The 144,179-nt window shown below is 32.6% G+C and overlaps 1 protein-coding gene across 3 annotated transcripts; it reads left to right on the top strand.

The window, feature by feature from the left end:
* Window positions 1–48,017: 48,017 nt before the first annotated feature.
* Window positions 48,018–121,615, top strand: LOC136980150 (LIM/homeobox protein Lhx5-like). 3 transcript variants are annotated; one of them, XM_067276193.1, is made up of 7 exons: window positions 48,018–48,609; window positions 72,886–73,091; window positions 92,212–92,675; window positions 106,914–107,103; window positions 118,172–118,348; window positions 120,262–120,381; window positions 120,959–121,615. In XM_067276193.1, exons 1-7 carry the CDS (start codon window positions 48,434–48,436, stop codon window positions 121,150–121,152), a joined length of 1,527 nt encoding a protein of 508 aa, XP_067132294.1. In that variant the 5' UTR covers window positions 48,018–48,433; the 3' UTR covers window positions 121,153–121,615. The 3 variants fall into 3 exon arrangements, with proteins under 3 accessions (XP_067132294.1, XP_067132293.1, XP_067132296.1); XM_067276192.1 differs by having other exon boundaries at window positions 48,021–48,609; window positions 92,209–92,675; XM_067276195.1 differs by lacking the exon at window positions 120,262–120,381 and having other exon boundaries at window positions 48,024–48,609; window positions 92,209–92,675.
* The last annotated feature ends 22,564 nt before the right edge of the window (window positions 121,616–144,179 follow it).

The raw sequence follows: 144,179 nt of genomic DNA, 5'->3' as shown, positions 1-144,179 counted from the left end.
ACATCACCACACACACACTTCTTGCGGTTACCTGGTTACAAACAATCGCCTTCTTCTGCTTTCAACTAAATCTCTGGCATGCATGATACTTTAAACGTGTTTTCGAGTCGTGCCGAAAGGAATTACATATAAACCAACCAGAAAATATTAGAAAACTTTTACTCTTTTATATCCCGAGGCATGACTTTGGTCATTTGGGGCTGAGAAATTACTAAAATCACGTGTTACAACAACGAATCTTTGCCATTATCTTAGTGTTTTTGCCACAAGAAAAATGGACGAAATTTTTTCTTTCTGGCGAATAAATCGAAATTTAGACGTAGTTTTTAAGCTTAAAGTCTTAAAAAATCTAATTTTATCTTAATGAAATAATATTTTGGATATTTTTATGTTTACCAATTGGAAGGATGGAAACTGCTAAGAAAAGTAGAAGACTTCACATAGAAGAGGGGGGGAAAATGCTTTTAAAAGCTTAAATTCAGTTTAAAATTCGTTTTAAAACTTTTAGAATATTTATTTATATATATTTTTATAATTAAATATTTTTAATTTATTCAATTTTCAATGTTTATACCACAACTTATTAAAGGGCTGTGTAAGCTGTATCGTTATTATTGTAAAATTTTATGTAAGAGTTATGAATTATTAAGGTATTTAAACTTCATAGCTTAAAATCTCTGAAAAATGATGCCTTTGATAATGGGTTCGAATCCCTTTTCACGTGTCAAGAGTTAAAATTGTCGTCTTCTGATGCTATGTATTTGAAGAGGATTTGTGCTTAGTGCTTTGAAAATTAATTAAATTAAACTTGAAAATTAATTAATTTACCAAATTTTAATTCTTTATAAAGTGATTGTGTAGTTATATGATATACTTTTTACATTAAATCATGTTGAATTTAAATTCATTAATACAGAAACCAGTGATGTCGAGTTGAGCTTATCGGTGTACAAAGGGTACACATTAAAGTTGGATTTTACGGCTCTACGTATTGTTTTCTATGAAGATTTCATCTAGTATACAGCGATATTGGATTTACACCCATTGATACGGCAAAAAGTATTAGATTTTATGGTGTTGTAACGTAATCTCTTCTCTAATTCTAGTGACGTTGAACCCGAATTCATCTCTAGTGATTTACAAATAAACTTAAATCCAACATTACGTTCGACTTGCGCATTGTTTTATAATTATTTCATTAAGAATATCGCAAAAAAAACCTAATAAATTTAGAATTAATTGGATAAATGCAGATATATAAATTCAAAGAAAGACCAATCGTCTCGAAGAAACTGGAAAATTTTTTCGCATTTCTTGATTACAAATCGGAAAATCATCAGAATTAAACGTGCGAAAATGTTTTAGTTGATAACCTAAATCATTAAAAAAAAATTGGTGTTATTGGACTTCAATTTATTTATCTTTTCTCGATGAAGAAATATCTTAATTTTAAATATTTTTCTAGATTCTACCGTACTTTAATGATGATCTAGTATCGAATTCGCTCGGATTACGACATTTATACTTCAATTTTTTCTTGAAAAAATCATTTAGAAATGATCTAGAAACAAATTAATAATCAATTTTTCCATTTGTATCGCTCCATTTTTTTATAAATCTTATGCAATATCAACGTTATAATTTACCTGAAGGTATGCTTTACCTTCCTGTTCCTTTGTCATGCCAAAAAAAACCTTTTATTGACGTTTTTATGTTCGTTCTTCGGCAACTTTTTTTTTTTGTTTTATTTTCTTATAAAAAAAACCTTTATTAATTAATTAAATTAATAAAATATAAATTGATTTAAGTTTCGTTATCCTTTCTTTCGGTATCAGCGCTTTTTAGAGTAATCAAAACTTATAATTAATTTAAATAATTTAATACTGTTCAAGATTAGAAAATGTTACATGGAATTTTTCTGCTTAAGTTCGCGATTTTTTAATTTAAAATCTGATTATTTTTTTTAGAGAATTTCCAAAGGAATTAATTGGTTTCGATCATCTTCATAAGCGCTAATCATCATCATCATCATCATCGTCATGTTGTTCTTCCTGTTCTTATGGAAGTTTAAGGGTGTGAGTGAGGAAGAAGGAAAGTTTCGAATGTAATTTTTGTAAATTCATTTAAAATTTTATTATTTTGTGTACATTTCGATAATTCTGCAAAGTGTCCAAAATTATTACGGGGGCGTAAAGAGTCGAAAACGAAGAGAGAGAAAAACTAATCTGGCATCTACTCAAATATCCCACCCAGATTTCCACAGAGATTCGTAGAAAATTGGAACCATCCTAAAAAGATGTAGATAAGTTGAGTCCCATCCCTCCTCCATCAACTGCGGCTCCTTTACTTTTTTCGTTTCGATACAAGCTACCGGCTTCAAGGAATCTTCTTACGCCCTTGGGACTTCCCATCGTTCATGTCTTACGTCATCATTCACGCGCTTCTGGGCTCCTCGTTTCGCCGAACTGGAATTACTCGGATGCGATAAGCTCCCCCATTACCTCCTCCCCTTTTTTCCGCTTCCAGTCTGCAGAAACAGGGCGAAAATCCCATCAGAAAATGCCTTGCTGAACACTGTAACGTCCCTCCGTCCTTATCGTAGTCGAACTCGGCTACGCATGCGTGCACGCTTTATCGCTCCCCCCTTCGCCATCCCCCTCGTCCGAAACTCGCTCTCGTATCTGACGTGCTTCATCTCGCTGCGTGAACACGCGTTTTCTATCTTCAAGGACACCGTCCGGATCGATCAGATTCGGTCACGCATGTTCGATTCCGAGCTCGATCCTTAAGAGGGGCCATCACGTGACGCGCCACAACCCTGTGATCACCCTTCTAGAGAATACGAACCGACGACCCAGACAGGGAGAGTCGTCATAACCACGTGATTCCTCCCTCTCTCTCTCTCTCTCTTCCCCTGTTTTGGGGGAGCACGTGTTTTGCCAGAAACACGCGAGACCCCCCTAAAAATTTATTAATAACTTTCTTCTTCTTAACTTATATTAAATTCCCAAATATGCGTTTATTCGAATTTCTTAGGATAATCTGATATTGCTGTCTTTCGTGCCATCAGGAAAATAAATGGAATCCGATGCTTCTACGCTTATATGTAGAGAGATGCTAGAGGATCGATAGACGTTAAAAAGTTGAAGTAGGTTATAGCCCTTAAATGATTCTGAAGCTATTTCTACTCGCCTCTCACTAACATTCTTCCATATACAGAACCGTGTAAGCAATCCTCGTAATAAAATACCATCATCCGCAAACTTCCGGATGATGGATCTTCATCATTATTTTGCTAATTAGCGAAAGAGCATGGAAACAAGACACTAGTAATGATGTTTTCTACCGCATAGGTGCAAAATATTACATCGATAAGACGAATCAAACGTGCAAAGTTTAAGCTAGGACGATACGTAAGTTAGCCAGAGAGCTATTTGCATCACTCCGATGAAGGTACTTCACCCAAAATCACGTTTCGAAGCAATAATTCGATTAAAAAACTACTCAAAATTTAGATTTTTGTGCGTTTTACATCTGTATAAGGCCGAAAAGGTGCAAAATGTCGAGTCGAGGGAACGAATTAAAGGGTCCGTAGATGAGAAATTCATGTTAGAATGATAGGTGAAGACTTCTCATCGTTATCTTGAAGACACTTCACCTTAAAATCGAGTTTCGAATCAATATTTTGATTAAAAACTGTAAATTTTTGTATTGTGATAACGTTAAATAATCATTTTTTATACTAATTTGTAGCTTAATGTGATGATTTAAAGCCTATCCCCCCACCGTTTACTGTATAACTTCTGCTTTAAAAAAAATCGAATTTTTAAGCTTAAAACCTTAAAATAAAGATGTTTTTCAATTTTGTCACTTAAAAATTAAATATTTTATGTGCCTGTTTACTAAACATATAGAATTGCATGCATTTATTTTGGGTACGTTCGGTTAGAAGTCATTTAATAAAATATATTAGATCCAAAATAAATGAAATAATCAAAATTTAAGTTAATATTTTTAAATTACAACTTCTATTATCATAATATGGAAAATTGTCTTAAAAATTGTTTCGAACTTTCCAAAATAAAATAAAATATTAAATTATAAACAATTTTTATATAGGTTTTCTTTTTTAGGATTTAAATAGAATAATATTTGTTAGTAAACATTTATAATTTTTAAATAATTAATTGTTAATTATGTAGGAATTCCTAAGGTCCGAACCGGAATTGTTCAAGATGATGATGATGATGATGATGATGATCACATTCCGGTTTGACTTTTACGATCATCGTAATCAGCTGATTATAATTTTACAAAACCTTACAAATCATCATCATCATCCATAATTAAATTTTACATCTTACATTGATGATGATTGTAAATCTATTATCAGCACGATTGAGAATGATTATGACGAATTTAGGTGTTAACGAAGATTTAAATTGGTCAGGATGATGATGATAAAGATGTTTTGATTTAGGTTTACGTGACGACGATGATTTTATAATTATCATCCTCGAAATATTTATAAGAACGGAGTGCATTTTTTACTGCAAAAATTTGAATTTTTCGCTTGAAAATTTTAAATTATTATTATTAATATTTATGTAATACATACATATATATATATAAATTTTATTCGATTAAAAATTCGAAATTAATTTTGAAATATAATTTATAAAAAGAAGAAGGATAAGAATGTAAGAGTTGAGAGGTTTTTTCCTGCCTCCCCTCTTCTTGTTTTTTGAACGCTTGAAGGAAGAAGGAGCGAAAATAAAATTAAAAGAAAAGGCAATTCTTTCTTGTTTCGAGTAAAGTATACAGAATTTTGATTAAAAACTCATAATTCATCGTTCCGTTTAAAAGATTAATGATGTTGTTTAAAGGAATCAACTTTATCACCGTGGCACGGTCATATGAATAAAATATGTGCCAAGACTTTCTTCTTTATAACAAATTTGCAAATTTGACATCTTTGAATTTTTCCTCGTCTTTCAAACGAATTTAATGCCCAAGTGAACACACTCTAATGTCCTTAACACCGCACACACACACTCTCTCTATAACACTAATTTCATACTAACATTGATCTTATGGTTTTTAAATATACGCAGGATGGCCTAAAAGTCAGTTAACTATTGTAATTGCTCTTATTTAATTTACTTCTTATCCTGTACATCCGAAAGAATTCCTATGATTCCAATTTGATGCTGCTACTGTTGTTGCTGATGACAATGATGACAACGATAATGATATATATTTAATACTATAATATTTATATACCGTATATACCGTATATACAGTGTCTGCAATACGATAAAGGCACGATGTTGCTAGAAATGAATACAAGTTTGTATTATAAGTATATATCATCATGATTGCTATCGTAAAACTGCAGTCTACATACTACAGAAACTGATGCATGAAGTTGATACAGCATTAATGTAAGCATTAGTCTGTACTCTTGCGGACCCGGGTTCGAGTCCGGGTCACAAATCTCGGAAATTTTTCGTGGGTAGTCTGTCCTAGATATGTTTATCCATGTGGGCATGTAAAAAGGTCCACTTAGTGTCCATAAGATTACAGTTTTATAGTGCCTTAAAGGGTCTTCTCCCTTCTAAGTGTGAGGTCTTTCTGGCAGGTGACAACTGAGATTCTTATCTGCCCCTTGGAGTTCTTAGGAATTTTACCTTTAATCCTTTCTTAGAGCAAATTAACACATATTAAAATTTTTAAATTGTTAATTACACTAATATTTTATTACATGTTGTTTGGGAGCGCTTTCCCACGCTGTTCTTATCTACTTTTACTGGTTTACACGAAACACGCGCCTGTATGAATGGAGTAATAATCGCTTTACGTAGACAAACAGCAACCTAGTATCAATATTTAATGCAAGCTATTCTAAAGATGATAATCGAAAAATGATATAATAATTCATACGGTAAGCATTATAACTGATATAATAATGCCACAAACAGATTAAACTTGTTAAATTTAATTAGTTGTAACTATTATAACAGTATTAATCGAAGCCTGAACGATAACAGTTTAAGAATGTAAGGAATAAATCGTTATCATCATCATCATCATCAACGTCTAAAAAGATTCTAGTGGACCTAATTGAGTCACAGTCCATGTGTTTTGGATCTTGCCATGTTGAAGGGCAAGATAATTCATTATTTTCTGTTTGATTCCTAAGTGAGAGTCGTGCCCAATAGGGCTAATATAATTTCCATTTAGTAAAAATCGCAGTTTATAATTATTATTTAAACAATTTTAAGCAAATTATCATTTAATTTATCACGTAATTAACTTATAAAAGCATAAAATAACGGATATAAAGCACAAATTATAATGTGATGTCTGCTCTCGATGCAATGTAATATGGTTAAGGTACTGTACAATGTGTTTTGTTTAGGGCCTTCAAACCTTTTTAAATATTAACGTTTTAGGCCCTAAAAAATCAGGATAATCGACTTTATTAGTTAAATAATAGCAAAGTATAATTCACAATTCTATATATACACGTTCACTACATTAGGATAAGATATATTTTCTTGGTGGATTTACGGATAATATATAAGAATTAAACCATTAAACCCTGAATTATGTTTTAACTAACAATTTATAAGCTAAAATTATTTAAGTTTTAATGATCATGTGCAGTTATTAAATGGCAAAAACATTATAAACGGAGTTAAGAGGTGTGAATATTTGTAAATTGTTACCACGAAAGTCGATAATTAAATAAAAATACTCATCACTAAGGATAATTAAAGGATGTATTTTAATATTAAACTTGATGAATACGATTTTCGTAAACTGAGAGAGGTGAGATCAGGCCTTACCTGTTACAAATATGGATTTCTGAAAGGGGCTTTTTCTCCGAAAGCCATATAAAAAATATAAATAAGACTTAAACTATAGGAAAGTTTGGCTTAAATTTCATGCTGTTGTTACTACTAATGACGACTAAAAAGAATAAAATTACTAAATTTTGAAGACCTTCTGTGCCAGGCGCTAGAGCCACATTTTCTTACGTTAAAAATTCAAATTTAATTATATTTACGTTAATAATTATTTATTATTATGCTTATAAGCATCAAATACAGCCACATTTGTGACTTAAAACGTAAAATATTCCTTTTAAAAAATCATTTTTAAATGGTTCCATTGAATTAAAACGTCATTAAAACTCAAAACTTAATTATTTTTCTCTAATTATATTTATAATAATATAAACATTTCGGTAAATATTATAAGGAAATATAACTTATTTTCCTTTATTATATATATATATATTTTAATCTTAAAAATAGAAGCGTTACACTTAATAAATAATTCATAAATAAAGTTATTAGTTCTTTTATGTAAGACACTCAAAATTATTATCCTTAATTTATAATTGAAAGCTTCATTTTATCATTTATTTTATTAAATATATTATTAAATATTGCAGCTAAAAATAAACTATTTAGGAATTTTTAAGCATAAATAAAATTATAAAATGTAAGGAAAAAAAAAAAACAAATGAAAAATTACCTTCAAATTATAATTAGGCATTTAAATGATACATATAAATGTCTATAAATTAAAAATGGTGTAGCAAATAATCTTAAAACAGATTTACGAAGTTTATTTATTTAGCAATATATAATTTAAATGAAACTATTATATATTTAAATAGCCCAAAGGCAATTTATACACTGTAGTGTACCACAGTACACATGGCTATATAAACTTATTCAATTATATACAATGACATGGAAGTCTGTGCGACGATAAAAATCGTTGAAAATAAATTATTGCTCGTAATTAAATTTATTATAAATATATATTTATATACATAAAATTTTTAAAAAGATATGAAAATTTATACATTGATAAATTATATTATGACTTTGAAGCAGAAGAAAGTCATAATAATGTGTAGATAGAAAATGGGATTTCTAAATATTTAAATTGTTTGATCATTCTGTTTCGTTAATTTTCTTATTTATTAGCTTTTGATATATTTATTTAGTAAATATTATCGAAATTTTCCTCTGGTTTGCTTTAAATTCACGTTTAAAAGGATTTTAAATTGTGTTTTTCTGTTGGTTAATGAAGCTTTGTGTACGATATGATGTGTTTAATATTTTTTTTTTCTATTATTTAGCAGTTTTAAAAGCTTTGGTGGAAAGGATATCACGTACAGTACATGTGTCAAGAAACAATAAGATATAATGGTGAAGAATAGCGTACTGTACTACGAACAGGGACAGATTAAGGGGGTGAGCGGGGCATCCCTCTTCTAGGAATTTTTCTCCAGTAAACTAGTATTTTCAAGTAATAATAAGGCATATTGTTTTCTTTTCCCCCCTCTAAAGATTTCTGGATTCGCTATTGACTAGGAAGGTATATCGTGGTGATATATCAGGAAAGAATATCACAAAGAGATAAACCAGGAAGGAATATCGTAAAGGAGATATATCACGAAAGGATATCACAACGATAGAGCAGGAAAGAATTACACAAAAGAAATATATTAGGAAGGAATATTACAAAAGAGATATATCGGGAAAGAATGTCACACGAGGAAGGCGTATTTTATAGACTCGTACTCATTTTCATCAATGTTGTAATGTTTATCGTTACGTATATTCCTATCTATTCAGTTTTTTTTTTTTCTGTAAAATTTTATTATTAATTGTATTTTAAATTATTTAATCTTTATAATTTTAAGAACGTTGAAAAATTCTTAATGTGTTATTCTGCGTCAAAAATATCACATCAAAATTCAGTCACGGATGTTAATGGTTGGCAACTTTCAATAGAGATTTAGTAGGTTTATGTGAGGAATGAGGATAGGGTACAATTTGACGTCAGTTTGACGTCATTTCTTATGGTCATTCTTTGTAAATGTAGAAGAGTGACGTCAACGTGACGTAGAAATGTACACTGTCCTGGTTGAAAGAAGAGAGTTGTATAAAGAATGAAGATTGTGGTTGCTTTCGTGTGTATTTTTTTTTCTATTTTATAGCCTATAGGATTATATTTAAAATTGCATCAAAATACAATATAATTAATCATCTGTAATCAAAAATATAACATAACTTTTATACGTATTATATCATTATAGAATATATTTAATAATTTAAAGAATTATACATAAAATTACATATTAATTTTATATAAAAATCTATTTTGGCATCTAAATTTATCGCTTCTCAACCCTTTCTTATTAATCAATCATTTAGAAAGTATTATTGAGGCGCGATCTACAGGTTGGGAAGTTATATCCATTTTATTTAAAAAAATTATTATCTTTCTTCAAAATATTGTCAAAATGTATGAAACTATTCATTTAATTATACCCAAAATTGAAGTTTATTCATTTTCATAAATTGTTATCATGTAACAAAATAAGTTAAGAAGTAAACCAAACATTTAACGAATTGTTTCCTATTCCTACGAATAGGAATAAATATTAAGGAAAAATTTATATTAATTATATTTTGAAAAAAATCAATGTAAACATTCCTCATGATATTGTTCAGTTAATAAACTTAGTATCGTAAAGCCAAACGAAGAAAGAATGAATAAACAAATGACCTCCTCTATCTCGCCACCCCCTCGACCTTTGACCACCAAAATTTAATAGCATCAATATCCTTAATACATAAACCACCCTGCAAAATTTCAGAAACTTTCGACAAAAGACACAGCAGTTATTAAGCTTTAAAGTGGGAAAACAGAACCGTGCCCCCCACACATAAACACTAACATCCGTACATACAGAAAAACCCCTAAATTTTTTTTTTTTTTTTTTTTTTTGCACTTCTCGATGTTTCGAGGTCCTTCGAATTTCCAAAAATGTAAAAATCTTAGGGGAAAAAACATTTTTTTTTTTTTTTGGACCGCTCGCCATACTTTCCCCCTGTTATACATAACAGCCGGGAAAGTAAAAATGGATTTATCTTATGCTATTTATATGGAAGATTTAATAAAATTATTTTTAAAATGTTATAATTTATTCTTACTGCCATCTGGTGAGAAGGCTAGAAACTAAGGATAAATCATCCATTTGTCTATACAAATGCGAGTTGTCCTCGTATAGAAAAATGATATCAGAAGGTTCGAATGCAAATTTTCTTGTATTTTTTTAAAATATTCCTTAAAAATAATTAAAAGAAGTTAAAATTTGTCTTTTTAAAAGTTATAATATTAATTAACTGACCTTATACCAGTATATTTTCAATTTTTTGTACGGTAGTTTGAGCATGTATTAAGCGCTCTGTTATATTCATTAAGATAAATTTATATTAATTTTATCTCGAAAAATTATTAATTAATTAAATGTTTTAATTGGAATTTAAAGAAATTGGCTGCCGGTTTTTATATGATAAAAAAAAAAAAATCAATATATCAGCCTAATGTGTAAAGTGTTCTAAATAATAAAACTTAATATTGTTTTTTACTGTTTTAATAATTATTAAGTAATAAATTAATTAAAATTTTATAAAATTAGAAATAAAATATTACATCTAACCGAAAAATAACATTTATAATGAACTTTTTTGGTCTACCCGGAGGAAAAAGTTAGGAGCGTAAGTGATGAAACACGTTCTTTTCGCTGATTGGTTAATTTTAAAAATAATTAAAACCTTAACCAATGAGAGTTTTAATGACAGTTTTTAAACTTTTTTTTTATTAAAAATGACAATTTTTTCATATTATAATAGAATTTTTTTTAAAATATTTATTTACTGTATATTTTGTATATCATTAAGGCCTTTAAATTATTCAAATTAGAAATTGTAAATAAATTAATTAAAAATTAAAGATATATTTTACTCAATTGTAAGACGATTATTTTATTAATTAATTGGACTGTATATATATTATAAAATATTTTAAGCAATTCTTACTACGCTTCCAAGTATCGACAAACAGACGGGCTTCTTATACATTATAGCTTATACAAAAAGTTGAAATTATATAGAGTTTCATTTCAACTTTGTTTACATCATTTTAAAAGAATAATGAGAATAATTTCTTTCTTCTTCCTTATTTGATATTAAAATAATGCATTAAATGGACAAAAAAATGAATAAATCTTTCGTATTTTTATGTTTTAATTTTATATAAAATTGATAGGCCTACAATACGTGATTTAATATTAAAATATTAGAAAATTGTGCAAAATTTAAGCAAATAACTGATTTTTTTTTAATTTTTAAAGTCAATTAATTAATATTTTTGGTTCGGTAATTAGTAAAAGAGTTAGGGAACCGTAAATGACATTTCTTCGTTTCTCTCATTGGCTGAATGAATCGTTTGTCTTTTACCTAGGGCTTGGCCAGTCGATAGTTTGCATGGGACCCGGAGGTACTGTACAGTACAGCGGGCCCCTTTCTTGAACAAATGAACTGCATAGAAAGTTTCTTTATTAATAAAAAAGCATCCTGAAATATTTTACTTTTTGTTAGTAAAGTTAACATTAATTTATAGAGGTAGAAACCACTACAGGCCACCCTAAGTTTTCTTCAGGTCCGGGAAAAATCTCCAGCATCCCTTCTCCACCATCCCCCTAGGGCATCGCGCATTTAAGGGCCTCAAACTTGCTTCTCAATATTCAGTTTTGATCCAGTATCGTGTGGTGCGGGTTATACATCGTATAAACTTATATAAAAGCGGTCCATCAAGTTTATGCTTGTTTAGGGCCTCGCACCACAGTCTGTAATAGCTAATTCGTGGATTTACACCGTATGCTTAACAAACTACAGCTTGGGGCTTCATATCATATGAACACAGTTTAGGGCCTCTCGTGTTTAAAGCTACGATTATTTGCTAGAAAGAAAGGGCCTCTCATAAATCCGTCTATTCTCTATATACATACAGTAAAACCTGTTCAAAACGGAACCCGAATAAAACCGAGAGCTGCCAAACCGGAAAGCCGGTTTACACAGGTTTTACTGTATATATATATATATTTTTTAAATATAGGCTTATATGCACAATTATATTCGTTTGTATTAGTTAAAATCTTTATAAAAGAATCGAGTAAAAGCAATATTCTTTTAAATTAATTGAATTTTATTCGTTGTAAACTTTAAAAATCAAAATATTTCAAAAATTTAACTTCTTTCCATTAAAAATTTGCTTTCAAGACCATTACATTTGCTGTTTAAACATTTTAAAAATATTTTCTTCTATACTACACCGACAGCAAAATAAGTATAGAATATTTATATATAACTTAATAAAATATAGAGTATAAAATTTTTTATCCATATTTAGAAAAAAAATTTATGTATTAACTTTTAAAATCAGGTAAAATTTACAAGATCTGCTTCTACGAATAAACAGGAATGCTATGGCTTGACAATTATCGAGTAGGGCATTAATATTCTTACTTCGTACGCCATGTTTTTTTTTTTTAAAACATTTTTATATAGAAAAAACTTCTCTTCTGAATCGAGTCTAAGATGCTAGATAAGATAATTGAGAGGAAAATAAATATATCAGCTTCTATGCAAATTTTATTAGTAATCATATAGATGAAGATAATAATTTATAATTCATATAAATACAGGCCTAAACCGGGAATTAAGTTTCTAGTTAATTTGTACTCTTACATAAAGTTCAAATATGTAAAATAATTTATTATATCCCACTTAAACTACATCAGAAGTTTGAATTAACCGTACTATAATTATTAATAATTTTTTGGTTAAGTAATTAGTGAAAAAGTTAGGCAGCCGTAAATGACAACATCTCTTCGTTTCGCTGATTGGTCGAATCGTAATACGTTACGATATAGGCTCCATATTAGTGGATGTTATAAGTATAGGCAACTATAGGCCTTTGCTAATGCCTCGTGCTTTCAAATTCGTTGATAAAGAAGGATAATAAGATACTGTAATTTAGAAAAGACAGTTTAATGAAAGATATTATTAGAGTCCCTTAGCTCTTTGTACCTCCTTGGTTATTATTTATTTATTTATTTAGAAGGATTTAAAAATATAAAATTGATGTTATTCATTAAATTAAGATTTTAAAGTTAGAAAATGCAAAAATTTTGATAGGAGTCAACTTTAGAATTCCTCTTATTTTTTTGGAGGTAAATTGCCATACAGTAATCAAAGTAGAGACTACTTTAGATAAAAACTTGATTTATTAGTCTAGTTCTAAAGAAATGTCGCGTTTCTTCGCGATATAATTTAAACTTTCCAATTTAATTTAAAGGATTTGCACTGATGGAAAACATTTTCAAACAATGGAAGTATCTTAGTTTTCACTCGACACGACTCTTTTCTAATATCTTTCATTGAAATGTCGTCTTGGAGTATATCTTATTATCCCTCTTTTATCAACGAATTTAATGATTTATTTGTTATTATTTGATATTTTTGATTAGAAATTTTACTTTAAATATGCCTAGTTTACACTTTAATTGGGATATATTAAAGAATTTCACTGATTTAAGCCTCATAAATGGCTCTAAAATATTATCTAATGTAAAATATAAATTAAACTGGACTTGTTATAAGGTCTAAATTAGATTCTTTAGGGTCAATAATATGTTAGATTATGGCGGATCTAAATTAGATTGTACAAGATTAAAAGTTTTTACTAAATTCCACTTAAAATAAACTTGAAGTTGAAAAAAAATACATAAAATCTTTTGCATTTACAGTATTCAAATTAGCACTTTATCTGTGAAAGATAGATTACTTTAATGGCAATTACAGTGCATTAAGTTCATCTTACATTTGAATAAGAGTAAAGCGATACATTTTAAATGCAGCTATTTCTTTCCTTTTAATACTAATCTATCATCCGGAGTCGGTCACGAAATGTCATAATGACGACGCCGGAAGTAGACGACAGCAACATTTTTAAAGAGGGCAAAGGTCAGGTGGCAGGTGCAATTCGCTGGAAAATATCCAAAAAATTCTTTCCTCGGTGTTGAATTAGTCACGATCACTTGACTTGCGCAACGTACCACCCGTATCTAATTCATTCTAATTGTCTCCATGGCTTTAATAGTCGACCCTATACCGAGAGATGTGGTCCTTTCTTTGTGATCGAGTTTGCCACCAGTCGGTCCGTCGGCGCTGGGGAGAAATAAAGTGAGAGATGTGATCGCGTGAGGGAGAACGTCTGGTTTGGTGGGCGCGTGAGCTAACGTTAGGTTGACATGTCCGGCCTGGTCCGAGCAACCCGGAATATTCAACAATCGAGAGTCACGCTAAACTTCCGTAAGAAGGGAGTGTTTTAATCTAATGTCATTTCCGTTTCCGGTCACCACCGTTCCTTTCCTTTAGGATGGTTTTACTTCTGTTTGCTTCTCACTTTCTACTGTTTCCACCTTTAAAATTTTAAATTTTATATTTATTTTATCAACTTTTAATCAATAATATAATAAATCGATAAAATCTATTAATTATTTCGGTATATATTGTTCGTTTATTGCTGTTATTACTATAGCCAGAGCGATCGCGATCTACTTGTTGAAAGAATGTTGTTTAGTAGTTATCAGCTTTTAAAAGCGATAGAGCTTTTAACTTCGCAAATACGTATTGAAAAGTGAATGTCGTCATCAAAATTATTCTGTCTTCCTATATATATTTAAATAAAAAGGCTAAGAACTATGTTTAAAAAGTTATTTGTACATATATGCGACGAGACACGTATCGTCGCATTCAACCACAGTTCTGGAAAAACAGCAATGATAACTTGTTAGCATCAATTTCTAAACTTATTCAACTGTTCAATAATAATTTCAAATACAAATTTACAGGAAATTTTAGAGAAATTAAAGCTTAAATACGACATTTTCTTGTTAAATATTAATTAAAACATCACCGAAATGGAAGAGAAAGTATGTTTTGAGGTAGAGAAAAAGAGGGGGATGCTCTGTCAAGTGAAAGAGTGTTCAAGCTAGAATTGTACAAATTCGCAGGAATATGTAAATCACCAGAGAGGTAATTGCATTACTCAATCTTCGTGTTGATTTTTCTGCTAATTATTTGTTTATTTTAGCTAGATTATCCAAATAAACATATCCAGTGGAACATGGTCAAGCAAACATGGCCCGTTTATTATTGTTCGTATGCGGAGCGTGGCTTGGGGCCATGCACGATTTAGCCAGATCGGCGCCATTCATCTCGCAATCAACATTTATAATGAATGAGAAGTTAATTAGCAGAATATCTCGCATGTTGGCATCGCGTGGACACACCATGGGCTATACTTCGAATTCGCTGACGATCTCCTTTCAAACAGAAATGTATCCGCATCTGAGGTGAATATAACTAATTTAATTGAGGATGGAGAAAATTTGCTTGAAAAAAATCGTTATTTTTTAGTATTATATTTATTCTACGTTAAGACAATAAAGAAATCAACAGAGCGAATTCTGTACGTGACTGGATTTAGACTTATTGTGGCCTTAAAATTCCCCGAAAAATTATCTGTAGATGCCAGGAACATCCACAGAATATTTTCCAGGGGGACAAAACTTAGAGACAAATAATTAAATCAATAAATTTCTATTTAATTATTTAATTGTTTGGGGTTTTCTTCCACAAGTAGATTATATAATGTAGTCACGGTCGTCAATAAGTTTTACGATTATAATTTTCGGAATATTTTGCTCGATCCCACAGGAGGACGAGTGCCCCTTTACCCTCTCTTCAAACGCCTTTGTAAGAGGCCCTTCTTCCTCTATCATATAATAAATTTAAAAGTGTGAGGCCCTACCGTTTCTATGTTTCACGCAGCTTAAGATAACTCGAAGGCCTCGACTTAATTTTATTTTATTTATATTTAAGTATTTTAATGAAAGTTTATATATATATATATTTTTTTTTAATTTAAATTTTGAGAGAATTATTAAACATTATTTATATTTTTGAGGTAATTTTTACGTTTAAAAACATTAAGAAAAATATTCTTCAGGCAATAAAAATGGAGGATTTAAAATATTGGGAGCAGAAATTGTTCCCAAAAGAACCGTCTTAGAAAAATTTGAATATTATTTTAACTGTTTAACCGGATTTTACATACAATTAAATGAATTCTTTTTAACTTAACAATCTTCCAACCTGTAATCTAAGGCCGATATTTCTTACGACTGACAATTATCTTTTCTGATGAACCGGATAAACGAGTAATAAAGTTTTCTCTTCTTTAAATTATAATTTTACTTTTTTTTAAAAAAAAAAAAAAAAAAAAGTTTATATCTGAAAATATTTCTTACTTTTTCTTTTCACAAGAAGTCAACTGATCCACACGTTTCCCCTTTAATTCTCTACCTAAACTTAATCCCCCCTCAATCTGGCTTAATCTATAATCTCTACGTGAGCCTAACAAGGAAATTTGGGGCCCCTAGACACGTAGAAGGGCCTCGAAATTTAATCTTTCGTGGCACTAAAATCCTGTAGTAAGAAAGAAAAATCTGTTTTTTATGTTTTGAAGATTTTTATTGGTTATATTTTTTTGAGTTTTAGGAGAGGGTGCCAACTACGTATTTGTGAATGGCCCGGGCCTTCTCTCGCTAGGACCTGCTTTTTTTTTTTTTTTTTTTTTTAGCGTAATGGAGATTCGAAATTGTTGTATAAAATCATCAATTATTTAATAAATTTGCTAAAAATCGTCGAAATTTATAAAATTTTCGTGAAATACAATAGCAAAATTGTAATTTTTTTTAAATATATATTTCATATTTTTTGTTGATTTTTTTCTTGGTTTTTCTGCAGAAATTCTTAAAAATCTGCTAACATATTCTCAAAAAAACTTTAACTTTTAATATTCACTTTATAATTTTTTGCCTATTATTTTATAATATTTTAAAAATATTTTCTATAAAGTTTATTATATAATTATATTTTATAATATCTTACAATTTCCTATATCGAAAAAAACGCCTTAAAAAGACTTAAATTACAATGGAAACTGTATGCTTAAATATCAATGTATGTAGACTAATCAATAGAAAAACAGCTAAAAATATAATTAATATAAATACACACATATATTAAATAATAAAATGACGGATTTTAAAATACATATTTAAAAAAATAATAAATAAAATCTTGTTTTGTTATAAAGAATTCTTGACGTAGAGAACATGCAAATACGTTGATTGTTTGCAGGTACGTTCTGCCGACACGAACGACGCCAGGTTATCACCACCACCAACTCACCCGACGATCTGTGAATGACAGGTGGGGCGTGTCACGTGACTTCACCACGCACCGCCATAAATCACGCGTGACAGTTCGGCCGGCGCATTCGCAGTCACGGAAAAGGCTCATCAACTGCACTCCCTTTGTCAACCCCCCCTTGCGATAGTCCCTGCGGCATTCGAAGTGCGGTTTTTCGGGGCGGTCCACGAGAAGTTTCGCCGCGGGGGTCCAACGGTATGCGACTTTTTGGTCTCCTCTATCCATTGTTACAGACTACTTTTTCTACCCTCCGTCTTTTGCCTCTTTTAATTGTCGACAGAAGCGACAAAGTTGCGACTATAGTCGAAACGAGGAAGTAAAGCGCTTAAACGTAATTAGGCCGAAGGTATATCCCATAACGTAGCGAATTTGCATAAATGCAGATATAATAAACAATGGATCTATCAGAAATGTAATAAAGATGTAGGTACATTGATTGGTTGAGAGATGAGCAGATGTTATCCTTTCATTAACAAATCAAGATTTTGCTCTTTCGATGATCGATGATAGAAAAAGCACAAATTAATACTCTTATATATATTTATATATATATAAATTCGAATATTTTTATGCCTGTTTTAAAATCTCTTACGTTAAAAAATAATAATAATAATAATTTAAAAATAAATAAGTAAATAAATAAAATTTTCGATTTTTTGAGTCTGATTGAAAATCAATATGGTGGTAAATTTATAGAAAAGTGCATTATTGATGATTGTAATTGTAATTTTTTTTTTTTTTCCTCAACCCAAAATTGTATCGAATTTTATCGTTAATTTGGTTAATGTCTCGTGTTGTTACTCCTGAACTGTTTACAATAATGTTTATTGAAGTAAGGATGCTCGTGAATGTTAAAATTTCATCCTAGAATCCTATCCTTTTCGCAGATACATCGTAAAATCCTGTGATGATGCTGTAGATAAGTGTTTTGCTCTTTTCATCGCAGGAAAACAGAGGATCCTGATATGGAAGATAGGATCCCACATATCTTCAAAGGATTCTAGGATCTTATCCTGTTATCCTTTGATGTTAGATAAGATAGACCTCCTCTTCTTGTCGTTACAGGATAAGACAGACCCTGTAATAGTAGATAAGATTAATAAATGTGAGAGGATTCTGTAATAATAGTATCCTATCCTATTCACGGAATCCAATCTTCCCAATATAGGTTCTAGATATGAGATCCTGACTCCCTTTAAACAGACCGTAGTAATATTAAACTTATCTTTTAATTCTATAAAATTATAATAAAATTCTATTGGTATATTATAGAAATAAAGTTCTAAACTGATAATTTATGGAGGAATTATCATTTTTAACTTGAAATTCTTCCTTTTGTTATACATTTGTCGTAAAAGAATCTTTTAAACCATCAAATACACTGGGCTATTATTAATAATAATCTTTATATTCGAATGTGGAACAGTAAAAAAAAACGGTCCAAGATCGGATAACCTGTGATAAATACTGTAAAATTGCTAGTGAAATATATGAAGTAGATAACAAATCAACAGAAGTCTCTATCGTCGGGAGAAAAATAATTTTATGTAACGATTAAAATGTCAAATAAGCGTATATAAAAATCATAGATAATGTTCTGTAGAACATTACTTCTGATTTTTCTGTACGCAGTAGAGAATTATTCTTCTGTACACTAAAAACTTAAGGTGTTTTACGTGCGATAATTACATGCAAGGCACAAATTGATTATGGGTGAGTAATTCTTCTACATTAATCTTCGTTATAGTATCAGTAATATAGCCACACAATACGAAATTTTCCTGTAATCTGGTACTGATTCGAGTAATAGATTCCTCGCTAAGATTTGAGGAATCCTGTATTCGTATCGGATCCAAATTTTCATTTTTTTCGTGGTTAGATTTAGTCGGATTTTCGTCCTCGTTTTACTTTTTCGGCTGTTATATAGGAGGGAAAATATGTTGATTGATCAAAAATTGACCCCTCCCCCAAATTTTTACATTTTTGGACATTGAAACGTCGAGAAATTAAAAAAAAAAATAGTTGTTTTTTTCTCTGTATGTATGGATGTTAGCCTATGTGTGTGGGTTGACGATTTTTTCACGCACTTTGAAGCATAATTACTCCTGTATTTTTTGTCGAAATTTTCTGAAATTTTGCAGAGAGATTCGTGTATTATGGAGAAATGTTTCTATAAATTTTCAAGAAAATCGGACCATTAGTTCTGGAGATATGGTCTCATCCCCTTTAATATCTTCCAAACCAATTTGAAGATGCTAGCAATTATTAACGATGAAGACAGATCAAGAATGTCGGGAAAGTCTAGCAACAGCGATGCCAACTTTTTTAATTAAGATTTATAAACAAAATCTTATGTATATTTCCCCCGATGCCTTTAAAATACTTCACAAGTATGATTATAGCCTATAATTTTGGTTAAAAAAAAAATTCAAAAATTCTTCACTAGTTATGACTATAAAAGCATAAGTATGGTGATCATCCCCGCTGTACGGTATAATAACAATAATGAACACCTGATAAATTACACAGGCAGAAAAACGAAAAAAAAACACCACACACATTTGAAATTTTTAAAATTTACAAGAAAAGAGAGAAGCGGTGATAATATCACCCGCATAATTCGATCCAAAAGTAGTAAAAGTCCTCATATAATATTTGCATAATTCAATTATATATGTTAATGAAGAGTAGAGGGGGACAAACACGCGATTGTTTATAAAGTAAGGGACGTAGAGGCACGTGATAGACACAGTGCCTTTAATAATTATTGCCAAAAAAGGAGAGAAGGAAGGACCACAGGTGTAAGTAATAACAATCTTCAGAAATTGAATAGTTTCGTGTTCATTATAATTCACGCTTCAACGAATAAATCGCAGCATATAATTTATTTTTTTTTTAAAATAATAATAAAGAATATACTTTTTGATCTTTTAACTTTGATTTCTTCTTTATAAAAAGTCCAAATTGTCTTTTAAAACAATCGTTTTTAATTACTTTTTAGCATAAGTAAACCTTTATAAGAAAATCGAGTTATAACCTATAATTTCTTTGATAATTTACTATATGTCCGCAGATTGTTATTAAAGAGAAGATGTCGTATTACGTTCAGATCTATACGTTATTAAAGTAGATTTTATAGCTTAAAAAATGTTTGTGTGTGTGTATATATATATGTATATGTATCATTATGCATTCGCATGTCATCTTTCAAGCGTGAAAACTTTGACACGATGGAAAAATGTTTGTAGAAAAACTAAAATAGAAAAAAAAAAGAATTGTTTGAATAATAAATGGATATAGTACTCTGCTTGCCGATAATTATTTACAATTTTTTTTTTCTAATTATTCTCTCTTAATTTTTGTTGACTAATTTTGGTTACAACGTTAAATTATACAGCGAGAAGTAAGTAATGGAATCAGCGAAGATGAAGAATTCTAAAGAAAGATAAAGGATTCCTTTAATTATGACTTTTGTACAATTAAATGCTGTTTTAGATTTGTATCAGGAATTTTTGGGCCTCGCTTTTATGCCTAGATAAAACGAGGCCCTCGCTTGGATCTTTTGTCTTAAGGGCCCCTTAAAAAGGTAAGACATTTATACTGTATTATTACAATTCATCGATTCTCAATGAATGAAGAAATTATCGTAAATTTAGGTGTTAAAATGGGAGTGAAAGAGGTCAAAACTCGCAGTGAAATTTATCATTTCTGCAATATTTTTCTATCAATAAACATGAGGGTCATCGAATATTCAAAGTTTATCTAACACAGGATAAGATGTAAATTCTGTACAAGTTAAATAAAATAATGCTGATGATATTGTAAAATGATTTAAGATCTCTTCTTAAAATTTTAGAAAGTTTTAAGATTATTTTATTAATCCATATTTAATATAAGATTTATGAGAGAAGGTAGATTTATTCTGTAAAATTTCTTCGAATACAGGATGAATTTAATCTATACATGTGCTTTATTCATCAATTTTAAACAATAAATAATTTAAGAAAGAATCCTCGACGTACTTAAATCATTCTTTTCTGTCTGAGCATCGTCACCATTCTCTTCGTTAGAATTATCCTTAATCATTTATTAGAATTAACAGAAATTTGTGGGCATATTCTTTACTTTTTGTTATATTATATGCCTATATAAAGGCCCTACCTCATAAGGCCGTTCAATCTTAAGGTGAGATCTATAGCAAATTGCAACGTTGTAAAGCAATTCTACACTAAATGTAATAAGATGCAATCTTTTTATAAATATAGGCATTTTTATTTCAAAATTATACGGTCGAAAAATCTCTATACATTCATTAACAATAATGTAAACAAAGGAGATTCGGGATCTTGATCCTTTGTAAAATAAATAAATATTAAAGTCAAGTAAGTAGAGGAAAGAAGTTTGATGTGACAAACGTATTGTTACAAAGATCTTATATACAATTTTTTAAAGTTTAATCTTCATACTGCAGCGTAATGGTTACATCTGTAAGAGTACAGAGATGATTGAAGGTTTGCACAAAAATAGTAACTCGGTGGCAGTGTGACTCGGTCAGTGAATTCTGGATTTTCCATTAAATATAGTGGTTTCCGATATGATGTCAAAAATACGATTTGTTCCACTTCCAACGCATAAAGAAGGCGTTTAGTGGTTTCTTTCTAGGGGTTTAGTGGGTTTTTTTTGTAGGTAAATGAGGTATATTATATTTAAGGCCCTACGTTATATTTAGATGTTATGTTTAGGGCCTCTCCTAATATCGGATCCAGTTACGTTGCCGTTCGTCATTAAGTACGTTCATCCGTATCAAATTTTAAATTTATTTATAGCAAAGATACTATATTAAATAGAATCGAAAAAAATCGTTATAGTTAATCCAAAATTCAAAAATATATATAATTTGTTTGAAAAATTACAATTATTCGCTATTAATTTTAAGAATTTATAAGGATTTTCAGTAAATATTTAGCATATGGACAGGACTAAACTTAGTAGTCGTAAGCTATTAGGCCTATATAAGAGGCCCTTTTCTTCCACCGAATAATACGTATAAAAATAGGTTATAACAACTTAATCTATAGATCCTTAAGATGCAGCTTACTAATTATATGCAAATCTGGTCTTGCATATAAAAAATATTTAAATAACATCTTAAAGTATGCTCTATAGTAGACTCTTAATTGATTCGACCATTGAAAAATATGTATAAGATCTATCTGTAAGGATATATATATATATATAACCCCTATCTACAAAAACATATATAAATTTAGATAAAATGTGGATATACAGTATATCGTTGACATCTCTTTTTTAGGAGGTTGGTGGTTGTCTGCGGATAAGATAGTGGCCACAAGTCCCATATTTACAGAAGAAGAAGAAGATAAAATATGGAAAGATGACATAAAGTTAACAACGGTGGTTGAAAATCGAGATAAAAGTGAGAACATTACATACTGTAAATACCCCATTTTAGGTACAGTACGCGGATAGGATTTAATATAACTTACATTAATCTCTATTTTGTAAGACATTTTTTAAACTATTTAGTGATATTTTATAAAGATTTATTTATAATTAATAATTGTGTGTTGGAAAAGAGTGAAAAGAATTATTTCGAACTATAGCTATTATTAATAAAAATAATATAATATATATACAGTATGGATATCATTAAACATATTTAGAAACTATAGATATCATTAACACCAACAATTATATAAGTTACCTACTATTTGCTTTACGACATGGCTTAAAAAATAAAATTAAATTAAATACCATTAGAAGCCATTAATACCAACCATTATAAGCCATAGATATTATTAATACCAACCATTAAATACCATTATAAACCATAAATATCATTAATGCTAATAATTAATACCATAGTTAATACCGTGTAAAAATTTGGGGGGGGGTAATTATGTTAACCAATCGCCATACTTCCCTTCTGTTATATATAAAGGAAAATTTAGCTTTTCACTGTTCGATAATAAATACTGTATTGGGAAACTAAATCTTTATTCATTTATCTACTTTAAAAATTACAACCGAATAGAATTACTAAATTCTAAATTTTTTAATTGAATATTTCATAATTAAATAATTAAAAATAAATGAACTTATTTTTAATTATTTAATTATAGAATGATTAAAGTATTTATTAGACTCTTTATATATCATCTAATACAAAATAAAAAGATAAAATCATTAGTTTTAGGCCATTTATAATGCATAGATTAAATAAAATACCATCCACATTCGCGTGGATGGAACCATTTAGCAGTGGCACCGAACACAAAAGAGCCCCAAAATTTAGTCTTTTACGTGTTTCTCTAAAGTCTTTATACATCCCTATTAGCTTAACACTTAATAATTTAAAACAAATGCTTTAATTGGTTCGTTTTTGTCAAGATTGAGAGCGGGTGGGGTCAACCCACTATCCCCACTTACACACAATATGATTAAATTCTACATTTGGTTGTGTTTATCGGGTTTCGGAATGGAAAGGATGCTGATGATGGGTCACCCCTCTAAAACGTCATTAAAATGCATTGTCATCGGACTTAGGTGTCTTCAAAGTTTCAGCCTTCTATTTTAATTAGAATGGGATGAAATCTGAGTTGCAAGATTTGAGGACATGATACAAAGCAAGTTAAATAAAAGGTTTTAAATAAATCTTTCAGATAATTTTTGGGCCATTTTTTATAATTTTTTAAAAATTTTTTTACTAATAAAATTAAATTTTTCCGCAATCTGATGACGAAAGGAGAATTTCCGTCGCCTGATATAAATATTTTTATATCCATTTAGATACTTGCAACGACGTCAATTTAATCAATGAATACGAAAGAACCACTTCTCTCAAAGAAAAGAAAAAAAAAAAAAAAAATGAAATTCTTAAAGTCATGTCAAAGATCTTTATCGAATATATTCTTTAGATTAACATGACCCAAATTACATTAAAAAATAGAACGTATAATTATTAGAAACTGTATAATTGTATCTCAGAACTTCTCAGAGATCGCGGTAGGTCTGTGCCATTTTCATTTATGAGGCCCAGTAAATGCGAGGCTCTTCTAAAAGGCCTAGCTGGCTCCTCTATAATAGGGCCTGCCGTACGTTAAATGGGTTAATGTAACTTAAACATTGAACCATTCATTAAGAACAAATTTCTATATTATTACTTCCGAGAAACGATGTTGCAAGTATACAATACAAATTTATGGTTTTATTTATATATAATTTGGGTAAATTAAATGAAGAATACGTTATTTTTATTAATTTTAAGGTATTGAACGTTACAAAAATTTAAAAATTTAATTAAATTTAAAAAAGCTTTTCAAACATAACTAGTCCTCTGCTTTATATGAAAGATATAGCAATCGAATAGTTTATAACGAAAATTAATTTAAAACTTTTGTTTCGCGCTGATTGGTCGAAGAAATTGCAGTAGAATGGTCTATACTTGTCTTTTTTGTTATTCTATTGACCAATAAAATTCGTATAAATTATTATAATTTTATTAACTAATAATTATCTTTCCTCACGCAACAGCAATTAACATGTAAATAAATATAGTCACACTTTGATTTAGTGTCACTATTTTTTCGCCTTTGAAATTGCTACTGTGTATAGTAATGCAGTTTACATACAAGTTTAATTGTGAAGAATATTTGTTCTTTACCAGCGCTATTTAGAAGGGGCGCTATAGCGAGGTTACTCTATATTTTTGTATATTTAAATATTTCAGTTTTCATAATGATTAATTACTAATATTGCTTTACTTTTTTCAAAAAAATAATTTATATGGATGGTATTGGTTAAAAAATAGGCTGAGATATGACATCAGTTTCCTCAACCAATTGTCGTTAAGCAATTATTTTAAAATTAAATTTCCGTTGCAAATTATTTTCGTCGTATATCTTTCATATAAAGCAGAAAACCGCTTATGTTTCAAAATATAATGTTTCTTGATTTAATTTTAATTCTTTTAATCTTAACTTTATTTGTCAATTATCAATATTATAGATTAAAACACGATTCATTCACTTATACAAACAAATTTATAAAGATTACATTAATCATAATATTTTCCTATTCAAAATTTGCATTTAAAAAAATCTTCTAGAAATTTAAATTACATTTTTAGAAGGATTTTAATTTAAATCAAATCAATAAAAAGATTTTATTACGTTAATAAGAGTTGATGAATTCATAGATTTGAGCGTTGGATAAATGTATACAAAGCTGCATTTTTCTGCCCCAACCTTTCATAAATAAAATGATAAACATTTTCTTATTTTATTTAAATAAATTATGCGAAAGAACGGAATGGAAAACCTCAAAATAACAAATCACTATTAATTATGACGATGGTTACAAAAGTCCATTTAATCTATGCAGATTTATTAAGCTAGTTTCATCAATACAATTGAAAAGATTTTTTCCTCTTTAAAAATCATCCCAGGCGTGACTAATTATAGCGGACCGGAAGATCCTAATTGAGTTGTAAAATTTTCCAACTGGACATGTTAATGATAATGCGGAGTGGACAAGATGCCAGAAGAAATTAATATAAAAGCAGATAAAAATCTTTACCCCTTTCTGCATCCATTTACATAATTGGGCATACTGATCGAATTTTTATTAATGCGTAAATGAATAGAAAATATAACGTCGATAAACGGGGGTGGAGTAAGAGAAAATTTGATATTGAATAAATGCTCGAACCCACGTTTATTTCTTTTTTTTTTAAAAAAGGGGAAGGCCACGTGACCCCATCGTTTATTCGATCGGTTGTTACATTTCGATGACGCATGTAACAATTGCGATCTGTCGCACCGAGGTCCCCTGTCAAGACCTGCCTCACCTTTCGTGATTTATGTCCCCACTCACGTGATCGTAACGTGTAGTTGGCGCGGTGACGTCACTAGATGTGAGAGAATCACCACATGTTCACCCCAATCTGAGTTGTGTATAGGTAATCTCGCATCTACCTGCATGCCCTATCGTTTAATGTTGACTTAGTCATCAGCTTATCGAAAACTTTCTTCTTTGCTCGAAACATTGGAAATTTATTCGTGGTATCTCGTCGGTAATCAAACATTATTTGATTTATGCATTTATAAATGCAACGGTGCTCGGGGTTGGTCAAACATTCCGTATGTAGATAAGATGTGACAATCTGTTATATGTATACTGAAGGAACGGTCTCGGGTCAGATAGATGATTATTAGTACCTCGGAAAACAATAGTTGCCAGCACGTTTCTGCTGTGTGACGTAGGTATGCCGGCATAATTGGTCCGAGAAGATTTAGACAAAGGTGCAATTACTGGTTCAGCCCTGACAGGGTTAAAGGTCGACAGTCCGTAGAGGACGGCCGGAGGAAAAAAAAACGAAAAAAAAACTAGAAACGGAAACCCGCTCCTTACTTTCGTCCGTAACGAGACTTTAATTATGGTGGCCGGCGGTCACGTGTACTCGTGCGTGGGCGGGCCTTACGAGACTGACAGTAGCCCGGTCACGATATAGGCCAAACGATTTGGCATAGATACTTTTCAGGAATTAGAAACGGAATACTTATTAGAGATGCTCTTCCTTAATAAATTCTCGTCTTCCTCTTTCAATGGCACTTCTCATTATCAACCGATACTTTACCTAAGCAGCCAGAAATTCATCCTGTCTCCTAGCAACAATCGTTCACTTGTTCTCTTAGGGAGCCCCGCTTCTGGAGTAAACGGGTTCGTTTGTACTTTTCCGTCTCCTAGCAACCAATATGATAAGATCATTCTTTTCCGTGTTCTTTATACTTCAGTCCCTAACGATGAGAGAAACATACTCTTCAATCTTTATGTAGCTTGCGTCTCCAATAAGGTTTTTCTCTTTTTTCCCCTTCTTTCTGGCACGAATAAGTGCGTAACAAACACGCAAAACTAGACAACTACTCAATCTATAAAAGTAGTATCCGTACAGGAGCCGATTACAAACGCTAAAGTGTGCGTGTCACCTCCGTGTCCAGAGGTCGATTCAATAGATGGAGTTTAATTACCCGTTCCCTCCTTTCTCCCTCCCCGATAGTCTCGCTCAAGGGGCGACACCCCTGCATCTAATGACCGTTATTATCATACAAACATATTGACCGTCCTCGTAGTCGATATTCCTCGCCACCTGCCGGATATTAAACTAACTAAATACACAAAAAAACATAAGTGTCTTTAAATTCTTCTGTTTGTCTTCTTTGAAAAATCGCTAAAAATTACGAAGATTTAATGAGATAAAAGAACTTTAAACTTTAATAAATTTTGAAAATTTTAAAATTCTTTAATAGGACATAAATAGCGTCATTTTTTAAAAAAGCTTTTGTCCTGTGGAAACCAGGAGGGACTCTTTCCGTGCCCATAATAGTTCGTTTGCCCCCAGTTCGGTCAGGCCCGTACTGGGAAACCGATGAACGACGAGACTATTCGTATCCGGATCAACCCCCGTAAAATTTTCCGAACACTCGAATCCGGACTCTTGTTTCTTCTGATATCTGGTCCCTTTTAGGTCAGAAATGACACCTTTTTCTAAGTTAAAAATGGCACCTTCCACTTCGTAAAAATATTAATATTTCTTCGCATATGTTAAGCAAATTATGAAAATGATTTTCGGAAAAGAATAATAAAGCAAATGTAATATATAATTTGGCTGAAAAGGGAAACTTTAAATGACGCATAGTTGCTGTATTGAATGTATCCTGCTATCCAGTTCGTGGTCATTTTTGTAACCTTTGATCACTAGAATAAACGCCTGAAGGAACTATACTTCATTACAGAATCCTATTAGGACCTTTTAGGCCCATTATCATCATTTTTCCTATTTCCTGTTAGTCAACTGACGCTCACGCGGAACATCTGGATTTCTAGATGGAGAGAGACAGAGATCGCTAGTGATTTTCCCTGTAAGATACACACATTGCCGTATCGAAGTTAAGTGCTGGAAGATCTTTATAACTCGAATTTTATTTCAATTTAAAGTGTTGAAAAAAGAGCGAAATACGTGCAACTTTCAGAAGATGAGAACGTCGATGTTTAATTACAGTAGTGTCCGCCAGGAGGTGTTTCGGGCGCATCTACCTGTCTGCCTAATGACGGTCATTATCCGCTTTCCATTGACCGGACCTGCGTGTCAGCTTCCCATTAACACTCTAGTCCCGTTGTTAACGACACAACCTAAGAGTTAGTAAACAAGAGGAACATTTTTCTCCGATTTCTGACAGTTTCTATATACAGAACATAAGAGAACCCGGTCATTTCTCCTCCCCTTCCACAAAACTTTATTGTTTTTTCTCCTTTTTTGACAAGTTTTATCAATTTTCGAACATCCTGTTAAACTTCTTGAAACTTTTTACTTAATTTAAAACAGAAATTTTTCATTTTTCGGGGCATAGACTACCGTACTGTGCAGCGCCTGTTTTGAATTAGGCTACAGCTGACGGGTCGAATTCCCAGGAGATGGCTCCCTCGATCTCCCGCGACCTTTCACCTGTTTGACCCTCGTACGCAATGCCACAGAACAGAAGTGTGTTATTGATTATTATTGATAGCACACTGTTCTTGACATCTATAATAACTAGTTGTCGGTACCTGAGGTTTCCACCGCACGCCCCCCGCAGAACAACCCCTCAGGCTATTTAGGGGTTTACGGGGGCGGAAGGCGTGCCTAAGCAGCTTCTTGTTCTCGACATTTACCTGTATTCTTGTGATTTCTACATTCCATAATTGGCACTTTTATCCCTTCTACACGTTCGTATCGAATTTTTTCTTCAAGTTCGAACAGTTAAATGCTTCGGTGATTTAAATTGAAGTGCTGTTGACGTGTCTAGGAGGTAAGGTATTAATTCGATCAGAAACAATCGTTCTTTTTTAAATCGCGAGTAAACAGAGGAATTCCAAGACGGAGCCGATGTTAAACAATTGGAAAAAACCCTCGAATCCAAATTCTTTCCAAACATTAAACATTAAGTCGTCCGCGTACGTTGGCCCTGCCCGGGGCTAATCGTGACGAGGAACCCTGGGAATGGACAGCTCGTTGGTGTCGGGAAACGATCACGATTTGGGACGTGAACTCGCTGACGTCGAGACACACCCTCCAAGCCAATGGCTTCTCCGATGTCTTTTCTCTTCGTCCGGAATTAATTAGATAGATGCGCGCCACTCGGGCCCCCTATTTAAAAACGGCCTGCCGAGTTGTCGCCGAGGGTGGAGGAAGAGAGCGACGCGCGACAGATATACCGACAGATAGCGAGTTAAGCTCAACACGAGTGCCGCTCGACTCCCAGTCGGAGACAAGGACGTCACGCCGGCTGACAAGCAGATAAGCAAAAGGGGCGAAGTCACCGGAGCGTGCGACTGGAAGCGCCGTCTCCCGATCTCTTAAACCGATAAACAGCCCACAGTTCGGTCTTCCACTTGCATACAACCAGCAAACTTTGATGATCTCACAGGAAGGGCCTTACGCAACAAATTACGAAAGGCCTTCTAAATGCCAACAATGTGGATACATTTGAAAGGAACTACGATAGCGAATCTTATCCCCTTGCGGATTAAATACGGAAAGTTGCAAAACACCCTCGTTAACGGGAAGTAAATAACGCTATTCACTTCGGCTATCGGCAAAGGCGCCTCCTTTCATCGAGTTAGGAGATTAAAGGTCGCACCGTTTTAAATTCGATCCAATGAAAAGTTTTGATCTAGGCGGGTTTGGGCAAGGGGAAACGACACCAGAGGTTTTTATTACCCAAATTCTCTAATTACTAAGCCGCCTCTTCCGCCGGAGCGCCGGGGGAAGCGACAGATCGTTAAACAGATGCAAAGCCATCGATTCTCGCGGCCTCACCTTCTGTCCCGAGCGGCGGACTTCATAATTATTGGGTAAGAAGTTGCCTCTTCCGGAGTATTAAAAAAAAGACGCGCTTCTTGCACACTCGACACTCGGGCCCATTGTCGTTTCCGGTTGGGAGTGAGGCGCGCGCGCTACCGATGCTACCATCCGGTGATGTGAAGGCTCACCCAAAGAGGAGAGTGAATGGCGGCAAACACTCGGGACCCATTGGATATCGAGAGGAAGAGCTTTCCTCCGCTGTTCTTTGATGTGCCGCAGACGGGTACCGGCGCCATCTCCTTCTGGGAAACAAGCGGTCACTTCGCGCACCGAAATCGACTTGACGCCAATCGGCGTCATTGTCCCTCGATCACGTGGTGACGTTTGGTTCAAAATAGCCTTCTCTTTCTGCTCTTTGTTAAGAAACAAAACCCGAAATTAGCGTAAAAAATCGTATTCGAGTTATAATTAGTGTTTCTTGTACTTGAGATTTCTTATCGAAAGCGTCGCGTCGCACTGTATTCAAACATGATCCGCGCGTTATAAACATTATATCATGCCTTTAATAATTTTGTATTAATATAGAAACAATTATTTATTTTCATTGAGCATGTTTTAACATTTTGACATTAATATATTCATAAAAGTAGTATTGATAACTTTATCGACTCGATGAGACATTCCGAGTACGAATTGATTAGCCAAATGAATATTTTTTCGGACATCATCAGTTTAAATGTTCATATATTAGAATATGCTAATTTTGAATGATTAAAAAAGGCATTTAATATATTATTTCAATTTTAACACGCGGCGATCGCGTAGCAGAAGCGGGCGACAAAGCGCCGCGACTAGTAATTGTCTAAAGCAAAGCCAACTGGACGGGCGTCGATTAAATTGGCGAAAACGTAGAAATAAAGACGCGACTCGGAAAGGAATTACTTAAAATTCGGTATGAGGGAGGCGAATTGTTATTCGGGTAAGTTGTACAATTGCAGCAGTGGGTATTCTTCCCACACAGATGCAGAAAAGTAAGCCGGAAAGAAAAACAAGCGAGAAGTATTCTCCTCCTCGATCTCTTTCTCTCTCTCTCCCTTTCCTTATTAACGAAAACAAGACCGGCAGACGACCTTAATCAAACAACGATCGAAGTGCAAACAAAGACCAAAAGAGAAATGAAATATAAACACAACATAAGCAGCTCCGACCCGCTTTGTCATCTGCTGTGGGAAATTCCACCTATAGCGCCTCTCCTCACCGCAGGCGCCATCCTCTCGCCCCTATATCATCCAGGTTACAGTTCGGACCATTTCTTACTTATCGAATATTCCCCTTTTGCGTCACTTCCGGTGGCTTTTCCGTTCGTTTCAGAGGCTGTTGACAAGGCCGCTGCCCACTGCCGACTGTTTGTCTCGCAAACAACCCCCCGTGGAGAGGAACACTCCGACCGATGCCGACAAGACGTTCGGTGCCAGTGGCTTGGCATTTACAAGCCCCGGGGTTTTGTTACTCGGACTTTCGCAGAACGCTGCCACTCGTGTGTCCTATTAATTAGTTTTCCCAGCGGGAAGCGAGAATTAGCATTTATATGTATACACTACGTACAGTCTATACGATAAACCTTTTACTCGTCTTTTAATCGTTCAAATCAAACATTAGTTTATCGGATGGCAATTTATTTTTGCAGGACTAACTTTTCCACCTGTTCTGCTTACATAAATCGCGTTCTTTCATATTGAAAAACTGTGCGTTGTTTCCGATCTCCCGTCACTTACAACGACGTTTAGTTACGAAAATCTTCAAATTTATGTGATTTATAACTTAAAAATCGGAATAAGACGCTAGTATGTGAAACAAACACGCTACATTCCACGTTTTTAACACTTCGTACCTTGGTAGATTCGAAAAAACCTGGAGGCTATTTTGAACGTCCTACGATAAAATGCCATAGGCACTGCTGTATGGCCTTAGGCCGAGTCCATCTGTTGATTCGAATATTTTCGTATTTTCGCAATTCGGAATTTAAATCGAAGGATTCAAAAGGCGGTTTAAAGGAGAAAGATTCTCTCTAAGTACTTTATCCGAAATATTTATATATTTAGGCTTTTTTCTGGATTTTTTTCCCTTCTTTTTTAATACGGATGGTCGCGTAGCTGAACACTGTATCGAATATAATACTGTATCTACTCAAACGATTACTAAATCTACATTTCAAGAAGAGAAAAATAAAATTTCTTAAGAGAAAAATCTATTCGAAAATATTGTAAAATTCAAATCTTCCTATCATCAGCTATAAAATAATTTTTTTTTAAGTCAAAAATTTAAATTATGAAGCAGAGTTGGCAGCACTGAAATGAAAAATGATCGTTTGGATTTAATCTACAATTAAAAAGATTAGTGATTAATATTAACATTTAAAATTAAAAATTTTACTTATATTTATTTAGATTTTATTTTTATATTATTAAAGCCTGTAAATAGGAACTTAATTTTTTTAAGTTTCTTAAAATTATATAGAAGGCGTTTTAATGATGTCTATGATAATCTATTGATTAGCATAGACATCGTTAAGCGGTCAAAACTTTACAGTATAAATATTAATGGTTGAATTATTATCAAAATTATCAATTCATAAAATTATTTCATTTTATTTTAGATTTTTCTTTACTAAATAAAAATATATTGTGCTCAATATTAACATTCTTATAGAAGTACAGTAATATTTGAAAATATATATATATGATTATCTAATTAACATTCCTATAACAAAACTTTCCGTAGAAAAATCCTATAATCTTGGTATTCTGTTATGTTGCTGTTGTGTGGTTAAAATTCCATTGATAACATGTGATACCTTACGAAACAAAATAGGGATCGGATAGGTACAATCAGATAAGAAATTTTGCTTCGTCTCAAAATCCAAAAATCATTTTCATGCTCACTTGGCATGGGATTAAAATGGCGTTAACACACAATTACTTAAGCTATAAATAAACCATTTTGAATTAAGCGGCATTTATTACAATTCGGAAAATATTTTCGTTCCTCTTCATTACTAAAAAATCGATTATATTGAAAATTTAATTAAAAAATAATCGATTAATATAATTTAAATTTTTGTATACAACTGAGTAATTTTTATTAATGAAAAAACTGAAATTTAATAAAATGAGTTATATTTAAAAAGGAAAAAATATATATCTGCTTTAATTCTTGTTTCAAATCCAATATAATAAAATATAGGGAAAAAATAATTCGGAATGCCAAGTGTAATTATGCATTATCCAAGATTGGTTTAGAAGAATGTAAAAGAAGGGGGAAAAAATAGAAGAAAATATAAAAAAGAGGGACATTGTTTCTTGGACGTGTGGCCAGGCTGGAAAGTTTCCAAAGTAGATTTGCAAACTCCATTCTTCTTTCAATCCATTCATATAAAAGACGCGACCTTATTTCCTTACAGAAAGCAGATGGAGACGAAGCCGTAAGCTACATGACCACCATGACTACATTTTAAAATTACGCTCAACCTATTACAGTTGGCCAACTCCATTGGGACTCGGAAACGAAACTTGACTCTCGTTCTAATCTCGTGGAATCTCGTATTACTGTCTCTCTCCGAATGGTGTTTGTTAACCTCTGAAGTTGCCTAGCAACGTCGACTCTCTTTCTCTCTCTCTTCTTCCACCTAGTTCCATTCTCTTATTGGCTCAAACTTTTGCGTGCGGAACGTAGTTAAAAGATGAACCGAAAGGTGGCGGAATGATGCAGGAATGAGAATCGTCTCCCTCTTAAATCTTTGGCTTCTCACCTGATAAATATAAGAAACTCTTTCAGAAATTGATCCTTAATCCGCTAAGAGATCTAAGATTAAGAGACTCATCGGCTTACAACCGTCTTAACGTAATTGATTACCTACTAATCTTGTTTCTTTTTTTACCCCCTTTTATTTTATCTATAATATGGAAAAATGAAAAAGTAATTTCCAGAAAAATCGATTTAATAAAATTCGAACGGACGAAATTTATATTTTGAGGTGTCCTGAGAGCGAGTTAATCAACTCGAGGTGGTGTCTCCGTCGCTAAGAGGCTCAATTTATCTCTATCTTTCAATACATCTCTTCGTTTTATCATGATTTTGTACACTGTTACGTGGATTTGGCATCATTTTTTTACAGTTTTATGATGAAAAATACGCTTAAAAACTGTATCAAATTGATGCCATTATCGTAATCTAAAGAATTTGTGAGTTTTGTTACTTACTTACCTAATCAAATGGCTTAACATAGAAGAGCGATTTTGACGATAAAACTCCATTACTTCCAAGCTGCAACATCTATTTAATATTCAAAAAAGATAGAAAATAACTTTTCGCGTGCATTAATTACGCGATTTACTATCGCGTCGCGCCGAACAAGTGAAGCGACTCGCTTCCATAATGCATACAAACTACCATAAAAAAAACAAGTTGTTGACTAAAAAAGAAACGCACAATTCTTTCATTTTATAATAGAATCGCTTAAAGAAAACACACCATAAATAAAAAAAAAAAAAATATTTTAAAAATTTGTCGTGGAGGCGATAAGCGGAATGATCCATACATTTTCCATGTATGAGATTCGAAGTAAATTGATTTATCGAAAACGCTAGACACAGATTAAACCCTATTTACTTTCTTAAACCCTAATTAACCTATCGAATCGGAAATTCGTAATGTACATAGTTCAATCGAATTGGACACTTCCCAATAATTTCTGTAACAATGATATTAAGAGGAAGGGCTGGCCCCGTATTGAACCGAATCTATCCAAACCGTCGTCCATTCAGTCTTTGATCCCACCTGGTAGTTCTCCCACGCACTTCAATCGATTTGTTTGAGACAAACTTAGCCGATGGTGTATTACTTCAACACGTAAGTTACCAGAAACTCGGTCGATGGTTATAAGTCCACTAACGGTAAATGCGGTACATTAATTGAGTGTCTGAACACCGACCGTTCGGAATTCGAGAAGTTTACTTTGTATCCAGAATTTCAACGATGTTTAGTCACTGGGAAGCTAAATCGGAATTTCTGTGGCAAACAACTAGTCAAATGAAGGTAGCTTGTAAAAATATGTTAAGGGTTGAAATAAATACAAACGTTTTCTACGTATACCCCCGCCTGAAACTCCTTCTAATCTTCGTTTCCGACGGTTTAGATGTCACATTAATTGCATCGGTTGTAAGCAGCATCACTTATTAAGAGCTGAAACAAAGTAAAAATCGTTTTTACGGATACCTCTACCAGAGGCCACTCAATCTTCGTGTCGAGTAGTTTAAAATTCATATCTTCGCCATTAATTATACAGGCTGTAAGTAAGTGTTTAACTAAAACAAAGTGTTTCTTCGGATTCATCTGTAAAAAATCCACTCGAATCTTCGTTACGAGCTTAAATTCCTATACTTTCCACCATTAATTACACCAGTTTTCAGTTACACCATATGAAAATAGCAAGTAGAAATCTGTTAAGGGTTGAAACAAATACAAACACTTAAATAACTGGGATTCCGTATCTTCACCATCAATTACACCTGTTTTAGGTAATGGTACGTAGGTAGCTTGTAAAAATATATTAAGGATTGTAATGTATGCAAGAGTCTTATACAATACCCGTGCCAAGAACCAATTCAAATCTTTGTTACGAAGGTTTACATTCCATAACCTCACCATTAATTACACAAGATATAAGTAATAGTATCTATGTTTTAATTATAAGTTATACTTCTTAGCGTCGAGTTAATGATTTCTGAAACGGAGACGTGTAAAATATAAAGAAGGACTGACAGGAAACAGTGACCACGTGCCGTGAAACACTAACAAAAACAAAACAGAACTAGGAGAGAAAAAAAAAGGAACAACAGAAAGTACAATTACAAAACTGGAACCGATAACCATGCTTCTACATATTTTTTTTTTTATTTTCTTATTTCTTTTTTTAACTTACAGCTGCCCCGACTAATTATACCTGCATGAAAACTATATGCATTGTCTGCGAATGTCCTTGAAATTTGTTTAATTCTTAAATATAAAAGTTAAGTTTTCTACCGAACCATTTTGTTTAATTTCATTTACAAAAGTCGGCCGCCGCCGTCGCCGAAACGACACGCACACACACACACACACACACACACACAACAAAATATGCAAATTAATCGAATAAACGCGTTTGATGCGCTGTTTATGCCGAAAAAAAGACAATTTAAAATTAATAAAAATTTATATTATTAAAATATAAATTTTAAGGTACAATTTTTTGAAAATATTCACATATTTTTGTGTATTTTCTCTCCTAAATAAGGAAGGGAAAAAAAAAACATATTTAAGCCCATTGCTACATAAACCTGTGCTTAAAAATAGATATAATGACACTAGTTTAAAATAATTAAAAAATAACGAAATATTTTTTTGAAAAATAATCGCAATTTTGTAAACATTCAGTTGTTTCTTCATCGTTTTTCTAAGCTTAAACTATAGCTTAGTACTGCCATTGTTGTAAAAAAAAAAAAAAACATATTTAAGCCCATTGCTACATTCTATATACAAGAAATTTATTAAAGAAAAAGACTATTTAAACACTTTATTTATTAAATAAATAAATCTTCTCAGTTTTATAAACATTCTGTTGTTTTTATTGTTCCTTTTTTCCCTTAGAGCTTTTGTTTGTTGCCATATACAAACCATTTCATACAATAAACAAAAAACATTCATAAACATCAGAATCAAAAAGATTATTTAAAAAAATACTATTTAAAAATAAATAAAAATATTAATTATAATTTTTTAAATAATTTAAGTCGAATTAATTTCTACGAAGAAGGAGGAATATTGTATTGAAATGCACTAAACTAACTGAAGTAGCTCTTGTCTAAATAGTCAAAACACGTCAACACATCCCTCCATTTTTACTAATTTGTCGATAGTTCTTCGATTACAGAACGAATTAAGATTGATTTCCTATCTCACTTTACTTGAAATATCTAATTAATTATAAATTTGGTAAACGTATATGAAGTTTCAATCGAATTCTCTCTTCTACTAACATAATACCGAAGTCTATAGAATAAAATCGTGTTGTTGGTGGTACGTCCGTTCGACCGTCCGTTGGTTATTATTATTTATGAATTTCTTAACTAAGCGAAAAATGTAATAAGAGGTGTATAATTGATGCACGCGCAGAAAAATCCTCTTTTCCCCTTTTAGAAATGTAGATATAAAAGGGCGTAAGAAGGACAAAATTCTTCGTTAAATCATCGAGGATGAGAATGACATTTCCGATCTCTGCACTTCATAATTTCTCTTTTATTTCAGATGCTGTAACGCGACTGATAGATAGCGTGACAAGAGACATTCTTTCTAGCTTACACCTTGTCGCGTGTTGGCTCGTGCGAACCAGAATGACAAACCGGACACTTCATTCGTCTCCGGCAGAACGAGCTTTGCCGCTCCAATCCTGCGGTCAGGAGGAGGGGGGTAGAAAAAGTATGAAACAAAGCCTAACCCTCACGAGAAGCGGCGTTCCGTGACGCGCAGGATCTCGTGACGGGACGTCATTAATCACGCGTGACTCGGCTCGAGCCTCGGGGATTAATACACCTTCCTCTCTCTCTTTCTCTCTTTCTCCTTCGCCTCTTTCTCCTTCGCCTGGACAACCAGTGACAGATTGAGACGTCTCTGGCACTGTCGACTCTACGCTGTCTCTGTTCTCAGACTTCTGGCTTTCTTGCTTTGATCTGCCTGTCTCATTCGCTTTCTTCACTTTCTCGTTGTCTGCGGTTTGTCGATATATTTCTTATTCCTCTTTCCACCAATTTATACGTTCCTCTTATAATTTCTTCCCTCTTTAAAATGGCGTGTAACGTTACCTTTCATCCCTTCCTCGGTTCGTTTTTTATTCATCTTTTGCTTAATTTATAGCTTCTTAAACTTTAACAGGAAGCAGACGTTACAGTTTAACCATCTTCTCGTTGTTTGTCCTTCATTGCTCTTATTCGTTTTTTGCCTAACGCCGCTTATTTTTGAATTTTTTTCCAGTTTTAAAGGGAAATGAACGTTACAATTTGACAATTTTCTCATCCTACCATTTATTAATTTAAACTGGAAGCTTCTTCCTATCATTTCTTTTTATTCTTAACATGCTACAGTTTAACCAAAGACAGAAATTTTCTCGTTATCTATCTTCTGCCTATACGTTTCTGATCCGCAATTTATCTAATTTACGTTTCCTTCTCACACTTTTCTCCATTCTTAAGATGATGCAGATGATAAAACTTGACTTTTATTTCAATTTCTCGTCGTTTTTAACCTCTTTAGCCATTAAAAAAAAAAAAAAAATTAATATTTTGCCAAAGTTACACGTTTTTCTTCCTTAACAAAAGAAAATAGACGATACTATACCACAATTTTCTTCTTACTTACCCATCGAATGGCCCACTTCTACTCCCTCATTTATCAAATTTACACTTCTTAAAATGGATATAGATGCAAATTTCGATCGGTAGATCGATCGATTCGATTCATTTGATCACTTTATCCTCCAGCGAGCGCATCACACATCAAAAAGTCTAGTTAGAAGCCTCACGCAAGCTTCCACCAAGCTACACTTATCCTCCAATTTTTATATAATAATAAATTAATTTCTATGGTCACAAACCGTGTTAAATTATGCAAATTTTATTATTGTTATTATTATTATATATTATATTATTTTTTTATTATTATTTTTTTTTGTCGTCTTCCGATCACGGCTCCTTAAATGGACACGGTGAATGGATAAAGACAAATCTGATAAATATTAATGAGGGGGGAAATTTCTTTTTTAACTTTTAACCTGTGTGAGGTGTGTGTTGTGTGTGTGTGTGTGTGTGTGTGTGTGTGTGTGTGTGCTTAATAAAACTCAATGATTGAGTTCTGTGGCAGAAGGTTAAAAGAATTGTTTTATGATGTAAGTTATGATGGATACAATCGCCTAGTTAATATATTCGATGCTCGACTCGAACCGAAATTTGTCATAAACGATAATTGATTGCCGTTATTACTGCCACTAATGGATGTCTTAAATGCTAAACCTTAGACCTTAATTCGCTTGATTTTTTTTTCTTTTTTTAATTTAAAAAAAAATCACGATTTTCTTTCGTTTCTTTCAATATCATTCGAATAAGTTTATAGAAATTTTAATTTTTCTATAATAAAATGTACATTACAAATTTGAAAAGTTCCGACTTTTACGGATTTAAAAAAACGAATTTTTTTAATTTTAATTTTTTCAATTTTGATTTTTTTTTAAATATTTATTTGATATTTTACTTTGGAACTTTATCTACCGTTTTTTAAATATTTTTAAGTCGAATACAGACTCAAATTTTAGTTATATTTTTATAAATTGTACTATTTACGTAAGTGGAAGCATCCAAATTTAGTGTCTGATTACTTAAATTTTATATCAAGAATTTTTATGCATATTTTAATGTCAGAAATCAGACCCAATTTTCAGCTTTTTTATGCAAAATTTAAGTAAAAGCAACTAAAATTAATAAGTAAAATAAAAAAAATATATATATATATATATAGACTATGATCAGAAAACTTTAACAAAGAAAGTAAATGATAGTATTCACGCTAACCGAATGAAAATATCACATATTTAACTGTTTAAAATTATAATTTTCAAAAGAAACAAACTAGGATACATAGAAGTGACTAGTTGAGAGTAGGAACTACAATCAGAATGTATTATTGCAGAGACTTGTAGCCTACCGACTATATCGTGTTTCATCAGGAAAAACCCCATTTAATCTATAACAATTAGTAATAACTTTACATCATTTAGTTTAGAAATATGAAAACTTATTATTAGGTTAATTATTAAACTCGTTAGTTTAATTTTGCTAAAACAATACAACGTTGAATACCGTTTATGTTCAAACTACTGAAAAAAAGTCTTTACGAACACGAAAAATATATAAATTTACTCTTAAATTATTAAAAATTCTAAATATTTGAGTGTTTCTTACATGAAAAACCCATTGATACGTTATGACTCCGTTATGAGCTTCCAAATTCGTGTTTGTAAACACACCACGAAACTACCTATTGATAAAAATTTCCAGAATTATGCATAATTTACATCTTTTTAATATTATAGATTGTTTATATTACTATCAAAACGTTAATTTTGTAAAATAGCCATCACAAAGGTCGATACACATGCGGAATTGCACCCTCACAGATAAGTTACAGATGATTATAACGACACTCAATATCAAACAGTGATAACTCTATCGATAAAGCAGTGGATAACACCTTAAAAAATGTGCAAAAAATTCAGAAATTAATGTATTTTCTATCATCTAGAAGAAGTTTGCCACCAATACACAAGTAGACCCTATAATTCTGTAGAAAAATCCAGTTATATATATATATTTTTCCCCCCTGTGTGTGTGTATCAGCACGTCCGAATCAATCGTTGCCCGGTTCAGTGGTTCGGTTTTGGCTGTTCTCACGATCACCTCAACCTTCATTTGGCTCGATGCCAAACTTCGGTGTTACGATCCACACTCTCAGGACGGATTGTTTAACGCTGAGTCAACAATAATCGAATGAATGTAAGAGAGCAATGTTGTCTCTTCTATGAATTATGAATTTTCCAGCGACTAAAGTAAATCGACGAACAACTTTATGAATTAATTTTATAAAATGCTTCACAATAGACTACTTTATAACTAGAATTTGAATATTCTTCTTATTCTATAGGCTTCGAAAGGGTGTATATTTAAGATTTATAAATACATACATACATATACACACGCACACACACACACCCATAAGCTCTGTGATATTCAATTTATTTGTTAATTCTGCTTGGCTTCGGGGGCCAAAACATTTTCTAAAATATAAACTTCATTATAAATCTTGTCCAATTACAATTCTATTAATATGTTCTAGTGTTTAATCGAGTCTTTCAATTCTCACTCTCTTTCCCCCCGTCTTACATATAAAATTAAGTCTTTGATAAGTACGTTGAAATGAATAAATATTATTCCACACATTTTGATTATATTAAAATATAAAAGCGTGTAAACTTAAATAATTTATCTTTGTAATTTATTGTGGATTAATCTATCTACACAGAACAATTAACTCAAGCGAATTGACTGATGATTTAATGCTCATAGGTTATATATATCTACATATGACGAAGGAAAATTGATGGAAAATTTTGCTACAGGTTAATTTCGTACAGTTGTTTCCTTTAATTTTATATAAAAGTAAAAATTATTTGATTCATATATACGCTGGTTGTAAGAGGATCTTCTTGTGATAGGGCCCGAACCGATGAGAGACCTTGAAGACACTCGCTGGAAGTCTGTTGTCTTAATGAACTCGTGATGAGGACCCTATTTCCAAGAGAAGAAGCCAGAAGGATCTCCTTTTATAGGGCCCTAACCGCTGACAGGCCTTCAAAATACCTGCTGAATGCCTGTTGTCTCAGTAGACTCGTGGTGAGGGTCCATAATTCGTGATACGATTTTCTTGTCTGCTTCTGCTGACTTGCTCCTTTGTTTTTAATTATTGACTTGATTTCGTTCACATGATTAGCGCTTGCTTCTGTTTTATTTCTTTTAAATGTTTTGATCAGACTTCTTTCGGGAGAATTCTTATTTATTTAAGAGGCTCAGAATTCTTATGAGCTGAACTGACTCAAATTAAATTTATTAACGTTTTTACACCTTCTACTAGAGTCAAGAATTCTGAGCCTCTTAAATAAATAAGAATTCTCCCGAAAGAAGTCTGATCAAAACATTTAAAAGAAATAAAACAGAAACAAGCGCTAATCATGTGAACGAAATCAAGTCAATAATTAAAAACAAAGGAGCAAGTCAGCAGAAGCAGACAAGAAAATCGTTTTACAACACTTTATGGAACCTCACCACGAACTTACTGAGACAACAGGTATTTTGAAGGCCTCTCAGCGGTTAGGCCTTCTTTTCTAACAATATTTATCTGGTTTTCGAAGAAGAGTGAGTCCATATTCGTGAGTGGGTCGCAACTGTACCTCACCTCTCTTAGGTCCTACATATACCTTTATACTGATCATTTCTATGCATAGATTTCAATTAGTAAAGCTTTGTAATACCTTTATAAGCTTATAATTAAAAAAATGTGTATATTTTATATAAATTTTATCTTATTTATTTTTTTTATACAGTTTTAAGCTACACTATATACTTTACTTCCCCCAATTAAGTGATAAATTGAGCTAACACTGCGTAATTATTTATTTATTTTTTTTTCATATTTTCCAACTCTGACACCATTCTAATATTTATAACAGTGGAATTTCAAAATAAAAATAACTTTTTTCTTTTTAAATTTGTTTCTAAATTATAATTAACACCATAATATAGCCAATGAAACATGGCATATTTGAATATTTGTTATAAAAATTGAATGAATTAACAAATAAAAAAAAAACAATATATTTTAAAATAACTTATTTTAATTTTTAAAAAACGCAAAATACTTTTTATCAAAAGAAGTAAATATAAGATTTATAAAAATTCTCTATAATTCACTATATAAATCGAAAATTTTAATCATTAATCGATTATCTCCTTAAAAAATTAATCGATTATTTGAGTAATCGATTACTTTTTGTTAAAAATCGATTAATTATTCGAAACCTCTAAGAAAAGTAATCGATTTTTTTTAAAGAATTAATCGAATTTAATCGATTATTTTATAAGAAAAAATCGATTAATTAAATTTATTTTCATACATATATTTTTTTATTTATATATAGAAATATTTACATATATTATTATTATTTTTTTTTAGTTTTTTTGATTGATTTAAAAATAAAATTAATTATGGAAGAAAGTGTGTGTGACGTTTATTCTTGAAAGGAAAATTAACTGTCTATCAATATCAGCACAATTGTCAATGTCAATCTTCATTAATTTTGATACTTATTAATTGAAAAAATATATTAGAAGTTTTTAAAAAATGATTAAGAATTAATAAAATTTAATTCTAAAATCAATTTTATATAATAAAATCTATTGTAAAAATGTAAAAAAAAAAATGGTATAAAAATTTTGATTTAAATTAATTTTTGAATAAAGTTTTTACTTATTTTTAATTAAAAATACATAAATTTACTTCAGTTTTATTATATTTTATAACTTAAATCAGGTAATAACATATTTTTCAAATATTCTAGCTTAATTCTAGATTCCAATTCAAGATCTTGATGAAAATTTTTCTATAATAAATTTTATTTAAAGATTATCCATTAAAAAAAGTAAAAAAATAGGTACATTGGCCTTAACCTAAATTTATACCCAACCTGTAGGTTATTAGATACGTAATTAATCATTGGATCTATCTAAGATGTTAACCGTCTATTAATAGGATAATTGGATGAAGATGGGCCAGAGGGAAGACCCACCAGAAAATGTAACCTGCCTGTAGTTAAAAGTGGTTCCCCTTCTTCCAAAACATCATTTGAAGTAAGTCATTTTCAATATTCACTTTTGAATAATTTATAAGAATTTCTCATGTGATGGACTGTATCCAGTTGTGTAATTGAAGATGCTACATCAATGATCCACATAATCATTTTCTTTATGTGGTTATGGCGTGGATCAAACGTAATAATCCTATGTAGTGTCTATGAATCCATTACTGAATCTTCAGTTATAATCTGTAACTACATTTATATGAATAATTATAAAAGTAAGAAAAAATCCTACGTGCATGGATCAAGCGTAATGGTCCACATAGTTAAATTATAGGTGCGAGATCCACGTATTTGTTTATGCGTGGATCTCGTAATGATCATAGCTTAGTACTGTAAATCATTGCGTATCTTCCAACAGCAAGCATAATTAATTTATATAGACAGCTATAATGATCCACATATTAACTCGTGTTTGCTTACGTTACTGTCTGCTGTCATCAAAATGCTTATAATTCTATTATATGGATCGTTGTGGATCTATCTTAGAGCATAATTATAATTGCTTAAATAACTAGAAATATAACGAGACTACTAAGTGGATCGAGTGTAATGATCCACGAAATAATCAATGAATCATAACTAGCAAATGTGGATAAATATAAACATATTTAACACGTAATAGTTAAATGGATCACCCATAATAATCCACTTTATCTAAAGGTACATACAATATAACAGAGCACGACTTGATGAGATTCCATTTATTTACAACAGAAATAGAGTAAAAAATATAAAATTTTTAAAATAAATTATAAAAATAATAAGCCATAGAAGCTGTAAGAATCAACGCACAGTACCATACAACAGATAATGGAGTGGTCATAATGAATTTAAATAAAAATTTATTTAAGTATAAATCTAATATATAAATATAGTAAGATTTAATATATATAGGCCTATATTTCTAATGAAAATTTAAAATATTTTATTTATAAAAAAATAAAAATAAAACGTAAGTTATTTGATCCGAAGCAGCATTAGAATTACTACGGTTGCCAGTACACATATTTTTATTATATTTTTTAAAATATTATTCAGCTAAATCAGAATAAATTAGAGTTCAATTTTGAAACTTCTATAAATAATCAAAGTAATAGCAACAGGATATCCCCGAGGATGAATCTTCATTAATTACTTTCTTATCCCGAGTTGTTTTCATCTTCCTCCTCATTGTACAGGAAGGGAAAAAAAACCAGTTTTTTCTCAAGGATTTTCCTATTATTTTTTTATTTTTTTAGATTATATATATATATATATTAACTTAAATTTAATATATTTTTAATTACAGTATATATATACGTATATAACAATTCTCATGGGTACAAAGTAGTAACGTTTCTTATATCCTGTGTGGTTTGTATGTCTACGAAAATGTTTTTACATTTACTGAGATAAATTTATGATTTTTTAAAATATAATATACATTTAAATAATATTTGAATATATAATTAAAAATCATTTGTTAATATTTTTATAGAGAAAACTTTAATTTTATTTTATCTTATATAGTTTAATTGGCTTAATATTTGCAAAATTAATTATTAAATTAGTTTATATTTACTTAATTACAATTTAAATACTTTAAATAAAAATTTACCTATTTATATGTCGATTCTCATGGGTAGAAAGGAGAAAATTTCTTATATTCTGTATAGGTTTGTATGCTTTTTAAACTAATTTTTTAAATATTTTTCTAATTACTGAGACAAATTTTACGATTTTTAAAATAAATTATATACGTTAAATGATATTATATACATAATTTAAAATAATTTGCTAATATTATTAAAGAAAACTTCGATTTTATTCAAGACACAGCCTAATGCATGCAAAACTTAACCTTAAAATAGCTTATGTTTATTCAATTAGAGTATAATTTATAAAATTTTGTATCAAAAAATATATATTTTTCATATGAAAGGAATTGATAAATTAATTCATTTTTTAATATAGAGTAGCCTCTGAGTATTGAAAAGGCGTAGAAGCGAGCCTACTAAACTTACGATAAATTCATAATATGGTATTAATTATGCAATATTAATCCCTACTTACGCCCCTAAATTAGCATATTTTATAAAAATATTTAAATTTAAATTTATAAATTTGTAACATAAGTTTAAAATCCACAAACATGAATCAATTTATACCGTTTAACTAGCTGTTTAGACACGTATATGATAATAGACAGACTAATTTTGTTAGCACGCCCAAACTGTAAATTCTAATGTGTAAACCACGTGTTCCAATCGAAGAAAGAGGGCAAGATTCAAAGGGAAACATGTGTTTGACCTCAGGGCGGGACCTGAACCCTTGGCTAACAGACAAATACTGTAAGAACATACACTTCACTCTTCACTTAATGGGACACTTAACTGTATCCTGTAGATGATGTATCCTTGAGATAATTAGAGCATTCGCAGTGTTAACATATCCACATAAAACAGCCTCATATTAACTGTAAATGAAGCATTCCCTATTAAAAAAAAAAAAGTCGTGGGTTCGATCTCATTCAGTATGCATTTCTCTCTAAACTTAAATTTGTATTTTAAGTATAATTTATTAATATTTTGAGGAGTTTTTTCGGTCCATATTTAGTTAATTAATCAATAATTTGAGGCTATTTTTTAATTTAATTTTTTTACAGTTATTACATAAATTACATTATAAATTTATTGCAATATATTTAATCATTTAAAAATATTTTTAAAAGAGAATTTTAAGCAAAAATTCCCCCAAAAAAATGACCGCTGCTTAGCTAAAAATTCTCTATATTAGCTCAATGCGTTACTAAGAACCAAAATTTAATTAAAACCTTAAGCTGGAGGAGTTTAAACGAGTGTTTTTCTATACTTTTTTTGAAGGTAAAAAAATATTAAAATCTGGTATTTAAGTACAAAATCAATTGGAAATTTCGGTTTAAAAATTTCTTTTTCTTAATTGACTTATAATTAAAATTAAAATTCGAGTTAAAATTTGAATTTAACATATGAATTCCGAAGTAATTTAGAAATTATTTTCGAGAGAAATTTTTGAAAATTTAAGTAAAATAATGATCAAAAAACGTTTCATTTTCAAGCTACTTTTAATTAAAATTATCGAGGAGCTAATTTAAAGATAGATTTTCAATCTGAAATTCTGAAAATTTAAATTATATAATTAATATTTTTAATTAAGTTAGACAGTTAATAAAAATTCGACATAAAAATTTAGAATTAGAGTTGAGCTTCGGATCAAAATAAAAATTCAAAATATTGGACATTTTGAATGAAATTAATTCCATAAATAATGTCATTAAATTTAAAAAAAAATTAAATTGTATAAATAATCAATTTAAACTGAGCTTCGGATCAAATCGAATTTTTAAATGAAATAAATTATCGAAAATATAAATTTATAAAATTAATTAATAAATTAAAAAAAATTTTAAATTGAGTTTGAGCTTCGGATCAAAATTCTAAATGAGAATGTCAAATTAACCACATGTTTCTAATACAGAAAGCAAGAAAAGAAAAAAAAATTCGTACACACGTGATCAAATTTCGTATTTCTTACCCCTTAACTGATGAAATATGATATTTCATCAGTTAAAGAATATTTTATCAATTGTTAAGAAATAAAAAATAAATAAATAAATAAATAAAAATGTCGAGGAGAGGAATGTCGATTTTAAAAAAGTAAAATCTAAGGAAAAAAGTCGGGTTCGTTCTTGTTATGAGCTTGAGGCCGCCTACGTAGTGGCTATGATTTGAGGGGTTGTCGGCGTGTGGTCGGCAGCTTTTCGTTACGCTCCAGCAGCTTCGGTTGTCAGTCATACAACGATGGACTCGTGGTATTTATAACATTGGAGGTCATAGCCTATTCACCCCTTTGAGGTCACTGATTGACCTTTGTACTGACCTCCACCACTTAAGACCTTTCCATTGTATGATTTTTCAACTGTTTGTCAAGTGTCAGAACGGTTTTAAGCACTTACTATATCCTCTTCTTATCGATTCGAGACGTTTCAATGCGCTCTCCAAACGTACTTTTCTGGGACGGGTGGCCTTTCTGCTCAAATATTAACTTTAATAAACAACGTAGTGTTTGTTTTATTTATTATTTTAAATATGTAATTTTTCCCCCCGAATTAATTTCGAAAATTTATTTTTTATTACGGGAATCGTAGAGCGTCGAAATGGCAAATCGCTCGCAAAATCTACGTTTTTGCATAATTCGAACGGCGCACGAAATTAAAACAAACTTAAATAGGCTAAAAGCCGATCATGAAGTGACGTAGGAATCACGTGAGAATTCCCCGCCTCGCGCGCTGACGTCACGTTCCAACAGCCCTAAGACGCAGAAGCGATGTAAGCAGACCTTTCCGAGATCGGGCAGTAAAGAGTTGGCAACAAATCCCGCCTCCGTGTTGCCATAACGACGTTTGATCGACGTGTGCCAAGCTCCTCCCCACCGTCCCAACGTCCAACAAAACAGGGGATAGTGTGACAAGCTGTGGGATCGCGGCTACCCGCTCTCCCTCAGCCGGTCGTTGTAGCGCAGAAAACAGCACTCACCGTTATCGTGTGCATGCGTTGCAAGACTGTTAGAGAGAACGTTCACCTGGCCTCTCGCAACATGTCAGCCGGCGGGACTAGGCCCAAATGTGTTCATAGAGCCACTTAGCTCGGCCAAACGAGAACGGCAGACAACCATATCTACTACAGAACGGAGGGCACAGCGGTGTACCAAAGGGGACCGGTCGGAGGTGGTCCGGCAACCTCTCGTCTACTTGGCACTAGACTCAGCTCTCCGGACATTATGAAGATGGTGCAATGTGCGGGCTGCGACCGTCCCATTCTGGACCGTTTCCTGTTGCACGTTCTGGACCGTTCGTGGCACGCCAAGTGTGTCCAATGTTGCGAGTGCAAATGTAACCTGACCGAGAAATGCTTCTCTAGAGACGGAAAACTCTACTGCAGGAACGACTTTTTCAAGTAGGTGCCTTTCGTTACTTCGCGTGACACAATCCTCGTGAGCCACTTTCGTGACGTTACCGTTACCAAAACACGGCACACCTCGCGCGTTACTTCTCTCTTTTTTTTTAACGTTAATATTTCGGGGGCGATGAAAACTGTTTAATTGAGCAATTTCTTCAGAAGAGGATCGTTTATTTTGATCATATTTTTAAATATAAAAATTCCTCACGTTTTTTTTTTACTTCCTCGAAATTACATGTTTTGAAGATTCGCATATATTTCGGCGACGTTCGATGAATAAATGAGAAAGGATTGTTCCATTGTTTCAAACGTTCTTGAAGCAATTAATGATGCAAATCGAATACGTGAGAAATGTTTGTTGTGAATTTAGCATTCGATACATAATCCAAAAACCTTCAGACTTTCGACTTTTTTGAAATTCAATTGTCTTTTTGTTTTTAAAACGTCTTAGTGACCGAAATACCACATTTCGAGCACGTATCTTTACATCTCGATTAACTTCTTCAATTTGAGAGCGTGACGTCTGACTGTAAAATTGCCACTACCCATTTGGCTTAATTGATTAAAGCATTGAACGACATAACATGACTCGACATTTGGCTCTTACTAAAGCAAGGGATCTTCTCTTTCTCCTCCTCCTTCTTCTCCTCTTCCTCCTCTTCCTCCTCTTCTATACAATTAAACTTTAAATTATAACAGATATTTTTAGAAGGAACCTATAACATTCCCTTGCCAGAATGTTTTTCTATTTTCCAGCTCGGGACTCGGCCACTTTATCGGGCAAACTCAGCATTCTGCCACATACCAAACATTCCTGGTGTGTACCGCTGCCATACGGGGCCGAGAGATGATGCAAATATATACACGCCTATACATAAAAAAAAACTTCTAGATGGAAATTTAAGCTTTAAAATTGAACCGAATTTTCGTATAAACTCGTAAAAGTGGTTCCACTATCGTTTATAATAGTTGCGCCAGTTTAAAAATGCCTCGACGTATGATGTATAGGTGAATAGGATTAGGGTACAATTTCGTAGGCCTTGGTAAAGTCGTAGTAGCTTCGATGCGTGCCTTCTGGTGTGAAAGTTAAAGACTTGATAAGTGGCAAAGTCTGGCGGGAAAATTGTTACATTGATCTACGACGGAGCGTTCTCTGGTGACAGAAAGCCATAAGGGATAATAAATGTTGGTTTCTTTAGTTGCACAAAATCCTTTGTTATGACAGGTGAAGGAGGGACGACTGTTTATCTAAGCGTACACGAAACAAATGAACGTATATAAGTTGAATACTTTTGAAAGTGAGTGTACTTCCCGATAATGTTGAAATGGGTTCGAATTTTTTCAGTTCCCAGTCCGAACGGGACGTAAACAAAGTCGACTTAAGATACACAACGTGAAAATTTAAGCACCTACAGCCGATATCCTAATTCATTTATTCAATATTTCATGGAGAAGATATGGATTTTATACGTGTTTCCGCAATATAAGGCCATATGTTACCATTTTTTATCATTTCTTATAGAATAAATGACGTGAAAAAGTTGGCATGTTATATATATATTTGCAGGTTATAAAATGTATGAAAGATTTTTCGATTTTAATAAAGACGATCGAAAATAAATGATAAAAACAAAAGTTAATTGTCGATAAAATAATAATATTACAGAAAAATAATCCCTTACGTGTCCAACCGACTGAAAAATCATACTAGCATATCATTGTCGTTATTACTTAACACTACCATTGACAAATATAACATCTATAAAACATATCAACGTAATATTGACAGTAGAAGGTCGTCCTACGTATTTATAATGACCCGTCTCGTGTAGATTATTTAAACTTTTAAACATGCCAAGCGTCTTTACGGCTTTTTTATAGTCAACAATTTAAAAAACATATAATTTTTACGAGGTTTGTAATATATTTTTTACGTTTTTTTGCCACTTTTTATCACAACAATCTGTTGCTGCCCGGAAAAGTTAACGCGTGCCGAATTATGTAATGTAAATCAGAAAAGTATTTTTTCCCCGTACTTTTTACTTAAAATAATTCGAATAAGCCTAGAAATCTATACGACCATCTCACGATTAATATTTCAAGATAGCGTAAGAGCTATAGAAACGTGTGAACATACCACATACAAAACCAACGTCCTTCGAAATTCATAAAACAACCTGCTTGACTACCCTTTCCCAGAAAAACGTGAATATCTAAACATATGGCTACACCCATCTTCAAATAATCTTTTTTTCTAATAAATTCGGATTTTTTACTTTAAAAAACGTCTCAATATTCGATTAAATATGTATAAATTTTGCAAAACGTAACGATTTCGGCCGTTATGGTAGAGAGATCGCAAAAATTAATCATATTACAACAATAGGTTTCCGTTAATTAATCGATTCCTAATGATATCGTTTAAATTGTTTTTTTTTCTTCTTCTTTCTTTCTTTTTAATATCTATAAAACGTTTATTTTTTAATATTTTTTCACCATTTTTTCGATATTTTTTCGATAGATCACAAACTAGATATTCATCTGATCGCAGATGCTATCTAATATTTGACTGAAGGAGAGCATTCGCTTCGACAGATTGATTTTAACTTGATATATTCCGTCATCTAGGAAACAAGATTATGTGATAAATATCTATCAAGTTCGATTACGAAAATTGGTCAAGTTATATGCTAAATCTTTTATTTTGTTAACTTTTTTTATCACTCCATTCTCTATATATATATATATATATATATGAGCCTTTAAAAATGTTATATTTATGCAAATTCTCTGATGATATTCTGTATAATATTCTTATGTTAACACGTTAACTGTACTGTTATAAGGCTATTAAATAACATTACTTAATTATAATTGCTATATTGAGTTACAAAATGTTACGTTTCTCTTAAGATTCTGCTAATTAAACCTTCATTTTAATTCCTTCCTTCGGTTGCTCTTTACCAAAATTTCAGCTTAAAAATCCAATTTTTAAGCTTATAAGTGTTACTTAAATAAGAAAAATATATTTTTAATTTAAAAAAATATATATTTATTTATTTTTACATATATTTTTATCCAAAAATTTAATTTTACTGCAGATTTTTCTTTGACTTTTCCACCGCTTAAACTGAGCGAATGAATATAAATTTAATAATTTATCTACAAAAATTTGGTAGGAGATAAACATGCGGGAGAGGTTTTTAACTCGGAGAATAACATTAAATGGGGTTAGGCTACTCGTTGCTAGTGTTGATCCAGGCAGGAGATCGCTATTGTAATACATTTCGATATAAGTGCGGAGAGTCATAATCTAGATCGATTGCGAATTAAGAGCACAGACATCATTATTGATTGAGTAACTAGGAGTTCTTATTTTTCCCTCCCATCATCGCTTAGGCTCTCTCTCTCCTTCTCTCTCTCACTCACTCACTCACTCGTTCTAGCAATATTCGTGCAGACACATCAGTATTTAGAGACCCAATGGCTCCACCCTTCTTAAGCATCTTTGACCGTTTTGGCTGATCAAAAAGTTGTTAAGCGATGGTGTTGAATTCTCATCAATCATAATCGAATATAAGTAAATTCGAGAATTCGACTTGACCCCTTGCTTATTTTACAATCTCCCAGTTTAAAGTATTTGAGTTTTCTGATCTTTCTGTAACTCGGTGCTGGAGAAATGCTGGAGAAATTTTACAATTACAAAAAAAAACAAAAGAACTTCGGGTGTTAAACGTAGTTTTATTTTCTGTTTAAGTTCTGTTAAATTTGTAATATTTAAGTTTGTGAGGAGAGGTGTAAAGAGAGTTTCCTCTTATATTTGTCAAAAAGACTGATATTGTCATTGGAAAAATTAACTAATTTTATATTTTATGATCGTATAAACACTTTAAAGCGTTAAAATATTTAATTTTAAACGAATCTTAGCCTAAAATTTCGAAAAATTCCATCAAAATTTACACGAATCACAAGACACGGTAGCTTCTAACTATAAAGAAATCGTCGAGTGTAACACAATTTACATCACAAAATTAACAAATTTCGAACATTTTAATAGATTATAACATGAATTTTTACGTACAGTCTCAAATTTTCCTTTTATTTCAACCAAAATTTATTATAAAATCAGGCCTAGAGGACGTAGAAACGAATATGTCAGACAGGAGATTTCTATCGGTTCCGCAGTAAAGATCATCCCAATAGTCGCTGAGGATTATCCAAAAGTGATGGACTTTGGCTCAATCTATTACGCTTCCCTTCAAAACGGATCGGAATTATATCTGTAGCCCTATAATTTCTGTGCAGTGACTTAACATCTCTCTCCAGGGATTCACCTCGATAGCCAAGCTCACCTGATTGCACTTAGTCGTAGAATATCTGGCAACATGCCATGGCATATAATGTAGTTGAACCATTAAAGTGAAAACGATGAAGAGTCTAATAACGTTGTGCAACGACTATGACCTATGTCGTCTCTCTTCAAACATTTCATTCCCTCTATATTCTCATAAATATGATTTACCGTTAAAGATAACTGTTTAAAAAAATTTATATATCATTATTATATCAATAGATAATTTTTAAAGATTAAAAAAAAGGAAGAAAAACCTTTTAAAATTCAACTCGAGTGTGTATTTAGTATAGCGCATCGCATCCGATACTTCTCACTTTACGTTCGATAAGATAATGTCAACACGACGTGTTCAGAAGCGATCAAATCTAAGAATAATTCAGTGAATTTTGGACGTTTCATTGGAGGAAAAAAAAAAGAAAAAATCCTCTTAAATCTAGGTTAAAAGTTGTGACTTTTATTTAAAATAATATATAAAAAAGAGGGGGAGAGAGAGAGAGAGAGAGAGAAAGAAAGTAACTAAGAAGGAGAAGGATTTCGTTTGTCATATTTAGAAAATCGCAAACTGAAGTTAGAGAGGTTAAAAAACCCCACGACATGAATCGTCGTAAATGTGTCATGGCATATGTTTGTCACTTGTTAGTCTTGTTTTATTGAAGTTGATTGGATGTTCATTGTCAGGTGGTTTGTTAGTTCTAACCATAGATGTCAATCTAGGTTGAGCGCCTCTTCTCACTGCAAGTGTTCTCTCGATAATAACGGTTGACACCAAGTTTCCGCAGTTGTCAAACGCGTCACACCAGCTTAAGGGTTGCTAGATGAATGACACAATATGTTGGATCCCCTTGATTTGCGTTTTACGTATGAAGTCTCTTTAGCGACACGTCACTGATTGAAAGGTATGTCTAGGAGATTTAAAATTAATCTTTCCTCTCCCCCCTTTATATATATACTTTTCTTTACTTAAATGATATAAATAGATAAAAAAAAAGGAGAAGAAGGAAGAAGAATTTTTATTGTTTACAGCCAATAAAAAAAGGGGGTAATTTTAAGGAACGTTTCTACACTTAAATACACTTTGTGCCTTAATGGAAGTTGATCCGCACTTTATACAAACGACCAGTTTTTCATTACGAAGTTGTAAAATTAACTTTAACTTTCCAGGTTGTAAGAGGGAGGCGTAAAGGAAAATAATTTGCGTTTTCTTAAACAACAATCATTGACACACTGCTATAATTATCATAGTAAATTATTATTTTCCTCTTTTTTTTTCTCCTTTCTTTCTTAAGATCTCAAGCTTTAAATTATTTGTAACAGCCTTAATACATTCATTAATTTAGAAAATATAAATATAAATTATTTTCAAAGAAAGTATTCTGGAGCAGTTTATCTTCCAGAAACTGTGCTTAAATAATCATATTTTAAAACAGTCTAGAACCTAATTTTTGAAGCGAATTTTAAAATTATTTTACTAATTATTGTTAAAATTTAATTTAAAAAAATACTATAGAGTTTATTTAAATAAAATTTAAGTATTTTTTGTTGTAAATTTGGCTTTAAAATACGCCGTTTAATGTATTTTAGAGCCTAATTTTAAGAGCAAGTTCTTAAATTATTATAGTAATTATTGTTAAAATAAGCTCTAGAATATTTCTATAAAATTCTAGAGCTTATTTATAAGAAATTCTAGACAATTTCCTCATTTTATCTTTTAAAATTTGGGTAAGTAACGGGTTTCTTCTAATGTAATAAGTGTTATCATTTCGTTTATACTCTAAAACTTTCGTTTCAAAATAAATATTTATTAATTAATAAAGTCAAATAGATAGTTACAAATTTTATTTTTTCGATAAATTTCTTTATTTTTAAAGAAATTAAATTAAAACTCGTCATTTTCTAAGGTTTGACACGACTCGAAACAGTCGAATTAATTGCGTTATCCGGAACAAATATTTTGTAACCGAAAGGAACTGAGTAAAAAGAGAAAAAGAATTAATTTAGATCACATCCTAAGCAATAAACTTAATCTAATTTTACTTAAAAACCTTCAATTTAGTTAGTTTGTTGGAAATTAATGGCAAGAGAACTTCCTACAGCATGTTGCAACATAGTAATTCGAGTCCTGTGTTCTAATTCTTAAGTATAAATGTAACTTATAAGCTTAAAATATGATTTAGAAGTTTGGAATTTTAATAAAAGAGATTCGTAATTTATAAATTTAAGTTTAATTTATAGGCTTACATCGAGTAAGGTTGCATTCTTCTAGCTAACCAGTTAGCATTTTGCATAATAACTATTCCTCATTTTCAACCCCGATTTTTGCTGTTTTTTTATAAATTTAAGCAGATAAATTTTCATTTAGCAAATTATTTACGAGCTATAATCTTGTTTTATATTAATTAATGTGTATGTTTTTTGCCGCGAACATGTCAGCACGAAGCTGAATATATTAATATATGCCAGTAAGTAAGCGCTTTAGAAAAACGTATAAAAATCATACAAAATTTTGAAAATTTCTATCGAAAATTATAAAATTTTTACACGTATTTCACATTTTTAGAAGGTTTAGATTAAAATTTAAAGATAATGAAGCATATACGCTTAAAATCCATAGACTAAAACAGAGTTAGAAGCCAGCATCATCTCGACGAAACGTCACAGTTTCTAATTAAATTATCACTTCCCCAAACTAGATTTCTCTATAAATATATAAAAAACAGAAACGGGAGGCTGAAACACGTTTCATAGAGTGCATCGAATCAATACTAGATGGCGCAATATGTAAAAATTGATGAAACAAATTTGGAGTTGTTTGAGATCGAGTAGAAAAGCACGCCTTTCCATCAAAGCGCGGATTGGAAGAGGTTGGAAAAGGAGGAGAAGGAGGAGGCGAATCGTTGTTTACTGCCTCATTGATTACTCCATTAGAAAGTAGAAGGAGATGAGGTGAAAAAATTAAGTTTCCACCGAATAATTTTTTTTTTATATATATATTTTATTTTTTATTTTTATTTTTTCTTCTTCTTCTTCTTCTCTCTCTCTCTCTCTCTCTCTAATATATATAACGTATCTGTTCGCCACGAGAGACTTCTCGACGAGGACCACGAAACAATGGCGAAGTGAGATGATGAAGAAACGAATGAAAAAAAGATTATATATATATATATATATATACGAAAGAAAGGCGTCGATGTTATTAATTCTCGGTAGAGTGACTGTAATTGCGTGGAATAGGTCTTTGTCCTTTTGCCTGACTTATGAACGATTGAGTGAAAACAAACGCATCCCCCCTTTTAACTCGATTTCTAACTTGTTTCACGCGTCTAAAAATGCATAAAACTTTATTAAAATTATAGAAAAATTTATAAATTTATATATATGTTTTGTAAATTACTTATTTATTCTTTTTTTTTTTTTTCCTAGTTTTTACTGTGAATCACTGTGTTGATTTTATAGGCTATTCTTTCTATTCATTATATAGAAATTTGTTGAATATTTTTGATTTATTTATTATAATATGCGTCTAAATTTATTATTTTTCTTTCGAACATTCTTTGACACGTTAATTGATTATATCGAGAAGTATTGGAAATCATGAGCTAACTGTATCTATAGAAATAAATATTTCGCTCTTTCCGACTCGATGACTAGTTATAATGGAGGTGATACGATATATAAAACTATCGAAAAATAATTTCAGAATGTCAAATATATTAATTTACGCGGAAAAAATCGAGTTTTTCTATATTTAATTCTTTAAAATCTAGAAGAAAAGATAGCCAATTTACAACGTTTTGCTGTACACAAGTGGATGCAATCTGTTAGTATACATCTCCCAGCTGGAGTTTGTATCCCGAAACAACTTAAGAACACCGACAAGGGGGTGAAAGGTTAGCCCCAAGAACTTTGTACCCTTCCTGTCGAAATCTAGGTCACCTGTCCCCTTTGGCCTGACTTGCCTTTTTTCCCCTTAACCAGTGGCTAAATTTCGGTTCGTGTGATGGAGTGCAGCTTGTTCTTCTTGCTCCATCGGTGGTAGGCAACCGTTAAAGCGTTTCACTCTTTTGTCTTGCAGGCCGTCTACAGTCTGGACTGCATTTTGTTGTCTCGCTGCATCAAGTGAAGCCACGTGTTATCAAAGGTCACGCAATACACGTACATAGGGGCTAGTACTATTATTAAATATTATTCATCTTAAACTTTCGATTGATTCGATCTTATAATTATCGTTTAACTGTGTTAACAATGTAGTGTTTTTACAAAAATACATAGGCCTAACTACATTTGTAAGTGTTTTTTATGGAGATTTTTATTTATCTGTAACGTTCTAGCACTCAAAATAAAACTTGAAGCGTTACATTACAGATTTTTGCATCCTTTCTGTTCAGTTTTACACCGAAAATTTACATAATTTTTTGAAATTTAATTAATATTTTAAGGTAAAATGTGTTTTTTATACGAATATATACAGAAAAATTCTAACATTTAATTAACAAATATTCAAGCTTGCACTATAAAATTAAAGATTTCGAAGTTAATAAGTGCATCTAAAATCTTTTTACCGTGTTAAAAGTTATTTATAATTCCATATTTTCTTACATATATATATATTTTTATAAAGTATTGTTCAGATGAATGAAGCTTAGATAAATCCTTGTATAGATCCTAAATCCTTGGAAGTGTGTCATACATTTCATGTTGAGCATCCTTCTCTAACTTAATTTATGAATTATATTTCAATTTTTTAAATATAAAACGGATATTTTTAAAGTGTTTTAATTATTATTTTTAAAATAAAATATTAGTATCTATATCATAATTCTAAATATCGATATAATTTCAGATCGAAACTTCTATCAGTAGGCCTAATTAGTAACAATTAAATTAATGAAAATTTAATTATTACAAAGCGTTAAAGGATCCAGTTTATAAATTTTACATTAAATCTACATAAAATAGTTAATATTGCTTCAAATTTCATGAAAATCCATCAATAATTTCGTGAAATATCCCAGTTTCTTTGAGGCTCTATCACCAATTATCTAAGGCACAAGAAGCCCATTAAAAGGCCCACTAATTAAGCTCGAATGTGAAAATTTTATGTAACGAACGAGTCTTTATTGTATTTACCTCAGTTAAAACTAACTAATTATGATATTTCTATCATTATTTTCCACTTTTAAGGTTCCATATTCTAAAAATATGCAGGAGTTTCCTATATGTAGAACGTAAATTTGTAGCAACAATACCCAAAAAGTAGCGCATAAGAGTTGATTTATGAACTGTTCGTTAATTATCCACCTTAATAACGAATGCCATTAACGTGTTTAGCCACAAACTAACAAACCATATTGATGAAACAATTTCACTTTTTCCGACCCGATGAATCGTCATAATGAATACAATGAGACTTATATCAATAGAAACTATTGGTTTGAATAAGGAGGAGGAGGAGGAGGAGGAGGAGAGTTGCTTCGTACGATGTTTGAACACACACACGCATACACACAAACACGAGAATGCCTTAAACATCACTCTAACTAACAACTAGTTCTGTCTAAAACAAAGAATTTGATTGTGATTGATCGAACTACATTCTTACTGGGCGCCTGCTTGCTCGGTTAAAGACATTGTCAATTCTACAAACAAACTTTTGTCTTAAATAAGTCATTACTGCCAATTCCAAAGAGGGTTTAAACAACTAAGATTTCAAAGGTCCCCTACCTTATTGTGGCCTGCCTCTAGAGCACCCATCAAACTTGATTATGTAGATAGAAGCGTACAAAGATTACCTTAAACAAAACGCTTTTTATTTAACTATAATAGGCTATTTAAATTAATTTCCAAAGCAATAATTACAAGAATAATTTGAAAGAAAACAAAACAATAAATAAATAAATAGACGACATTTTTGTATAAGGGCAATAAACTCCAAACATTGCTTAAATTCGTGAATTTATGCGTAACTTTTATTGTAAAATTATGTATTTTTAGACGAATTTTTAAAGTTTTTTTTTTACAGTAATGTATGCGTTAAAGCCTTACGTATAATATATTTAACACGTATTTCGTTATTTTTTTCGTTGTTTCAATATTCTAAACACGTTTCAACAATAATAAGCTCTAGAAGCAACGTTCTAGAAGCACACGAAAACGTTCTCATAAAGGTGATTTTTGAAAATTCTTCTAGAAAACTTTACTAGAAATATAATTTAATTAAAGAGGAATATCTTATATAAATAAACTACGAGTAGAGCGACAATTTGGCCAAATTTTAAAGAAAGAAATCATTTTTAAAAAATTTTAAATTTAGTCTAAAATATACAGAAAAAATATCAAAAAATAAATATCGTTTGACATTTTTACATCATCAGCGAACAGACAAACAAACGAACGATTTTAAAAATTGCTTAAATTTCTTTATCAGCTATACATTTAATATTAATATAAATAAATTTTTTCACGAATATTTTTTTTTCTTGATTTGGATTTAATATGTTCATTTTTATCTATAAAGAAAATGGATTTTTAGAAGAAGAAGCAGAAGAAGCAGAAGAAGAAGAAGAAGGGGGATGGAGGGGGATAGAAAAAAGCTTATCAGAAGCAAGCATCGCTCCTCTCCACTCTCGCTTGTTAACGCGATTCCACCAAATCTGATACATCCCATCTTGGAGCTCGAATCGATTTAAACGAAAGGAAGGTGACATAAAGTATTTTATAAGCGTTCGGTCAGAATTTCTATAATTAATCAGCAGCAGCTGGAATCGTTTACAAAAATCTAATGGCGCGCTCTCGTTTGCTAGTTGTGTATTTGGTCAATACGTCGCTCGTAACTTCTCTTCCCCCCTCCCGTGATAAAAATGTGTATAGAAAAATCTTTAGATGATTTTTTTCTTGACTATAAATGATGGCTTGTATGATCGGAGAGTGGTTCATGGATGGAATTGATGGTTGAGGTCTTTGGGACGCGCCTGCAGATGTCGCCCCCAGCTATACCTTGTCCGGTAGCTGCATTCCCTCACCCTTTTGTGTTCCTCCTGTTGAAATACCTTCGGGCCATCACGAAACCACCCTGTCGATTCAACCGTATTATACTGAAACGCCGCAGCAATCAATACGTCTAATAAAACACCATCGGCTTGGCCTTATCTGTCCGTAACGCTATAAAGAAAACTGAAACTTCTTACCCCCTCTTCAATCTCTCGTAAATGTTTAAATTCGTTTCATATATAAGAAAATGTTAATTTTTATACATTTTTAATAAACCGTTCGCTTTATAAAACGCTACAGACTTAGCCTGATCCGTCTGTAAACTCCTCTCCTCCCTTTAATCTGTCTCAAGCATTTAAATTCCTCTAATATGTACGAAAAATGCAAATTTCGGATCGTTTTATTAACTCGTAACAGTCCGTAATATAATAAGATACCACAGGTTTGGTTTGTCTGTCCGTAACGCTACGAAGAAAACCGAAAATTCTCCCTCTTCCGTACATCTTAAACGCTTAAATGCGTGCGTAACACACGAATTTCGACATCTTCCGAACAAATCGCACGACAAAGTTTAGCCTTGTCTGTCCGTAACGCCGTAAAGAAAGCCCGAACCTTTACAGTTTTTAGACGTTAGATACTCTTTTAATCTATACGATAAAACGAATTTCGAATACATTTTACAGGCCGCCGCTTCAACCTGGTCTGTCGGTAACGCTGTATAGAAAGAAAAAAAAAATCCGAAACTTCCCCAATCGCCAGACATAAAATCTATACGAGTAAAACGAATTTAGTTAAGGGTTTTAATAAGTCTTTAACAGGTATTTATGTAGATTTAACGAGACCAAATCGAATTATTCAACGAATTAGAATATTAGGAAAAGTCTATCCTTGCGGATATTAACGTGGAGACTATTAAAATGACATAAAGGAATACTGCTGATATAAGATATCATCAAAATATAAGGCAGATTACAACGTTCAAAATGACTGTCGGAATCTAAAGCATCAGACAAGTATCTTTACGGTCGTTTTATTGTCACTAACTTCCTCTTAATATTTATACAATCGAGAGATTTTCTTATAATTCTCTTCTACGGCTTCATCTTAATTGATACCAAATGCGTGTTTGCTGATGTTTAAACACCGTTTTTAATGTTTTCCATCGATTTTTTGTTGTATTAGACACGATTTACATGTATTTCTTTACCGTTTTATTTCGTTTTAAGCTCGGAACAAAGGATTTAAATTGAGTAAATCGTGTATATACCGCGCGAAGTCTGTGCCTCTTTCAACCTCCTTAGGTAATCTCTATACCGTAGTATCCTTTTAAATATTAATAAATTATAAAAAGTATGTTTTCTTCTTGCTTAAAAATTAATTCTATATCCAGTTACTTCCTTTAATTTAAGGCTACAGTTTAATAATAGCCTTCATAACCGTTTCTGAAAAAAGGAACTAGAATAACAAGTAGAATTTTTAGATCCAAATGTAGTCTACATTTTTGACAAATTCCAGGCTTAATATATATAAAAATAGAACCGATTTAAGTACTTGATTGAATAAAGGACCAAATTTTGAACCTTTGTAAGGCTTAAGATGTGTGATGTATAATTTATTATAAAGGCTTAAGGCTTTATATAAAGTAGAAATTGCTTAAGATTGACGAGCCTGAAGCTTTAGACTCACGAATAAAAGAAATAATTAAGGCTGAAAATATAAGGTTGGATTTATCATCGTTGCTGAATTTCACGCCTACAAATCGAGAAATGCAGTTAATTTATTAAATTGCCATTTGAAATTTAACAAAAATAATATTAAACCACGTAAAAATATAACCCCGTAAGGTAGGCCTGCGTAAAAAGTGCTTTAGAACAGAGTGAAATTTGAAATTGAAATCGAATGTTCATGTATAAATTTATTGATTATTGTGGTGATTATAACCCAGAGCATTTCTCTTCTATCATTATGTGGAGTTAGAGCAGATGTAGCTTTTCAACTGTATCCAAAGACAAGACATTGCGTAACTACACATAGCTGTCAATCAAGCGCAACTCTCAAGCGACCAGTCGTGTTTTATAAGCTGATAACCGGTTAATGACACAAAAGCGAATACTGATCTCACTTTTGTAGTTAATTTATAAACATACGCAAGAGATTTTTACAAAGAAAAATGCCGAATTTTAGGAAAAATTCGTTAGAAAACTCGCCGACAAAAACAGAAAGATAAAATGAAATAGCAAGAAATATAAAAATTAAAAGAATACAAATGAATAATTTAGATAAAAATTTAAATGGTGGGGATGTTTGGAATTGTTAATTTTATATTCTATTCAAGGAAAAATACAAGATTATAAAACTAGCATTGATTTAAAAACTTATCCATTTTTCATAAACCCCGCGCTTTGCTTTTTGAATGGTGAAAAAGGAAGGGGGAAGGAATTGTCGATCTGTATTCTTTTATTAATACAAACATACATACAGACAGACTACTATACTTTGATGCTTGTAGTTTGCCATCAATCCCAAATTCCTTTCGAGCTTGGGGCTATGGCTCCTATCTCTACAGAACGGATAAAATAAACAATTACAACCAGGAATGGGAAGGAGTTTGGTAAGGCTGCCAACGGCGCTTTCACTTTTACGACATAAAACTCGTAAAACCGAGTCTCGACCAAAACAGAAAGGGTTGAGCTTCGGTTATATTTTCTGCTGCCGGCAATGTAGGCAGCTCTTCATTAGCGTGGCCCATTGTTTCTTAACTCTTGACGTCATTTCCCGTGAGGCTCGTGCAGCACGCGCGCTTCCTCTTATCTATATGCCGTCATTTTACTTTTTTTCCAGCCCCCCTCTTCTTACTGCTTTCCTGTCTTCCTGCTCTTTTTTTTATTATTTCTTTTTTAAGCCATTGTTATGGAAATTGCTATCAAGTTATTCTTTGTCTAACTCCTCTTCTGTTTTTTGCTCGACTGCTTTAACCTTTTTTGACTTCTGCCCTGTTATTACCGAGTCGGACATCTCTCAGTCGGTGGTTTAATGGCTGCTAATTAACACAGTATTCTTCTCTTCGTCCACCGGATTGCAATTGTGACCCCCCTTTATTTTTTCCCTCTCTTTAAACGACTCTTCTTTGCTCGATTTTTCCCTCCCTTCTTCATCCCTTGCTTCCCAACTAAATCGATTTTTGATGTACTCATTGATGGGTTTCATTGATGACTTTTTCTTCATTGATGGAATTTTACGTCCATTGATGAAATCTCATTAGTTCTTGATCTGTTAAACGGTTGTAGCATGGAAGATTCGCTGCTGACCATTCTATAATTTAAGCACCTCTCTGGCGTGGAGCCAAATTTTTGACCATGTGCTTGCTCTATAAATACTAAACTTCTTTTTTTAAATATTATTTCTTTAAGGACAGTCCCATATAATTATTAAAATTTCTGCCTTTAATATTATATTTTAAGTACCGCATTTATTGACACGTTATTCAAATTACATTAAGCACTTGTGGCACTCGAAGGCCTACGCAGATGTCTTTTTTTTTTTCTTTTTCGCGCGATGTAAAGGAAAAATAATATAAATTATATCATCTTTACCGTTTTATTTGATAAAATATTTAGTCTATAAAGTATTTTAAATTAAAAATTACTTTTAATAATACCATAAAAAGAAGAAAAATCGAAGAAATTTCTCTCGGTGTCCATACAAAATCATTGACTTTACTAGGTTTAATTTACATATTTAAATGACTGGATGTATTTTATACATTTGTCCATTAATTAATAAAATTGTTTTTAGTTTTTAAAACTAATCTGTCGAGTTATTTAGCTATTCTGAAAGCAGAATTGCGGCTCCGTTCCGAAAGTAGCTAGACAGAAAAGACAAACGTTCGAGAGTCACTTGAATAGTATTTATGATCTCATATATTATCCTGTGACACTCTTCTTCGAAAGTGCCTTATTTTAAAATGAAGAATTGGCTTCAGTTAGTAGACGTTTCCGGAAAACAAAACGGTTGAAGATAAGGGAGTGAGTAGCTTATGTTAATATCAACTAAGTTTAGAGGAAAAATTCCATCGGTAGGAACGTGTAGGAAATTTTATAAAGTTTAAAATCCATTAGTAAATTGTAAAAGTAGGAAATTCGATTAAGATTTTATACAATAAGAAACGAAATTCCAGATAGAAAAAGAAAGCAACGCGCACCTTGCACTGCTCACATTCTCCGAATGCGACCTTGACTTGTCTGCGCGTGCTGCGCTTACTGCAGAAGTCACGTGCAATACTTTTCACCCAGCAGTGGTCGTCGTGGGTCGGTGGATGTCCAGCGCTTTAGCTGCCACTATAAATTTTCTCATGACTACCCTGCGTGCATCTGGTCGCACTTTGAAGCCTGCCAGGTATAGAATGTCCGAGAATAAAATTATCGTGAAATACATGTGTAATGAGATAGAAGGCAAGTCGTGCGTTAATTAATATGAGATGCTTTAGACGTCTAAGTAAGCTATTGTAGTCTCTTTCTCTATGCAAGGGTTTGTTTATTTGTTGTTGCGACGTAATTCATAGCTGATATTCGATCGATACCTTTCTTATGTTACGCTGTAAGTCGAATTCAAAACTCGGAGTTTTCAGTCAAGCGTATGCAATTTCTTCGTTGTAAATGGATAGAGCTACATACCATCCTTTAATGCAAATACATTCTGATATTATAAACGATATTGTTTCGATTTGCAATTCAATTTTATGCAGTACTCTCCTCCTTGCTTACAAGTATTTAAACTTCGTGCGCTTTGCTTTATATAAAATTAACTTCTTAATAAATTTATATATCTTTAAACACCTTCTACTAATCATGATTAAGAGGATTTGTTAAGGTTAATCCAGTATAATCCGCCACTTTTTTACATTTCAATACGTACTGTACGGTACAGTACCACTCATATAACGCAAAGCCGTGTTCGTTCCTTCGTGATAAACCGCATTCAATAAATTTACTCGTATTATTGCACAATACTTTTCGTGTAAGAGAATTAAATATCGTTTCATCCTTATTAATAATCAATTAATTTGAACAGAAAACGTCTAACAGCGTCGAGTGACATATCTTGCTAAAGAATTAATCTCCATTAAAAGATCCGAAATGAGATTATGGGATTAACTATCTCGTTATTGAAAAAGCGTTTTAAACAATTAAAATAATAAATAAATATGCATATTATTTTCTATACATAGATGCTTCACAATGTTGTTAATACTTTGCCCTAAGTTTTTGGATATCGAATAAAATTATATAATTATATAAAATGGATCATTTTGTACCACTCATCATTCAAAATTAGCGGTGTTTAATATCACAAAACGGCTAGTGTTATAGATAAAAACGTGTTTCATAAAATATACTGTTTATCAGATATTTTATGCGCCATTTTCTATTGTAAAATTCAAAATTAATTTTTAATACATTTAAAAAGTTAAGATCTTATGTTAAAACAATATAAAAATTTCAAATTATTAATAATTTAACACATTAAACAAGTCAAAAAAGTTGTTTAACAGAAGAGAAATAACCAAGTCTTTGTTCTTAATAGGTAAGAGCTGAATAAGCTTTCAATTCCTCGAATTGGATATATAAACCATATTTTCGAACACTAATTCAAGCTTTAGTGATTTTGTATATTTAATTAATATCACATAATATTTTTAAATTAAAATCAAACTACCGCATCATAATTTTTGTAAATTTTAATGAAGAAATTTCGATTATTTTAAAATATTATTATTATTATTACTGAATTAAAACTCTATATTGAATGATTAACAAAATGTGCAATTCGAAGAAGAAACAACTGTTTTCAATATTGAAAACAGAATAATAAGGCTAAGTATGTATTACTTAGCCTTATTCTTACTATTTTCACTAAACACAATGCTAATGTAGGCTAGTTTAGGGTTATCTTTCAGTTTGAAAATGGTATTCTGTTGAAAAAAGGAACTTGACAAATTCTATTATTTTTAACTAGCCAAAGGCAAGGATACAAATCCTTGAAATTACTGTCTTTGTCTGTTTAACAACTCACAAGAAACTATTATTAGTCTCTTTGCAACTGAATTTTGTAATATATTAAGGCATTCTGTGCCTAAAGATAGCATTCATTTTTGTTAAATTTTGCAAAATCTACTCTAAAATAATTTAATACGATAAGAAATCTGTTTAGAAAAATAACTTTTTAAAGTTTTTAGCATCAAATCCTGTAATTTTATTAGCATACTGACGTGAAAAAATTGAATTTCTAAGTATAGAAAAATCATGCAAACTAAATTAAACTAATGTATACTTTTGTACAGTACAGTACACGTTGAAATGGTACACAACAATGCGCACCTGGATTATCTCGACCTTATTGGTAGCAGGTGTTTGACCGATTTCTGGACATCGACCCCTGGGCCACCCGTTGTCACATCTCCCGCTGTAGGACTTAGAGTACGATTTATCCTCTTAGAGCCCAAAATAGGATTGCGGTGTGACTAAAGTAGAGACCAGGTGGACGATGAGTGTGTGGGATAGACATATCACTGTTTGAATTCGTGGTGAGAGAGAATCAATTGTTTGCTGACACAGCCACTCAGATTCGCTCATCCAACCATGATACTTATTTGGCTTTGACATAATCCGGAAAAAATCGTCACCTCTTTACACGCTTGCCAAGTGCTATGACAGTTTGTAAGTTCAATAATTATCGTTTACGGTGTTTTAAACCTTCCTATTTACCTGAAGACCTATTTTCAATACCCAAACTATTTGTAAAGCTAAACAATTTCATCTCGAAAGAGGTCAGGAGGCCAATTTAGTTAAATCTTAAGCGTGTTCAGAGGATGAGTTGACGTGTAGAGCACAAATAACGATATATTCTTCCATAAACCATTCGCTCTAACGCGTTTAGATTTATTTCAAACCCGTAAAAAGAGGTATTTTCTTAAAAATTAAGAGTCTAATTGACGATTTAGAAGGCCAATTTGGTTCTATCAATCTTTATAACCATCTTCTTGTAGTATAAAAGTTGAAAGTGCCGTTCATTCTCAACTTCTCCAACTAAATAATTACAAAGAAAACGTTGCAAAATTGTCTTTAAATTGCTAAATTTTAACTCGGTTGCACACTTTTTAAGTTCTACCCAACTGATTCTGTGCATAATGTAGATTATCCTTATGATAATATATTGTTGTGAGGAATCAATAAACATTTAAAAAGTTAATTATCGATCGGTAGACCTTAGCATAACTCAATCATCGTCACTTGTCCTTGTCTTTTATGTTCTTCATTTTGGCCTCACTTTTAATGGAAGTAAAGAATTTATACACGTTAAAACATCGAACGCTATTCATATAATATATAGGCCTATATAGGTTATATTTATAGAAATAATAGTCGTGTCGCGTGTTGGTCAATATTTGAACATTAGAAGAACGAAGACAGAGTTTAGAACTTTGTTATTTTTGAATTATTAAGAAAGAATAAAGAGCGTTAAAGATAACACTAAAGCATTTGGGAAGATATTCCTCACGCAGCAAGAAGGCTTCGTTTTTTTTAATATGTATAAACATATAATCTTCAATTATTCGTTTGTTTATGAGAAAATAAAAGAGATATTAGCATAATAAATAAGTTTATTAGGTATTAAGCTCGTTTTTATACATCAGAATACAAGAAAACATTAGTTTAATGGGAGGCACGTACGATGTTTACAAGTAACTAAAACACCATAAAGAATCTATTCGCGGTAAGAAAATTAGAGTAAAATTAATCTATTAAATGTAAAATATCGATAGATTACATTAAAATTTTAATAGAACCACGAATTCCTATAAATATATTCAATTTTAAAGATTTCTTTCTTAATCATCATTGACTAATAAATGTAGTTAAAGAGATAGAGAAGAGAGTAAATTCTATAATTTTTGAAACATGTAATAAATTAAATTGCAGAGATTTGTAACGGTCCTTCTGAAGATTTTGATTAAAAGTAAAAGGGGGGGGACATTGCTCCAAATGTGCAATCGTGACACACGCTCGACATCTGAATGAAAGCTTAAAGATTTAAAATGGATTAAAGATGCCGACAAACTAACATATTCAAAACAGCAGATGAATGAGACATCAACAGCTGCACATGAAAGTATAAACATCGACTGACGTATTACGAACTGAGGCCCGTCAATTATGGGAGAACCACCTACCGCCTATGACGTCAGGCGGTCACATGAGAGCCATCTCCCACAAGAAAAGAGAGGGCGTGATTAAAAGGAGCACGTGCTCGTCGACGGGAATTTGATAGCCGAACATACAAACATTCCCTCTCTCTCTCTCTTTCTTTCTCCCCATAAAATTGCTATTTCTCTTCGAAAATTTGAACTCATTTTTTAAAACTATTTTTGTGTATGTGTGTGTGTGTGTTTTTTAATTTAAACTCGCTACTTTTATATATTATTTTTATTTTTAATTGTAAATTGGGATTGAAGTGTGTTCAGATGTGTAGCTCTTGTTGAAAGTCAGTGTGGTACTCGGTTAAGTGTATATAAGTGGGAAAACTTCGTAGTTTGTAATTACTTTGATTTATATTTTGATAATCGAGATCTAATTAAGCTAAAAATTTGATTAACGCATGGATTTTTAAATATATTCAAGTGCATTAACTACAGGTGTGATTTTAAATTTCAAAAGTACGTCACGTGACAAAAATTTGTACACATTTTTTAACACTTTCGTAACTAATTTTAAACTAGATCACGTGAATGTAGTAGCCTATGGGAACTCTGTGAAAAAGGCTAACCGACTGTTACGTCACGCTAGTTTATAAATTTCGCATAAAATCACGTGACAAGTATAGCTTCTCTCAACCGTCACGTTCACGTGATCCAGATCATTATTTCCAACTGCCAAAAATTAATAAATAAATAAATAAATTTTAGTGTTAAGATGGATATTAAAAATCTCCCACGTTACGAATTTGAAAGTAGCCATTAACACGAGATGAGGAAGCAACAGTTTTTAGGGGCTTAAAATTATTGGTTAGGTACGACTATAATTTTTGGATTTATAACCTATCGAAAGGTACTTATTAAATCAAACGCCAACGAGTAAAAGAGTGGGAAGGTAGTTTTCTTGTGATTAAAACAGAATGTACAACTCGTGTCACTCGTTTAACATAATTCAGGAAGGCGTTTCGGTGTCACGTGGGTGGTCACTTACCTCCTCTCATGCTTTGTGTATTCAAGCGTATCCAAGCCAATGAAGCCACTAAGTGTGATGTTGTCGTCGAGGTAACATCCATTAGCCTGTAATGGACTGAATCGCAGTGAAAAGGTCTCGCTTGGTCTGTTTGACTCCACGTAACTGATTCTCCAAATTTAGAACGTGTCCTTGTAACTTTGTTCCCCCCCTATAATTAATCCTCATCCCCTTTTCTTTTAAAAAAATTTCTTAATCAGTTAAGCGTCGTTTGTTTCAATTTAGATACAGGAATTCACTTAAGAAAGGATTAATTTATTAAAATTCTAGATCCTATAGATTATAAACTGTTTAGGATATGTTTCTTTAAGTTTTGTTTAGTAAATTTTAAGCTTAGGAAAAAAACAGAGTATATTATAGATTAATTAGATGATTTATAAACTTTTATACAGTTTAATTAAAAGAAAAAGCGCGAAGAAATTTTCACGATAAGAGTTTTATTCATTAAGTTTTTTCTTATTGACTATAGCGGGTTTTATTTAAAAAATAAAAATTAAATTTTAAAAATATTTTTCTCGGATAAATCTAAATTAGTTTCGATTTATATGTAGTTTTTTTTTAAATATTGGTTGAATTGAAAATAATTAAAATGACGTGATAGAAAATTCGAAAACAAAATCCAGTTTAAAAAGTTATAATGAACATAAATCGTCCTCTGCGATAATTGTAAGATATCAAACATAAAAATTTTGTAGATTATCAATTTGAAATATGATTATCTGAACAACGATTGGTTTAGAAATTGAAATAGGCGGGAATATGTTAACTTATATATTCTTTTTCTCAAATAATCGTTCTTAAGTTAGCGATATCTCAGACTTTATTTAAATATATTTTAAAAAGTAATGTCTTATTTAAAGCCTTATAAGGTTTATCTGTATAGCAACATTTTTCTATACTTTTTTTTTGAATAATGCAAATAGAAGGTTATAGTAATGTATAAATCACTTAAAGAATTTAAAATCAGGTTGTATTAATGGAAAACTCTTTTAGGTAGAAAACGAACTTCGGATTTAACTTCTCTAAGCACTAAAGTATGGACCACACCTATCCTATCTTAACAATTCAAACCACTTACTCCATGAATTTTTTATTGTAATTCGCTTCGTATCATTTAGTAACCTTTAAAGTTATAAACTCAGCTTCAAACAGGTATATCTACTATTTATTATGCATAATAGTGTACTTACATATAAGAAAAACTATTGTTTTTTTGCTTATATAAAACAACTTTCTGCACAGGATCTGAGGTAAAGAGGAATCCAAATTTAACTCGCAACTTTATTCGCGTCTAGAGCTATTGTTATAACTATAATTTGGCGTGCCCCTATTTTTTCTAGTAATTGACAACATCATTTCTTCCTCGTAAATAGACCAATTTGTAGGCGTAAACGCTTTCACCAGGTACAATTTATGGTAAGAGAATTATTATTTATCACCTGATAGATAAAAAAAAAGAGTGAGGCATCACATCTATACAATCATTTCGTAAGAATATTTCACAGAGTACCATCCTTACAAGATGTAAAAACGAACATTTCCTACTAACGTCAAGCCTACAACCCAGTAGCAAACAATCCAAACAGGAAAAGACCAAACGTTCCTAATGATAGTAACAACAGTATGGACTCGTGCAACATCACGAACGAGTAGCAGCGAAGACACTACAGCTCTAAACGCCGTGTAATGTCCAGATGGAACAACGAGATAGCACGCACGACTCATTGTTTTCCAAACTGCCCGAGTTTTATTATCCTTTCCTCCATAACTTTTCCTCCTTTTTACCCCCTTATACATGCTGTTTATAGGGGTGGTTCGTGCTTCAGATTCGGACTACGCCTTCTCCCCGTAGCATTTTCATACACGTCACGCTCTTCATGATCTCCCTCCTTTTCTAAACATGCCAAAAATCGACATAATTAAACCATGTTCTTTACATCTTTCTACATCCAATAAACTCAAATATTTGAGATTTATGCACAACAGTGATTTTTTTGCCATTTTTTTTTTCAATAAGGATACCATTCTTATCGAGTTTTACTCTTCCACCTTAGCTAGCAATTACTTGACATCTCGAGCAGTTTGTCATTCTTTAGTAAAGAAAAAAAAATAAAGCCCCGAGGCTTCTTCGATGTCGACGTCGAATATATCTTCTAATGTTGCTCTTTTACGTGTTGTAAACGATAATAAAGTCAGAACAGAATGGAAAAGATGGGTCGAACTTTACAGCAACAAGATATTGTCACGATTTACTTTACAAGAAAACGTTTATATTCTAGTTAAGAGGCTTACATAAATACTTCTAAATGACGAAATAATAAAGTTTTTAAACGTCAGTTTGTTTAAATTAAGAAAATTTGACTTTTGAATGCCGTACAGATTATAATTTTAATGTTTGTTATATAGTTTTAAATCATGGTTTTTGATATGCAAATTTTTTTGAACTTTTGAAAGTAGCTTCCGTTTTAAAACAGATTTGCATATCAAAACTTGTACGACAAATTTTAGAAACTATAAATTTATTACGTCTAGACTCGAGTGAAAGAAACAGATTTGTAATTTTCTGACAGTAAATAAGTTAAATTAAACTATAAATAGGCTCTTGTTGAAATATATATAAATTTTTATTTTAATTTCAACTGATTCATAAGCATGGTTTAAATTTAGTAATTCAAACTTTAAATAGTATTATTTTATTTTTCTCTGAAGTTTTTTAAGTTTTAATGCTTTTAAAATATTTTAAGTAATAAAATAAACATATTTTAAACATTTCTTACCCTAAGCAATGCGAATTTTTTATTAAAAAAATTAATAAATATACTACTCTTATAATGTATTAATTTACTGAATAAAGTATGGTTTACAGTAAAAATAATATTTATTTATTTTTTTTAATTATCTAGATTTATTTTAATTGTCAGCTTATAAAAGTTTATCCTAAAGTTTTATGGAGACTTTGCTAACGTTTCACTAAAATATATCTTGTAAATAGCCTCAAGACAATATTGTTAAACAATATTTAGTTTCAGACATTTTTCAACTTTTTTCTAGAATTTATAAACTTAAATATAATTGTCTAACTATATTTTTGGATGTAAATTATTAATAATAAAGCAGTAGTCTAGCACTCTTTATAATTTATAGATTATTAAATTACTAATTATGTACTCTAAATTTAGCAATTTTTTTTTCCTTCAATATAAATTTATAAATCTTAGAGAAACAAGATACGAACAAGTTAATATAGAAGCTTAAGTATTTATAATTATAATTATTTAATTTATATTTTAAAAATAAGTGTCTTAAGTTGAATAATTTCAGGAGAGATTCCAAAGAGGGAGAGCTACCCAATGTGTTTAAATTAGTGAAAAGAAAAAGTAAAATTTCAACTTAAAATGCAATCATTGCTTTAGTTAATAGAATAAGCGGCGTTGAAATTTGCAAAAAATAACCCCGAAATTTAGCTATTTTTCCGCTTTGCATAATTTTCTTTGACTTCAAATTACTATTTTGAGTAGTGGTAAAACTATTATAACAGCATAATTAATAGATATTTTCTTAAGTTTTCATCTTAAATGCTCTGTGAATCTTAGAGAAATTCGGGAAGAAGATGAGATATTAATATCGAAATGTTATTTTTATATATTGCAGGAGATACGGTACAAAGTGTGCAGGATGTGCTCAGGGTATATCACCCACCGATCTAGTTAGGAGGGCTAGAAGTAAAGTATTTCATCTAAAATGTTTCACATGTCTCGTATGTCGGAAACAACTGTCTACGGGAGAAGAACTTTATGTACTAGACGAGAATAGGTTCATTTGCAAAGATGATTATTTGAACAGCAGGCACAGCCAAGGTAAGAAGGATCGCTTTCTCTTTTTCCTTCTTCTTCTTCTTTAGTTTTTAAAATATAACCAATATTTCTAACATTAGAGGGAAAATAATAGAAAACGAGACGAATCGTATATAAATTTTTGTAAATAATTCAATATTTTTTTAGATAGCCTCAACAAGAAATTCGATATTATTTAATTCCAATCTTGTTTAACGGGATATAAAAATGATTTTTGAAATATTTAAAAATTTTCTTCTACGTCTTTTGAATTATTAATAATATAAGAAGAAGAAAAAATAATAATAATAGAAAGAGAGGGTCTATATAAGCAACGAAGACACAACAGTAATTGGAAATCGTAAAGCATTTTATTTTCGTTGGGGTGTTTGTTTAACCAAAAATTAACTATATAAACTCAGCAAAAACTAATTTCAAATTCTATTAAATATTGAACGGGTTTTCTATCATCTTGTAAAAGAAAAACAACAAAATAAGTCTTTATAGATCGGTGTTCTTGTTTTTTTTATTTTTTATTTATTTTTTTATTTTTTTGTATTTCTCCAATCGTCGCCGAGGATTATTGTGCTACGCTTTTGAATAATTGACAATCAACAGATCGACATCGATTCACGCTTTGATGCACCACAACAGATTGTCCAACGACGTGTTTACCGATCTTCGTTCTTACTCGCTTATGAAACAAAACAGTAGTTTATACAAAACTACATTTATATAAATCTCTTCATTTTCAATTATTGAAGCATCTAATGTCATCTCTTAGCGCCGTATTCTACGAAATCGTAGTATCAAGCTAGTGTTATATTTTGTGATAATAGTGTCATATCATCATAGTTTTTAATATTGGCCTAATACTATGGTCTATGATATAATATTGGTATTTTGTGGTGCTAATTGATGAGTCTTTGAGTCTCGTTGTCTTTCGTTGTAAGCAATAATTTATGAGATCTTTGTACCTAATTAATAAGACCATTATTTTTATATTACACCAAAGTAGTTGTCTTACAGCCATGGTTGAAGGGCTTTGTGCCATAATTGATCAGATCATGTCATATTGATAGATACTACAGTACTTTACGGCGTAGCTCTATGATATCCACGAAATCGTAACACCATATTACAGTAGTATAGTGTCATTCCGATGAGTAACCACTTGAATATAGTATCACAATCTGGGATATCATAGCACTAAGTCGATGAGTAACCACGCGATCATTATGCCATAATCCATGATATCTTGGTGCCATATCGATGAGATATGTCAATACAGATTGCATAAATTGTAACTTTATATTCTGACATTAGTAACAAAAAAATTAAGTTATATTCTAATTTAATCTTGGGCTCAGAGGATATAGCTAGAATTAAAAAAATAGGTTACTTTCTAGATTTTTCAACAGATTTAAGATGTTCTGTACAGTATAGTGCCTAGCGTATGCAGTAGATCCAGATCTATATAACGAGTAAACTATACGGGGCAACAGATTGACAGCCCCTGGGATATTAGCGGGAAGGTAATTGTATGGTTCGGTTGATTATTAATTAAGGAATAAATCTAACCTTCCCCTTTGCGCTACTGAATAATGACAGCGTGTGGTCATGCCCTGGGTCACTTATGCAACATGGGTTAGCTCTACTTGCCTATTATCTTCGCCTTTATATCGACTTGTTGATGGGGCTTTCACTATCCTTATTTTAATGGAAGGTTTTTAAAAATTTTCTATGTGATATTTTAATAGCTTAAACGGGTTTCAAACAGTACATTTTTAAACTCTTCATTCGATATATTTATAAAAATATAAAATAAAATTTCCTATTTAGTAAACAAAGTATGCTTTTTTGAACTTGTAAACGAAACGTTCTTCGTTCAAATAGGATTTAAATTATTTTTAAATAGTGTTGCAATACGCAACCATATCTATTTTGCGAAGTAATTTGAAGGAATGCAATATGCAAGTTTTCAAATTTTTCGCATAGAATAATTTGACGTATAAAATATAATGCAATCATCCCATATTTGATGAAGACAATTTGGAGAATTGCAACGTGCATTCCTTCAAATTATAAAGAATTCCCTTTTATATAAAAACATCTTACAAAATTACGATACGCAATCTTTCAAAATCATCATAAAATAGTGAACTTAAAGATTTCTTATGTGAAAATATTGAGCCACCATCTTTCTCTGACATATCCTATTCTAGTTAAACTTCAATTTAATATTACAATGAGTTGATTTAACATTTAAATTAAGCCCACAAAATTATGAAATAAATTAATTTTAAAATATTAAATAGATTATTAGCATCTATTTGGATACGATGCCCAAATTATGCTAATATTTTCGATTTAATCCATGAAAAATATATTCCCCGCAAGTATTTTAAAACAGAATTATCGAGTTAAAAATTATAAAATGTGCTCATAATCTTTTATTTTTTATTTTTATATTAATATATTATATATATATATATATTATATATATATATAATATAAGGATAATTTTATATAATCGACGATTTAAGATCGATTTATCATACAATTTTGCACATCAATTTTAAACAACCTGCATGGGTACATCAGTAAAACTTCTTTTTTTCTTGATATTTCCTGGTTTATTTATTTTTTATTTTTTGATTCATACGTGCTTTATTTCCTAAAGGACAAAGTAATAAAGCAGATTGTACAGCGTGTGACTATCTGGTTTGTCACGTGATTATAGTCACGATCACCTCTCAGCCATTTTTCTTTAACTTTAGAATTGTTCCTCGGTAGAATGTAGTCAAACATTTTAAATACATCTAAGACGTAATTTGTATAATATTTTAAGACGATTTTATGAATAAAAACATAAATTTATAATTTGATTTATATAAATTAATAAATATTTTAGTGATTTTTGATGTTAAATTTTGGTAGTTTATCGCGCTTTTTTCCCTCTCTCTCTCTATTTAAATGTCGAGGAAATACCCCGTTGTTATGAAATCAGGGCAAGGACACGTCTTCTGTAGATTACCTTGTCTTAATGTTCAACTGAAATTTGTCTTTCGGCGTACAAAAGTCACATTTTGATGAAGAGTTGAATGGAGAAAAATCTACCATCTTAGATTAGTCAATCTCTGACATGATTAAACTAGGTCAACCCGAATTTCAAGCTAAAAATTGCAATTCCTGTGAAGATTTTTAGCAAATATTTTACATTAAAAAACTTTATTTATAGTCGAAGTCGTGACAATATTCGAAACTTTTACTATTTCGCTACCCCCCTTTTTTTAAAGATAGCAAACTGATGCGGGTTATACGTGATGAATTATAAATTACCATTATTTAAAAGTAGAGTATAATTTTTTCGTTTTATCTTTGTATAAAAAAAGTCATTGACGGTAAGTTATAAACCACATAATTAGCCTAACACAGAATTCATTACAAAATCAGATAAATAGATAGAAAGCAAACAAGGAAGTCGTGCACCATTTATATAGGCCTTCATTACGATGCACGCGAGAGATACCGAAGGAGGATCTCTTCTCAAGGAGAAATCCTATCAAATTACTCTGTTATAAAGTTAGGAATCACCCTACGAATCTACAGTCTTGTTATAAAACTGGCAAACACTAGAAAACTTCTTACATAGTTAGGAATCAACATAGGAAACTAGGAACTTTGTTAGAAAGGAAGGAATAGGCATAGGAAACTAGGAACCTAACTACTCACTGTAGGAAATTAGGATGTTTCTTTTAATAAAGCTAGAAATCTGTTTGAAATACTGGCAGTCATTATAGAAAACTGGAAATCTTGTTATAAATCTATGTAATCGTTGTAAAAATCCAGTAATATTCTTAAAGAGTTTGAATCACTGTAAAAATCTAGAAAAATTCCTGAAAAGGATAAGCTATATTTAGTTAGAACCAGATTAATCATAACGTAGATAAAAGGCATTGTAAGAGTACATTGTAGTTAAAACAGATATATCATATAGGAAGTATGAGAAGAATTAAAGTATAAAAGCGATTCTAGTCTCATTCTTTACTTTATAAACCTCAATACAGTGGCCCATTTAGATGCCGACGTTCTCAGGTGAAACCGGAAGCAAGAGAAGAAAGTCAACCTTTAACGTTGACCTCACTTTTGGCAGTAAAAGTTAAGCTACTAGAAGACAATAGAGTTACATAGAGCATAGTTGGCAAACGAGGTCGTAGTGCTTTCCCCCCTCTTCTCCGTGACACTACCACGCCCCATTTCATGCACTTCACGCACCCCACACTCTCATGAGTCCAGATTATAGCGTAGGTCTAACATCATTATGTGGTCAGTGGTAAAGTCAACCGAGGCCAATTTTGTCTTCATAAACTAAACATTAAAGGCCTTAACTGGGAAGACCCTATATGACAACATCGTCCTAAACTCGGATACGGGAGTATCGCGTGGGACTAAAATGTTTATATATTATAAAGCCATTTGTCTCTTAATAGATTTATAACTTGGCTTTTTGATATATGAAAGTATCACACTGAACTGATAGAGAAATTTGCAAAATATTTAAATGATTAAATAAATTTTATTAAGAAATCTTATTATAGAATTAAAGATTAATAGATTTTAATGAAATATTTGCTTTAAAAAATTACAAATTTATTGTTTTGAAGATGTTTACTAGAAGTTATGTGCACTTTGCTTTATAAATTTATGAATGTATGAGTAAAAAAGGTCCAAAATTCTATATAAAAACTATCAATATAAACAAATTAACAGATTTTTAATGAATTAAAAGACTTTTTTGGATAAAAATTTTACTCTTAAGAATCAAAATCAAAGTTAATTTGATTGTGCAATTAACAAATTTAATAAAGTCTGCAAATAAATCCATTAAAGAATTAAACAAATTAATAAATTAATAGATTTTTTAAATGAAAATTTTGCTTTAAAAAATTATAATTTATTTTATTTATTTATTTTTTTTATAAGATATTTTAATAAATGCAATAACTTATATGTAAAATAGGGAATGCTTATGTAAAAGATTTCACAACTCTACAATAAATTAAACCAATTAATAGATTTTCTAATAAATTTAACAGCTTTAAAAATTAAAATTTAATTATTCTTTTAAGATACTTTTAAGAATTTACTGTATATACACTTACATTATAAGGCTCTTTGTATTTGAATAACAAATTTTAAAGCTATAAACATCAAATTAAGTAAATTAATTGACTTATAAATGAATAACCAGATTAAAAAAACTAATAATTAATTTTAAAAAAGTTAAAATTTTGAATTTTTATTTGAAAACTAGTAAGCTCGCATTAACTTCCATTATATTACTTGCATTTAATTACTATATTACACGTATTTTATAAGTTAAATCTCTTAATGAACTAATAAATTTTTATAATAAGAAATTAATCATTTTTAAATAATTTATATTAAAAATCTTGTAAAATTATATTAACAAATTATATGTGTAATAGTCCCAATTTTACTTAATAAATTAGCCTATTTTTTTATATATATTTAAGTTTAAAAATTAATTTATTTGATAAAATAATTAAAGATGACCTTATAAAAATTGAATCTGTTATTTTATATATCAATATTAGATTTATATTTTATGCTATAAGAGATCTGATTAAAATCTTGGTTCCTAATTATTTATATGCTTATAACATGAATTGGTGAGGCCAACATAAGATTCTATTTAAAAATAAGCAATAAGTATCAAAAATTTTCTCTAGCAAAGTTATATTTTATATTATAAAAGACTTAGTTAAAGTAAAACACACTTCATAATCTTTTAATCAGTTATTTTAAGCTGGTGAGACCAACAACAGTTTCTTATGATCAATCACTTTAAAATTTAACAAAATAAGCAATAAATATGAAATTTCAATCTATTTTTCTTTAAAAATATGCTTTTTTTAATAATAAAAATAGTATTTTACACCACAAACAACTTGATTAATGATAAGTAAATCCTAGACACTTGATCACTTATGTGGTTTTACCTTAAGCTTTTGAAGCAAACATAAGATTGTTTTGTAGTGCCAAACTATTTAAAATTTAACAAAATAAGTAATAAATGTAAAAAATGAAATAAAATATTTTCTAGGAAGTGAATTTATATTTTATATACATATATATATATAAGACTTAAGGTTAAATACATCTTATGTTCTTAACTGCTTATGTGCTTAGAGTTAAGCTGTTGAAGCTAATATCAGATTTAGTCTAGAAAGAAATCACTTAAAATGTAACAAAATAAGCAAAAAAAGGAATATTTTAAATAACATATTTCTCTATAATTTGGCCTTCTCTTATTAATGTTAAAGCTCTTAAAACTGTATGTAGATACTTAACATATAGCTCAACCACTTTCTAAAAACTTTTAATAATAATAATAATAATAAGTAAATGTTTTAAATCACAATTCTTTAATTATATTTGTCAAAAATATTTCAATTTTTGATGTTACAATTTTGACATCAACCATAATAAATTTTTCTCATTATTGAAGTCATTTTATCTAATGTTAAATATAAAGTGTTGACACGTTTCTGTCAAGTGAATATTCCACTTTGTTTATTAATTATTTTTAATTAAATATTATTAAGTTGATTACAACTCTCCAAAGATGTGTATGATCCACATTTATGTATTTTGAAACATTTTATTATATATATATATATAATATATATATTCAAATATTGAGTCAATAAAAACAAAAATGACAACTTTAACAAAATAAAATAATAATAAAAAATGTAAGAAAATATTTTGTTAAAAATATGAAGAATGTTAATGAATTTTCTTTAATATTTAGCATACAAATTGATTTATTTATTTACAAAGACAGTGCAATAAATTGCCCCCTTTAAAAAAAAAAATCTACATAAACTTATACTTTGAAACAAAGTTAGTGCCTTTTTTTTCTAGTATAAAATATTATAGAATGTGCTTGCATTTTTTAAAAATAAATTAAAGGGTATTTTGCTTTTTTTTATGTTGGAGAGGGTCATTGACCTTGCACTGACTTTCCTAAAGTTCAAGTTATGAATATGCGTCAACAAGTCCAACATGGCCATCATGGCTAAACAATACACGCTTAATAAGTTATCTCTTGCTTCACACTGCTCTGAAACATATATGATGTTTACTGGAATAAATCAGCTTAGATCCTATACCGCTTGCCACTATGTTATATAATATTCTACTGGACAACATCAACTATATAATCAGTTGACAGACATTGGTAAATATGAAAACTTTCCTTTTAATTCTTAACAAGTTTGGCATTATAACATAAACAAACTTTTAAAAAATATATCTTGAATTATTTAAATATATTCCATTTTATAAATTTTAAAAATTGGAAATTTATTTATTTATTTATTTATTTTTTTTTTCCTCTAAATTTTTTCCCTACACTTTGAATAATTTGGAGAATTTTTTCATTTTTTATCCCTTAAAATTCTTTTAAATTGTTAATTATATTAATTTATATAGAATTAGTATTTACTTATTAACATTTTAAACTATTTTATTTAAGATTTAAGCACATTTTTTTCAATGCTTATAACTTAGTTTTCATCACATAAGCAAGGTTAAATATGATTTATAAGCTAATGAGCATAAATATGGCTTAGATATAAATTATTTTATTAAAATGTATGAATATTTAATTATATAAACTAAAATACAGGTTATATCACTATAATAAAATATAATTTTTAAACAAATTATAACAGAACTTATGAAGAATTTAGTAATATTAACAACCCCTTAACTATTAGGAAAATTTGTCTCTGAGTTATAATGTTTTAAAATACATTTCAAAGCAAAAAAAACGTACATTTTAGGAGTAAGATCTAAGGCAAAGTGATCATAATTTGAAAGGAAATACATATATATATTTTATGAATTATTTAATTCATTTAAAGTCAAAGTAAACTTTGAACTTTCTTAAAGTCAAGTTGGCAACTCTCTATCAAGCATAAAATCAAATCACTTCAAACTATTTTTAAACTGAAATTTACTCGCAACTGAAGTAGAAGCAATAAACTTAAGAACTTAAGTTAGTGATATATATGATAATAATAACTAAATTAGTAAATTTCCGACTTAATAAATGTAAAATTTTTAAGTATTTCCGAGTTCTGAATTATTCAAAATGATTAATTCTGTTGAATATATCCTGAACTGAAGTAGAATGCAATGTAAGAAATAAGCTTAAATGTAAAATAAAAGCTTCTTTTTTTCGTATTTTAAACCATTTCTTATTATACTATTGAACTTATAAGTCATGTAAGGCCTATTAATACTCAGTTCTGTTGAAATGAAGCCTGTATCTATGCTTATATCACGCAGAAAAGCTTAATTAGTGAGTTTTTTTAAATGTTTTATATTATTTCTTAATATTCTTAACAGTTTCTAGTTCTGCATTGTAGAGTTTTTAAGTATTTTAAGGCCGATTAACGCTCAATACTATAGGAAAAAAAATGATTAATGTATCAAAATGCTTCCTTATTAAGCTTCCATTCATAATAAACAAGCGGGAAAAAATTGTAGCGATTTCACGCATCGAAGACTTGAAAATAGTCAATTTGTTAGCCTCACGATGACGAAAATCACTTTTTGATACGTTTTAATTGCATTAGAAATCGAATTAATCGCTCAATGCGGCAACTAAACTGAATTTAGTAAAGCTTAAACAATTCTTTACACCCGTTTATCTTAAATAAATCTCGACAAATGACAAAATAATATTTAAAAATCTACATTAATTTTCAGCCGGATAGATAAATTTTCAAGTAGAAATTCATCTAGAATCGGTTTCGTGAAGAAAGCGCTGAACGTGCTAAAGTGGGCTTAAATTATTCCCAAGATATCACAAAATATTTAAGTTGTCACAGGAGATAAATTAATGATGGCAAAGTAACATTCTTCTCGTATTTAGGCAAAGGTTTAAACCAGAAATATTTCTGAGTTATCTTCAGCCTGAAGAATTGCTGAGTTTGTAGGCCTTGAAGGGAGTTCAAAAATATTTGATCGGCATTCAAATGAAAAATTGTTGATTGAAATATCTTTTGTCCATCAATTCTACATGTTTGGACATTAGAAATAGAGGTCAACACTCGTCTAAAATTGCTTAAATCTTAAAGCATTAACATCAAAATGATTAATTTTACTGACGTCGCAACGTAAATTACTCGAAACTTAAAAAGAGTTTTGCATATTTTTCTGAAATTTTGAATTTTTTAAATACAAATGATTCGTGCAATTATTGGTTTTTTCAGATACAAGATCGCATAAGAACGTGCAAAGCGTTTTAAGATTCACTCATTGCATACAACGTTGTTAATGATTGGCATTTTGCACGCCGCCAGACTTCACTTAGGTTCAATTTAAACCCCAAATCCTACTTTGCAACATGATTACAAGTCAAATATGCTTTGAAATTTCAAAGGTTAAACACGGATTTTTAGATCTAAGTTAAATAATTTTTGTATTTTTTTTTTTTTTTTTTGTTTTCGTTGGATAAAGTTGACATTTTGTTTCGATTTCCAGTTAAAGAAATGGCGAAGACGGGGAAAAAATACAAAAAGAAACAGGCAGTTTGACATTAATTTGGATTGCATCTTTTAACTTGTTAAGCCGTCTGCACTTTTAAGGTCATTTATAAGAAACGAGACATTAAATCCTGAAAATGTAATTTGAAAGGTTGGAAAAACAAGCAGTTGCCTCTTAATAAAAACTTAATTTCGGTTAATCGGGTTTTCTCCTCCCCGGGTCAATTATATTATTTTAATTTTTGGTTTCTATTGGCTACAGACAGAAATTTCCGACAACTTATTTGCTCTTTTTTGTTTTTTTTTTTAAAGAAAAAATAAATTTATTTGAGTTAGTTAAACTTTATCATAAATTTGTATTTTCATGGACTATCTTTTCTTTTTTTCTTTATGATAATTAAGCTTCTCCGAGTTGTTTTCACGCAATAGAGGTTAAAAATTACAAAAAACAATTATAATTTTTTCCATCAAAAATAAAACTTAGGACCACTTGGGATTTTTATGGCTCTTTAATAGAATTTCTCCATATGTTTAGTTATTCGAGAATGACTAAGCCTACGTTAATAATTGAATACTGTTGTTAGAATGCCTTTGCGTAAGTAAAGCTTAGAATAATTTAAGTAATTTTTAGTGTCGAAGTTTGAACATAATTATAGAACCGAAATATTTACGGGCGCCATATTTATATATTTATATATATTTTAAAAAAAATTAAATAAATAAATTAACTAAAAAGTTAAGAAAAGTTAGGAGGCGCTAGCGGCATTATCATTTCGGACTTCTTGCTAGAATAGAATGACTTGTGTCCCTCTGGTGGTCACTTTCAGCGTAACTATGAATAATAGAGAGGAACACGTGTTGGTGATGTTTACCAGCGGGAGAAACAAAGTTTGGTAGGCGTGAATTATTAAGTAAGAGGTCACACTTCGGCTTCTGGTTTCGGCAGACACTTTAATGCTGCAAGAAGCGTTTGGTTCGTTTGTCTTATTTACTGATCATTCGTACTCCATTTATTTATGTATAGCAATCCTATTGCACTCCACTGATATCGGGAAGGAGAATTATAATCAGATTTATTAAGTTATGTCACTAATAATCAATTTATATTTGCAGAAATTAATGCCGTTTCATTATACTTACTAATTGTTCCGCTATCACTCTTAACAGGACTTTTATCTCTCCGCAAATACCGTTTATAGTCGCTGTTTAATTGCTGTTATAATGATATAAATAGTCAATTTATGAAGCGCGACTCGCGAAAGAAAGTTATTTAACTTGAAGAGAATTTAATTTTTAGCATTTAAATTTGTAAAATTATATATAATCGCTTGAAAATCGGGACATAATTAACTCAAATTGATTTTATTTAATTTAAACAAAAACTGCGGTGTTTCTTAATGGGTTAAAAATGTATAATGATAAATTATAAAATTTTTATTCTAAAAAAAAAAGTAAAAAAAAGCATTTGGGATCCATTTAGTTAAACTGAATTCTTCAGAATTGCCAGTAGCAATGTTGCCAACTCTATAAATAAAAATCCACTAAGTACACTACTAAAATCCACCAGATTGCATTCAAAATAAGTTTTAGGATAAGATAACAGTTGATATCTGTAAATATTTAAATAGAATGTATTTATTTAATATTTTTTTCAAATAATTAATAACTAAAATACAGAAATACATAAAAAGAAATACATCTGTTAAAATTTATTTGTAATTCTTCAAGTAAATTAGAATAAACTAGATTTATCTAGAAATTGTATAAATTGGCAACACTATTAGAGATAAATTAATATAGAGAAATTTTAACGCAAGGGGACAGCACGATTTTATTTAGTATCAGATTATTTAGAATTTAATTCATTTATTAGCCAAAATTTCTCTAAATTACATAATTTATAATTTAATCAATTTATCAAATTTTTACTTTAATTAATTAATGTTTATGGGATAAAAAAATTATTTATTTTATATTCCAAATAATAACCAAAAATAATCTAAGTGTTTAAAATAAACTTCTGAAATAAAGTCGAGTTTCTTTTTTTATCCGACTCCATAAATTTCTAAACGATGAGGGTTTTAGGAAATCAAGCAATTAATACGCTTTCGGATCAACCAAACTAACATTCTGACACTAGCCAAATCGATCCGAACTATTTGACACTCCAGACACGATATTCTGAAAATATTCTTTCTTTTTTCGTTCTCTCTCTCTCTCTCTCTTCCTTCCATCGTTTCTGTCAACGTCAAAAATTTCTCCGAAAAGCGCTTAAAGGTTCAACAATGGACAGTCGATGCCGTTAGGCCTAGCTGACAGTTAGGAATCGATGGTAGATTTTTTTTTAGTGTCAAGAGAACGTGTGTTGTTTTGCCTCCCCCTTTTCAGTCCGCGAGGCTGTCCTTAATTGTCCCTTTGTGTCGGTTGTGGATATAATGACGGGGTCGAGCGGCGAAATTATGGGTCCTCACGCCGTTTGATTCGGGACAATATTGACATATGAACAACAGTGTTCTCTTGCCAGGTGGAAGAACGGTCGATGAGGGCTGTCACCTTCCCGTGTCTCGTAATGCGTGTTCACCCTATTCTTTATCATTCACCTGTGTTTCGGATGTTATATTTATCGAAAGGTCAATGCCGACGATCGAAATTTATGCAGTTAATTACTTAAACGTCTGACTAGAATGATAAGGTGTTCATCAAAGGTTTAAAATGTCGGCATGGCTTTCGTTTAAAAATGTCGCAACGATTGTTCCGTGTAGAAAATTTATTGGCCTAAGAAAATTGTATTTTTTTTTTTTTTCGAACTTTTATTCATCATACATTTTACACAATTTATGTTTCGGGAGCTGTCGAAACGATAAAGAAAAGAAAGACGTGTCTTTAAGAGTAGATCGCGATCTGTAGTCAGGGATTAAGTTAAAAGAAAAAGAAAATGTTCTGAGAATGGTTCGCCATCTTTTCGGGACTCGGCCAACTCTCAGTTCGAAAATGTTTTAATCCATAAATAACGTAAAAATAAAATAATTTAAAAATTTCGCCACTAGAAGTACTTCTACGTTTCTGGTTTTGCCGCTAGAGGAGCTACGATTAATTAACATGGTACAACTCATGTACAAAAGCTCCTATCGCCCAAAATTAGCACAAAATATTTTAAAATTAATTAGATAAATAAATGTGTATTTTTTTTAAAAAGGTGGCTTTTTATGTTTGGTTTAACCGAAAAGATCAACATTAAACATTTTTCCACATCAACACCTCTTCGCGAATTAATATTTAAAAACTCTCTCGCAACCATAAAATTAATTTTTAAATATCTTACAAATCACTATTTTTTCTTATTTATTCTAGCAAAGCGCGATGAAGATTTAATCTATCTCGAATCTTACTTTTATTTTTTTTTTAAATCCGAACATAGTAAAAAAAAGGTTAATTATAGTAATTATTTTAATCGAATGTTTTATTTATCAGAAGCAAACAGAACAAAAGTCGGTCTGTGACTTTATCAATGTTAACGTGAGGCCGTACGTACTTAATGATGATTTAAAATAGACTATAGATAATACACCGTTGAAAGAGCACGCATGGCAATCTGATGAAAAAGAATTACGCAGAATGCTAACAAAATGGCTTTGTCCGGATGTATTTTTATTTAATTAGATTTAAAAATATCCTAACACTTTTACTTATCTACCGAACCCAAGTACGACATTAGTTCTAATTTAGAAAATCTCGTTCCGCTTCCAAAATCCTTCTATACTTAGAAGAAGGGCGTCAATCGCCTATCTTCTCATCTAATTACCGGGTTCGGGGCGTGAAAGAAAATGTTACAAACTTAAGAAAGTTGACAATTGTAAGGTGTCGAATGGAATTTGTAGTTAAAAAAAATGATTCGCCATCTTTTCGGGATTCCATTAACTCTTTCGGTTCAATTTTTTATAAATATAATTTGTAAATAAAATAATTTTAAGATATTGCCACCAGAGTGCTTCTATAGTTCTAGTTTTGCCACTAGAGGAGCTTCTACAATTAATAAATAAATGGTACTCTTGTATATAGCCGAAAATTAGCACAGAAAATATACTCAAAATTAAATCGAATGCAAATAGAAAAAAAAAAGAAAAACGTATGAATATCGAATGAAACCTCGTAAAAATTTTAAACGGGTTAAGGTACTAAGCGCATACGATAATCTATTTAAAATACATCTAAAGCATCCATCGAAAAATCTTTTATAAGCGGTAAACGGTTGCTAGTTGAGCCGTTTGGAGTGAGAAACTTTGAAAAGAGTAGAAGTTGGGATGTGGTAGAGTCAGATTTATGGATGAGCTGGATACAGAACGACGCCTCTAAACCCTCCGGGTGTTACACAGAATCCCATCGGTTGTTCGCTGCTCTCTCCTAACTCCCTATCTGGCAGTGAGCCTTCGTTCGACTTGCTGCTTTACGATGTCCTCGATCGGGTGTGGGTCTTGACTGGCAAGGTTCTCCGTCGCTTGCCTTAAGCCGTCTATGTATCGTAAAACCTACAACTATACCCAGTATGTGCTCGCCTTCAATAGTGTTATCGCTTCCAGTAATCGCTGTTAGTCCTATCCAGAGTCGTTCTAACTGTCTCTAGAAAAAGTGTTCTCCGATATCGATTGAGCTTGTCGAGAATAAAGATCTTTAGAATTTTTAATACCCCCTTTTTTATATTAAAAAAAAAATTATAACAGGAGGCAGGAAAAGGGGTTTGTTTCTCCGCAATGCTCGGATGCTTTACGGTGTTGCCAACGCTTCATTTTCTAAATCACACTTTTCAAACTTGAATTTATTAACTTGTCTTATGTTTAATTTAATAACAATTTCGAATTTTGATGACTTTAATCATTCGTAAACTGAATTTATTTCGTCAGAAATATATATTGTTGCATCGATACATCAAGCTGGCAACTGTTTGTTTCATGCACAACTGAATCCATATATTTAAATATCTACAATAACTAATATATATCTGTAACAGTATATACCAATATATTTAACTAAACATTTATCTGATGTTGATATGAACTAATATATTAATTCACGAATTTACCTGATATACTGTATTTAACTCGCTAGTTTACCAGGACTGCGAGCTGTATTCGATTCTAATCTTGAAAATTAACTCGAAAATTAAACTAATTCGTGTATTTTTTTTTTAAATTAGATCATATTTTAACCATTTTTAGCGACTTAAGCTTTACTAAACCACGAATTTACTCGAAAATTGATATATTTTTAATCGCTAGTTTACCCGTTTTTTATACGAATAAAACACATTTAAATGTTAATTTATTTGATTCTTATCTTAAAAATTAATAGGAAGATTTAATTTTATAATTTAAATCTACTTTTTTTAAGCTGTGGTTCCTATTTATACACTTATCATCAGCATCAATATATTTAACTCTCCAGTCTAACGCTCAACAAAAATTATACTTAACTGCGATTTTATTCTATTTTACTAATCAAAATTAACTTATAAATTAATTATTTATCACATAAATATATTTTTAAAACTGTAATTCTCACTTGTAGACTCGCGAATTCGCAAACTTACCTGATGCTGATCTTGGTGCTCCTCATCTTTGAATAAAAGGGGGAAAAAAAAGAAAAATGTTTAAATGCGAATTTATTCGATTCTAACCTTCAAAATGAAATTTTTAATTGATTTATTTATCATCTAAATCAATTTTTTAAGCTATAATATCCATTTATAAACCTATCAACATCAGCGCATTTAATTAGTGATTTATCCGTTCTTTTAAATATATTTAACTGCAGTTTAAGTTAGATTTTATGCATTTGACTGGCCGAAAATTGTTATTTTTATATAATTAGAGCGATTGTAACTCTTTATGTGTGCAATATATAATTTTTTTTTTTTTTTTAAATTCTTTAAAATCTTTATTTAATTAAAAGTAATTGTTAACCGAATTAACTTCGAGAAAATGCAAATTTAAATGTCAAATTATAGGAAAAGTTGTTTATTTGAATAAGCATCGTTTCGTAAATAGTATAAATGATTAACATGGTGTCTATATTATGATGATGATTAGTATTTACATAATGGAGATCTTTCATGCATATATTTATAGAAATGGATTTTGTAAATAAATAAAAGTACAGTATTGTAAAATAAATAAATTTACCAATTAAAAGGAAAAATTGTATTCTTATTACTATTAATTTTAGAATGGGGGAGGGAAAAATCCATCGTTTTCTTCGAATTTTTATCAAAATTAAAAACAATTTTAATGCTTTTTTTTTAAGGGTTTAAATTAGTTAATAACAAGGTGACGAAACGTTTATATACAATTTATAATATTTTTATTTTATTTTTTATGAAGAAAAATAACTCAATTATGATTCGCTTGTTTCAAATAAGTCAACAAATCGAAAACTGGAAATCTTTTCGAGGTCGAATCCACCCCAAGGAAGAGCAAAACTATTGTATATAAAGTAGCTTATGCCCGTCGCAAGGTGGCTAAGGTACCGTGGGAGCCAAACGACCTGCAGTACCACCCTCCACCTCACCACTCCCGTCAGCATGGCTCTGTTCCCAAGCTTATCTCCGGAGCTTTACTGAGTCATGGGATGGGATCGACTGTCTGACGCACAGTTCTGTCTCCAAACCACATGCATGGATCCCCTTTGTGATTTACGCATTGATCCGAATGTAGAACGGTACACGAAAAAATCTCGAGTGTGGAAGTTATTAATGAAGTTTTTATCTTTGTTTTAAAACTAAAAGTTAACTTAACAATCTTAATACGTTCAAACTTTTTACTATTTTTCCCCCAGGAAAGAAAAATTCTTGGCTTCTAAAATTTATCAAAGATTTTTCATAAGAATTTTTTGCATGTTTAACCTTTAACCATGTTGTTTAATTCGTAATCTACCCAATGTCTAATCATAGACGTGCCGTACCATAACCACGGCCAAGGAAGAAGAAGAACTTGAGCCTACCTGATGCATTAACATATTTGCTTGATGCCGAATGGTTTTAATGGATTAATTTAACCATAGCTATGCTAAATCATAACAAAAACTTTCTGTAAATCTGATGCAACAATCTATTTTCGTCACGCTAAACAGCAGTTTATTAGTAAATACATTGGTATATCGAGCATCGAGCTTAAAGAGCAATGGAGTAATTCGAGTGTTTATGTAATTTTTAGCTATTTCATAGTGCAGAAGCGCTAACAAATTTGAATTTCCAGTTTGTTTGAGTCGTAAGGATTTAATATATTTATTTATTGAGGGATTTTTGTGTAGGAGGATCAATGTAATTTCGTAATTTAGTATAATCTTTCGTGTTAAATAAGTACAGACTTGCATTTTTGATGGAGCAATTCGAGGTACTTTGCAAATCTATTTATACAATTTTGCAATCGTACTCTTTTAATTTTCATATATATTATCGATTAAGAAATCATCCTGTAGCATCGAAGTAAGAGGGCGAGCGAATTCGAAAGAAAAAATCACCTTTGAACTTTGGTCGACATTATGTAGCATTGGCTCAATGCGAAAGGAGGAAAAAAAGGGAGGGGGAAGAGAGAATTTGCACCCAGTCCGAGTCTCGAAGTCTGTTCCCACCTGCCACGCCACAGTCGAGTTTCCGGCAACCAATCAGATTGGCTGGCGAGTCGCGTGCATTACTATGGCAACGCTCCCCTTATCGTCGTGCGCCATGCGCGATCTGGCCAGCCTGCCATGCTTTATTCATAGCGGCTGCCTTATCGGAGGTAATCCGTTACGGATGGGGGAAGTGGCCCCCATTCTTCCACCCCCGACCCCTGCGGTGGACTATGAGGGGGAGGTGGAACCGTTTGCGTGTTGCGAGTGTTAAACGCATTGTTCCGTCTGTTAGTTATGAACAGGCAGGCTGTGATCGGGAATTGGACGTCTCGTTCCACTACCATTCGATAAATAAATAAAATTAAAAAGAAAAAAAATCACAGCGGGCCTCTCTACGCGTAAATGTCACGTTTCTATCAATACAAGGCTTTGAAAATGAATGTTAATAAGAAGTCTGGTACAAAAACGTATTATCAAAGTGAAGTTTATTAGAAAAATGTGCTTTAAAATGTGCTTTGAAAATTCCAGTCGGCGCTAATGACACTAAAAAAGAGTAATTAACCAAATAAACATTTTCTCGATAGAATCGCTTCTTTTTGAGTTCTTCTTCCCTTCGACTTTGCAGCTGACCGATCTTTTAATATAACACATCACATCGGTACATCACAAGTTACCTTTGAAAGGCGGAAGAACCACAAACGATTCATGCAACTTTCTTTCTGTTTCAGAAGCGGTCGGACAATTTATAGATGGTGACAGCTTTGTTCCCCGCATTCTCCCCTTGAGATTACCAAAGCGAAACCCAGTTCTGCAACCGAACGCAGCAAATGATGACAAATTAAGGTCTCAGTTCCACCCCTCTCGTTCGCTATCCTCCCATCCTTGTGTCATACCGGTTTATGATTCATAAACATGTCGTTTGGACGACAGAAAGGGAGCTTTGTGCCCCGACGATAGCGGCAAGATTCGTTGGTTGGGGTCATAGGGTCTCGATAACACCCCGGGGAGGTAGTTCATGGTATTATCTCAGCCTCCTAAATCTGTTTCCTCCAAAGATCAATGATTTCTTATGGACATTTTGTTGGTATTATAGAGATCGGTCATGGTACCATGTGCCAAATGCTGCTTCCAAGGTTCGAACGAGTAAACTGTGCTGATGCTACCAAAGAATTTCGTAAAAATGAAAAAATACGTTGTTTATTTTAAATTTCGTGTGTATTTTTGAGGATTTATAAAGATGTTATTAGAGTATTAAAATATAAATTGAGGAAGGAACTAGTGAAGTGAGGATATATTAATGATCGTCTCACAACGATTGATCAATGGGCATTTCGAATTGATTCGTCTGTCATTTATTTATAGGCCAACAATGTCAATTGATTTTACGACTTTATGCAAAAAGTAACGTTTTGAAGTTAAAAAAATAAATAATAATATATACTTTCCGACTCCTGTATTTGATGTACGAAAGCAAAGTAATTTTTGTATCTTGTGTAATTTGATAATCTTTAATTATAACCTTTATAATTCTTAAATCAAGCATATTTTAAAACTTTAAATAAATTTGTAAACGTGGATTTAATATAAAGACACATAACAGAGTTTTTTCTTAATGATTAAATGCCTACTTAAGTAGGGAAAGAGGAAAGGGAAAAAAAGAAGAGTTACAGTTTTATTAAATGGCCGACAAAAAGAATTTTAAAATATAAGATCCATTGTCGATAACATTCTGCATTGATTTAATTTCCAAAACTGCATCTAATGATTTTCTTTTTGCTCCAACAAATCATTTTCCATATCTTAAGGTCGCTTGCCGCGAAGAAAGTTTGTCGCTTCGCAACCGAATTCATTTGCATATCTAATTTTTAATTAACTCGCCGTCATTTCTAATTTAAGCAAACTAGAATTTGAAATCTCTGTTTTTTTTTCTTTTTCTTTTTCTCTTACAGTAGTGATGGCCAATTCTCCATCGGATCCCAACGATCTAGACGATGCAATGGATGGTTCCATTGATCCAGACTTAGGTCCAGTTATCCGCGACACCGATCGAGAATCTAGTGTAGAAAGGGATCTACATAACGGAATGGTGGTCACTGCTCCCGGACCTCCACCTCCCAGTGCCACCATCAGCCCCGTCGGAGCCACACCGGGTTCAATTAATAATGGTACTAGCGGAGCGGGAGGAGGTGGTGCGAATAGCGACAGTGTAAGTTCTACCAACGGTCAAAATCAAAGTCAGGCTGTACAACCCAACGACGAAAATCAGCCTGGGACTAAAAGAAGAGGGCCTAGAACAACCATCAAGGCCAAACAGCTGGAAACATTGAAAGCAGCCTTCGCCGCAACTCCCAAACCCACCAGGCACATCAGAGAGCAGCTGGCTCAAGAGACGGGCCTCAATATGCGGGTTATACAGGTAAATTATTTTTTCAATCGCGAAAACGTATTGCATTTTTATATATTTACAATTATAAATAATAAAAGTTTAGAAATTTATTAAATATTATGAACATTTTTTAAAGTCTTCTAACAATCCACTCAGAAACCATGGCTACGTATTGCAAAATTTAATCGAACGTTACGCAAACTTCCCATTTACAATGTCGTAAATTAACGTTAGCTTCTTTTAGTAAATTTACACTCGGCATATATCTTGGAGCAGATTATGCAATCATCGAATCTTCACCGGTTCGGATAATCTCACTTTAGAGCACGGTCCGGTCGCCGTTATGAATGTGTAAATGAGACATTGAGTTTTCTAGTATCTCGGGGCGAAATATTGCAAACCAGGAACTAACATCGTTGGCGTTAAGCTAGAGCGAACAGAGGCTCAGATGTCACCATAAATCACACACAAGTGCACGTTAAATATCTTGCGTTTGTACGAAGCCAGCGACTCTGCCTCCGTGTATCGTACACACTAAAGTGTTACTTAAGGGCGTTACTGTGCCACCGTGGCAAGTTAATGGCATTCGGAGTGAAAATATCTAGCTTCATTCTGCTTGATTGAGACGTTTTATCCCACGGATGAGAACCTTGATTGAAAATGAATGCGTGTCTGCGTACGTGCATTACAATATATTGATACTTCAAGAGGGGGGTTTGGTTATTAAGAAGCGCGCGGAAAAGATGTCTTCCACGAGGAAAATACCGTATAAAATGAAGTGAAATCTATCTTTAAAGATTGGTCTAAGTTATTTTTATTAGTTATGTCTATGTTTAAGGTGTCTGAGAGATGTTAAGGGGGTGTTTTTATAGTTGTATTAAATCTGCGCATTGATACGCTGGGAAAAAACATTTCGGTAGAAAATAAACTGTATAAAAAATTGGTTGATAGGAAGGAGGAATGTACAGAACACTTATCTACGTATAAGCCGTTATCGCTAGAGTGTGTCACCGTTTCTCCTCTCGCAGAATACAATCACTTCTTCCTAGTTTCTATCTCCAGTTATAGACAAGACCAGAGATTTACTATAAATTCTTATATCTACACCTATATCATTACTTTTGGACTCCGTTGAGAAAAGGAAGTTGCCTGCAGGTTTTTGGAAAACTCTTCGTTTCGAACGAATAGAAGTGAGACAGAAAATAAGAACTTTGCTGAGTTGTACTCAGACGGACGAGTTCTATATCCAGGCTTCACTTCTTTTTCCCAGCTTCGCTCTATATAGCTTGGAATCTAGAGCTGGGAGTTGGATGGAGGGGAGGAGAATCGATGCCAGCAGCTTACGACGGCCAAAGGTGGAATTACAAAGGATCAAGAGAGACTTTGGAGCGAGCTCCGAGCTGTCTGCTGCGGCCTGGGATTGGAAGAGTCCTTCTCTTTATTCCCGTTCGGAAATATCGAAAAACGATTTCCGGTGTCGGTCCGAGTAAGCTCCATCCCTCTTGGGGGTTCCGACTGGTGAAATGGACCCTGGGGTCCCGATGGGTCCGAAGACCTTTTTCGCCTAACGTCCCCCTCAGGAATTGGTGTTACTTAGTAGTGAAGCAACTGCGAAAGTTTTTCGAGCTCCTTTTCCCTCTTCTTCTTCCTCCTCTTCCACCTTCTCTTCCTACTCCTTTTTTCAAAATAAAAAAAAGAAGAAAAAAAGTCTGATTCTTCCTTTTGTTTTAATTTCTAAAACTCAATTCTGTTTGAACACCAGTTTAATCCCTACACTCAGGGTTTAGACGTAACCCCCTTTCGCCTCTATTGTATCGAACAGATACAACACCTTTAACTCTTATTTTGTAGCGGTTCAAACATCAACTTTAACCTCTAACACAACAATTTATCAAGGATAATTGTTTTTTTCTCTGTACATCTTACCAACACTTTCAAGCAATTGCAGGTAGGATGAAGATCTAATTGATACATCCATCTCATTCGTCTTACCAACGTTACTGTATTAAAGATTTTTTTTTTCCCTGGTATTCTATCAAATTGAAATCTTTTGATTGGACTTTAGCAGTGTGACAAAAAGCTATCTTTTGTTGAAGAGTGATAGTAGTGCAAGAAACCAGCCCTTGGGGAATTGTTATTTGAAGTAAAGGACACTCCAGAAACGATAGAAACACGGGTAGAGGAGTTATAATGTAAACGTCAATAGACATGTACTGCTTTTGAAGAAGGAAAAACCGCTCTCCATCCTGCGATCGATACAACCCATCTGCTCATTACTAACCGACATTCCAGCAGCTACGCTTCTGCTTTTCCTACTGAAGGTCTCTTGGAATAAAGAGAATTTGACTAGTTTTGTTTATATTTTTATAGATTTTCCATAGTTTTTTCCCCCTCCCCCGAGTTCGAGGCGTTATCGTAACGATTTGACTAGGATAAACTGTCCTATATGAAAATTTAATTTGTCTTTTTACTGCAAATTTCTATATTTTCTACGCAAAAATGATTTAAAAATGAAAAATATGTGATAATACTCCACTAAAATATCATTTACTAAGGTACTTTTCGTGCTTTTAAGGTAAATAAAAGGTATTTTGAACGTTCAGTTGCAACTGAAAACGTCATTTTGCCGATTCTGTTAACGAGTTTTAATGGAGAAAATAAGGTAAATCGTGTAAAATTAAGCCACGAAAAAAAAACACCGTAACATACTCCTCACCTCATTAACATATTTTAATTCATATGCATCACATCGTTAACGTCGTGGTCAGCATAACACAGCATTATTATTAATATACAATTTGTGGATCATGAAAGGAAAAATTGACCTTTAGATACGTAAAAATTCACGCAAACTTTACGTAATTAACATATTATAATTAGCTCATATCGGTTTATTAGCATAATTTATGCACCATTAGAAAACGGGAGATGGTACTGTACGTATAAATGATTTAAAAAAAAAAACAATAAGAATTGCATGATATTTATAACATTTTAAAGATATTTTAAATATTTTAAACATAATTTATACAGAATTTAAGAAATTAATACGAAAAAATTCATAATAATTTATGTATAGAGAGGATGAAAAAAATGGCATACTTTTCATTTACTCGAGCAAATTTATTATGATTTATTCTTGAAGGGTGACAAGTCGGAATAATCTTCAATTTACAGCAGACAAGCTCATTAAAGTATAATCTACATTAAGCCAAGGAAAATTTAAATGTAGAAAGGACAATAAAATTCTTCTCGATATAAATATATAAGATGCCTTCTTGACTCGGACTTAGTCACATGGTGTGACAATGAGAGAAATGTCCACAAATTCCATCACAAACGTTCACAGGTACAGTACAAACGTTCACCCCAAGCATCTAGAAATAGCCAAAGCTACAGTTTGGCAGACGGAGCACGCATTCCAATTTATCTTAGTCTCTACCCTCAACTCGTCTCTCTCTCACACACACACACACACACACACACACTCCTCTCCAACATGTAGACCATAGACCTATGCAGGGAATTCCGTTGCATGTTAGGTATGTACTCTGATACTAGTTTCATCTCCAGAACAGAAAAATACCAATGGATATTATATCCTTCCTGAAAAAATAAGTTTTTTCTTTTCCTTTTTTTACAAAGAATTCTTACTTGAATATGGATGTTGTTTAGATAAACATTGGTTACACTACTTTTATATTTCTGTAAAGAACGTCAGGAGGAGGAAGAGGAGAACGGAGGAGGGAATTAATATATATATATATATATTAAAAAAATGTTTTTTAAATGTTAAAATATACGAATTTTAATGTTTTATTCTGGAATTCTTTAACTGTTAAAGTGATGCTTAATGTGTTTTAATGTTTAAAATAGAATTTTAACTGTGTGTAGAAGCATCAACGTGTGATAAATATGGAGGAGAATATATTTATGTTCAACGTAGGAAAGGGTGGGAAGATGTGTTTGTATTCAACGTCGAAATATAGAGAAGAACATGTTTATATTCAATACAGAAATGCATTTATGCTCAATGTAGAAAAGCATGTTTATATTCGACATGAAAAGTAAAGAGATCCGTCCATATTCTGCAGGAAAGAACGAAAAAGGAAGGTGGAAATGTGTTCAACAAACAGTAAGATGTTCATTAGAAAAAGCATACTAATGTTCAGTGTACAGAGTAGAAGGAAAGCTTATGTCTAACACGGAAAGGCATTGAAACATACGTTTGTTAAACATAGAATAGAGTGATAAAACATACAGTAGTTATCAATGTTCAGCATAAAATAATGCTTATAGTTAACATTAAAAAAAAAAAATGCAGGAGATTTGCATACGTTAAGCACAAAAGAATAACAATAGAAACAGGGCTTTTACATTCACCTTAGAGCCTATAGATTCGGCTTTTCTACACCGAATATAAAGGATGTAAGGGTCCTATTACTAATTTAATTCATCTGGTTATCGAAAATAAAAAGAAACGGAAATGACGTAGGTGTTTGGGTATCGTTATCTTTACAAAGACATCGGGTCGGAAGACCTTGATTAATTTGAACGGAGATGACAAACAGAAACAACTTTGCCACCTACAGATTGGTTTTTGTCAATATGGGCGAGGCTGTTTGTACGTCACTGAGGTTCACTTATCAAATTATCGCCTCTGTTTTTACAGTTGTCAGTATAATTTTACACTCATACGTCATTTATGAAGGGTTGTAAATGTCGTGACGCAAACTATTTAAAAGAGAAGTTGATCGCGCGAGAGATGTTTAGAGTCAATGTTGCCAGTTTCTTTCATGAATCGGTGATTCATGAATGGGGGGAGGAGAGGAGGGGAAAAAGAAAGAAAATACTAAAATAATGGAGTTTTTTAATTCTAATTTCGAATCGAAATTTGATATTGAGCCACAAGATGAATGACTGGTAAAGTATTTTGGCTCTACAAAAGAGACATTAATTCGCTCCATTAGTGTGCTCCGTTTTTGATTTATCGTCATCTAATGGGCGGTTTTCTTGTTTAATATATGCTTTTCTTAACGATTTTTCGTTCAAATATTATTATGTAGAGGTATCGGAGTCGATTTTAACCATCTTTGGTCTTGGTAGTCACATCAAAGGAACATGACTCAACTTCCATTTTAGCCAAGATCGCTATCATCAAACTAGCGATGACGGTCAGTTGGGTGCGGTTCTTTTCTCTTCTAACACATCGTCTATGCGTCATATCCGTCCACCATTCAAGTGTAAACGAATTTTAAGAACTTAAAGATGCTCTTCTCTGTTTAATGCAAAGGATAGTCCAGTCATCTTCAAAATTCTGTTGGTCGAACGTAGGGATTTTAAATTCATTTCTGGTGCTAAAACTGTTTAAAAAGTTCTCCGAAAATGTATAAATTCGGATGTAAATTATTTAGAATTTGAATAAAATCTCGTTTAAAAGTGTAGAAAAGTTGGAGATCGGAAGTTTGATTTAAAGCAACGAAGGGATGTTGTAAGCAACATCCCTTCGTTTTGAAGGGAATCGTAAGCATAAAGAAACGATTACATTTGAGTTGAGCCCATTTTTACGATCGTTCTTGGTGATTGCATTCCCTTTTTACTAACTCCAATTGTGAGTCAGCTCAAGTTTGAGAGATAAGCACCCCATTTTTCCTACCACACCTCCTCCTCTTACGCTACAGAATAGAGAAATCTCTCCACCTCTCATACATATATACATAAATATTTATTTAATTTTTTTTTTTTTACATGGAAAATTTGTCATTTCGTTCATTAACCGGTTGACGATTTGTCGTTTCTCCAACCTTGAACGAAAGATTCCGAACGGGCCATTCGATTAAGACCATTAATGGAGCGATTGACTGTGGCGAAAGCAAGGACACCCCATATTAAGTCACGCAAACTTCTTTTCCAAGTATGGAAACTCATCTCTCACGCATTCTACCAATAACCTTACGAAAAATGTTCTCCTAACCCTCCTATTGGTCCTTAGTGAGGGGTAAGGTTGAGCTACGACCAATGAATACGCCCGATATAAAGTGAGTACCCCCGTTACGTGATAGAGAATAATGATGGTAGCCATCTTTAAAAGTAACGTTGGGGTCATACGTGGAGAGAAATTACGCACGTGCGATGGGCGTCGAAAGTTCATCAAGAAACGCATCAAATATGCACGTGATTGTATAAAACGTACCAACCAAAAATTTTCAGAGGTTTCTCCCTGTCGAGGTGTGGTATTAAGGAACGTAATTACCTGTCTTAAGTGACGGATACCTTGTGCACACCTGGCCCACCTGCCTCTCGAAAGAAGAGACCGAGGTGCCAAGCCCTTCTTTGATCGCATCCCCGGGGGATTTGGTGCATTACATGATCACATAGAAACGACATTTTAGAGCTGCAACATGTCCTAAGTTCTTAGCCCTTCTATCCAAAATTACCTCTCGTTTTTTCTCAATTTATATCTATTGGAAACCTACGATCACCCTCTTAAAATCCTTTATCTTTTCCTCATCTCTTAATGATACTTTTACTATATTTGGTAAAACAGTGACATACAGCGTGATAAACCTTTATGTAATTAAATATCTACGATTATTACACCCGTATCTATTGTTAATGATTGAAATTTTGATTCATATAAGTGAAGTGGATTCAGATCTAGAAATTAAAGTTAATTTTACATCATTTTCGAGTTAAATTTATGAAAATAATTACAAAGATATGAAATTTTCTTATATTTTAACACCAAAAATGAATGATTATAATTAAATAAATCATAAATTTATAAAGTTTATGATAAAAAAAGAACATTATTTTGAATCGAATATCGAATGATTCTCTTTACTTTTTCCTTCAGCATCTTTAAATTTCTTCATCATCTTCAACTCCTTCAAGAATTTCCCGACTCTTTAATTACTTAGATGCTTGTTCGAAAGTACAAATTAATAAAATAAAAATTTTTTAAAAATTTACATAATATTTTTATTCTATTCGGCATTATCTTATACATAAGAAGAAGAAGAAGAAGAAGAAAGCGAAGAAAAGTAATTAACAACAAGCAGATTAATGATAAATAACTTTAAAGAAAGGCATTTGATAAACTTGCAATCTATCTGTTTTTCTATTTTTATAATTAGATTTTTATCAGTAAATAAATTTTTATATATATATAAAAAAATATACAATTTTAAAAATATTTACGCGCTAATTTCTTACACTTTTGCACTTTAAATAAGCGAAAAATAATAATTTCTTACCAAAAAAATGGATGAAAAAATACAAAAAAAAGGAAGAAATTTAAGAAAAGACAGCTTTTAATTCAAGTTAAAGGGATAATTTCTCTCTCTTTTTTTTTTTTTTTAGAAAAAATATATTTTATTCTAAATCAATTTTCAAGAGAAAGCGTTAAAAATAGCTGTTATACGAATTATTTTTATTTTATTTTACTTTTTATCCCCCCTTTAATTTTATGCATGAACGAGGTGAGTAGCCTAAGGACAGGATAAGAAAATAGAATATATAAGTTCCCTTTTCCTTTTTTTCCCCTTTCTTTCTCTTCTTTTACATAACGAAGTTTTACACCTCTCGATACCTTATATACACACTTAGACTCATAAGAAAAGCGTAATTAAAAGGGTAAAATGTGTGTTTTTTTAAAAATTTAAATGTCGTATATTATAATTAAAAGGCGAGGAATAAAGAAAGGCAAAGTTTCTACGAGTAAAAAGTACTTTATATTTAAGTTTTTGAATATAAAATGTTGGAAAAATTCATATAAAACATGAAAACTTTTCGAAGTGATCCTAGTAAAAATATTCCTGTCGGCCTCATTCCCACTATAAGAGAGCAGATTTGGGAGGAGTTACATTTCTTCCGTTGGTCTGGGATTGGCTAAAGGTATAAATGATGGATGGTGAGTCTAGACCGATACGTCATCTTTCTTTTCCATTCTGCTTTTTCTTGTTTTCTTTCGTCTTACTTCCTCCACCTCGTCTGTTGGTTCCCTAGGCAACCGGCCGGGCGTGGTACGCGCCGAACCTTGACGTATTGCTGTAGGGTCTCGGAGGTTACATTTTGCGGCCGAACGGTTTTATCTGCCCCGCAGGCTGCATAGTTTTCTTCTAATCTACGTCTCTACTCTGATCATCCCAAGTCCAAAACATCCCCGCCTACTTACATGAAGGAACGCCAAGGAGAAATTGCAATCTGGTGATTTGATAGGGATTGGTTGACAATTTTCTGTCTGGACCAAATTATAGTTTTGGCATAATCCGGCCAGCAAAGTGATAAATGCTTTTTTTTTCTTCCTTCTTCTTCTTCTTTCTTATCCTCCCTTCTTCTCTCTTCTTCTCTCCGCCGTCGTAACGTTTGAAAGAATGTATAAATCAGATTTGTTTAACGATGTATCTGCTGATATTTTTACTATCTTTTACTAAATTATCTGAAGTGTAATCAACTTTTCTTCTATAAAAATTCCAGCTGAAAAATCTCCTCTCTTCCTCACTCAATCTTCGTTGCTGTACAGGTATATATACGTAAAGTTTTAATTGTAATATTTGACTTATATTTAGTTAATTCTGTGCCTTTAAGGTTTTCAAAACAATAAATCGGCAAAGGAAGACGTTCCGATCAGATTAGAAACCAGTTTTATTGCAAGAGCACAGAAAGTTGGCTTCGTGTTGAAGCTTTGGAGCCTTGCGGGAAAGCTGCATTTACACTCGTCCCTAAATTACAAATGGCACCGAATATCAATCTTAATAAATGTGACAACGGAGCGGGAAATATTTACAAGTGAAATATGGATAGAATATGCTTGATATTACACAAAAAAATCTTAATAGTTTGTTGATTGGAGTATCTAATTGCCCGACAAAAGCTGTTTCCAAAGGCTGAGTGAATTGAGCAGACGGCAGCCTCTAGATATCTAGCAACCAATCAATAGGCAGTTCTCTCCTGTCCATCTCAGCACGTGCCGGAGGGAGTGGGATGGATGCGAAAAGTACCTCCACTTCCGTTTAGTGATTGGTCGAAGTATTGATTACGTAACAAACGGTGCTTTCTCTCGGTTTTTTAGTATCTTTATTTTCTTTTTTTATATGTCATCTATAACATTTTAAGTTATCGTTCATCTTAAATGGCTGCGGGGGTAAAACGAAAGCAGAAATAAGGATTTTTCCGAGAGTAACTGAATGGAAAGATAGTGTTAAAAATCATTACGACGAATAAATGGTTTTATAATTATCGATAATCTCTTGGGATCTTAAACATATGACTAAATGTCAAAGAGAAATTGACTTGAAGGATGTTGATCGTCGAATTTCTCTTTCAACTTTTAATGATTATATAATTTGCCAGATCGTCAATTCTCCTTTTTAACTTAAAAAAAAAGGATTTAATAATAATAAAATAATAATAACAATAATAGATTCGTTTCAAAATCGGGATTTGCTCCACATTCCGATTGAGATAATAAGAGGCTGAGTATACGATGCAATCTGATACCCCTTCGTTCATCGATCATAATCCTATTTTGTTATCATTCTAATATCTCATCTAACAAAGAATTAAGCACACAAACTTATAAAAAAAATATGCAGAAAGAATATTTTTACATACAACTCCATTTGCATGAATAGAAAAACCTTTCTACATTTTATACTGTGTATATATATACACATATATATTTTCTCCTAACTCTCCACACGAAGATAGAAATTTATAGACGATTTATAGATTCCCGTTTTTGTTTTATTGCCTAAAATGCATACAATCAGTTATTTTAAACATAAAAGTACCATCATATATTGTTCTGGATGCTGTTATTGACAAGAATTCCGGAAATTTTCCCATTTTAATACTTAAAAACTGGAAGGTTAATCATGGAAAAAATGGCACTTTTTTAATGCCTAATGCTCATTTTATATAAAATTAAATGGTTTAAAACTTATTATTATTATTATTTTTTTTTCAAGTCTTATATTGAAGGGTGAACTTAATACATTTCCATTTCTACATGTAATTTTGAAACAAAAGCTTTACCATCACGACCTGTGCAATTCCAAAGTATAATTTCTCTCACCCGAATGGCATCCAGACCACAGAAGGAATTGACAGACTCCGATATTGCTACCGTCGGCCATTTAATCCGGAGCCAGTGGAGCGTAAGGCACGTTTAGGTCTAACGACTTGTTCTGTGGAGGACACGAAAGGCTGGGCAAGACCAGTACCAACCTCTGTCTCATCTATCATTGTCTCTGTCAGTGTGTTGTGGTCTGGCTCGTGTACACGCTGTGTCCAATGTGCTGGACATTGTGTATGGATACAGATGCCTAGTTCTGATTGCTCTGTTATTCTCGACCGGTCGACAAATGGATTGCCCAAATACGTCCTTTTAGCATTAGTATTATAGATGCATTTAGATATTTATCGGACCGAAGGGATTCTAAACGACCCTCTTTAACTTTACTAACACCTAACTTTTATCGTTTATGGCTACAAAAGGCGTAGGAACGTGTTAAAAACGGAATGTTAACTAGATCGATTCTATTGGTTAGTTTAATTAATCCCCGAATATTAAGCTCTGTTTAGGTATTTCTTTAAGGGTCTTCAGCTAATCAATTAACTCGATTGTCAGCTATAAAAGTTAAAAAAATCTCCACTTTATTCTCTAGAAGAGTAGGATTGCAATGCGCCTTGATTTCTGTAAAATATACAACGTTCTCCGAATGAAACAGTAAATAATATGAAAACATCTTGCATATTCGTCACCATTCTTCTCCACCTCAACTGATGGGTGGTTTAACGTGTTAACCACGTTACTATGACGACAGTCCAGCCTTCCGGACGTGTCCCGGAGCATCTCAGCCCCAAGAAACCCAAAACCGCGCGACTCCTTCCTAGGGCCATGCGCTCGAAGATGTTAAGTAGAGGGTGTTGGGTAGGTAGGTGGTAGCGCAGCGGATTCATTAGCAGCTTCTATTGGGGTTGATAATAGTTAACGGGGCAGTGTATCAACACGGCAGTGGTGTGGCAAGTGGCGGCCGACTTGCCACCGTTGGTTGAAGCGTTATCGGGCCGACTGGCTGCCCGAGGCTATGCCAGGCGAAAACTCTACCTTATCGCAGGCTTGCAGGCAGACGGGGCCGCGGCAGACCCTAATCCCCACCGCTGGACTGAAGTTCTTATCGCCTTGTCTTCTCCATTTTCTGTCATCGATTCTGTGCGGCGCTTTCCTTTCATCCGACACTCGCCACAGCGCTTCTTCCTCAACTTTGCACCCTTCCGTTTGTTTTGTCTTTCTGCACCTTTTTAAGTTAGTGGTATCGATCCCGTTCTTCCTCCAGTTTCAACGCTTATTCCAATTCGGATAAACGCATTTATAATCTTTAAAATATCCTTAATTTAACTACTTCTTCGTCTTCTTCCATTTCCTACGCTTTAACTCGACTAAAATTTCAATTTTGAATATAAAAAAAAATGTATATAAATACTGCTTACTCGACGTTTTACAACTACGCGCATTTAACTGGAGTAAATTTAATTTTCGCCATTTAAAAACCATACAAAAACTTATTTTTTTTTATATATTCTTACGTTTCTACTGAAGTAAGAAATTTAATTAAATTTTGCTTCTAGATTTTCTGAATTTGAAAATTTCTAGAATTTTTATAGACTGAAAGTAAAACAGATTTTTCACGTTCAAAAATAACTAAAGTCTAGCTTCTTGAGTTAGCTTTTTTAGCTCTTTCGCAAGCTTAGAAATTTCTCTAATTATAAATTTAAAAAATTTTTAAAATATATTTTAGATTTTATTTTAAATTAAAGTATTTTTCCTACGGATTATAAGCTAGGCCTGTAGCAAAAGATGATTTTTCTGCATCGAGTGGTGTTAGAAATATGTTATAAAAACTATCATTTACGAGTTTCTTGTTTATGAGGCATATACCAGAAGCTTATTACTATAAATTTTATTTAATTTTATTAAGTTTTATCTACAGAAATCATATAAATATTCTTTAATGTGATAAATAAATAGGCCTATAACTCTCGACTAAAATATGCAAAAGTTAAGAAACTGACAAAGAAATTTTTTTTGTTTTCCCCCCCAAAAATGGCTTAATATACATTTAAATTACTTAAATAAAAAGAAAATTTCACTTGTTTTTAATTCTTAAGTAAGAAAATTATAAGCTTACACAATAATTTATTATCTGTTCTTGAACCTTTTTTTTTCCTTGCAAAATAACTACATCCAGCTCTTGGAGTGTCTCGCATAACACTTTTTATACCCCTGCACTAAGCTCAATCTGCCAATAAGTTAAGTTCACAGCATTGCAGATGGTAGAAGAAAAGACAAAGACTTTTTTTTTCCTGTGTGTGTGTGTATCGAACTTGGCGCGACATTGGGCCAACCAAATTACACCCTTGGTATAGAAGGGCGCGCGTTACGGTCTCTTGCTTTCGAGATTAACCCGTAACCCTCGACAACCGGACTGCGTTAATAACGGTTATCTGGTCATCCCTTCTTGCAGCTTGGCCCGCGGCTTATATTTTGACAACCCCTTTCCTCTACAACCTTTGTAGGCCGTCACATGTCTCCATTGTTTTCAATGTATCGTGCCGCTCACTTATATATTTTTTATACTTTACCTTCCTCTTCGGGTTTATCCCAACTTTCTTCCCTATTCTGTTCGGTCTACCTATTAAAATCATACCAAAATTTTAGGTTTCCAGACACTTTCCGGACCAAAAAAATAAAAAAAATATATCTAATTTTTTACTAGCAAAAACACTTAAAAATAAAAATAAAAAAAACACTCATATCTGACGTAACATCAACGTGCCGTTTTATACTTTTCAACAACGGCTATTGGTTTAAAAGTAAAAAACTTAAAACAATCGTCCAATAAACGACGATAATACACGCCCCCATCGGAAGAATTCAATTTATATCCGGGGGGAGGCGATGTGATTGAAAGAAGGGTGGGGTGAAGTTAAGCCCTGCTTTGGCTCTTAGTATCTCTCTCGCTTTCTCTCTCTGCTGGTGGCAGAAACAAGGAAAAAAATTAAAAAAAAAAAATGGCTGAATATTTATCTAGGAAACGAAGCTCATTTTTATTTCTTCGACGCACTCCGAACGACGATTTGCATGTCTTTAAGAAGGGCGAACTCGTTTTACATAAGCAAATTGCTGCCCGAGTTTTTGACTAGTCTATAGTCTAAGGATGTAGAAAGACAACCTCTAGGGAATCTCGTGTGAAACAGATCAAACTTCTATTATTATTCAGGGATACAATACCTAATCCGCTCCAATCTTTTATATGCTAACATGATGTGATTAGCGAGAAAGATAAAAACACTATCTGTAGCAATAAACGACTCTTCTATCAAAAAAATTATAATAAAATAAAATAAATTTTTTTCCCCTCTCTCTTCCTTCTTCTCTCACTTTCGATAAATTAGTTGTTCTTTCTTTTTTTTTTTAAATATATATATTTATATATTAATAGAGATGGATAAATTCGCACGTCTCTAAAGCCGAAAAATTGTATAAATTTGTTATTTTTTATTATTCCGAATAGAGAAAAACCGTAAAACCTTATATCAGAATTCTCAAAGTAGCGTATTCTACGTTAAATAGGGAGCGAGTAACATTCGAAAGTAACGTGTTCTACGTTGATAGGTGCAGAATTTGTTCGGTTTTAGTGACAAGTATAACGCGAATATTCTAAATTTTAAAGATCTTTATGCTACTAAAAATATGTTTTTAATGTTTTATATTAAATATAAATTTATTTTATTCTATTTTCCTGTAAATTAAACATCGTTCAGGAGTTTAGAATGGCGCTAAAGTTACGCAAAGGCCTATCATCTGCGTTAAAAAAAAATCGATTTTACTGTGGAAATAATCGAATTTTTTGGCAATTTTATATTGATTTAACTCGAAACGTTCAAAAATCTTAAAATCGTGTGCATAAAATTGCTTAAAAATCGAGAAATTCAACGCGAAGAATCATAAGATCATCCACGTGTAAAGACAGTATTAAATCTTGCAATGTGCCATTGTTTCTAACTAGTGTATGTAATAGAGTAACCAGTATCAACGCGCTATTAATTCCAACTTCTTAAAAACTAGATTATAAAAAGTTAAAAAAAAAAAAAAATTGAAATTATCTTCCCCCATGCGAGATTCACTTCATTAATTTCTGTCATCCTCCCCGTCTTCGGGGGGACCTTTTTTTTTCTCCTCTTCTGCTTCCACCTGTCCAGGTGTGGTTCCAGAATAGGCGGTCTAAAGAAAGAAGAATGAAACAACTGAGTACTTTGGGGGCCCGACGCCATTTTTTCCGCAGCCCCAGGCGCGCCATGAGACCTTTACGACCGGGTATGTCGCCCGATGGATTGGATGACAGTCCGGAAATGGTGGGAGCACCCAATTCCGGTTTCGCCTATTTTTCTGGTAAGTTTATGATTTATTCGTTTAATTTTCAGATCTAATTTCTTATTTATCTTAATTAATCTTTAATTGTAAGCGGTTACGCACGCTTGGGCAATGTTTTTTTTTTTTAACTGATAGACCATGCCTGGGGCATGTGGATTGAGCTCGGTGCTGGGTTTAGTAGGCATTTTCTACCGCAAAATCCTAATAAAACCTTTAATTTTAAGAATTATAACGTGGTTTTTAGCATTTATTTTATTTTTTTTAAGTTCAAGTTGTTTTTTTGTTACTCGCTTCTTAAACCCAATCACACGTGTTGAAGCAGGGTGAAGTTTAGTGGCGTGGCATACAAAAATTCCTGATTTTAAGAGTTGTAAGAACAATTTCTAGCATTTATTCTTAATTTTAAATTTCAATTTTTGCGTATTCTTCGTTAATCCTCATTAGTAAGAGCAGCGTGTGTCACGGAGAGATTTCATTTGGGTGGAGTTTAACGTCGAGTTTAGTGTCGCAAAACTTCGTTCTGCCGAAGCCGACACACGAAAAACACTTATTATTTTTTTAATTTTAAAGAATTTTATGCAGTGTTAGGAGACGAATTTTAATTTTTACAACGCAATAACCATTTAAAGAGCATCTTGATTACATTCACTCCCTTGGTCGTCGCCCCTCAGTATATTGAGTGAGGGGCACACCTAGAACGATCAGCTCGACTTCTCCCATCCCAATCCTTACTTCAATCTGCTGTTAGAATGCGGGTGGGCGTGGCTTAGTTGGAAGAGTAGGTGGAGCCGTTACCAAGGCAACGTCCTTGAGAAGACGGGAGACGTTTTCTAGGCGTGGCTAAGACGGAGACTAGAGAAAGGAGGAGGCGGTTCTCAATCAGAACGTCAGACTATAGCGTTGAGGAAAAACGAGGACAATTTTTTGCAACATTAATCACCAAACTGCGCGTGAAGGGAAGACTAATTTTTTTTTTCTTTTTACTTTCATCCTATGACCCAACCCCTCCGACTTTATCTGGACCTCAGATCTTGTCTGTTCTTTTTTCTACTCCTTGTAATCTCTTCCTTTACTGATGGCTTATAAAATATTTTCTCTGATGAAAGTTTATGTTCCCGTCATTTTTAAGTGTTATTTTTTATTTTTCTTTTTTTTTATCCTCTCTAAATTCTGATGTTTTTAAACTAAACACTATACGAATATTTTCGTTTTAAATCGTTTCTTTTCGTTAATTTGATTCGTTAGAATTATTTATTTCGCCTCCTTGAATGAGAAAATAAGTGTTTTAATGGCGTTTAATAATAAATTCTTACACCATAAAGGGGATGAGTCGGGATGAGAGAAACTCTTTGATGAAGATTTGCATTAATTCGCAAGTAAATAACCGATTTAAATGCGAAAATTCACTTAAATTATAATATTTAGTTGTTAAAACATCATTAATTTAAGTTATTTTCTCTAAAATATATGTAAAATTCCTCGATTTTAGACCGCTTTCTAAAGCACGAAAAGTGACTCGAGAATCCTTCAATTTTGGAAAAATGGGAAGAAGAAATTCATTTTAATCACTTTAAAATAAATTTTAAACATGTAATCTTTTATTATTATTAATAATTTATTTGAGTTTTTTTTTTAAAAAAGCAGGAAATTTTGTTTTATATTCTATACATACGCAATTTTAATGATTGGGGAGTTTACGATAGGAGGCCATCTCTCTTCATTGGATGCTCTCTCTCTCTCTCTCTCTCTCTCGCCAATCTAAACTTAAAGCTATCAACATTTATCTTTAAACGCCGTAAATCCATTACCGAAAACACTAGTTCAATTTATTGTAAACAAACCTCCCAATCCACAAGACTGTATCAGACAGTTAAACACCATCATGAATACAAGACTAGTTACGTTCGCTGGACTGGGGTTCAATGGCGGAGTGTTGAACTCGCCCACAAATCATGTCTGTCTGGGACTATTTATTTTAAAAGTCTATTATCTTTCCACCGTACCTTCAGCCATTCTAATGAACGGCTTGCAAAAGGCGAAGGGGGCGAGCGGGGGGTTGGAAATCTTCTGCTCGTGATCCCTCCCTACAACGTCGTTTTCCCTCCCTCCCCGTTTCTGTTTTACTGAACGTGAGTTGCTTTCTTTGTTCGTTGTCAAATCCGAATCTTCCTGGCTGGACTGAGGAAGTTTGCCCAATTGCAAACGAGATGGTGAGCGTTTTTTTAAAGAGTGGGATAAAACTAAACTTAAAACCCCTACGTAACACACAACGCCAATATGGAAATCAATTAATTTTCTATAATATTTATAGTTTCTAATTAAAGAATAAGAATTATCATTCGACTTGTTTACTGATCAAATTTGTTTGATTGTTTTTAGCAGATTTATTGTGACAAACTGCTAATAGGATACTTAATTGTTGCCTTGTTTTAATCGTGTAAACGTTTTCTCTTGTTTTAAATATTCAATTTACTTAAACTTAAATGAATGATACGGGTTTAATGAATCGTTTCCTTAAGATTCTAATGAATATTCTATTAAATTATTTAAGATTCTAATTATACATAACTAAAATTTCTAGTTTTTTCCCTCTCTCAATTAATGGTTTACTAAAAAAAAAAATTTTTTTTCTTTAGATTCTAATTATTAAAACCTCTAAACAATTTTCTTAATAACGTGTTTACAGTGTTCTAACGAGTTATAAACCATTTACTAACGTGTTTAAAGCCACGCAAACCAATCTCTTATGGATTTAGTATATTCTGAAGACATTTTAAAGGGTTTTTCTTTATATTTTCAGGAGATCAATTAGATATTTAGACTAATATCAGGAATATTTAACATTCTATAATAGTTTACTAAAGTTCTTATCGCTTAATAAGCTATAATACTTACTATTAACTGACATTTTATATATCTGTACAGTGAGGTTTACTGAATGTTAAGCTAGAAAAACGCTGTTATAGATGTTATAATGAATTATATAACATTAAAATATCTTTAAAATATCATAAATATATTTTAAATAACTCCAATAAGTGTTTTAGAGTTCTAGTAAATCGTATCTCTACGTTTTCTTATGGTTATATAGAGTTACAAGAGTCTAAGGAGTGCCGTTTGAGGGTTACATTTAGGTTTTTGTTCGATAATTTACGAGTAAAGTGGCCTTTAAAACTCTAATATACTAAAAAAAATCTTCATATTCTAAACAATTAAACTAGTAGAAAGCCTTACAGAGTGACGTGTTACTCGTGGTTCTAATGAACGATGCGTTACGAAAAATTCCGTTACAGTCGTAAAAAATGGATGAAATTACTTTAAAATTGTTTAAAATAATAAAAATAAAAACATATTTTGAAGCAGAAACGATTGATGTTTTAAGATACTCGACTGTTTTCTCAAGGGTTTGTAATGAATGATACAGCTGTATTGGATGTAACCAATAGGAAGAGTTTTTACTGTCGTATTTTTAATTTGTCAAACAGGATTATACAATGGGAAGCGATATTTCTTTTTTTAAAGCCGCTGTCAGATTTGATCTTTAACCTCAACCGACTAAGGGTTAGTCGCTTCGTGACATGTTTCAACGAATGCGTGGGTGAATGAAAAAACATAAATGGAGGAGCTTGGAAAACATCGTCAAATGACTGATGGTGTTTAGGTCAGTGGATAATCCTCTATTCCGGTTTGTAGATGTTGTGAAATATAGGATAGGCCTACTTGTTGATGTGCCTTCCTCATTTATACGCCAGCATTTCTTCTGTTACACTTTCTATCAAATTGTTTTCTTTCCCCCCTTTCTTCACTCCCCTTTCCATAATTTCAAATCGTCTACTTATATACGGGGGTGGCCCAAAACCGAGTTAGCCATCAAAGAATTATTCTTTCAATACTCCCCTCTCGTAATTTTAATGCTATATATACGCAACGCTCGTTTAACCGTGCGAATCGCTCCGACAATTTATCACTTTGTCCTTATTTCTAAGCTCCTTTACCGTAATATTAAACGTTATAATACGCACACGAAGGGGTGGTCTAAAAGCCAGAGAAGGCTTAATTTCTGTACTAAATAACGATGAAGTAAAGTAGTGCGGAAGAAATTTAGTCTTTCCGATGCTTTAGTTAACGACTTTTTGGCCCACCCTTTCTGTGCGAGTGGCGCTAAAAATTCGTTAATCGAATTCGCTACATTCTTCTATACAAATTTCTCTACATATTTTCGAATGTTTACACTCATTTTTAACGTCGTCAACTGTCAAGAAGCGAATTATTTATAAATTCTTAGTCAAATCTGTCTTTTATTATCGGGAGAAGTCGTTACAGGAATCGAGTCAAACGACAAACTCACGTTTTTACTTCATCACTCAAAAGTTATTCTTTGCTGTCGACATTTGCTCTCGATTCACAAAAGAAAAATTCCATCTTTTTCTCTCCTCTTATCTCGAACGACATTAAACAATCCATCGATTTCCGATACGTACTTTTTGCCTTTACACTTTTACCAAAAAGATCGTTTGGGGTTGCTGCTTCGTTCGTTCCGAATCACATAAGTTAAACACAGCCTGCGGAATTATATAAGAACCTTCGAAATTACGTATTTTTATTTTCATTTGTCCTTTCTATAAAAACTATTAAGTATCGGTAAGACAATAACTCGCAGCTAAACAAAAAAAAAAAAAAAGTTACCCTTTACGCTCGCGCCCTCTCGTCTTCCTTACTGAAAAAAACATGCATTTTTTTCGGTCTTAAAAACGTCTCCTTTGCCCAAATTTTCTCCACTTTTGTGTTAAATCAATCGATTGGATTCGTATTTAACTCAAGAAATTCGAAATTCATCCGTTTAAATTGTGAAATTTGCCATTGTAATAAAACGTTTTTGCTCTGTTACGTCGCAACTTTTCAAGCGCAAAAATAGCAAATTTTTGATCAATTTAATTGTTTAAACGCACGTTTCGAATGCCTAATTAATTAATCAAGCTATTTACAATCGAATTACTCAATATTTTAATTATAAAAAGCGGCAATAAAAAATTTCGTTCTCTTAAAATTTGATGAAAAATAATCAGAAGTGTTTGAACTCGACAATTAATTTTAACGAAAAACAATCTCTTTTTTTCTGTATTATTTTTGTTACCGTAATCGTTATTTTCCAGTCAAAGTGATCTTTTGTCCAGAAAAATCAATCATTAAACTTCCTTTTTTTTCGTTGGCAAGAACCTTTTGTACTGTACATGTGCACTTCTATACGTGACTGGATTCCACCTCTCAGTCGCAAACTTGAAGTCGGTTCTTTACAATCGATTCTAACGAATAAATCGTCCAGACAAAAATAAAATAAAATAAAAATAAATTTACAAAGAAAAATAGAAAACTAAGAACCGTTTCCAATAAAAAATAATAATAAAAAATCACGGATCAGAGACGATTTTCATCGTCTCCGATCCGTCATTCTCATCATCCAAAACAGCGATTTATCATCTTCCAAAGTTTAATTTTTGTGGTTGATTTTTAAATCCTCTTCTTTTATCTTCTATATTCTTATAAAAGTAGGCCAAATATATAATATAAATTCTCTACAATAGATGCTAGATTATGTGATATCGTAGGAGATCCACGTTAATTGCATCGTTTATCCTGTTACTACAGTCTACTGTACGCTGTTATTTTTCAAAAGTTATGAAAGTATAACTTAAAATCCTTTCAAATTATGTTTTATTATTATATACATAAACTATTTTTATTATTTTTGACAATTTACAATTAAAATTGTCTTTTAAAAACTTCAGTAGAATTCGGGACGTTGTAGAAATTTTGGCATTCTTCTTCGGATTTTTAGCCCTTTCCCTTAATTATCAAGCTATTATTTTTATATATTATGCAGTGTACACTGTTGTATCTATACGTTAAAATCGGTTTATTATATTAAACAAGTAGATTTATATAGAATTTTAATATATAAATAACAATTTACATATTTACAAAGTTGTCGTGCATAAATATGGTATTTCAGAAGGTTTTCAATAGAAAATCTGGATAAAATTATTAAATTTTATAATTAAAACAATCATTAATCTATAATTAATGGTATTTTATTAAATTTACATTAAATAAAAATGATTTTTTAAAATTTTTGATAGCTGTTTATAGAGTAATAAACAGTTTTTAGCGCACGAAAACTTTAATTTTGTGCATATTTCTGATAAAGGTTTCTACAAAATTTCGAATAAAATAACAAAATTGTATATATTACACATTTAATCAAGCTTTAAATAAAGATTTAAGAGGGTTAGAATCAAGTAACTAGTAAAAGAAATAGTTTTATAGCCATATACTTTAGATAGAGCCTATATATTTAAGTAATAGACTCTATAGACTATTGTTTCCTGCAAATTTAAAGTAGAATGAGAGATTTGCATTGCTAATACTTCTTCAAAATAAATTGTATGTATATAAATCAGGTCAATTCTGAAATGAAATAAGTTTTAAACAAACCTTAAGAACTTCTAAGAATACAGGCCCTTTTATAGAGGAGATAGACACGAATCTATAGTGTCAAAACGAAATAACACCACTTAAAAGAATTTAAAACATTAAATTTAAACGTAGATTTTATATTTAGGTAAAACATTATGACTTTTCAACTATACTGTTACGATCTTATTCCTCTTGACTATGCCAATTCTTCTCTATATAGAATTAGTATATTGTCTCTGCATTCTTCCTCGTTTATATATATACTAATATATTGTTACAATTATCTTCCTGTTCTGTATACAGTACAACTGATATATTGTTGCAACTGTTTTCCTCTTACATAACTAGTAAGTCACACTACTACTTTCGTCTACCTCCTTTTTATACAACCAGTATACAGTTACGACCTTCCCCCTCCTTTATATACAACTAATACATTGTTACAATCTTTTTCCTCTTCTACAAGCGCTATTACGACCTTTCTCCTTTATACACAACTAGCACACTGTTACGATCATCTTCCTTTGTACAGAACTAGCGCATTGTCATGATCATCTTCCTCATTTATATACAACTAGCTCATTGTTACTATCATCCATCCACCTTTACATAGAACTAGCGCATTGTTACGATCATCTTCCTCCTTTATATTTAACTAATTAAACCCTACCAGTGCCAGTGTTGTTATATGACTTTTTATAAGTAGTGTGAGTGATACACAATACGAAAACTACTTTCAAATCGGTGTCACTTCGATAGTATTAGTTACATACAGTTTTTATTGTTCGGGTATCAAAACCCGACATGATTTCACCACACCTACCGATCACGCATCTTCGTGTTGCTTCTACCTCAACGTTACGTTCAAAATACTGTCGTTTAAAATAATAATAAAACTGATATGGTTCATACATAATTTCTTGCACGTATCAACTCTTTTTATGTCTTGTCCACTTTTAACGTTTATCAATAACTCTCGATTAATGATGTATATCTACGAAAATTAAGGCTCGAGGAAGGGATTAAAGACATTTTCCCCTCCGTAAACATCCTTTGTAAGATTTGAAATAGGCCTACTTTTTTTAAAAGCAAAACCTATCCTTAAGTAAAACCTATTTTTCCGTATAATCCAGTGGTTTCAACCTCAATTTTCTATTGTTACGCGTAGAAGATATGAGTTAGAAACGTAGAGACGGTTACGGCATTAGATAATGTATTAAATATTAAAGAATTTTTAAAATGCTTTTCTATATTTTGGCCTTGTGAATCACCCACAAGACACTAGGCGACTTCTCAATCAAATATCAAACAGATCATGGAAATGTAACTTTGTATGTTTCATCACTTCCTTCTGATTTCCTTATCTGTAAGCTGGTCACTTGTGATACATAATATGAGCGACAGGCGGAACAGATTTCTATTATCCTGGCAAAGATGTTGCTCTTTCTCCTCTTGCTCTTTCACTAACTTTCGCCTTGCTTATGTGATTCGATTCATTCTCGAACATTTCTTTCCTTTGTTTACTGCTGATAATATTATCTTTTAAAGCTTTTATAACTATTTTACACTGTAACGACGAAGTTTCGCGGTATATTTAATAGGAAAAACGATAAATAAGAGCTTAAAAATCTACCTTTGTAGCAGTATTTTACGTGGAATCTTCCTCAGATCCAATTTTCACGAAGAAATTTCCGTTTGTTCCGGCCGATTTTTGCGAAATTATAACATATACCAGATCGCAAACGGTAGTTTAGTGGCAATACAACCCCCCCTTTTGCCTATTTTCATCAAAACAACTTTAATAACACAATAAAATGTTTACCGCATAAACTTTATAGAAACCCAAATTGGAATGTTTAAAGACATCTCAGCGAGAAGATAAAATAAAATAAAATAATAAATAAAAAAAAAACACAGCGAGACCCAACCAGTGGTTGTAGCACACGACAAAGTAACAGGTTTACATTGATCTGGTTGCAAGCACGCTACCTAACATAATTACAGCACGCCCGAAGGCCTAGCATCACGCAAAAGCACGTGTCCCTAGCGTGCGTGACCGCATTGAACGGGACCACTGGGTGCACGCGGTGCGGCCGGAAGTTCTCGCGGGACTTCGCGATACCACCCTAGTAGGCCCGACGAGGTCGGGGGAGAGCAATAAAGTGGACGTTAGTGCTAATACGCGGTGCGTGCAAAGATCATAAACTTTGAATAATGTGGGTGACCGCCTGTTTTGTTTCGTAACGGCAAATCTGTTGGGAGCTATCAATACTCGAATTTATTGTACTGCATCTAGAGATAGTTTTGGCCACAGAAATGGTTCCCCCTTCTAGTAAATTACATGGAGAAAAAAAAGACACGAAGAATGGCGCTCTCGAACTCTTATCGAACCGTTCGAAAATGCCCAACAAATTAAAAAAAAAAACAAAAAAACGAGAATATAAACTGGTTCTCGCACCGTCATTCCATGGTTTCTGGCAGTTATATAATATACAGAAAACCTGCGGGTTTATATGTCCGTCCTGAAGTGAAAAAAAAAGTGTGGCGGCGCTGGCAGACTTTTACTTCCCCTAGCGGGCATTTCATCAACTAGCCGTCAACTCGGTGGGACATCGAGGACCGGGGGATGACAGGCATCCCACAAACTACAGTCTCGACGGGTGGTGGCAGCTTGGTCTCCCGCTGTTTTTCCCCTTTAACAAATCGTCAGGTGGAAGCGTAACTATTTTTTATATATACATATATATATATATTTATATATTATTTTTTGTACAGGGGTTGGCGCTATTTAACGTGCAATTTCGGTTCTTATTGAGTAATAGCGTTTTGACATGGCCGCTTACCGGATTACATTCAATTACATGCATCTGACAAATTCACATATGTTAAAAATTAGGCCATTTAGGATTTGAATAAATCCATTATAACCGCATACGATAATGCCCCATTGCAATATTATTACTGTATTACAGAGAATTGGCATTAAAGGACTATTTTTAATTCGTTCATTTAACATCGACTTTAAGGCAAATTAGTTGAAGGGGATGGAAAAAAGCAATCGGCGGGGAGTTGGGTTTTTTATTTTATTTTATTTTTTTTTATACTTTCGAGAGGGCGCCGTCGGGATGATAGAAAATTAGATGCGAACTGTTAAGTGGTGTCGGTGTTAAAGAACAGTGCCACCTGGTGGGCCGTGCCGGCTGGACATCTGTAAGTTCCTGGCCCGACACGGGGAGCGGAAGAATCAGCTAGCGGGGAAGGGGCGTTCGACTGACAGAGACAAATGTGTGTTGCCCGTTTCCTCCCTTTCTTTTGTTTTCTAGTCTAGTCTAGTTTGGCCTTTGGACTCGGCTTCGGCCACACAATATTCCCACCAAACAGCCCATCTAAAATCTGCTCGGGGCTTTCTTCAACTATGCGCAGCAGATTACTGGACCTTAATGCTTTAGTTCCCGTTCGGGGAACAAGATGTAGGAATTCTCTAGAATTATAAATGGAAGTTTTGCCATTCCACAGAGGGGGGAGTAGGACTAAGTAAAAGCCTGAATGTAAATAGCATATCTCTTTTTACCTTTAGCTTTCTAAGTCTTAGTAAAAATGGAATACATTGCATACATTGTGGAAATTATGTTTAACACTTACGTTGGAGATTAAAATCCAAAATGTCTCCATTACTTTAAGAAAAAAAGAAATATTAAGTCTAGATTTAAGAAATGACAGAAAGCATTTCCTCATAACATCATTCTTTAAGGGGAAGCTTGAGTTGCAGGCGTTTTTTGTACATGTAAATGGCTACGAATTGTAACAAAAGCTCCGTCACTCATCCGCCATTTTGTTTCTAACGAACATCGGAAATGACTTCATTCAAAATTTCAAATATTGTCAATTATAAAAATGAAAAAGATCTTTAACCGTTTACCGTTGGACAAGAAGCGCCATCTGTCAACGAAGGCAGAAATTACCAACGCCTTCTTCAAAACTTTTTCCCCATGTTTTTAATCATAAAAAAAAAAGAGAGAGCGGAATTTACCTTTGAAGTAAGTAGCTGCGGGCAATGTATAAATATAGAAAGATAATAAAATTTACTTTTACTTATTTACTGTTATCTTTTGGAATAATTGAACAAAATTCCAAGCTGATGCAGTTAGAACAAGGGAGGGAAAAAGTGTATATATATAATAAAAAATCGAATGTGGGAATGCGATTTCATTATACCTAAAATTGACTGTAGAAAAATGGAAACAGATTAACTCTGACAAAAAAATATAGTTATATATATATACATAACGGGTGGCATTTACATGTGGAAAAACATTTGCTTTCTCCCATAACCCCCTAAGCGGTTAACTGGTGGTTGGAGGGGAGCACTACTCTACCAGAAGTGCACGCTTCGTTAGAGTTTTCGCTTGGTTGAAGAAAGTGCCCATATTGGGGAAACCCATAGGGATTGGATGGATCTGACCGTGTGCTTTCTTTGTGTCGGACGTTTACGTAATCCCGGCCTAGATCGCCTAGTAGGCACCTGATAAAAGTAAGCCAGGGGAATGTAATTTAGAGGAGGCGAAACTAAACTATTCTTCCTGAATTTTTTTTTCCTCTTTTCTTCTTGCAGATTCGAGTAATCCTGGAGATTTCGGTTACGGAACACAGCCTGGCTTCTACGACTTTTTCCCCGGCCAGCCACCACCCGACGGAATCCCCTACCACGGATCATTACCGTTGTCCACAGGCCAGAACTCTCAACCTCCGGTATCTATGGAGCAACCAATCGTCTCTGCAGTAGGTCCCGGTAAGTAGCCCTCATCATTCTTATTAATGACAAAAATAAGAATTTTTCCAGCCATTTCTTCTACGAATTGACTTCTACTTTTTCTAAGAATTTCAAAATGTATATATTTAATTTACTGTCTGCCTCTTTGACATAAACAAGGATTTTGGCTAGTGTAATGTATGGTTTTACGCGCTGACGTGTTAACGCCCAAGCCAACTCTTGCCCATTTTCGAGTCTCTGCTGTAGTTTATTAGAAAATTTGTTTATCTAGCCGCTTCAAATCACAGTTTTTTTGAATTAGTAATTATTTTTTCTCGAAAAAAATCTATATGTACACATGTATAAATAGATTTTTTTTTATTCTTTCATTATTCTATACCGTACAAGATTTTTCAATTTTGTAAATTTATGAAAAGAACAATGTATTTATTTTCTTTCCAATACAATTTCCAATCTTAAAATTTTGATAAAATGTTTTCGGAAAAATAAAGCAGATTTTCCGTTTATTTGTTTCTGTGGCAATTCAACAGATAACGTAATCTAGAACTGCATCCAATACAAACAGGCAGGATTCCATTTCCCATTCGCAGATTGTAATCTAATTTCTACTCAATCACGTTTCTGTCGTTCCTGTTGATCCGCTCCCTCCCTCTAATGACGTCAGTGACGTTGCTAACTTCCGGTCTGACCGGAAATGTACACCTGATGCATCCACGTCACCGGAAGTCGAACGCGACGATGGTAGAAAAAAAGAAAAAATATCCAAAACGAATTTCTCAAATGGATACAACGCGTTAAATCGGCGCAATATTATTAAAATTTTACTGGGTTTCGATAATTCATTATTAGGGTTTTCGAACGTATGCCTTAACACTGTGGACAAATGTCAACAGTGTGGGAATGACCATGTAGTTTGCCACACACTGGTAAATGACAATTACTCGATTACAAATATGGTATGGCTGCTGTATAACTGATCCTTCGTGTATATATTATTGCTTATTGCTCTGGTAATACTGTCATTTTTAATCTATAAATTATAATATGTAGCTACCATCTCTTGTCGAGAATAGACGCCGAAAAACAATAAAAAATTTGCATAAAAGTAATTATTTCACACGAGAATCTCCTATCTACAGCTTTCGTTTTTTTTTTAAATTATAGTGTTTTAATTGTTATTGATTACAGATACTCAAATACATATGTAGCTAAAAGATAATATCTATAATTAATAGTATTGTCTAGATACTATATTAAATATTAATTATAGTTATATAGTTACTATATGCGTGCTACGTAGGTTATACGACCTACAATCTACAGTTATACTAGTAGCACTTAGTGTTATGTAGGTAAGTATAAGTATTACCTACTTACGCACTTCCTAAAAATAAAGTGTGGTAAGTCTTCGGGTAGAATAGATAACAAAGCGAACAGACACACAGACGTATTGAGTAGACTATAAAGAAAAACTTTACAAATGCAAATCTTATTTGTAAAAATAATCAAATGGTGTTCGGGACAAGTCGAAACGTATGTAAAATTCTTGCCTTAAAATCGATTTTTTGCCCTCTTAAACGAAAACAACACTTTCCCTATTATATTAAAGTATTTTTCAAATAATAAAAATGAAAAAATATCAGAAGAAATTCAAATTTGCTGCTAAAATCGAATTGACTAATCAACTAGAACAACAAGCGATGTTAACAGGTGCATCGATCATCTATCGATCGATATTTGATGTTGGATGGTCGATTAAAGTACAATTGTTTTATCTAAATGAAATTATTTTGAATGTTTCAACGGAAATGAATAATAAATCGGTTCGGAAATAGGAAATTAAAATGATGTTTATTAAGCATTTTATTCTAACAATTTATTATATAATGCTATATGATGGAAATCTACAAAACATCTTTCCTCAATTGCAGAATATCCGCTATTGGCCAATACAGTCGTGGCGCATACCTGGTATTATTCGGGTATTCTACCCCGAATCGTGCTCTACTCAAACAGAACCTATCCTGAAAGAGGGATTTCCAATGATAAAAGTATGATGCTATTCCGTTGTAGGATTTAAACTTATTGTAGTCTATAGGAAATTGTTTATAAACGTAAATGGGAACCCGAACGTCGTCATCCCCCCTTTTGAAAATTTTAAATTTTAATTTCTAAATTGTACAGAGACACTTATATATTAGGAAGTCCCTAATGATGGACGAATCGAATTTTAAGTTGACAGAACTTATTGTGAACCGTTAATGAATGTAATAATTTTGGGAATTTGAAGGAGTCAAAATTATCTTAAAATGTTCTCGTGAACGTAGAAAACTTCTACAAGTAAAATTTGAACTTGAAAAGAATGGCTATTCGTTCATTTCTAGTTTATTAGCCAATCGGTGTTAAGAAAATCATATTTCAACCAATCAACGTTTAGTTGTGTGAAATTTTATCTTATTTAGTTTGCAGAGGACCGTCAATGTTCACAAATACATCTGATTTTTCTTTATTCTACCTCTTTCCAAGATTGTTATCTTCAATAAGGTTCACTCTAAAGTAATTATAAATTTATAATAATTGCGAATATGCTTAAAACCAGACTTTATAACGAAATATTTAATATTTCAGGTCCTGTGAATCTCGGGGCCGATGCTCCGTACCTGTCGACTCACGGAGATATCCTGTCTCAAAGGTCAAGTCCGGACAGTATCCTGAGTCTACCTTCGGTCACCGATGCTTACGGAACACCCCGTTCTACATCGGAATCGAGTTTCCCCAATTCCTTGTCTCATCCACCGATCAGCGAGACGCCCGTCTGGTGACGTGAACGAGGTGTCGATCTCGCCCGTGAAGATACCACTGTGATACACGAGTGAACCGAGTGGCTTCAGCCACCTTTCGACCTCACTACTTTTATTCCTCTTCTATCCCACCTACGCCTTCACCTTACATCGGTGCGTCGTTGGGCCCGGACTGTAAGTGGCCGAGACACGGCGTTATACTGTTGCCACTCTGTGTGTGTGTGCGTGTGCGTGTGCGTGCGTGACTCGAGAGGAAACGGACTCCTTATAGAAGAAAGAGGAGCGCTAAAGTAGCTCCTTCCTTGTGTTTTACTGGTATTCTTCCTCCCGCCGCCGCACCCTCCCCGTCCTCGGCCAGAAGTGCGCCTACTGGTGGTGTCGGATTGCGCATGCTCCGTGACCTATCCCGTGTATATGATTTTGATGGTTGCAGGCGACACTTATCGAAATGTACAACTACCAAATAAAGGAGATAGAAGCCCCAGTGCTTTGTCTTTCTTGTGCTTTTTTTTCGGGTTTCCTTCCTTTTTGGAAGCCTCGGATTCGGGGTTTATCTATCCTTTCCTCTCTTTTCTTCGCGTTTATTCACTTCCTACTTTCGTGTATATGTCAGATTTTCCTCCGTTTACTTTTATATGCGGTTTTTAAATTTCTACCACACTTATACTTACTTAATACCAAATGGCGATCTTGCATAATTTTAATTATTATTAAATTTATTTACACACCAATTCATTACTTTTAATACTGAGATACTAGCATTATTTCAAGTTTTTCGAGTATTCTTAAAAGATATTTTGACTTAGTCTTAATTTACTTGTAATTACTAAATTTACATCCTCCCATTACGATTTTCGATATAACTGTCGTATAAATCCCTTAAATACAAAATTTAAGCTTCTCTGTTTAATGCCTACTAAATAGCATCAGATTTAAACAGAAAGCAACAACTCGGGGCCCTGTGTTACGTGGCTACAGTTTAGGGCCTCACGTTTTTAACTTTATTGTTATTTGATGGTAGGGAAAGGATCTCTTACACATTACAGCTTTGAGCCACTTAAGTATAAATCTGGCCCTATTACTGAATCTTGTAAACATATTTATGATGTTCTTTCCTAGTTTATTAGCAATGCTTTCGGAATAATTTCCATATCTTACGAAAACGAATATATTATAAAATAAAGTAAAAATTAACCAAATTATAAATGTTTTCTCTATTATTAGGATTTTTATTTATACATTATTTAGTCTATCTGAGCTGTAAAATAGCTAAATTCTCATACATTCAGTCATTCTATTGAAATGATAAAACACAGTTGGAAACAAAATGGCGGTTAGTACGTTTAAATTAAAACAAATAAATAAACTTTTCCAAATTTTGAAAATTACACCATATTATTTATTTAAAATAAAAATATAAGAATAATATTGATGATCGTAATAATTATATTATACTAGAAAGAAATATTATTAAAATATTTATATTGTTCATAAACAATTGTCATATTGGCAACACTGATCCGTATAAAAATTCAAGTCACGTGACGAACGAATTAAGACGAAATGGAGATAGATGATTGCATTTTTTGTTTGTTGAGAATGGTTGGAAAGAAAGACCGTGGTAACAAGTCAATCGAACTACATCTGCTAGAAATCGTGCAGCCGCATTGATTATTTTCTATTAATAAATAATGAATATAGTTCATAACGTCTACATTTTGAAGGATGGCTTGTCGCGAAACTCCGCGATACAGACCGCTAGTTAAATTATATATATTGAAGCCTATCAGATTTTCTAGACTCGTGACTGTCATATTACTTGTCCCAGTTATTATCGGTATAAATAAAATCAACAAAGTGCGATAAATCAAGATTAAAGAGCTGTTAATTTTACTGTTTTCCTGTTCAGAATGCCAAAAGAAACTTGGATTTTTATGTCCTTTTCCATTACTTTGGAGGATTGAATCTACCAAGCCATTGCTAAATTGGTTCAAACCTGTATAAGTTTTCTTATGATGTTCATTCAAAGTCGCTTAGAATGTCGGAAGAAGAGGAAAAGAAGGATATAGATTGATAGTATATGTTGAAACCTATCAGATTTGACTGTCATATTACTTGTCCCATTTATTAAAAGGTCAAATAAAACCAGCAAAGCGCGATAAATCAAGATTAAAGAGCTATTAATTTCACTGTTTTTCTATTCAAAATGCTAAAAGGAGCTCTCGTTTTTATGTCTTTTTCGACAGTTTAGCACGTTTGAAGCCACGAAGCCATTGCCGAGTTTTTCCAAAAAATGGGAAAGTTTTCGTTCGTTTTTTTTTCTTTAAAGTTGGGTAGAAAGGAAAAGAGGACGAAAAGAAGAGCCCATAGCAGCTACTCGTAAAACTGGACTTCATTAAGAAGTTGGATTCCTATATAAAACCGGCCTTCCAATTTCCAAGACGGTAGTAGCGGCATCACGCGAGTCGCGTATTAACGTGGCAGTTCAGCTTAACCATCGTCAACTCCGTTTGGTTAACTTCACATAAAACCCAGCAACGATCTTTTCCAAGACGCGACAGCTCCCGTGGGAATGCATCGGAAGTCAACGCTGCCATTTTACGATGCACTTCCTGAGAGCGTAGCGACACCCGACCAGCCAGATTAAGACATATCGACAGCTGTCCAATCTGCGACTAGATGCGAATTGCTCTTGGCTTTGTACCACCTGGGTCAACTCGTAAGGGGCTCCTCGGGGAACCCAACAACACTTTTCGCGCTCCACACTCTTCTGATTCGAATTGAGGGTGGATGGTAGCAAAGTCGATAGCGTTAAGAGCGGGGGGAAGGAAGAAGAAAAAAAAATCCTCCGTTGGGTTTAATGGGCAAGATATTTGCAGGTTTTATGACGTTCTTTGGAAAAGTTGGTAAACGATGATGGCGTTTGTTTTCTCCTTTATAAGTCGGATGCCTTTCTGCCTTGAAAACTTTTTCCCTTAAAACCTTTAACTCGGTTTTATCAGGCGTTGGTTGCACAATCGGTTGGCTCCGAATCCCGTGTGACACGCCTCAAACACTTCGATATTCCCGAATAAGAACTCTTTTATAGGTGTGAATAAATTTTTTTTTTTTTAACAATGAAGAGTTCGAAAATAAAAAGAAACTTTCCTCCATAGACACAAAAGCCGAGACGTGTAACTGATTCTTTGTTTTCTTCCTCTTTCTTATGCATAATACCAAATCCATAAGCCGCTGAATTACTTTCATACTCAAATAATTATTTAGCAATTGCAACGATATTCGAATATTTCTGTCTTATGACGTAATTATTGATACAGTTTTTCTGTACATTTTCAATGTAAAGTGGCAAGTTTCATAACTAGTAACTAGATTCGGACCTCAAACATTATTTGAACCACTCGTAGCTTTTAATATAACTCAATAAAATGATTTATTTTGTTAATAAAGGGTCATTTGTATCTTAACGATAGCTTATTAATCATATAATAAATCATATTTGAAACGTTAATACAATTGTTAGGTATTGGATTGCTGCTGATTGCTGGTGTTCAATGTGAAGCACCCTTCGTTTGCAATCGAAAACTCGCAAAATATTTGACATTTTGCAGAGTTGATTAAATTTCTTATGGCGAATATAACTAAATTTTTCTATTTTTAAACCAATAAAAAAAAGCCAGAAATACTCGAAACATAAATAAACGTCAAGCAATAAAAGTTATTTTATTTATTCTATTTAATTGAAGTTTAATTGGAGATGATTTTCGTTCTTGCAAATTGTAAAATTTAGATAAAGAAAAGTGTTTATTATATTTTTTTTAAATCACAGTTTAAAATTGGAGGAAAATTTAGCGAGAGCCGTTAGATGGTAATTGGGAGGATGCTTAAGAAGATAGAGATTAGAAGGCCCGAAAGATGCCAACCTGGACTTATAAGACTTAATTTGCCAAGAGAGAATTTTTCGTAGTAAGAAATGAGTCGTTTAGAGGAGGACAAATTAAGCATTGATTAGTTGTTGGAGATTGTTTAATGATATTCGGACAAAATATGCAGCATTATTACTTCGGGAAGCAACTGGCTAAACTAATGACCCGAGTACAAAACGAAATTTTGCTAATTTGAAAATGAATTCAATATTAGTACTAACGACTCAATTTTCCGGAAACTCTCTCTCTCTCTCTTTCTCTCTCTCTTGATGAAAAATTTTCCAAGATTAACAATTTTCATTGGAACTTTTTAATCAGCTATCTTTAAATCTCATTACTCGTCTTCCGCATCTCGTCCACTTAGAGTAACTCGGTTCTTTACTAAGGTCTTCATCATCAGCGCACAGAATGCAATTTTAAAAATTAAATTATTGACTTTTATTTATAAATTTAAGATCTGACTTATTATTAATAATAAAATATTACTCGAACCCCGCTTCCTAATTTTAATTCACTTTGGGAAATTCTTCAGCTGATGCCATAATACTAACTGTATGTGTGCCAATCTCGGATTCGGGCATCCGTCGACACCTCTTTTCTACGGTTTAATAAGGCGAATATAATTCGAAATTATAATTTTCACTCGATAAAAATCTAAAAACCTTTTCCTATTCGCCATTATAAAAGTATGTTTCGTCATGTAACACTTGTCTAGTTTTTCGAACCTGAGCAACGTAGGCGTGAAAACAAATCCATTTCAATCCGCCATTTTGTATCCAACGCCCATTTAGGATTTGATTTATTTTAAAATTCTAACTATTTTTTAATTATAGAACTTCAAAAAAAAAAATTAAACTAGAAATTCTTCTTGCGATTCGTGACAGTATTTCCTACATAAAAAAAAAGAGAAACATACCACGGTCACGTCACGTGTCTCTAATTTTTTACGAGTCTATCGGACCGTAGGCGTGACGTTAAATCAAGTTACGTTGCTTAGTAATCCACTAAATCTAAATTTTGACGATTGGATGATGGCAGATTGGGTTAATCACGCGGTCAACACTCGTCTATTATCCCATCACTCGGATGGCAGATTAATGGAGGAAGGTGAGACCGAGCGTGAAGTGAAGAGGGACGTGGCTAAAAAGTCGGAAAGGCCAAATTTTGCTCTATCCAAGTAGAACAAGATTGAAAGTTTGAACTTATAATAATAATAAAAAAAGTAACAATCGTTAGGACCAGTATCACCGGTATTAGAAGTGACAACGATAAGACTAAAGTAAACAAGTGCTTAATTTTCTTTGAAGAAGAATCGAGTTGGAATGCTTCATTATCGTATCTGTCATTCGTCATCGTTGAGTATTAAATCTTCAATATATAAAAACTAGTCAAGTAAAATTTCTATGTTTACATTCCTTGTTCAATCGCACATTTTTAACTGTCAAATTACATATTAGATTTTGGCTTAACCGTATATTAGTTGCGTCAGATTAGCAGTGGAACTTGAAATTAAGCAAAAAATATTGCCGGTCGGTCATTTACTTATTGTGAATTTTGATATAAACTTATATATAGGGCCTATACTTTTAATAAATACCCTTCACTTTACGAGTCGTCAATGGTTTTCGTTGTAACTTTTCTCATAAGATTCTTCACTTTTGCAGTAAATATGAAACTTTTTTTGACAGTTTTCTTGTATTTCAACTCTGGATATTTAACTAAATTTGCATAATTAATTAATTAACCATTAAACTAGTACAGCATTTAAAATGACAATAAGGATGTTTCTCCTCAGCTTTCTGAGACGAGATGAAAGGAGGAATTCAATATGGATGAAGACTCGTATCAAGTAATCAGAAATGTCGATTTTTCAAGTTTATTCAATCAGAGAAAAGATCAGAAGAGGCATTAAAGGTTACGATGACCTTTGACACACGAGAAGAATTATATATTAGGCAAACTGAATTGAAAAATTTTACCAAAATTACCAGACGTGAGACCGAAAGAGTAAAGAGTGGATAAAAATAAGCTTAAATCTCTCTTTCTTCCTACAATTTTTATTAATCCTATTCAATTCGAACGGATCGATAAGTGCATCGAAACACAATTTCCAAAGTTTTATCTTAATATCTGAATAAATTAAAGCGATCGACCGTGAGTTCGCATCAGAATTACGATACGAAAAGGAAGAGATACAAAAGGAAAAAAAAATTAACAGTTTGTTTTCTCGGAACGTTTTATATTGATAAAGATAATCTCGATATTTTTACTTTATTTGAAAAAAAAGAGCAACAAAATGGCGGACGAGCCTACACGTAGAAGAGAAAGAGAGACTGGACCCGTATTGGTTATGAAGGTATACGTTATCTGGGACAGAAGAAAGAATGAACCGACTAAAGGAAGATTAGAAGACAAAATAGAGATTACGTTCTCCATCAAGAATAACATCGATCATATATCAGCGGGTCCTTCATAGGACGAGATTGGCTACCATCTTCGATGACGTACGAGCCAAATCCGCATCGTTGACAGTCGGGATAAAGCTACGGGTTACTTAAATGTTTCGTCGATCACCGAAAAACTAGACGTTCCTTAATACTGTAGGATGGTGACATTTTTCAACTCTGAGTTTTATTATCTTTACGTTTCTTTCTTTTTTCTTTCCATTTTTTAAGTTGGTTCGGTGCTTTTTTTTACCTTCTTTTTTCCCCTCCCCCTTGCGTTTATTTATTATTGTGGCTCAATGACGATCGCGTTCGAATTCCACAAACGACCTCCCGACTTAAGTAACTAGTTCGGTTTCAATCGGAGTTTCTCGAAAGAACCGGATTTTTGAACGCTTTCCCTCGTGGAAGGTGGATTAATAGCGAGTTTAGACGTGGAAGAGCATCGACCGTATCGATGTAATGGCTGATAAAGTTCGATTAAATTAAGGTTTTATTTTATTTTTTATTATTTTTTTTTATAATTTTTTTCATGCGAAACGAGAAGGTCATATGAGTAATATCGTGCTCTTATTTTTGAATTTATAAATGAGTTTTTTTCTTTTTAAATCTCACGGCATTGTTTAAAAGAATTTGGAATTTTATCGAATTATTAATTGGAATAGTTATGATCTCTATGAAAATGAGAGAAAAATCACGTGACTTGAATGGTTGTTTCTTATTCGTGGATTTCTTTTTCAAACAACAAACGATAAAAGTGTTTCGGTTTGACGATCGTTGCGCCATTTACGAGAAAAAATTTTATAAATAATAAAATTAAAATAATAATTAATAAATCCGAATATAGATAAATTAGCATTTTTCTTGCTTTATCTAAGTGGAAAGAGATATTTTTTTAATATAATCTGTCGCTTGATGTTTAGGATGTTAGTAAAGCAGATATAAAGCTTTTGCTTGACGAAGAGGGCCTACGTTTAATTAGTTAGGCTAGAATAAGTTAAAATTCTTCGCTAATTAACAGTGATCGTAAAATACATTAAACTTTGTTTTAAGACACGGAAAGAACGAAACTGCTGATCTTTTTTATCTATATTTTAACGAAGTATATCAGAAGATTCGAGTACGCGCCCCGCCGAAAAAAGTCACGTGCAATGCCTCTTGAATCGAATGATGGGTCCCTCCCCGAGCCGGATGGACCGGCCCGACAACAGCGCCCATCCATCATCCGCGCAGCGTCTTCCCGGACTAATCAATCAATCGTCCATGTATCTTCGATTACCTACTCCTATCGGGACGGTTCTATCTCTCCGCCGATCGTCGGGCGGCCGCTCGGTCCCCGAAGGGGTAGTTAATCTGGTCCGAGGGTCACTAACCCCCTCCCGCCTCCTCGGTCGTCCGTTTGAACCGACAACCTTACGCACACACTCGAGGTTCTAGTCCTTAAACCGGAAACTATAGAAAAATAATGGTTTTAAAATATCGAAAAAAAACTAATTTACAATTCAAACTTTTGCATAGCAGTTTAAATTTATACAGAAAAATAAAATTAGTAATACAAGTTAAAAATTCCGACGTACAAGTGGTTGTTGCAGAATGCTAACGCCACCACCGTCATTTTAACGAATTAAAGAATAAAAACTTTTTAAAAAAATTTTTTCGGCAGACGGCGCGCGTCTTTTTGTCAAAGCCGTATTCTAATTGGTATTAATGATGTATCCGAGGCGTGAAGCGACTCCAGGCTCTTTCTTTCCGGCCGGATTGCCAGGATGCTGCCGGCGCGCTGCGATGGCGCGCGACCCGCCGTGCGTAGAATGCGGCCGACGAACGAAGTTACGCACACAGCCGGAACGGAACGCGCCAATGACGCCGACGTTCGTCATTACACTTAATTATCGGTTTGCGGGTGAGGAGCTGCTGTGACTAATTCGCGCGTTTCACCGTCCACATAGTGAAAAAGGCCACGAATACCGGTTATTCCTTTTCTTTTCAGAGCCTGTTGGACCAATGTGTAGTGGCCACCGAATCTCGTTTCTTTATTTTTCTGTTTCTAAACGCTTTCTGCTCTGTCGATTTAAATGTTCGTTCGACTTAACCTCGATGGACTCTTCGACTTTATTCCCTATTCGGTAACACTTCGCCAAACGTGATGCCGTTGATAGAAGTATCGAAACTTCTTTATTTTTTCGCCGATCTAAAAAAAATAATAATACATTGTCAAAAAAAAAAAATATATATATATATATATATATGCTTTACGCTTATTGGAAACACCGCTTTAAAAGAAAATAAAATAAAATAAAAATTAATTAAATTAATTAAAAAGACAATAGTCTGGCAACGTCTCAGTTTTTCCACTAGTTTTAGAGGTATAAACAACACGTTGCCAACTTCCGTTCCTCTAAATAAAACTAATAGAAATAAATTGTGTTAATTGAATTTTTGTGACGACTTTGCTTAAACTTAGTGCCAACTTTAATTGCACTAGATAGAAATTGTCTAACCCATCTAAATGCAAATATAATTTGTTCTACAACGGGAAAAAAACCTCCAAAATTTTATTTTTAATATTTACTTTTAAAAAATACTACTAGCACATACTGTAGAGTGTGTTTATAACATTGACACGTTACGAACTCCAGAGAGAGAGAGGGAAATCGGTACGTAAGGTTTAATTAAATAAGATTATAACTGACGAAACAAAGACATCATCTAAGCTTTTTTTGTGTGTGCTACTTCTTACGAACGAATCTTCTTTTAGGAAAAAAAAAGGAAAAAAACTATAAATAATTTAGAATCGTTGGGGAGTTTCTCTGGCAGTCATGAAAATTACATAAACTCTTTATCGTCGAGGCTTCCGCGAATCTTTCCCAATTCCAATATGGTAATTGCTAAATGTGCCGAGAATGTTGAACGGAATTCTACGAAATTCGGTAGCAGATAGGTCTATGTAACTTCGTGAAATTTTGAAAATTCTTCATGGTTTTTAATTACGTAGAATAAAAATCGCCACAAGAGTCAAGTCAAACTTTTTTCTTCCATTATTATTATTATTATTATATATATATATATATATACTTTTTTCCTTTATAAACCTGTACGTAGATGGATTGTCGCAGATAGTAAAGAGCTTCTGAACGGACCTAACCCAAGCCTCTAACTATCCGGTCGCATCATCAATCATTGGGATATCGACTGAACGCTTAAGTGTTGATCGCCTATCGATGTTCGATATAATAAGCCCGTTGTCGAATTTCCTTGGCAGATTAAGTTTATGAATGATCAGACGGTCGAAGAAATTACGTAAACGCTTTTTTTTTTCTTCTTCTTCTTCTTCTTTTCTTCTCATTACTGCAAATGGGAGAGTTGAATTTACCATTCGTACATTTTGAGGTATTAATTACATCGACTTTTAATACGAGGGGTCGAATTGGTCTAGAAAACGGGGTGAAATCAATCTCGGAAGTGATTGATGGAGACAAGTCAGGTTAATCTTGTTGTGGCAAAGACCTTTGCTTGGTTTCATAAATAAAATATTTCGGTTTCTTTCTCTACTTTCTTTTATTCAATCATCGTTAAGTCTATTGACTAAATTTATTCCTTTTTAACTGCATTGATAACATCAATATCTAAACTCCCACTTCGCATTACTTACATTTCTCTTCATATTATGAAAGATCGATGATATTAACTCTTATGCCCTATATCCCAGTTACAACATTAATTTTTCATATAGGATAATGTTTTAATCTTTCCGTCGAAATTCGATTCTTTGACATCAGGCAACTTAACTAAAAATTCAAGAGATTAACGTATTATTATTATTATTATTATTTTTAAAACCATATTAAATTCGATAAAATTTTAAAAGCGCAACTAATTATATTTTGAATTTGCGTATATTTTAAGAAGCAAAAAGAAATGTATCCTAAATTAAAGTCACATCTTAAGAAATATCGTAAAATATATCAGAATTCAAGAGATATAAAATATATATATATATATATATTGGATTTTACGAGAATTTTTATTCTAGTATCTAGTAGAATGGTTCGCACCAAAATATCTTCACGTTTCAGGACTTTTTTCTCCTTGTTTTTCAAGTTTATATTCAACAATTGGAGTGATTTTCTTCGAGAAATTATCATAAATTTCCAGCTTCTAGTCGTGTAATTAAAACCTTTAAAAGTTCTTAATTTAGAAGATTTTTTTTTGTAAATATTTTTAAAGTTTCACGGACTTCGTGTCACCTCGAGTTAGACAAGTAATCGGAAAATGTATTAATCCTTAAAGGAGATATCCTGTGGAGCATGCAATCGGTTGGAGAATCCTCTCAAATCTGTCAGATGTTTATTAGGGTTTACAATAAACAAATTCAATACTTTCTTCCTTTTTTTTTTATACGAATTTTTGGTCGTGAGAACGAAAAACATCAACTTCGTGATCTGAATTTGTTAGAAGAGTGCGAGATGGAATTTAAAATAACTTTTTCTTCATTCGGATAGTTTGGCCTACAAATCGATTTTTTTTTCTTTTTTTCTTAATAATTCTAAAATTTAATTTTATATTTTTAATGCTAGAATTAAAATACGAAATATATGAAATTTCGAAGAATTATCATCATGATAATTCTGTTTAATTTATAATTAGATGGAGATAATCGATAGATCTTTGTAAATATTTTATAATTGCAAGTTCAAGAGATGCTTCAGCAACATCTTTGCTCACTTGGGAGTTTGTAGAGAAATTTGGAATTAAACTTGTTCGGAAAGTAAATTTAAGATAAAATTATAACTTAAATCGAAGTAAAATGAATTATTTTGGCTATTAAAAGCTATATTGCTTAATTTTCAATGGATTTAACGGTTAATTTCGAGCGAAGATCGAGGCACTTAGACGAAAAGTAAGAGAGCAATAATGCTCGATTTTCATTAGAAAAGACGATTTAGTGTAAAACTCGGGTGGAGGGGGGTCTTGGATTACGATGTTACTCAAAACTGACAAGGAAGACTCGAAAAAGTCAAAAAAGTACCTCAAGAAATATCTTTTATTTCGGGCATAAAAGTTTAGAAAACGAATTAAAGACACGCGTAAACACGATATCTAAGAAGAAACTATAAGAATTTTATTTTTTCTAAGCGAGTATTTTCTACATAAACATATCGTTGAGTCGGCGGCATCTTTACGATTTTCTCTTACCAAATCCGATGATTTTTTTCTTTCCTTTTTCTTCTTTTTTGATGGGGAATTTGCAGTTTTTCTAATATTAACTGTCATTTTGCGAATCGAAACGAGACAAAACTGATTAAAAAAAGGCATCAATTTCTAAAAAAGAAGAAGAAGAAGAAGAAGAAGGTGGTCGGGTTGTCTTTTCTCCGCTGCTCTTTTCAAATCCTCGGAATCCCGAATTTTCTTATTTTTTTTTTCTTCTTTTCTTTTTTTTTCCTTGTTCTCCATCCCCTCTTCTTTCTTTTGTATATTGGTCTTCATCTCGGTCGTATCTTTGGCAATCACAAGAAGGGAAATACATTCTTGAATCATTGATAAGCCTTTGGTACCGTCTGTCTGAAAGTTTCATGCCGTTTTCTGTCTTTTCCAAAAGAAAAAAATAAAAAAAATAAAAAAAAGAAGGGAGAGGAAAACACAGACCAATGTTATTTCAGCAAAGCGGAAAATCGACTCGGAAAATTGGAAAGCGAGATATCTCGCAACATTCGCAGATTACTAAAATTAGATACAAGAAAGACAAATTCTTCTCTAGAAATATTTGCCGACGAGTTCTGGGGTCTTCGGGAGGAGGCCTACAAGAGGAGGAATTTAGAGGCGAAAATAAACTTAAATTAAAAATTTTATATTTAAAGAAAGTGAATTTTGTTTCTTTTCTAGTAAAGAAAAACAAAAACTTTCTTTTTTCTTTTAAAGCTGGAAACTTTCTCGTGTAAATGGTATAAAAAGCCGACTTCCATCCATCGTATGAAACTGCTACTCGACAAGAACAGCGATCTAAATCATTTCAATGACGAAAGGGGCAATACTCCACCTGGGGGCCAGCATGGAACCCCTAAATTCTAGTCTCCGCCATTTTGTTTGATGCGTGTGACTGCAGCCGCCATCCATCACAAAAAAAAGGGGGAAACGAGCGCGATTTAAGGGGGTGGATTCAGATGGGATCGCCTCCTTCCTCTTACCGAAGAGAGTAATGATGCTAGACCTTCCCGGGGGCGTTGGATGGGACGATTTTCACCAATGCTGTTCTTAGAAATGAAATACGTCCGCGCCCATTAAGCGGGGCCATTTCAAAATTCGAAAATACTGCATTTCCTACACGACTGTAGAAAACACGACAGAAATCTATCACGGCTTCGGATACGGCAGAGTATTTTCTTTTTATTTCTTTAGTTTTTACTCGAAAATATTACTGGCGAGAAAAAAAACGAGGGCAAAATTAGCAATTGGGAGCAATTGCATATGAAATAGGAAGTAACGGGGAGGAACGTGGTGACGTAATTAAAAAGCTATAGGACGATAAATGTTCCTTTTAAACCGTAAAATTTAATGTCTTGATTACTTCCAATCATTATTTAATATAATTCAAAGTTTTGACAAATTATAATAAAGAAAACTTAATTAAATCAAAAATTATAATAATGTTTACTTTAAAGTATTTAAATTTTTAAATTTTACTCAATCGAAACGAAAATTTCACATTTTATAGATTTTTTAATCTTTACTCACCAGAGGGCTCATAACCAAATTCAATTCGAAATTTAAAAATTTGATCATGAGCCCTCTAGTGAATAAAAATGTCAAGTTGCTGGAGAGTATCGATAAAAATTCGAAACTTCTAGAAAAAAGTACACACACACACACAAAAAATCTATTAATTATCTCAATCTAGAAAATCTGTTTAAAGAATATTCAAATATTGATGTGGTAACCTTTTCACTTTATTAATAGGGTGATACTGGGAAGAGTCGGGTTGGGTTTACTGCGGGAAAGAAGAAACGACACTAAATTCGCCCGGGGCACTTTGACCTTATTTTTGAAGTTACGCCACATCTAACAAAAGGTCGAGCCTCCCTCGGATCGTCACAATCTCCAATATCTTCCTATTCACTTCATTACATAATTAGTTTCAAAATTCTGCCGGCATCTCTATTAAAAAAAAAAAAAAAAATACAAGAAAAGTCGATCGCGATCGCCGTAAACGTCACACCATTTTACCCGGTAACATTTTACAAATTTCCAACCCCTCCACACGAAAAATATCGACGTATTTTTCCAGCGACTTTACGTTTTCAATCCATTTAAAAATAAATAAATAAATAGGTAATAAATAAATAAAAAAATGGTTGGCAATTTCAGTCGATCAAAACCCGTCAGAAAGTTTTCATCCAAAAATTGAAAATCGTAACCATCCAAACGAGAGAAACAGTTTCCATCAAAAACGCGGCCGATTTTTCCAATATTACAGCATATGAATGAGTTTGTAGTATTACACAGGATAGAGGGGGAGATGACCGTTTTTTCGGTAACTCAGAATGGAGATTCGAATTTGACAACAAAAGATTGGACGAGCTGACAGAACAAGAAGGGGGAAATCCCCCGACAGATGGTAGACGGGTGCCAGGAGGGGGTGTCGGACAGTTGAAAATGTGTCCGCCCACTCCAATCTGCCTCCGGAGGACCCCCTAGGGTGAGGGAGGAGTTGTGTCTATTGTTCGTCAGCTCGACATGATGTAGGTTTGCCACCCTGAGTCCCATCTGTGGCCGTACAACAGGTTCGAGTCTCGACATTACCATGTGGCATTATTGTTGAAATCATTAGACCGGACTGCTACCGGAATACTATATTCAACACTTCCCTCGAGATTCGGGTTTTTACTCCCTCTATTAATTTTTCCAATGTCATCTACTACTCGTTGTTCGATTTTTCTATAGAATATTTCATTTCATCCACGTTTGTGACGTGTTAAAACAACGATATATCTAATTTATCGCTCTGTTTTCATCTCGGATTACTTTTTTAAAGGTCAAATACACTGTTTGTAGTACACTGAGTGTGAATTAATGTCTGGAAAATGTGATTTAAGGGTTAGATAAATGTAAAACAAAGATTATGTTCGGTAGCAGGATGAGAAGCGACGTGAACGCGCGCTGGCGCGTATGTATTAACTATTTTAACGATACTCCGAGAACAGATTGGAATGAAATTTAAGCATTTTTAAAACTTTATGACATTACCAGGATAGATTAAAAAATACGCTCATATTGTGTAGATGATTATTATAAAGAAAAAAACGAATGATTTTATATATTTATTTAAGCGCGTCGCGTGGCTCCACTTCGCATCTCAAGCGCGATTATAACCGCAAAGTGTTAATTTTCATTATTACTTTTGTCAATAACATTAAAATTACCATTTAAAATCATCCCACATTTTATACAAAAAATAAATTGCCAAGATTGTTAATTTTGTGAAGTACGTTAGATAGTTTGCCAGTGGCGCAAAGCGACGCGACGCGACGCGCAAGAAAGTGTTTATCGTTCTAAAACAATAAAATAAACTAATCAAATGTACATATGCTTCAAAATTAATAATTTATATTTAAAAATGAGATAATAAACCTATTATTAGTTAAATATCTGTAGTTATTTGTGCTCAATTCTATTATACTTTGTTAAAAAGAGGAGAGGGAGCTGAGAAGGCAATTTTTATTAAGAAAAACTGACATAAAGACAGTTAAACGGGTTCCGGATAATCCATAAGTTACAAGAGTCGAATAGACAAACAGTTATTAATATTTACCGTGTAGATTTCGAATACAAATTTCGGGGTGGAACTATTAAACTGACAAAGAACGATGCGAAGTCAGATAAATAATCTGTTCAGAGAAACCGCATACTGACGAATAATTTACCGAATTTATGTATATAAAATGATGCAAATTGCCTCAATATAGAGAGTATATTTCATAAATCACGGATAAAAGAGCAAAACCCTTGGAAGCGAGGATCCATGAATCACGGAAGGGACAATGATGAATGATCTGCATACCTATTACGACGTCCAACTTGTCAATTGAATGAGAGAGGTGACAAGTAGATTAGGCGTGACAACAACACAACAACACAAGCCCACGGGGATATCTGGGCCAAAACGGGAGCAGATGGCAAAGGGGACCGCCGCCCATCTGTCTGCTTTCCCCCCTGCGACTGACATCTTTACGAGAGTTCGTTCTGCCCTCTGGCGACTCTTTCCTGAATTACGACGCCATTCTTCAAAGCGATTCGGATGTCTGCCGACCCCCCTTTCACCTGCATTCGTCTCCCTTTTATCTCAAGCCTTTCTATCCAATTCTTTCCATACCGGTGAATGCAAGCGGTTATTAAAAGTTAACCTGTAATTTCTTTCTTGTTATTTTATTCTGTTATATTCTGCTTTCCGATACATTTTCTTACAAATACTGGCTATTTTCGAACGTGAAAAGGATTAGATGCAGTCTTCGCTGAAAATATCGTTTCACCCCTCGATGGTGCTTCCCTCTGGCAACATATTTTGGAAGCTCCTCATTTTCTTTTCAGTAACTCTTAGTTTTCTTTTTCTTTCTTTCTTTTCTCAACGGCTTTAATGCAACGTTTTTGTAACATAAATCGGATAAACTTATTTTAACGAAAATTTACAGCTAGATTTTCAAATTTAGAACTGAAAACTCCCGTTTAAATTAACTAAAAAATTAGTTAATTCGGTTTCCGAAGCTATATAAACGCTACCTCTGCATATTAGTTGAATTGAAAGATTATCGAAAGAGGAGAAGAGGAGGAAGAAGAAGAAGAAAAATAATTGTAAGACGAGATAATTATCTAATATATTAAAACGCACTCACCAATATGAGATGAATGCTGGAAAATCGTAGAAAATTCAAAAGAAAAAGCAACTAATGAAGCCATTATTCAAAATGTTTGATGATCTCTCCATCGACACGTCCATTGCAAATGGAAAAATGATCTGCACAATTCCCATTTTTTTCCCTCATAATTGTCATAAATTGTTAATCATCTTATCGAGATCCAGCGAAAGTAATAAAACATAAGAAAATTTCTAGTTAAATAGGGAATATTTAGAAAGAGAGAGAGAAAGAGAAAAAAGAACACCCTCTTATAAATGAGTAGCAGAGGAGCAGCAGCAGCGGTCGAAGTGACTACAAACTGGTTAAGTGGAAGCTACAGACAGTATCAGGATTCATCGTTAATTTTTGGGACACGTACGATCAACACCGGTCCTAATAAAGAAGAGATAAAGAAAAAAAAGTTGCAAATTCCAAATTTTCATCAAAAAGATGCGGGGATAAAGAAGAAAATGCCGGAGGACTTTTCGATGTTTTTTTGGCAGAGGGGAGACATTAAGGGGAAGGAAAACAGAAGCCCGAGAACAAAGAAATTGACTAAACATCAATTTTGAGTCGACTCCCCACAGGAGTCTCTATTCGTTGTTCACATGTCCATTGCGCCCCCCTTACCGTCGGCGAGGGGACCGTTCCGCGCTTTTGGCCCCGGGAAAAGTACATTATGAATGTTTGACGAGTTTCGTTATAAAATTTCAAAACTATCTTCCGGGCTGTTCTGTTTTGCAACTCCATCTCTTCGGGCATTCAATAAACCAAGAGAAAAAACGGTAACGCCGACTTTTATAGCCAGACGGTTAATTACCGAATTTTCGCTATACCGCGATCCCCGAAGCGCCCGTTTCGAGGTAAATATTTGTTTCGCCGGCTGTTTTTGTTTATCGAAGACATGTTCTTGTTTGTCGTTCGAATTTTTCCTGGCTTTAAAGAATTTTTAAATAAAAATTTTGACCCCAATCGGTACAACTTTCGTTAAAAAAAAATTAAATAAATATAAACAAAAATTTAAAAAATGTCCAGAGGGCGGATACTCGTTAGAGCGCCCCCTGAAAAGTTTAAGTGTAGAGAAAGAAATAATAATAATAAAATATATATATTTAAATAAAAATAATAATATCTAAAAAATAGTAGAGGGCGGTCAGTCGTTAGAAACGGAAGAGACGAACGAATGGTAATTACCCGGGTCGCCGTCCGCCAAAAACATTAAGTTGTGCAGCACAATCCCGCATACCCCGAAAGACCATTACAAAAAGCCGTAACATAAACAAGCGACGGCTTCGAATAGAAGAGTCAGAGCGGAAGCTTAAACCTCCCCACGAAAAACTGCGCCAATGCCGTCGCCTCCATTGTTCTGGAGTTGCAACCGCGTTCCTAGGTACAAAGATGGTCTAAAACGCGAGTGTTCGATGGAGCGTGCGGTGACATCGCGCGCATTCTTTGCGTAGCTTCCAAGTTGGACGAAACCAAATTTCACGGCAGAAAGTCTCCGAGGTATGCGAAAGCATTTCCGGAAGCGCATGGACCGACAGTTATGCAAATGAAAGTCGTACGCCGCTTTCGAGCGATTAGGCGCTTTTTGTCTGACTGCAAACTCGTCCGCCGTCGGCAGTCGATACGAGAACTCTCAAAAACTATAAAACGACGATAAAGGAAACGTTAAGAGGACAAATTAGGCAGAAAATCCGTTTTGAAGACTCTATCGCTACGAAAAAGTTGTTACTCTCCGCGCCGGTTGAGGTTCGACTTCGTCCTTTTTTCCTTTTATTTTTGGCCAGTTTAGTGGACCCTTTCGGCCACCGCGTTAAATTAAACAATGTTTTTGTCGTGCTTACTCGATCGGGTCGAACACGGTCGAATGTTTCGAACGACGCTCTAACGACTCCACGGATGATCGGGAATATAGGAACATCGCATACTATGCACGAAACACGTCGACGTTTGATGCTTTTTTTTAAAAGCAAAGTAATACTTTTGACTCGTCTTCCAGGATCAGATCTTAAATGACAGCAACCCCCTTTCTCTCCGAGCCTATCTTGACCTCACCGTCTTTTCACTTTAGGACTTCTCCATCCTTCAGATAAGCTCCATACTGGAGAAACAGCAGAAAGTGAGGCGTAAAACTTGAGAAATGTGCAAGACTTTGCGATAATAACCATCCAGGATAATAAGGGTTATGTCGGGTAATGCTCGTGTTCGGGAGACAGACGAATCTTCCAATCTTCTGTCTTAGAATGAAAATTTACAAGACAGGAAACAGAATAATCGAGTGGCGAGTTGTAACTTCCTACCCGGTCATTGAATGTAATAGGTGTACGAGTTGGTCCACATTCTATTCGGAACGCAAACTAAACATCCCTAATCAGCTAGTGAGCTCTAGACAAACAGTATAGTGAGAGAATAGACCCCGGGGACCCGGCGACGCGGCGGGGTCGACTGCCTCCCCGAGCGCCGCTTGTCACTTGGCTCTCATTGTGTCCCGGTGCTCGGCACCTGCTTTCTCCAACGGGGAGCTTCTGCCGACGACAGTCCGGCTACCGTCCGCCGCGGGGGGCTTTCTCGCCACACAACTGTCGCTGGCAGAAGCGACGCGCACGTTGCACCCCCGACAATTCAACCGCCGCCAATCTACGTATCTTAAGCGCAAGCGCGATGTAGAGATACGAAAGTACGGAACCGTGAAAACCAAAACTTCTCTTCATTTCCCAACTGAAATTTGTAGATTAAAACCGGGCGTTTGCACGGTTTTAACCAAATTTCTAAAGACGAGGGATGAAAATTTCCGGGTGGATCAAAATGGAATAAACGTTTTGTATTAACTAGAAGGAGAGGGTCGATAACTTCACGAGCGTTAGTTCCGGTGCATACAGAGGTAAAAGTTTTATTCTTCGTTCGAGACAAACTTTTCTCTCCTCGACAATAAAAGCATTGGGTTTTCCACCGAGCATCGGCCAAGTAATTACGTTTCGGTGCCAAACGCACTAAACGGAAACTCCAAACCAGAACGTGGTACGACATCCACTCAACAAAACCATCATTTCCTGTGCTATCTATTGTTTGCTGCAGGCAGTCGTCCAATCATACGCTGTCAGCAACAGCCGACGCGATGTCTGACGCTGCAGCCCGCACCGCGCAGGGGCCTGATGTCGTTTTTTTCCCTTCATCTCTCGTTTCTAGAACGAGAGTAGTAGAACGGGATCCCCACCGCGCGAATTTAAAAGGCTGAATTGCACATTTTTTCTTTCTTTCTTTCTCCCAATGCCCTTTCGAATGCGTAGCAGAGGTAATGCATCCGTTAAAAAAAAAGAAAGAAAGAAAATGAGGGCGCGACGAGAGGGGGAACCACTATTAATTCCCACCTTCTCCCGTCTACAAATGGGAAGATAATGAAAATGCGGCGGGTCCGCAATCTCGTCCGACGCCGGTTGCTCGCTCCAGATCACACACTGATTTCCCTGGAGCCCCGAACGAATCCCCTTCCACCCACGGTCCCTTCCGGCTTGCGGAACGGAAATACCGACGCTACCGGGTTCGAGAGCTCCCCTCCGCTCCTATTACGTCTACAATAGAATGGAAGAAGACTCGTCTACCTCCTCCCAATATATTCCATTGTGCATCTGTGTGTAGTACGCGTGGCTTACGTTAGGGGCGTCCCAGTCGATTCCGGGCGCGGAAAGACTTTTGTTGTGCAAATTCCGACCGTGTGTGGAAGACGACGTGAATAGGCGAATGTGATGAGATCCGTGGTCGCTAAAATTCGGTACTGCCTACTAAAACCGGGCAATTTTACACCCCGGGAAACAATAGCAGACGGTCCACCACTCGTTCCTCCTTTCTTAATCACATATTAATGGAATTCTAGTTTTAAAGGGCACGGGTAAATCCAGGTTTTTCGGCCCGCCGGCTAAACATGGCCAACCTTCATAAAACATGAAGCGGAAGGGCATTTGCCATGCTAACGCGACGTCGGAGCCGCAGTTTCTTTTACTCTAATACTCACGTTAAAACAGGGATTATTTAAAGTAGATTATTTTTAAGTCTTTAGTCCACTTACGCATCAATATTTAATCCGACCCTGCTTGTCCGGACTCTTCCTCTTCCCCCGAGAATGTCGGATGAGAGTTGGATGCATCGATAGATGTCACCAACCTCGTAAAAAATTCAATTTTTAGCTCCGAATTTCTTAGGGTAATCCCGAATCTGTTTTCCAAGTCAACCCCATCAGAATTTAAGATGCATTGTGTCTACCATTCTCCTAATTTTTGCAACCGCTTTTCATTGGCTTTAATGCGTAACTCACCTTTTATCTCTACTTTCTATCATAAATATGACAAATATATTTATATATTTTTTCCAATAAAATTTTATAATGCAATAAAATAACTTTGCCCTGACCACTAGAGGGACAGCTGTAAATTATACCTTTGGCTTTAAATATATTTATGCAAATTTTTCTGTTTGACTGCTGATAAACGTTACACAATATCTCTTAACTGATTTTATATTATTTATATTGATTTTCTGTAATCGAATAATTTAAATTTTTTTAAAACTATTAATTTAAAATTAATAAACGTCCATTTTCAATAGTAACCCTCTAGTGATTAGAATTTTTAATTTGCCGATAGCCCTCTGGTGGTTAAATCATATTTGTATTCATAACTAATTATTCTATTTTTTTTAAATGGAAACAATTTTAAGTGCTAAAACACATGACATTCCTGTTTGCAAATTGTACGTAAATTATAACCCGATAATAAATGAATGAATCTACAATTCTTAGCTTTCATTTTTGCAAAATTGGAAATTGTAAACGCGCTACTTTCAGATATTTTGTCAAAAGAAAAGTTTAGAGGAAAGAAACGTTAGAAAGTCGCTCGTTATCCATTAAACTCTATTAAAATAATTAAGAATTTTTAGTGGAGACGATGAAACAAACTTATGCTCGATTTAGTTGCAGTTGTCCGGTGCAGAAAAGACTCGCGAGCGTTAGGTAGGAAATTAATTCGCCAGCCGATAAGAACTCGTTCATTCAGGTGTGTATCACTTAATAAGAATTTCTTTCGCACCTGTTCATTAATTACTTCTAATTAATGATATTGTAGAAACCACGCAAAGAGAAAAAGTTAATTTCGGCCGACATTTCTTCTTTATGAGTACTTTTTTTTTAAATATTATTATTATTATCCAAACAAACTTTACTAGAGTCGATGCGGCTGACTTTTTGTTTACTTCTCGCATTAATTATTTGTGTTTGTCATATTTTTATTATTATCCGCGTAGCCATTAAAAATATTGTTATCCGATAATGGCCCGAAATCTCGATTTTCTATCGCTCTGAATAATAAATTTATAAGAATTTTAGCAATATCCACGCTTGTGCATATTTGAGCATGATGGCGCCATCTGTCGAAATTAAAAGAAATCGTTTTAAATAACCCGAAAAAAATTATTTAAATAACTTAAAAAAAAATCTCATAGATTAGAAATTGTCTAGAATTTATTATTTAACAAAAAGGATTAAAATTAAATTTTTAATTAAAGCGATTTTTGTTAATTATGTATAGTAATTTTGTAATGCTACGTCATGTTTATGCCATTTTCTTTTTTATTCAGGGGAGTTTTGGCGCTTGAACGTAGACGTAACTGTCCGTTGTAACAAATTCTCAGTCATTATCGCTGGTAAAGATATGATGTATGCAGACGTTAACTCGTCATCACTTAACATGGCTACCCATGTATGGATGATCTAATAAAATTTTACATATTGGTTATTAAACGCTCGTAATGTTCTATTAAATCAAGTATACGTTATTTGTATTATAAAATAATAAACTCATTTAAACTAAGTTAAAAATATATTAAAATTGTTCAGAAAAAAAATGTAATTAACTGAAACGAATTTTATTTTGACGTTGCCGAAATATCACCAGAGTTTATTTTAATAGAAAATTTCGCAGGTTAAACTCCCAAAAACGATTGAAATTTTCTATTCCGACCATATTATTTGTGGTGTCACTCACGGAAAAGCAGTCGTTGGGAAAATTTTAAAAAATGATGTGATTTTTGCAAAAATTCTTGAACCCGTTCCTCGAGATCTCTTGTGTTCGATCACTAAAATGAAAACGCGTAAAACTTGCCCATTGTAAAATAAATATATCTTATTAGCATGCGTATGGAAGATCTATGGGTGAAAGAAGCGCCATTCTCCGAAGCGGCAGCTATGTTAACAACTCTAACGCTCTACATATGGGACTTAATTTGGGCTCCAAGCTCAGGTTGCGGCGGTTAAGCGAATATGCAAACTAAAATGCTAAACTTAAAAAAAAAACTATAATTTTAAAAGCGTCAGACAAGAGGCCTGAAAATTAAGTCGTGCCTAAGGCCCTAAAAGAAGTTCTAAAATTATATATTCATTACTCATATTGTGAACTGCAATTTTCGGGCAGAAAATATGCGCAATATAATACAAAATTGCATCTATTCTTTTTTCTTACTTTTTGAGAATGTAAGAAGCATGAAACTTTATATTGACTTATTTAAATATTAAGGAAATAATTCACACTGTTTATTTACATATTTCAAACAATTTTTCGACAAAAACTATTTCAGTGCTCAATATCCATAGCATGCCCCAATATGGTGTCCGATGAGTATATTGAACTCTTTAAAATACATAAACATTAAAAATTTCGATTATATTCGCTTCATTATTCACCATAAACAGTTTCATTTCTAATGTAATTCTAATTATTAAATGTTTAATTAGTAAAATTATAGCC

Source organism: Centruroides vittatus, unplaced genomic scaffold, assembly GCF_030686945.1.
Source record: "Centruroides vittatus isolate TY-2023 unplaced genomic scaffold, ASM3068694v2 contig_680, whole genome shotgun sequence".
In the NCBI taxonomy this organism is placed as follows: Eukaryota; Metazoa; Arthropoda; class Arachnida; order Scorpiones; family Buthidae; genus Centruroides; species Centruroides vittatus.
The sequence above is the reverse complement of the archived record's forward strand: the minus strand, read 5'-3'. Positions and strand labels throughout refer to the sequence as shown.

Bases quoted from the DNA above. Each gene is read 5' to 3' on its own strand.
- LOC136980150 (XM_067276192.1), top strand. From the start codon at position 48,434: ATGAAGATGGTGCAATGTGCGGGCTGCGACCGTCCCATTCTGGACCGT. The intron at 48,610-72,885 runs GTAGGTGCCTTT...TATATATTGCAG, and splicing joins TGCAGGAACGACTTTTTCAA to GAGATACGGTACAAAGTGTG. The intron at 73,092-92,208 runs GTAAGAAGGATC...TTTCTCTTACAG, and splicing joins GAACAGCAGGCACAGCCAAG to TAGTGATGGCCAATTCTCCA.